This window comes from Dipodomys merriami, unplaced genomic scaffold (genome assembly GCF_024711535.1).
Source record: "Dipodomys merriami isolate MVZ:Mamm:240054 unplaced genomic scaffold, mDipMer1.0.p SCAF_439, whole genome shotgun sequence".
Taxonomy (NCBI): domain Eukaryota; kingdom Metazoa; phylum Chordata; class Mammalia; order Rodentia; family Heteromyidae; genus Dipodomys; species Dipodomys merriami.
The window spans coordinates 597,691-741,869 of record NW_027206001.1 but is presented as its reverse complement, the minus strand read 5'-3'; the positions used below and the strand labels follow the sequence as shown (position 1 = coordinate 741,869).

At 41.1% G+C, this 144,179-nt stretch overlaps 1 non-coding gene across 1 annotated transcript; it reads right to left on the bottom strand.

Annotated features, from left to right (window-relative positions):
- Nucleotides 1–79,038: 79,038 nt before the first annotated feature.
- LOC138807875 (U6 spliceosomal RNA) lies at nucleotides 79,039–79,145 on the bottom strand. The gene has a single exon (XR_011366322.1). It is a non-coding gene; the product is annotated as a U6 spliceosomal RNA (small nuclear RNA).
- Nucleotides 79,146–144,179: the final 65,034 nt, after the last annotated feature.

Genomic DNA, 144,179 nt, shown 5'->3' with positions numbered 1-144,179 from the left:
GCAAGGTGTTCCAGTTAGAGCTGGGGTTAGGATGAGAAAAAGATGTAAGATATTGTGTAAAACTGCCACATATTTTAAGAAGAATGAATGGTATCAAAGTTAGAATGAATGTAAACCAGTGTTTATGTTACTTTAAACATTCAGATAAAGTGTGAGATACTTTTTTGTTCTAATTAGGGTTAGGGAAGGATAAGCTTTAAGGTAACTTTTAGTTTTCCACTAAGAAGTAGAAGCAAAAAAAATGTGTGATTGAATAGAATCTAGACAATTTTCCTTACATTAACCATTTGGTGTTAAATCAGACTGTGATTAGGATTAGGTTTCTGGTTAACCGGGGTAGAGGATAGAGTACAGAAATGGGTTAAATTAGAGGCTTGTGCCTATTTTCCTAGCTATTCAGGAAGCTGATTTCTCAGGATCCCAGTTCAAAGCTAACCCGGGCAGGAAAGTCTGTGAGACTTTTATCTCCAATTAACCACCAGAAAACCCAAAAGTGGTGCTGTGGCTCAAGTGGTAAAGCACCCACCTTGAGCTAAAGAACTCAGGGATCGTGCCCAGGCCCAGAGTTTTCAAGTCCCACGACTGACAAAAAGAAAAAAAAAAGAAATGTGTTAAATGATAAGTAAAGCTGAACTTATTTTAGGTTCTAGGAATTCAGGAAATGCTGGGATAATGGAAGTACAATGTATTTCATAATATCAGAATTTGCGATCAATGAGTATAATGATTCCTCTTATGGAACAAGATACATTCAGAATTAAGAGTGAGAAAATCTGTAGGGTTTACAGAAAACCTGCAATTTATTTCAAGAATTACAAGTGGAATTTCAGTTAGGATTGCAGAAAATGAGCATTTTTCATAAATTTTAGAATTGGGATACTGTTAGTGTCAAGGTTATGGTTAGGATGCCAGCCATGGTTAGGGTTAGAGTGAAGGAGAAAAAAATGAGGCTCAAATTGAAGGTAAATTTAGACTAAGCCTAGTAAGAATTAGAATGAATGTGAACTAGAGTATTGCTATTAATATTAGAATCTACTTAGAGTTAGGCTTATGGTTATTGTCAATGTTCCAGTTAAGATTAATTTAGGATTAGAAAATGACTAAGATATTCAAAAATAAATAAAACTTAATTTTGGAAGTCTTATTTGAATCAAGTTAGGATGAGTGAAAACTAGTGTACTTGTGTTAGTGTTAGTATTGTCATATAATTAGGATTAAGATTAAGGTCAGTATTTTGTTCTGATTATGATTACTGTTATGAATAAGAAAGTTTTTAGTATAAACTTGAGTTTTTAGTTACAAGTAGAAGCAAAAATGTGAGATTGAATAGTAACTAGAGCATTATCATTATATTTATTTCTCAGTGATCATTCTCATAATGATTAATGAGAGTTTTCCAGATAGATTTAGGCTGAGAGTTAGCATTAAGTAATGGAGTAGATGGTAAGTAAATCTGAAACTGTTTTAGGGTACAGGGTTTCTGGAAAAGGTAGGATGAATGGAAACTACAGTATTTTTTCCTGATAAAGAGAATTTGAGGACAAGAAATATAATGGTTCATGTTAGGGAACAAGATAACTTCAGAAATAGAGTCAGAAAATTTGTGGGAATGAGGGCAAACTGAAACTAATTTCAGAGTGCAAACTGGAGTGTTCATTAGAATGATTTAAAACTAGAGTCTTTTTCTTAAACATTAGAATTGGACTATCAGGGTGAAAGGTTTCAGTTCCAGTTGGGGTTAGTGTAAGCATTAGGGAAATGGAAAGTTAAGGGTCCAACTGAAAGTAAATCTTCGAATAACAAGTCGAGTTAGAATTAGGATGAATGTGAAATAAGAAACTACTAACAATATTAAGATTAGGTTATGATTAGTGTGAGGGTTAACCTCAATATTTCAGTTAGGGTTTGGGGTACAATAATGGCAAGATAATGAGTAAAACTACAAACTATTTTGAGAAAGATGAGTTGAATCAAAGGATGAATAAAAACTAATGTATTTGTGTGGCTTTTAGAATCCAAAGCCCATTAGTTCCAGGGTTAGGGTTACTTTTCTAATTCAGGTTAGGCTTAGGATTAGGGAAGGTTAAGCTTTAAGGTAAAACTGAATTTTCTGCTAACACTTTCAAGTAAAATAAGTTTGAAACTTACCAAAAACTACAGAGTTTCTCTAAGTTTCCTATGCAAGGTTCAATGGGGTTAAATTTAGAGTTAGGTTTCTAGTAAGGTTTAGCTATATAGTAAGGGTTAGGAACTAGAGTAGATTTTAAGTAAACCTGCAAATTCTTTTTGGAGATACAGGAGTTCTGTAAAAGTTAAAATCATTGGAAACTATGGTATTTTTCATGATATGAGGATTTGAGGTTAATGATGCATAATAGAGAACAATATAGATTTCAGATTCCAAGTCAGGGAATCTGTAGGATTTGGAGCAAACTGCAAATCATTTCAAAGACAATGAGTATCTGTAAGGATGTTTCTAAACTTCAGTATTTTCCATTAATTTTAGGATTGGGTTATTATTATGATCAAGGTTACTCTTAGGGTTGTGACCAGGAATAGAGTTAGGCTTAGGGAAATTAAAGGTTGAGAAGTTGAGTTAATTACTTCCCTTGTGTATGTATTGCACTGTTCTAAGGCTTGAACTCAAGGCTTGGGTCCTGTTCCTGACCTTTTGCTGTAGGCTCCTAGCCACGAATCCAATTCCAGCTTTCTTTGGCAGTAAATTGGAGATGAGAATCTCACAGACTTTCTTATCTGAGCTGACATTGAACTGAGATCCCCAGATCCCTGCCTTCTGATTAAAGTTAGGATTAAAGGCATGAGCTACCAGTGCCCAGGAAAGTGATTGACTTTTATTGACTGTTTTTACTTATGTTCGAGATCAAGAGTTGAATTCACTCACTCTTCAAGGAAATAGAAGAGGCAATCCAAAAATTCATATGGAACAATAAAAGACCCAGAATAGCAAAAACGATCCTCAACAGAAAGAACACTGCTGGAGGAATATCAATACCAAATTTCAAACTCTACTATAAAGCCATAGTAATCAAAACAGCTTGGTAATGGCACAAGAACATACCTCAGGACCAATGCAATAGAATTGAAAACCCAGAAATGAACCTACAGACGTATAGCCATCTAATATTCGATAAGGGAGCTAAAAAAATAGAATGGAAGAAAGACAGCCTCTTCAGTAAATGGTGCTGGCAAAATTGGTTAACTACTTGTAGAAAACTAAAGCTAGATCCTTATATATCACCCTGCACCAGAATCAACTCCAAATGATTAAAGACCTCGGAATCAAAGCTGACACTCTCAAAACATTACAGGATGGAATAGGAGAAACCCTAGATCTCCTTGGCACAGGCTGAAATTGTCTTAATAGAAACCTGGAAACACAACAAATCAAAGAAAGGTTGGACAAATGGGATTGCATGAAGTTGCAGAGCTTCTGCATGGCAAAGGACATAGCTAGCAAGATCAATATAAAGCCTACGGATTGGGAGAAGATCTGCACTAACCATACAACGGACAAGGGTCTCATATCTAAAATATACTTGGAACTCACAAAATTAAATCCCCCAATAACAAATCCTCAAAGAAACAGCTGCCCAATAAACAAGTGGGCTAAAGACTTAAAGAGAAACTTCTCTGAAGAGGGAAGAAGGATGGCCAGTAGACAAATGAAGAAATGCTCAACCTCCCTAGCCATAAAAGAAATGCAAATCAAAACAACATTAAGATACCACCTCACACCAGTTAGAATGACTAAAATCAAGAACTCTAATAACAGCAGATGCTGGAGGGGATGTGGACAGAAGGGAACCTTACTGCATTGTTGGTGGGAGTGTAAACTTGTTCAACCACTTTGGAAAGTAGTATGGAGGTTCCTCAAAAGACTTTACATAGAGCTCCCGTATGACCAAACAATCCCACTTTTGGGCATTTACCCAAATGTTTACAAATAAGACCACACTAATGCTACCAGCACAACTATGTTTATTGCAGCACTATTTACTATAGTTAAGATATGGAGCCAACCCAGATGCCCGTCAGTAGATGAATGGATCAAAAATAAATGTGGTATATATACACAATGGAATTCTATGCCTCCATCAGAAAGAATGACATTTCCCATTTGTTAGGAAATGGAAAGTCTTGGAAAAAATTATATTAAGTGAAGTAAGCCAGGTCCAAAGAAACATAGGTCCCATGGGTTTCCTTATTTACAATATCTACTATATGTCTGAGTCAAGCAGAAAAGGTCAGATAAGGTGATGTTAGGGAAATGTACCCTAAGATATATATTCAAATGTTTTTTTTCTTTCCTGCGATTGTTTCTAACACATTTATAAGGTATTTCTTTGTTGCTTTGTATGTCTCTCCCCTCACAGTATAACCCCTGCTTTCACTGTATTTGATGTCGGTATAATTTGTGGAGGGGAAGGGGAAAAACAAATCGTTTAAATAGGAATACAGGTGGACCCATTGCAACCATGAGATATACAAGTCGTTATGTCGAAAACGAACTTTACAATTTTCATGGGGGGGGGAGTGGGGAGGATTAGGGGGGTAAGGGGAGGATGGGAAGGAATGGGAATGGGAAACAAAGGAGGAGGCTACAATGGATGATAAGAAATGTAATCATTATCTTGTCCTTTGTACAGTATTTTCACTATAAAAAATAAAGACTTGAATTCAATATCTGACAGCCTTGCGCATTAGGTAGCACTCTGCCACTTGAGCCATATCTCCAAAACTGATTATTTTAAATAGGTGGAAATCATTAAATTTTCTTCAGATGATATGCTTCATTAGTGTTGTTCTAAAACTCATCCTAATGAAAAAAGATTTATAGACCCTAGAGATGATCTGAACAGATTCTCATGCTTTGCTCCTAATGGCATAACATTTTAGGGACATGATTTTTAATTATTATTTTAAGTAACAAAGGAGTTATCATTTAACAAAGCAGTTTATGCATACAATATAGCTTGATCAATGACAACCCTTTCAACATTCTCATCCATCACTCCTCTATGAACCTCTTCCTTAACTCTTCTTAATTTTGTAGGATATTTACTGGATTCCTCTCTGCACTTCACCCCTTTTCTCCTTTTCATTCTTCTCATTTTCCCCCTTCACCCCTCTTTTGACTACCCATTTCCATATTATCCAGCAACTCTACTCCTAGGCATTTACCTGAATGTTTACAAACTAGGATGTAGTAAAAGTTTCAGCACAACCATGCTTACTGAATCACCCCACCTACCCCTCAAGAGAGATATGAATTAAGAAAATGTAATACACACACACACACACACACACACACACACACACACACACACACACACACACACACACACACACATTGGAAATTCTACTTACCCATCAGAAAGAATATTTTACAATTTGTATCTCATTTCTCATTTCTTCTGCCTGGTATCACATTGTTGCCGTACTGTCCCTGTACTGCAGTAACTGACACATGCAAACTGATGTAAAATATTGTCAGGGTTATTGGCTAGGAATAGATTCCTGAATGAGTTCTTCGCTCATTCTCTTCGTCTATTCATGCCTTTGAGTAGTGATTGTACAGATTCATTTGTACCATTTGCTACACACAAAAGAGATGAACCACTTGTACGTATATATACATACATGTATATACATACATGGATATATGCATTTTATGATTTCAAGAATTATGGAGCTAACAAAAATCATATGCATTTTCCTTCCTTTTTAATTCTTTCAAAGCCTAAATAACTTTGTCTCTTTTGAATACCTAATTTTAAAGAGAATGTCATCATCTCTGATCTGTCAGCGCCCTTGAAATTAGATGTTCCAATAAAACAAAATTACTTAGGCTTTTTGGTGGAAGAGAAGAGTATTCTAGGGTTTTATTCAGGGGTTCTCTGCTTGCTAGACAGGACTTTGGTTGTATAGCACCAAGCAGCTCAACTCCTGTTGCCATAGTTCTAGTCCCTTTTATTTGCTTGAGGTCTTGAAGTTTTTGCCCAGGTCTGATCTTAGATTGACTGAGACTTTGCTACCTATGCATCCCACAAAATTAGGTAGGATTACAGATGTGAACCAAGATGGCCAGATCATTTGTTGAGATGGCTGTCTTGGCATTTATTTCTCTGGCCTGCCCTCAGACATTTCTGCTTCCCAATCAGCTAGGATTACAGATGTGGGCTACTATACTTGGTGTACATGACACCTTCCTTTTTTTGAGAGGTTTTTATTGTAAAAATACTGTATAGAGGGGTTATAGTTACATGAGCAAGGTAATGAGTGCATTTTTTATCAAGCATTGTTACCTCCTCCTTTGTTTTTCCCCTACCCTCCCTTCCCTCCCACCTTCACAACTACACTCGCCCCTGCCCCCTTCCCCACCTCCCTGCCTAAATTGTAAACTTCCTTTCTCAACATAGTGTCTTGTGCATCTCATTGTTACAATGGGTCAGCCTTTATCCCTGTTTAAACATTTTGTTTTCTCCCTTCCCCTCCCCAAGCTAGAGAAGTGTGTATACAAGATGCAGGGCACCGACATCAAATACAGTGAAAACAGGGGTTATACTCTGTGGGAGGAACACATAAAGAAACAAAAAAAATCACAATTTAGATGATAAACCACTATCTTGAGGTTTATTTCGCTTCACATCATCTTATCTGATCATATATACATAGCTTTTGAACTTTTATACTTGTCCCAGACATATACTAGCTATTGCAAATAAGGGAAACCATAGGATCTATGTTTCTTTGGGTCTGGCTTACTTTACTTAATATAATTTTTTCCAAGACTCCACTTAGAGTTCTCCTATGACCCAACAATCCCACTTTTAGGCATTTACCAAATCATCACAAACAAGACCATACTAAGCTACTAGCACAACGATGTTTATTGCAGCATTATTTACCATAGCTAAGATATGGAACCAACTCAGAGGCCCCTCAGTAGATGAATGGATCAAGAAAATGTGGTATATATACACAATGGAATCCTATACCTCAACAGAAAGAATGCCATGGCTCCATTTGTTAGGAAATGGAAATAGTTGGAAAAATTATATTAAGTGAAGTAAGCCAGGCCAAAGAAACATAAGTCTCATGGTTTCCTATATTTGCAATAAGTAGTATATGTCTGAGACTGGTAGAAACGGTCAGATAAGTAGATGTTAGGCAAAATTAACCCCAAGATAAGGGTTCAAATGATTTTTCTTTCTTGTGATTATTTCTAACATATTTATAAGATGATATTTTTGTTGCTTTTCATGTCCCTCCCCCACGGTACAATCCCTGTTTTCACTGTATTTGATGTTGGTATAATTTGTGGAAGGGAAGGGAAAAAAACAAATTGTTTAAATAGGGATACAGGTGGACTCATTGCAACAATGAAATGTACAAGACGTTATGACGAAAAAGGAACTTTACAATTTTGGCTTGGGGTGCGTAGGTGCTGGGAAGGGATGGGAAGGGGAAACAAAGGAGGAGGCAACAACTCTTGATAAGAAATATAATCATTACATTGTCCATGTAATTGCAAACCCTCTGTACGGTATTTTCCCAATAAAAAGAGAAAATGTCATGTGTGTGTGTGTGTGTGTGTGTGTGTGTGTGTGTGTGTGTGTGTGTGTGTGTGTGTATCACATTGTATATATTTATATATGTATATATATATATGTATATGTATATCTATATATATGATATATATGTATATATATATATAACTATACCCATAGTTTCCCTTACTTGCAGTAATGAGTATATTAGTACATGATATCATATGATCATATAAGATGATGTTAAGTGAAATGAACCCCAAGAGAGGGACACAAATGGTTCCATGATATTCTTATCTCTATATAATCCCCCAGAGAAAATTGGAGGGGGAGCTATGGTTCAATTATTGAGCACCACCTTTTAGGGAAAAAGCTTAAGTGAGAAGGTAATGTATTGAATTTAAACCACAATATCAGCACTCAAAAAAGTTGATTTCTTTTTCTTGAGGTTTTTATTAAGTTGCTCAGAAAATAATCAACATTGAATTTATGTTTAGAATTACTATCAAAATCATGTTATATTTATTGATGTTATTCTTTATTTTCCTAAATTTTACTTACACATTAATATCCAGTAATGGAAAGAGATGATTAGTGTTTCACAAGTTTTTATGGCAGTTGAATATATGGATGAGAGATGCTTACAAGGAGTTTGGACTGAATACATATGTGCAAGCTCTTCAATAAATAAATGATAGTTGAAGAACCTGTGGCCATGTATGAAATAAAATAAAGAAATCAGCAAGGAAAGATAAGGTATGATTCTGGAAAGCACATAATTTTGGAAGATAAAAAAAACAAGGAATATATGAAACTTTTGTTAAGAACTTTGTAATCCACAGACACATTTTATTTCTTATTTCTACTATAAGGCATTTCAGTTAACTTTATTTTACAAAGTTAAACATGATTGGCATTTAATACTAACTGGCTTCTGTCTCAGGTGAGCAATTATTCTAGCCAGGTGCCAGGGGTTCATACCTATAATCCTAGATACTCCGAGGGCTAAGGTCTCTAGATCCTAGTTCAAAGCCAGGTTGGAGAGGAAAGTTGGTGAGACTTTTCTATTCAATTAAACATGAGAAAACTGGAAGTGGCATTGTGGCTCAAAGTGGCAGCACTAGCCTCAAGTAATAAATTTCAGATACAGAACCCAAGTTGTGAGTTTAAGTTCTCTGAAATTATTGTTAAAATACTTGTTCTTAGGATCTCATTAACTTGTCTAGAAGAATGTTTTAAACTTAGGGATGTTTTATTTCATATTGTCAGCATTGATTTTTAAGATGTGCAGAGAAAAATTAAAGTCAGAACTGGTTTGTATTGCGTTGTATTAGGCATTGCCTCTACACACAGAGATCAGCTGGAAAGCAGATGGCCAAATCCTGGCTGTTGGCAATGAAGATGGATATGTGTTTCTTTGAGCAAATAAACAAAATTTGTAACGGCAGCCTTTATAATACCTTAATTGTAACAAAATTAATATTATTGCTATTATTATTTTTTGTCAGCTGTGGGGCTTGAATTCTGGGTCTGGGCGTTGTCCCTCAGCATTTCAGCTCAAGGCTAGCACTCTACTACTTGAGAAACAGTGCCACTTCACATTTTGTGAAGAACCTTTAGTTGGAGATAAGGGTCTCACAGACTTTCTTGCCCAGGCTGGCTTTGAATAGAGACCCTCAGTTCTCAGCCTCATTAGTAGCTAGGATTACAAGTTTGAGCCACTGGGGCCTGGCAGTAAAACTATTTTGAAAAGAAAAAACCCACGATTCTATACTTAAACAATTACAATCTGGCAAGTGTATTTGTAACGTTAGTTGTATCAAGTAACCATAGGCAGCAATCATTTTTAGATCTCACTATGTCCTGTCCAATGCCAGATAATATTTCATTAATTTGCTTTTTCCTAACAAAGTTCATTTTGAATTCTCAACAGCACAATTTTCTAGTGAGTAAAAAGAATTATTCAGCATATTTATTTCAACAAACAGCATTTTGCACTTTAAAAATTTTTTTTTTTCCAGTGCTGGGGCTTGAAATCAGGGCCTGGGCACTCTCCCTGAGTTTATTTTGTTCAAGGTTAGTACATTACCAATTGAACCACAGCACCACTTCCAGTTTTTCTGCTTACCTCATACTGAGGAATCAAATCAAGTGCTGCATGCATGCGAGGCCAGCACTCTACCACTAACCACATTCCCAGTCATTGGGTCCTGGTATATTTCCCCTTCTAGATTAATAGAAATATTCCAGGTTCCGAACTTGAAGCTGATCCCTGCCATCCAATAACATCACATTCTTGTGAATAGCACTAGCTGGCCTCATGAGCATAGCAGCCACCTGGAACTCAGCTATCTGATGGCCTTGGCCTCCAACAATGCAATCATTTCTGTGCACAGACTGAAAACTGTCATAGGTAAGTTTAATATATTCCATCCTATTCTCAGCGACTTACCATTCTCAGCTTTGTATGCTTTAAATTCTGTTAAACATTAATTACTATTTCCCACCACTCTCATACGTAACATATATGTCTTACTTTAAAATTTATTCAAATATGCAAAAATGTTAACGTAGTTGCTGTCCACTAGTGGTTCATGTTTTAAAACCTAGCTACGTTAGAAGTCAAAAACTGAGTATCTTGGTTTAAAGCAGCCCATGCAGAAAAATCTGAGATATTTCTCCAATTCAGAAACCAAAATCCAGAAGTGGAGATGTGGCTCAAGTGGTAGAGTGTCAGCTTTGAGCAAAAAGACTAACCAAGTATAATTGGTCTACTTCAGACTCACTTACTTACTCATGGAGCACATACACACACATACACACACACACACACACACACACACACACACACACACACACACACACACACACACAATGTACATTCTCCTAGACTCCCCTTCTTGAGCAGTATTCAATGCCATTAACTTAATGCATGTTTTCCAAATTATTATGGTAGGGATTAATTTACATTTGTATTTATGATAATGCATTTTTTGTACTTTTTCTTTTTCATTTCTTTGGTACTTATGTGAGAGAACTGTTTTGTGAAGACTAAACAGAAATCAATGTGTCAGTAAATAGATAGTGACAGACTGAAAGATGCAGATAATACCACTTGAAATTTTATTTCTTCAAATTTAAACATATATGCATATGTATGTATTTAAAATTTCTGCCAAGATTTTATTTTGATTAACAATGATCTATTTGTTCCATTATATGAATTTAACATATTGTATGTTTCATAGCAGATTAATACTTATAGAATTTCTTTCCTTTGGAGACAAGGTTCCGCAGTGTAGACCAGGCTTTCTTCAATTCCTAATTCTCCTGTCAGGTTTCTGAGTAATGATTGGCATTACCATGTGGTAGCATAGTACCATGTCCAGCTATATTATTTACATTTTGTACAGTAGAATATTAATGTGAACAGCTTTAAGCCACATATCATCATGAGCATGAATGAATTTCTTGCAGAAAATGTTATAAATAGAGTTACTGAGTGAAGCCAATTATGGTAGACATGCCTGTAATCCCAGCACCGAGGAGGATTGTAAGCTTAAGAGAAGCCTGAGCTACAGAGTAAGTCCCTTTTAAAACAAAACAACAACTGTTGAGCTTGGAAGAGGGAAAGTATTGTTAAGTGGGGTGATAGGAACATACAAAATGTAGTGTGTGTGTGGGGGGGGGGTTTGCTGGACCTAGGCTTGAACTCAGGACCTGGGCACTGTTCCTGAGGTTTATGCTCAAGTCTAGCACTCTACCACTTGGACCAAACTCCACCTCAAGCTTTTTTAGAAGTCATTGGAGATGAGTCTGTTCCAGTTTCCTGTTCAGGCTTAGAACCTTGATCCTCTTTCTCAGCCTCTTTTTTAAGTAAGATTACAGGTATGAGTCTGTAGTAATTGTTGTATTACTGTTAAGTAATATAGTAAACATTATGCCAGTTTATACTCCTTCCAGCAGTGCTTGAGTGTTGCACACACACCTAAGATAAAACCCACTCCATGTTTGATGACATCCAGATCTCATAATACCGTGAGATACATATTGTTATGCTCACTTTACCTATGAAGAATTTGAGCTCCAGAGAGTTAGGTTAAGTTTGAGTCCCCATCTAGTATACAGTGGAGCCTGTATTCAAGCTCAACTAGGTCTGTTTATTTCAGAAAACACGGAGTCATCATGTGTTCTAGTCAACATGTGTTCTAGCAAGTACTGCTCATTGCAAGTACAGTTCTATGCCTGACAAATTACCTTTCTCTCTCTTTAACTGTTTGCATCCCCTTTCATAAGCTAGGGAAAGCACAAGTGATGAGAAGAGCCATTTTTGAAGGGGAAATTGATAATGGGGTTTGAACTTGGTATCACATACATATTAGTCAGGTCTTCCATTTGAGTTATGCCTCCAGCATTCTATTTCTGTTTTATTTTTTGTAGTATTATTACAAAGGTGAGTTACACAGAGGTTATAGTCATCTAAGTCAGTTCTGATTATATTTCTTTTTTAAAATGTCACCCCTTCCCTTGCTCTCTCAATTTCTCTCTCTCACTGGTTTGGTTTTATTAACCACCTCCTCCTCCTCCTCTTCCTCCTCCTCCTCCTCCTCCTCCTCCTCCTCCTCCTTCTTCTTGAGATCTAGAGGGAATAGTTACATATGCGTATCAATGACTACATTTCTTTTGTCTTTGTTTTTGTTTCAGTCAGTAATAAGACTTGGACCCAGAGCCTGAATACTGTCTCTGAGTTCTTTTGCTGAAGAATGGCATTCATATCGAGCCACAGTTCTACTTCCCTGAGTGCATTTCTTTTTGGACAATGTTAACTTTTCCCTTCATCTCTTCCAGTTTTCCCATCCTTCCCCACAAACAAATTGCATAGGTCATTTTCAGCATAGTACCAATTAAATATCACTGTTGCACATGTTCATCGTTTGTCTCTCCTTTTGAATGCCCCTTTAACTTCGCAAAGAGAGATAAATGAAGAAACATGACAAAAATGAAATAAAATAAAGAAAAATATCTTGTTTCTGTTTCCTGGTCACTGGTTATTTTTGAGATAAAATGTGTGTGTGTGTGTGTGTGTGTGTGTGTGTGTGTGTGTGTGTGTGTGTGTGTGTGTGTGTGTATGCATACTGGGGCTTGAACTCAGGGAGCTGACCTTTAGCTTTTTAACTCAAGGATAATTGTCTATGACTTGAACCAAACTTTCACTTCTTGATTTTGAATGGTTAATTGGAGATGAAAATTTCACAGATTTTTCCTACCTGTTCTAGCTATAATCCACTTCCTCAGATCTCAGCATTATAAATAGCTAGAGTTACAGATGTGAGCCACTGGTAATGCTTGGCCTACCTTTTTTTTTGTTAAGTAGTTGAAATGTAAAAGACAGTTGCAACCATAGTAAAAAAAGAAATCCATTTAACTTTCCCAGCTTCATTAACTTTTAAAACTTTGTCACATTTGATATGTACAGAAAAACATTTTTTGTAAATGCTCCTGCAATTTGGTTTTCATCTGGGTTTTTTCCTCATAATGAACTTGATTTTATAGCTTATTACCTACTAAATATTGATAAGAATATGTCCAGAGGGCATTAATGACCTTTTGCTGGCTTTCATAAGGAAAAGGTGCAAGCTAACACTTGTGATATATTTGTGTGTAGGACCTCAATGATATATCCACATTGTTAGCCAGAAGACAGTAGTGCCTGTTATAAATCATCTAGATCTGGCAAAACCTTGACACAGGCCTTGTTACCACCTCCTGTAGGTCCTCTTAGAGTGCAATCCTGCCTCTCCAGTGACCATGACAGAGCCCTGCTGGAGGTTCTCAGGACACAGCCAAGGGCACCAGTCAGGCTTGGCACCTACTGCTTCCTATGATGGAACTACACAGGAAATGTGAGGTCCTTAAACTGTCATCAGACAGTTCTTCCTTGAATATTCGATCATAAGAATTAAGGAGATATCAAACTCTCTCTTCCTTGTGCCAGTTGTGGACCTGTATTTCTTCTTCTGCTGTCATCTTCTGTGGAAAAAAATGATCTTAGCTCTATAAGCCATTTTGCTTATTCTAGGTCCTTAGGGTAAGTCTGGATTTTATACTTAGACAAAAGGAAATCTAGTGATAAAAATAGCAAACTTAACATTTTTTCTAGTCTATTTATTACCCAAATATATTTTCAAATCCTACCAATAATTCTTATTAGTAAGAGTCACTTAATTAGTAGTCACTTTTTCAAACTCCTAAGTTCCTCAGTGAGCTGTGTGAGAGAAACCACAGCAGGTTTCAGGGGTCCTCCAGACTAACTTCTTGCCCAGGGAGGAGTGCCTCCAAATTAAACAAAGAATAATTCTTTATTATTTTTTTTTTGTCGGTCATGGGGCTTGAACTCTGGGCTTGGGCGCTGTCCCTCAGCTCTTCAGCTCAAGGCAAGCGCTCTACCACTTGAGCTACAGCGCCACTTCTGGTTTTCTAGTGGTTTTATTGGAGATAGGAGTCTCACGGTCTTTCCTGCCCGGGCTGGCTTTGAACCGCGATTCTCAGATCTCAGCCTCCTGAGTAGCTAGGATTACAGGCGTGAGCCACCGGTGCCCGGCACAAAGAATAATTCTTATATCTCAGATTACATGTCCTAGCTATATATACCAAAGAAAGCTAGTAACAAGAGATTGGTCTAACTTGGGAACAATGAAGATCAGAAACACGAATTCTATGTTTACAGAAATGAAAAGAAATTTTCCTTTATTCATATAATACAATAAAAAGCTCTACTTTTCTCATTATCACTTAATTGTGGTTGTATGTACTCAGTACTAGCTTCTTGAAAGTCCTAAAAAACTCTTTGACACAAACTCAGAAGTTCCATTGGTATCAGCTTGAGATTTCATGAAAAAATTTTACTTTTTATATTTTAAAAATCTATTTTATTATAAAGATGCTGTACATAGGGGTTACATTTACATGAGTAAGTTACATTTCTCATTGAACATTGTTACCCATTCAGTGGTTTTCTCCCTCTGTCCATTCCCTCCACTCCTTCCCACCCCCATTACATTGTAAAGTTAATTTCTGCCATAATGTCCTGCGAGTATCATGGTTGCAATGGATCACCTTTTGTACTTCTTTCAGCATTTTGTTATTTCCCTTACCTTCCCCCAATCAGATAAATGCATATACAGGATGCAGGGTGCCAGAATCAAAGACTGGAATTGCCATGGATAAAACCAATAGGAAAAGAAAAATGACATAAAGTAAGAAGAAAGAACTAGCTGCAGTACATTGGCTACATCAAGCTTGACAACTAAACAAAAGAAGACCTGTTGTTTCTATGTCTTGGTGTTCATTTCAGTTAGCATCATTTTCTCTGGTCATATATATTCATAACTCCTGAGCTATTATGATCCACTTTCAGGAGTAACAGGCTAATGTTAATCATTGCAAATGAGGGAAATCATAGAGCTCTTGTTTCTTTGGGCTTGGCTTGATTAACATAGTATGATTTTTTTTCCATCTTTTCATTTTTTTACAAAAGGGACGATGTCATTCTTTCTGATAGAATCATAAAATTCCATTGAGTAAATACACCATATTTCCTTGATCCATTCATCTGTTGAGGGGCAAATGGGTTGTCTCTATATCTTAGCTATGTGTAACAATGCTGTAATGAACATAGTTTTGATGGTAGCTTATTATACCCTAGTTTGAGATCATTTGGATAAATGCGGAGGAGTGGGGTTGTTGGATCTTAGGGAAGTTCTATGTTTAGTCTTTTGAGGAACCTCCATAGTGCTTTCTCGAGTGGTTGAACCAGCTTACATTCCTACCATCAGTGTAGTAGTGTTCTTATTTAGCCACATCCACCCCAGCATCTGTTATTTGTTCTCTTGATAATAGCCATTCTAACTGGGTTGAGTGGAATCTAAATATGGTTTTGGTTTTGATTTGCATTTCTTTTATGACCAGTGATGGTGAGCATTCCCCGTCTCTTTCCGAGAGGCCACACTATTACAGGTTTCTAGTGTCCCAACAGAGACATAGAAACTTGTAATAATGTGTGCTTTTTGTTGTACATTTACTTCACTTGGAGCATTCAATGACTCCTATAATTTACAGCAAAGGTTTATACTAATTACCTTACTGAAAAAAACACTGATTTTCAAAAAGCATAGAAAAAAATCTCTTTGTCAGGGGTCCCAGTTAATACTAAGGAAGTTTCTTTAGTGGAAAATTTTATTTGGTTGCTTGTTCTTTATGTTATTTTAACACATGTTGAATTTGGGGTTTCCCCACTAGATCTTCAACAAACTAGCAACTATGTTGCCTCATTGGATTTTGCTTCAAAATTTACAAAATATTCTGTCATATTTTTGGTTTGGTATTTGGGGGGTGGCTTTTGGAGTGCTAGTGGGCTTGTACTCAGGCTTGAAATGAGGGTCTGGAACTCTAGTTTAGATTGTTTAACTCAATGCTGTCACTGTGCCACTCAAAACCACACATCCACTTCTGGCCTTTTCTGCTTAATTAAAGATAAGAATTTTGAGAATTTATTAGTTTAGGTTGGCATCAAACTGTGATCCTCAGATCCCACCCTCATGAGTAGCTAAGATTACAAGAATGAGCCAGACGCTGGATACATTGTGCTCCCTATGATACCTAAACAAGGGCACATAATACTGAAGCATGTGTGTAAGGTTATGTATTTCAAACTTATTTAGAAAAATATAGCCATTGTGTGTGTGTGTGTGTGTGTGTGTGTGTGTGTGTGTGTGTGTGTGTACATAATATAAATGTGCAGAGGGAAATGAGGATGTATCTGCTGATTTTGAGGAAAGATTTCACCTGGGGCTTTTCACAGACTGAACTATACTGTACAGAATGCTTCAGACTAAAGGTGAGGTAAATGATGTCATCATCTCATTCATCTACATCCCTTGCTAACATTTGCATATACTGTGGTGTTGTAATGATTATTTTGTGTATGAGAGCCAGTACTGGGGCTTGAATTCAGGACCTAGGTACTGTCACTTAGCTTTTGTATGTGATGCTAGAACTCTAACATTTGAAGCACAGCTCAGCTTTCTGCATTTACTGTTTAATTGGAGGTAAAAATCATTTTTGTTCAGTTGGCTTTAACTGAGTTCCTCGTATCTCAAGGTTCTGAGTAGCGGGTTTTACAGGACTGAGCTTCCAACGCCTACCTTTTCATTATTAATGTTACAAGCTACATGCTCACACGCATTCCTTGCAGTCAAAAATCTCTGTTCAGGCTGACTGACAAGAGGTGAGGAAAGATGGTTGAGTGGATAAGTTACCAAATGGGCCTCTAGCCCTATTAACAACATTCTGGCAGTAACTTACAGTTCAGTGTGTGAGTACAAATTTCCACTTTCACTTGACCTTTATTAACTGCCTTTTTGAACTGTTTTTGATACATATTTTAAACATTATCTCCCAAACAGGAGATATTATGTGAATGTATTTGATAATATTTCAGATGGGGTGGTCTTGTGTGTCTGGATGTCTGTTGTCTGAGGCCATCTAGCTGGGCTTCATACATAGCTAATGCTTCCTGGCTACTGGTTGCAGAGAGGAAGGTTTTCTTCCTGGCCAGGCTTTGATTTGGGATCCTTTCATCTTAGAATTCTAAGTAGCTAGGATAACAAGCATGAACCACCACCAACTGGCTTGTTTTAGAAGCATTAATTCCTTTTCATTCATTGTTTTTTTCCTGGAAGGTTGATCTAGACAGGCTGCTTGTACCTCATAATAAGGTGATTTGAATAATACCTTTGCCTCTGGTATTTCTGAAACTCATTTCTTCAGTTCTAGGCAAATGAATTTGTTCTAAAGCCAATAGCATTTTTCTTCTGCGGTACCTTAATTAATCTCTTATCCTTTGCTTTGGCAAAGCAATCTGGATGTTTCTGTAAAACCCTACTTCTTGAGAGTATTACACTTAGAAGTTATCATGTACACACTTTCATATAGTCTCTCCTTTTATAAAAATATGTTACAAGATTGGGTGGAAGAATGGTGACTATTGAATTAATTTGATAACAACTCTAGAATTTTAAGCCTTAATGCTTAAGTCAAAGGAGTATTAAAGACAATCAGAATAGTGGAATGTGGCTACTACTCATTTGATGTATGTGGAAAGATGATCAGAATTCTTATGATTAATAAAATATATCTTCAAATTTCCAGTGGTAGACTGCTATGCTAACTAGGAGGAGACACTGGTGATGCCAGGGCTTTGAAAGCTGCTAATGAAGCAAAATGTCGGGGAGAGCATTTAGTAAGGATATAATTCCAAGGCTCATACCAAATATATTGAACTAAAATACTAAGTGATGAATGACTGAGCGCCAAATTTTATTTGTTGGCTTCTTTGTGATGTCCTGGGATTTGGACCTAAGGCCTAGGTGCTGTCCCTTTGTTTTTTCCTCAAGGCTAGTGCTCTACTAGTTGAACCACAGCTTCATATCCATATTTTTGGTGATTAATTGGAGTTCAGCCTTACCCAATTTCCTCTTTTGGCTTCCTTAAAACTGTTCCTCAGATATCAGCCTCCTGAGTAAGTAGGTTTCAGGTTGTGAGCCACTGGAGCCCAGCTGGAATCACATTTTAGAAGTATTCTTTTGGTGAATCAGATGTGTCTGACTACTATTTTAGCACTTTGGTTCCAGTGGATCATGTCAGATTTATACTAAAATCAGACATTTTCATCTTGTAATCTGCAGCATCCAATATCTATCTAATTTTTTCCTATTTTCATTTCTGACCTCTTTTTCTTCATTGTACCTTTCCATTCTTACTTCAGTGCTGTTTTCCTTTTCTGAAGCAAGTCAGGTTCATTCCCATCAATGGGGGATGTACTTGCTGTTCTTACTGCCTGGAGTACCTGCTCCTAAATAATTGCCTAGATGATGGCTCTCATATCAACTATCTCTTGTTCAGGAATGTCTCCTCCCATCCCCACTGTGAAGTTGTTGCTACAAAATCACCAATGTCATGTCTCTGATTTATAGAAATTATCATTATGATTTCTGGTTTTCTTTTCAGCATGAAATTAGTGAGGAAAGAGCCACATTCACTTCTGTTTCTCCAACACCTGTAATAGTGCCCCGTCTGTAGTGCTCAGGAGCCTTACATGGAGATCAATCTTCTCCAGCTCAATTTATCCTAGATTCTCTTTAGGACAGCTCTTCAAGCTGAAGTGTGGTGGCTAGCAGTCATTCCCTCTCATTCTTTGTGCTTTTTGGTGGTGTTGAATCCACTTCAGGGCAAAACCAGTGCCTGACACCTATTTGTTGCTATGGCAAAGGTGGTTGTGACATCATAGAAGTAATGGCCATTGTTTTGGGTATATGTGTGAGGACACCCACCCCCACACAATTTCCCCAATATATGTTTCTCCTTTGCCCAGAAGTGCATTCACCAATTCAGCAACCAAATCGTCACCCAGTTCCTGATACGTTCAGAGTATGTTTCCATTTCCTTTAAAAAAAGAAAATTTCAAGACATGCTTTGATGATTTGTCACTGAATTACTGAAACAGAGTATATAATTTTATGTATTTGTATGCCTTTGTCCATCTCTCTTGAGCCCTTGCTATATTTCCATGTGTTTGCAGCTTGGGAAGGGAAATAAGGTTTAATTCAGTATTGTCAGAGACTATAGTTCAGAAGGCTCTTTTTAGACCCTTTTGGAGGGAATGCCAACTTTCCATCTGATGTTTTACAGATGGCCATCTTGGTACAGGACCTGAGTAGACTGTCATAAGATAAGAGGCTTGTCCTGATTTCTACTGACTTTCCTCTGGGGTCGAAGAGTGTGATCCACTGTGATCTCCTCTGAAAATCTAAGGCAATGGGGGTAAGAGAGACTAAAACTCAGAACCCAGCTTCCCACATCACTAGGATTACAGGATTGAGTCTCATGGACTCAACTTATAGCTGCGTTTTTATACATGTTGTAGTCAGTTTCATTATATTCACTTCCTAGACAGATATATACAAATATATGTATGTTTTTTCATCTATTTATAATCAGTGTTAGATCTAGAAACACACAAATATATATTCATATAATTATAATCAAATTATATCACTACTTTCCCCAATAATATTTTACACTAATGTTTGGTGAAATAAATACTCAAGACTAAAAATTTAAATGCCTTTGTAGTTTGAAAAATCATATTCAATCTTATATATTATACAACATACTATATATAACATAAAGAATATAACATATGTTTACATATAACTGATTTGTGTTATTTTTATTCCTGATTTTGTGTTGGTTCATCTATGTAAGCTTTCTTTCTTTTATTGATGATGGCTTTTATTTGCTAGTATATATATTTTCTATATATTATGTCAAATATTTTCAGCTCTAAGTAGATTTTTTTATATTACTGGAGTCAAATTTTTCTTCCATGTTTACCCAAAGCACAATGAAGATGTATACAGATTTGAACTCACTGTTGGAAGAGGGTCCCACATACCAGTATACGTATTGTGGCATTTGTCCCATTTGACAGAATAGATATTTAGGACATCTGATCTGCTGTCCTAGACCTTTTGTAGCCACCTTATCACCCCATGCAGGCATGGCCTGGCTTCTTTGCTGCTCCCTGTGCATTTAACAGTTCCCTTTATATGCAGTAAAGCCCCCTGTCACTCTGTGTTTTCCACCCAACAGAACACATATGCACAATGCTTCAGATTGTAGGCTTAAAAAGAAACATATTTAAGATTCATGAATCTAGGATATATCAAAAGCATTGACATTTTAAGAAAGTTAGAAAAATAAATAGAATGAACATTTTACAACAATCAAAACAAAAAGAAAAATATTTTCCCAGGAAGGGGGAACGGAATTTCTAAATCCAGATTGGCCTTTAAGTTGCCTTCAGGCAAAAATTCTGCCCCAGGGTCCTCAAAGTGGTTTACTTCCTCATTAAAGACAGGATTTTCTTCCTGAGTCCAGGGAGGGACAGATTCTAATTTCTCAATTGAAAATTGGATCCCCTGCAGGAGGACAGATTGGTCTGGGTATTCTGTGAGGAAAGATTCCCTTTTCTCAACTGAATCTAGATTTTGGACCTCACTTAATGGTTTTCCTGAACATAGACTGGGGTCATTTTCCATTAGCACACATCTTATCCTGCACACCAAGATGTGTCTTTTTGACTGGTTTGGAGCCCATCTAGGTGGACTGTGAATATCAATGGAAGTCATTCTGGATCATGTTCTTCCTTAGTAATATATGCAGGTGCACCTGCATCACATGTGGGGTTCAGAACCAGTAGGGTGTCCAGAGGACTCAAAACCTGCTTGAGCCTTCCTACAAATTAAAAAAAAACCCTCTATGTTCACATGATTTCTGGAGATCAGTGATGGCTTCCGATCTCTATCAGTCAACATAGATGACATCATTGATGGGTTCTTTATCTGGAGTTCTGCAGGAGCTGCTCTACGGTGATGTAAACCTGAGCATGGAAATAGGTATGGGAGTCTTAGAACTATAGAAGTTAAGGTGTGAATAATCTTTCATGAGGATCTAATGGGGGAAGCTGTAGAACTTGAGTATGGACTGAACACTGATGAGAAGTTAGTGAGTTTCTAATGAGTGGGTGCTTCTAAGTTCTTTCAAAAGGAGAACAGATATTACCTGGCAAAGAATATCCATAAAAGGATATTTTGCCAAGCTGGGGTGTACTAAGGGCTATTGGCCAATCACTCACATCCCTAGAGACTCAGGTTCCATCCCTACTCACTAGCTCTAAGGCATCTAAACAAGGACTTCTTCCTCTTTTTCTTGGTCTCATGGGTCATGCGTTCCTCCATCTGAATTTGTAAGCTCCAGAAGAATATATACGCAGAAGAGCAAGTGTGAAGAGGGCATGCTGAGCTTAACATACTGTGTAAATTCTTTCAGGGTGTCATGGTTCTTTTGGTCATAGAAATCATCAGGGTAGAGGACCATCCTCATAGGGAAGATGGAATATGCTGTGGGCATATTGGTGACAAGGAAAATGAGAGCCGCCCTCCCCATCCTTAGCCTTGTACTAAAGCATTTTTCTGGCAGGATGTGCATGTTGGGAAGTGGGAAGAGACTCCTGCAAGCAGATGTTCCTCACAACCCACTTCTAGGAATTTCTCAAATACAATCCTCTAAAATTCCCCATGTGATAGGAGGAGAAAGTTGTTTCCCCACTGAATCTGACATGTTATACACAGTCCTCCTTGTCATCCATGAGAGTCCAAAACCACAACCACATCCACAACTGTGTAATCTGCTATCTACTGAAGTGCCAAGCCTCAACCCCTTGGTGAAAATCACAACTTGTGTGCAAAGAAGAAAGTTGACTTTGATTCAGAAACCTCAAAGATACCCAGTTTTCAAGGACAGAACTTACCTTTGTGCCAACATCCACTTACTTCTTCATCTTGTTCATCTTCCTCCCAGCTACGGTAGAAGGATCTATACTAATGGGAGGAGAGGAGGAGGCTAACTCTATGCTTCTCCTTTTCTGAACTAACAGAACACACATGCGACTGGCTAAGTCCCAAATGGCAATGTAAACATGATAGACAAAAAGTCGAGCTGTGTCTATACAATTTCAAGGAAATTCTGTGAGGATGTTTATATGCATCTGTCCAAATAAGTGCACAATGGCTCATGCCTGTAATCCTACTAATCAGGAGGGTGAGATCTGAGGATCACAGTTTGAATCCAGTGTAGTTTGTAAAATTCTAAAGACACCTATCTTCAATTAACCAGCTTAAGGCCAGACCTGGACCTGGGGCTCAAATGGTAGAGTGCAATGAATGGGAAAGAACTCAGGCCCCAAATTCCAGTTCAAGTTGAATCCTTGCTTCTGTCTATATTCCCTCAAAGGTGTCCAAGATAGTGATTTCCTAGGTGAGGATGGACGTTGGGTGGCACTGACTCATTCCTTTAATCCTAGTCTCTCAGCAAGTAAACTGCTAAGGCTCCACTAGCTTCTGAGGCAAATGAATGTTCTGGCAGCCCAGTCCTAAGGAATTAGCTGGGAGTGAACTTCTTTGTCTCAAGCCAAGTTCCTGTGATAAGACCTCAGTGAAACAGTCTCAGAGAAGTATCAAGTATTCCAATAATCTGCCGGGGCTGGGGGAGGTAATCATCAGCCCTGGGTTTGAAAGAGGAACACTCATTTTTTAAACAGAATATCCAGCAACTGCTCCATTGTCCCCGACTCTCTATAGTGGTGGAGGAAATTTCCAACATAGAAGAGATCACCTTTCTGATAGGCAGGGAACAGGTCCATTGCCAGCATTTCCAACAAGCCTGAGTCCAGAATCCATATGTTATAAGGCACATTCAGAGTTTGGGCTGACTCATTGTCACACTGAGGTGGTAAAAAGAATGGATCTTTGAAACATAGAAACTGGAGTACACTTCAAAACGAGTAACAGAATGGATTGAAAAGTACACAGTAAATATTTTCTCAGTATACACGTATAAAAGCACACAAGAAGAAAGGTGTACTATGGGCTAGGATGAGATTAAATAGATTTCCTGTCATAGTTATACCTGGACTGATTTGCCTTGTGATTCCATTGGTTTCTTCTTATAAAAAGGCCTGAGACATTGGATTCATGGTTTGGCACTGATCCAATGTATGCAGCATGGAGTAAGGCACTCACACCACTCATGCCTGAGACCTGAGCCTCTTGAACTTTGAAAACAACACAGGAACATCTTTCTTGTTCCTGAGCTACAGGACACCTGAGCTGGTCTGAGCTGACTGTAGTTAATAGTTACGTGGTGCTCAGAGTGTTCCATATTCTATTCTATTGTGAGGGAGGTAGTATCATCTCTCAGAGCCCAATGATCTAAGCTGCTTGCTCACATAAGACCATGCCAAAGACAAACTGGAGGCTGAAATCTCCCCTCCCACATCATTCTATACACATGTGGACATTATCAAATCCCAACATCCTCAGCTAGGCCTATGAGCCAGCATGATGTCAGCCTCAAGGAACCCTTTCTAGGTCAGATCCAGGCCTTATTCGTCACTATTTTTCTCATCCTGCACAAATCATTTTGCTCCTCAGGCCCTCTCAGCCTGCCATATGTTTCTTGCATGTATTTTTGACATCTACTTCCTAGGACATTGTTAGGTTTTTGTTTCCTAATTTTCTGTTTGCTCTTGAAGCCCCTCTGTGCTGTCATGTGGAAAAAAGGCAAGTACTTAGAGGTGGGAAAATCAAACAAGTATTGAAAAACAAACCTTACACATATAGTCAGACATTTTTATGGGTGTTCATTCTTGTAAGATAAAAGACTATTCTTGATACTTTGCTCATATTTTATGATAGAGGGGAGGAGAAGAAGGGAAGAGGTGCTGAATTTTCTTTTCATAATTCAATGATTATTATTTTAAAATACTGTAGTTGAAGGAATGTAATATTTAAAGATTAAAGCTGTGCTCCTGTTCTTTTTATAAGCTAGTCATTTATAAAGTATTCCTCACTAAAGTCTTGTCATTTGTGTCCCATGAACTATCCTCCTCATTCAAAATAATCAGAAAAAACCTTCACAAATAAGTGGGCTGTTGTCTAATCTCCAGATACGAATTTAAGATTCAACATTGCCTGTGAATCTGTGTGTGTAGATGTGTGTGGGAGTGTGTGTGTGAATGTGTGTCTGTGCATATGTGTGTTTTAGGACTTGAACTCAGGGGCTATATGATATTCGCTTTGAGTGTAGTGCTCTACCAATTGTGCCACAATTCCACTGCAAGTTTTCTGTAGTGAACTGGAGAGGAGAGACTCATAAAATTTCCTGCTCAGGCTGTCTGAACTAAATCTCAGGTCTCAACCTCCTGATTAGCTAGAGTTCTAACTATGAGCCTCCAGAACCTGGTGATAAAACTGGAGGCAGTGGGGTTGCAAGTTTTAGTCCAGCTTCACAACATTCTATATCATAAAACAGCAATAGTAAAACCCTATATCAAAATACAATAATAAGATATAATTAGAATACAATTTAGTGATATAGTCTGCTAGCATTACTTTCAGGAAGCCTTGTTCTTAATGATTTAGCATTAGAAAACCAAACAAAATGAGATAATTTCAGTAGACTCTACAAATTTTTTAATCCATCATATAATAATTTCAAAACATTATAATAAACTGGAAAACATTCATACTTATACGGAGAATGCAAAAAAGATAAATGATGGCAGATTATGAAATGGAAAATTCTACACTGCAGGAAAATTATTGTCATGGTGAATATATGGTGGTATTGTCACAGTGAATATATGATAATGTTCTTCAGAACAGCAATAGGTAAATATATATTTACTACATATAGTCTAACTTTTCTCTGTCTCTCTCAACTTCTAATCTTCTACTGCACATTATCAGTGTATTCATGTTTATGGTATATTCCAAAATAACTAGTCGAGTCAGGTTGCCAAAATACACTAGCTTCAATGTTTTAGGAGATAAACATGCTAATTATATTGACTATTTTATATATTAAACATGTAGTGCGTTATCATTGTACTCTCTAAGTATGTACCTACACTTCTTCAAAATGAAACGGAATACAACAAGGTTTTGCCTGTAAAGCTAGCTATTAGGGACATCAGTTCCAGACCAGTGTAGTTTTACCTGCAATGCTCCCCAACTCCTAGCTATGCGTGATGGAATACATCTATCATCCCTGGTCCATGGGGAGCTGAGAGCAGGAGGACTTCAATTTCATGCCATACTAGGCAAGAACTTCCACATGGCTCCATCTCAACCAAAGAAGGTTCAACACTGGTAGCACCTATCACCCCCACGTAGGTGAAAATAAAAATAAGAGCATTGTAGTATAAGAAACAAACAATATTAGAACATGCTAATACAAACCATCATGAACAACACTCACCTAGTGTTTGCTTCTCATACCTGTAATCCTACCGATAGCTAGGATTATATATGTGAGCCAGAGGCAACAAGCAGTTCATCATTTTAAAAATGACTATTTGAAGTCAGGTGCCAGTGTCTCATGCCTGTAACCCCAGCTACTCACAATGCTGAGATGTGAGGATTGCAGTTCAAAGCCAGACCAGGAAGAAAAGTCCCCATAAGACTCTAGTCTCCAGTTAATTACTCAAAAAGAAGAAGTGGCTTTGTGGCTCTATTGGTAGAGTGCTAACTAACTTGAGCTCAGAATCTCAGAGACATTGTCTAGGCCCTGAGTTGAAGCCCCACAACTGACAAAAAAAACAATAAGCATTGTAATGTCTGAATTTCTTTTTTTTATTGTGAAAATACTGTATAAAGGGGTTACAATTACATGGGCAAGATAAAGAGTACATTTGTTATCAAGCATTGTAGCCTCCTCCTTTGTTTCCCCTTCCATCCCTTCCCATCCTCCCTCTGCTCCCTCACCCAATCCTCCCCTCCCACCAAATTTGTATAGTTCATTTTCGACATAACGACCTGTACATCTCATTGTTGCAATGGGTCCACCTGTATCCCTATTTGAACGATTTGTTTTTTTCCCTCCCCCTCCACAAATTATACCGACATCAAATACAATGAAAGCAGGGGTTATGCCATGGGGGAAGGACATATAAAGTAACAAAGAAATAATCTTGTAAATGTGTTAGAAACAATCGCATGAAAGAAAAAAAACATTTTAATACATATCTTAGGGTTCATTTCCCTAACATCAAATTATCTGACCTTTTCTGCTTGACTCAGACATATACTAGTTATTGCAAATAAGGGAAACCATGGGACCTATATTTCTTTGTGCCTGGCTTACATTACTTAATATAATTTTTTCCAAGTCTTTCCATTTCCTAACAAATGTGGCAATGTCATTATTTCTGATGAAGGAACAGAATTCTATTGTGTATACAAACCACATTTTCTTGATCCATTCATCTACTGAGGGGCATCTGGGTTGGCTCCATATCTTAGCTATGGTAAATAATGCTGCTATAAATATAGTCGTGCTGGTAGCTTTAGTGTGGTCTTGTTTGTGAACATTTGTGTGAATGCCCAAAAGTGGGATTGCTGGGTCATAGGGGAGCTCTATGTGGAGTCTTTTGAGGAACCTCCATGCCACTTCACAAAGTGGTTGAAAAAGTTTACACTCCCCAACAATGGAGTAAGGTTCCCTTCTGTCCACATCCCCTCCAGCATCTGCTGTTATTAGAGTTCTTGATCATAGCCATTCTAACTGAGGTGAGGTGGTATCTCAATGTTGTTTTGATTTTCATTTCTTTTATGGCTAGGGAGGTTGAGCATTTCTTCATGTGTCTATTGGCCACGCTTATTCCTCTTCAGAGAAGTTTCTCTTTAAGTCTTTAGCCCACTTATTTATTGGGCAGTTGTTTCTTTCAATATTTGTTTTTGGGGATTTGATTTTTTGGGTTCCAGGTATATTTGATATATGAGACCCTTGTTTGTTGTATGGCTAGTGAAGATATTCTCCCAAATAATGTGTTTTCTATTGATCTTACTAGCTATATCCTTTGCCATGCAGAAGCTCTGCAATTTCACACAATCCCATTTGTCCAACCTTTCTTTGATTTGTTGTGCTTCTGGGGCTCTATTAAGAAAATTTCGGCCTGTGCCAAGGAGACCTAGAGTTTCTCCTATTCCATCCTGTAATGTTTCAGAGTGTCTGCTTTGACTCCAAGGTCTTTGATCTATTTGGACTTGATTCTGGTGCAGGGTGATATATAAGGATCTAGCTTTAGTTTTCTACAAGTAGTTAACCAATTTTGCCAGCACCTAATGTATGAATTTCTTGTGAACTAAAATGAAAGCTGTGGTATACAATTCTACAGACTACTACAGATTTCATTATATTTGTTGTTAGAATTAGTAGCAGCACTTGAACAAAGGACATTTTTTTTCATAAACTAGGCCATACTGGTCTCTAATTAGAGGAAACTGCTGCACTCATATGTAGTATTTTTTGGTTGTTTTTTGTTTTGTTTTGTTTTGTTTTTAGAACAGGATGAGAAACCTTCTTTCTGCCTGGGGCCATTTGGATATGTATAACATCATCCACAGGCTAAGCAGAATTAATAGTAAAGACATGACACAGTCAACTGGCAATAAACTTACTTGTCTTTATGCCATGTTCCAAATGATTTGATTAGCTAATATGTCCCTATGGCATATAGTTTCCTATTCCTGCATTCCTCAAAATACAAGCATGTTCTACCAATTCAGATTTGAGCCAGGAAATATGTAGTATCAGTGCCAAGAGTGAAGGAAAACTGTAACACAACCAGGGAAGCATGCAACCAACACTTCAGTAGCTGGACACTGGGGACTCAGGCCTATAATCTGAGCTACTCAGGAGGCTGATGATCACAGTTCAAAGCCAGCTCCAGTGAGAAAATCTGTAAGACCCTTCTCTCCAGTTAACAACCAAAAATCCATAAAGGGAGCTGGGGCTCCAGAGGTAGATTGCCTTATTACAAAACTCAAGGGCAGCACCCAATCTTGAGTTCAAGCTGAAAGTCAGGCACAAAAACAAAAAAAATCAAAAACAACAACAAAAAAAAACAGAAACTGGGAGAAAGCTCAGAAAAGGATGGGATTGTCTACAAGACAAATGTACACATTACATTATTGTGAAATGGTAAAATCACTGTACACACCTGAGTAACTATTACATTTAAAAAAAGAATGAGAAATCCCAAAGCCATAGGGCCTTATGATGTGCATCTGCTTTCCAGAATTTTAAAGTCCCATCATCTGAGCTGGTAGCACATAGGTTGTAGCCCAGGGTGACTAAAAAATATGAAAGCTGAGATCTTTTCAGATTGTCCCAGCAAATCTTTGATTACTTTAAGCAAAAAAGCAAACAAAGCAAAGCAAACAAAGTGAACTTTAAGGTTAATTAGGCTGCTATTAAAGATTCAGATGTTGGTACACTTTGTGGAGAGAAAGGGAAAAAACGAATTCTTTAAATAAGGATACAGGTGGACTCATTGCAACACGTCAAAAAACAAACTTTAAAACTTTGGCGTGGGAGGTGGGAGATGGGAAGAGATGGGAAGAGGAAACAAAGGAGGAGGCAACAATGCTTCATAAGAAATGTACTCATTATTTTGTTCATGTAATGGCAACTTTTCTGTACATTAGTTTCACAATTAAAAAAATTGAAAAAAAAGATTCCAGGCAGATTTATACTGTTAAATGATGAGTTAGTACATATGTTTTTTAGATACTGAACTCACATGTGTCAGAAAAATATTCTTGAGTTCATAACTAGAAACTCTGAAGTGTAAGGTATATTAATTAGGTAGCCAATGAAGAGAACAGCACATGGTATTCAGTCAGGTAAATTAGTTTATTTTTATTTATTTATTTTTGAGTCCAGTTGTGGGGCCTGAACTCTGGGCCTAGGCACTGTCCCTCAGCTCTTCAGCCCAAGGCTAGCTCTACCACTTGAGCCACAGTGCCACTTCCGGCTTTTTTCTTTTTGCTTATGTGGTGCTGAGGAATCGAACCCAGGGCCTCATGCATGCAAGGCAAGTGCTCTACCTCTGAGCCACTTTTCCAGCCCATGCCATACATGGTGGAGAGCCATGTAATAAAAAGGGGGGGGGTTGGCAACCCAACCTAGGGCCAAGTCTTATCTAGGCCAAGGATGAGATGAGGTATGCCCAGGTTGACGAAAAGTCTGGCCAAACTGGATCTGGATGTGACCTCAGGGCCTGGGACTCTCTTCTGGTCAGATGGAAAGTGTGACCAGAGGCTGATCAGGTTGTGACTCTGCATGGGGGGAGGTGGCTGCTTCCAAGAGTCCCAGATACCTATGTAACACATAAAGGGTGGAAACTTAGCCAAGAAGTGGGGAGGTGTCTGCATAGGGTCTGCATTGCCTGGGGCAGACCTAATACCAAATACAGGTAGTACCTCTGCCATGTGATTCCTGACTCCAAACCACTCATTCTCAATCATTTCTTCCTTCCTTCCTTCCTTCCTTCTTTGCTCCTTCCTTCGTTCCTTCGTTCCTTCCTTCCTTTCTTTTCTCTCCCCATCTCTCCCTCTCTCTACCAATCTCTCCTTTCTTTCACTAAACCTCTCTCTGTCCCCTACCTCAGTATTCTCAACTCTCAAATAATGAACACTTGCTGAGTTGAACTCACAAGCTGGGAAGAGTAGCTCAATGGGCAAATATGAAATTTAGTTTAATGTTTCCTTACATCTCTAACACAGATCACTGGAATCAAATAATGTACACTCAGCAGCATGCCATCTCAAGCTATTTGGAGGAGGAAAGCAAGCACGTTTTCACTGCATTCTGTGAGCTCCACCCTGGGAAGATGGGGCAGTCTCCTCCCTCCTCTTGGCTGAATCTCAGCCCAGTTTCTGCATCAGAAGAGGTGACTGCCTCCAAGTGAGCCAGTTACCTAAGTGACACAGGTACTGGGCAGAAATTAGCCTCTTGTGATGCTGAGATTAATTGCATGATTCAACATGATCCACTAGTTTGTTGAGATTGGGACTTCCTAAATTTTTGGTTAGGCTATGTTCAAATTGTGATCTATTTATTTCTGATTGCTAACCATGATTATAGTTGTGAGCTAGCACATCAAATCATTCAAAGTCCTTTATCACACATGGAAGACATGAGGTTTTCCAAATGACATACAAGTTGACAGACAACAAAATAAGTCCTTAATTCTGGTTAAGATGTGTTCTTAATGTGAAACAAAATTAGCAAAGTATGACTACTGTGATTATACTTTTAAACTTACCCTACATTTTAATATCAAATCATTTATATTAGCCAATGATTAACTCAAATTTCCTGTAATCATTTATTTCTGTCATATCTTCTAGAGGTAGGCAGAACTGGATCACACATTATTAACTAAAGTGGTAGAATTTGAGAGGATCACAGTTCTGAATCAATCTAGGAAGGAAAGTATCACCCATATCAACCTACTAGGTAGGGATATTGGAATGCAATCATGATCCCTGCTTTTTAGGCTGGGTGCAAAAATTGCTACTCTATGAGTAAAGTAACTTAAACAAGAAAGGATTGGTGGAGTGACTCCAGTGGTTGAGTACTTGTCTGGCAAACACAACATCAAAAGACAAATCAACTTCCTAAAATTAAAATAAGAAAAAGAAAGAAAGAACAACTCATGTTGAACATGTGTTCAATGTAAAGATTTACACTAAATTATTGTAGTTATAATGCCATCATTTATTTCTAGGGGCAAACACATTTTGTGTCAAGCCTACATGAAAAAATAAGACACTATATACAAAGCTTTGGTAGAACACAGGTATGGCTTACAATGGTGAACCCTTAAGTTTGCATGTGCAGTGGTGTTGAAGGGTTGTTAAGGTTTATGGAAGTCCATCCTTTTGATGAACTTGACATGAAATTACCTAAACATACAGTTCACTGGACAGATACTGCTGATATATATATATATATATATATATATATATATATATACACACACACACACAGAGACATATATACACACATATATGTGTTTATATATTAAGTGATACATAAATAAAATAAAATTAATGATGAATAAATTCAGTGAACAGATACCTTTCCCAAATAATTATTTTACCTGAATAAATTCATGTCTTAAACTCTCCAATCACACTTATGTGGCTGCTGATTCCCTTGAGCTTTTTTATGATTTTTTTCTTTGTTTTTCAGATGAAAAAACCTGCCAATAAATATACCTGTATGACATTCCTTTCTTTAAAAAATGAAAAGCAGGTTGTGTAATCTGCCTCTTTATGTGTCATCAAAATATTTTTTTTATAATTTCAAGTACATATTGTCTTAGACTTAGATCTCACTCATTTTCTTCCAATAATGCCTATGGGAAGGGGGAAATGAAGGATTATTCTGTTACTTTGGGAGCTTCTGTTATTAATCACTACAATAAATATTATGAAAATGAAACTCTGAAATTATTTAGAGATTATTTGAAAGTTACCTTTCTACAGACTCATGCTACTCCCTCAACTAAATCACAGAACTTAAAATAAGTAACATTTTAGCTGGGAGCCAGTGGCTGATGCCTGTAATCCTAGCTACTCAGGAGCTGAGATCTGAGGATGGTAGTACAAAGCTAGCCCTGGCAGGAAATCCATGACACTGTTACCTCCAATTAACCACCAGAAAGCCAGAAGTGGCACTGTGGCTCAAGTGGTAAAGTGCTAGCCTTGATCTAAAGGATTAGGGACAGCGCCCAGGCCCAAGGTTCAAGCCCCATGACCAAGAAAAATAAAAAAGGATAAACGGGGGGGGGAAGCAACATTTTAAAGCTTATGTATACATATACACAAAAATTGTCTAGAAATAAAATTATAATAGGCCCTGGACTGGCAAAATACTAAAAGAGATTAAACTGAAATTGCCTTCAGTCATTCATTTAGACAATCTATACTGGGGACAAGCTATTGGAGCTCACATCACTAACTAAAAGGGTAGAATTTGAGAGGATCACAGTTTAGAAAAAGTGCGCAAGGAAAGTAATAGTATTCTTATATCATCTTAAAGCCTGGCATGTTGGAATGCATTTGTGATCCCAGTACTTGGCAGACAGAGGTGAGGAACTTAGCCTCTGTTAAGCCCTCAGAAAAATTGATAACCTATGAGCAAAGTAACTAAATTGAAAAAGGATTGTTCTAATGGTAGAATACTTCTTCAGCAAAAAAAAAAAAAATCTAAATTCATACTCATTTCCTAAAAGAGGAAAGAAAAGGGAAGAAAGAAAAGAAAGTAGAGAAGGAGGAGGACAGAAGGGAAGGAAGGAAGGAAGGCAGAAAGGAAGGAAGGATGGAAGGAAGGAAGGAAGGAAGGAAGAAAGGAAGAAAAGAAGGAAGGAAGGAAGGAAGAAAGGAAGGAAGACAGGCAGGGTGGAAGGAAGGAGGGAAGGAAGGATTGGAAAGAAAGAAAGAAGGAAGGAAAGAAAGAAAGAAAGAATGAATGAATGAATGAATGAATGAATGAAAAAAAGAAAGAAAGAAAAGAAAGAAAGAAAGACAAGGAGAAAGATAGGTTTAAATAAAAACCTCAGTATGTGTTAGATGTTAATAATGACACTAAATATTTTTAGCTATAAATGCAATCATTTAATTCTCTGGGCAGAGACATTTTGTATCAAGCCGTGTTGTACGGACGTGGGACCCCTGAAAAACCACCAGAGAACATGACCAATACGAACAGCAAAAGATTTGTTTATTTGCAAGCTCAAGCTTAGTCCTCCGTGCACTCGGTAACTCAGTGATGGTAAGAGTCCCCAAGCACAAAATCAGCATAGCTTTTATAGGATTGAACGAACAAGTTTAGGGAATTTCCACACAAGCAGTAATAAAATTGGTTTGGGTCCACCCTAACCGCACTGCCCTTTTTCTCAACTATTGGTATATTCTGTTCCTGGAACACTTGGGCAACTGTTCTGCTTTCTTAAGGGTGGGAAGGCTTGATGGCAACCTGTGTTCTCTCTCTCTCTCTGTCTCTCTCTCTCTCTGTCTCTCTCTCTCTCTGTCTCTTTCTCTGTCTCTCTCTGTCTCTCTCTGTCTCTCTGTCTCTCTGTCTCTCTGTCTCTGTCTGTCTCTGTCTCTGTCTCTGTCTCTGTCTCTGTCTCTGTCTCTGTCTCTGTCTCTGTCTCTGTCTCTGTCTCTGTCTCTCTCTCTCTCTCTCTCTCTCTCTCTCTCTCAGGGTTACTCTGAGGGCAGCCTAGTACAAGATGGTGGGGTTAATCTCAAATTGGAGTTACTGTGGCTCTTCATTCCCTCCTCTTCTAGAGCATCGGGGACCAATCATGGTCCCCTAATTGGCACAGTCCTCTATATTTACAGTTTGGTATTGGTATCTCAGAACTAATAGATGGACTGTGCTGATCCTCTCTTTTACAAAGGACACCAGTCTACATGGTCTGACTGTGAGTAACAAAATTAACAGTACCAAAGGCCCTTACATTTTCTTCCACCAAGCCTGACTCCGTATATCACAGCTAACAATTTTATACCAGCTGTACTTGTAAGCTCCAATTTTAAGACATATTCATACCATTTGCTACATACTTAAACTTTCTGAGGATTGTCTTCTTTACAAACATTTTAAGACAATCCTTACTTTTAAAATCATTTCTTATCCAGAGGATACCAATTTTTTCCCCAATTCCTTCCTTAGGCTTTCTTTACTACCCTCCTCTTCTTTACAATTCCTTGAGCTTCTTTTTGGCTAGAGTTTAAAACTACTCATTTTCCCTTTGACTTGTGGAAACCAAATTATCTCAGAAAGCCTCAAGGTACCAGTGGGATGGAAAGCTTGCTAGATTTTAAGGCTAAGATTAGGGCTGGGTCCCATTCCTCTTACTACCTCCGTTGATTAAAAAAAAACTCTCCTTTATCTTTAAAACTCACCCAGGAGGAAGCAGGTTATTACCATACCAGAGCCAACCTAGGCTGTGACCCTGAAGTGCCTAAGGCAAACCAGTGATATCCTTGCCCCCAATATCCACTGTGGGAGTAGAGAAGGATACTGAATATCACCAAAAGAATGTTCCAAAAGATCTTAGTTTTAGCAGCTTTCAACCTGGAAGGCGTCTCAAGTGATGGAATCAGGCAGGAGTTTAGTCTACTTTTACCACAGTGGAGGTGGACTGGATGATGATGTAGATTTCCTCCTAGTGACTGTCAGGCTGTCCTTGAACTTTACCCATTAGGGTGTACAGCAGCAGCAGCAGGGTCTCTCAGTGGCTCCAAGGGACTGTCACACCACGTGCTGGGCTGCACATTCCTACACAGACTGGTTAAGGATACATTGCATGGGGTTGGCAGGGTGTGACCCCACTGGTTTTTAAGACAATAGCCCAGGACAAGTTATCAAGAGGACAACTTTTTAAACAAATATTTCTTTTAATAAGGGTAGGATTTTCTAGGCAGATATAGAGGGCTCAGGCCTGTACTATTATTTCCCATGCCTTTCCTTCTGTCTATTTTGCTACATTAAAAAAAAGTGACTCTGGTGTCTTGTTCTTAAAGGGGAATGATGGACAAATGTTCATCTTCTGTCACTTCTTCAAGCTGACTTAGGGGTGTTGATCCTACCTAGCCACGAACCTATAACCTTAGCCTTTTTTACAAAGAGGATACAAGGGTTAGAAGTCATTAAGAACAACATTATAACTTTTGACAAATGCACAGACCTTTGTCTGGCTAGAGCAGTGTAGCTTATTTAGCCTTCTGGTTTGCAAAAGGATCTTTCTGGATGACTAAGGAATGTGATCTCTAGTAATCCTAACAATGCCTGAATTACCTATGCAGGCCTTCAGATATCAATAGAAACACACTCTCAGGTTTACAAACATTTTTCCTGAGCTGATGAATTTCATGTAGCTGGTGTCAGCTCAAAGTTACTGCCAATTAGAGCTTTTGGCACATACAGGGGTTGGGATCTAAAGTATCCTCCACATTTTACAACCTTAGCTTTTTAGTACTATCATAGATAACTAAGTTCCTGTCCCTTACAAGGTAGATAGTCAAAGATATTAAGCATGCTTACAAACTATTTTCCCATGACCTCCTGTCTCTGACCAATTGTTGAAGGGCCACGCACAAATGACTCTAGGATCTGACATTATTTCTGCCATCCAAGTAGTGGCTTATAGTCTCTGGATGCTCCTCCATTGCTTTCATCCCAGGAGTGTCTTCTCTACACTGAGAAAAAGGCCTCATTGGCATTTCTCTTAGCTGGTTGCTGGACTTGAACTTGGGGCCTGAGGGCTGTCCCTCAGCTCTACAGCTCAAGGCTAGCACTCTGCCACTTTGAATCCTAAAGCAACTCTGCTTGCTCTTTCAGCCTTCTGCTAGCTGGGTAGTGGTGACAGTCTCACATGGACCTTTTTCTGCCCAGGCTGGCTTCGAACCAATTTGCAGATCAATGAGTCTCATAAAAGGCCACTTTCCTCCAATTTAAAGCAACAAGGTGGTCAACATAGAAGTAACTTATAAGCATGTTCTTACCTGAATCTAATTAAGAGCCAAATTTGGGCTGGGAAGGTGGTTCAGTGGTAGATCGCTTGCCTTGCATGCATGAAACCCTGGGTTTGATTCCACAGCACCACATAAGCAAAAAGAAAAAACGCCGGAAGTGGCACTGTGGCACAAGTGGTAGAGTGCTAGCCTTGAGCTGAAGAGCTGAGGTACAGCACCCAGGCCCAGAGTTCATGCCTCACGACTGGACCTCCCCGCCAAAAAAAACAAAAAACAAACAAACAAAAGAACCAAAGTTACTTCTGACAAACTTACAAGAATCCTCACTCTTTTTTTGGGGGGGGCGCTGCTGGGAACTGTTAAAAAAAAAAACAACCTATGAGAGTAAACTGAAATAGGAATTAAGCAATTATTTTGGTAATCCTAATTTTTCATTTTTGCACTTTGAGGCAAATGTTTAGAACAATTTTACTTTTAAACTTTATATACAGAAATCCGTTCCTAATTTGTAAGCCTCCTATTAATCTGTTTTAATATTCTATACTTTAGTTTTTAGTTGCATTCTGAAAAATCCCTTGAACTCTTGAGGCTAGGTGTCACTCATTTCTTCTTGGATGCTTGTTTTAAAACAGATACACATTAAAACTTTTAAATTCTTAATGCAAAATTTACAATCACTATCATTGTACCAAAGAGCTAGACTTAAAACCTTTATGCCTTAAAAAAAACATATCCAATGGCAGAATATCATTGAGAACAAATCACATACAAATAAACTTTTTAACCCTCTTTTTAAGGCCTTCTCAATTTTAATTCTTTTTTAAATTGTATTTTATTTTATTTGAGAACATACTGTACAGAGGGGCTACAATTACATGGGCAGGATAATGCATATATTTCTTACCAAGCATTGCAGCCTCCTCCTTTGTTTACCCTTCACTTCTCTTCCCCGCCTCCCCCCTCCCCCCACCCAATTTTAACGCCCCTCCCCCCACCCAATTATACCAACCTCCCCGCTCCACACCGACATTGTAAAGCTGGTTTTGACATGACATTTTGTACTTCTCATTGTTGCAACAGGTCCACCTGAATCCTTAAACGACTTGTTTGTCCCCATCTCCTCCACATGTTATACTGACATCAAATATAGTGAAAGCGGGGGTTACACTGTGGGGGAGGGACATACAAAGCAACAAAGAAATAATCTTATAAATGCGTTAGAAACACATGCATGAAAGAAAGGAAAACATTAAAATACATATTTAAGGGTTCATTTTCCTAACATCACATTATCTGACCTTTACTGCTTGACTCATACCTATACTACATATTGCAAATAAGGGAAACCATGGGACCTATACTTCTTTGGGCTTGGCTTACTTCACTTAATATAATTTTTTCCAAACCTTTCCATTTCCTAACAAATGGGGAAATGTCATTCTTTCTGATGGAGGCATAGAATTCCATTGTGTATATATACCATATTTTCTTGATCCATTCATCTACTGAGGGGCATCTGGGTTGGTTCCATGTCTTAGCTATGGTAAATAATGCTGCAATAAACATAGTTGTGCTGGTAGCTTTAGTGTGGTCTTGTTTGTAAACATTTGGGTAAATGCACAAAAGTGGGTTTGCTGGATCATAGGGGAGATCTATGTGAAGTTTTTTGAGGAACCTCCATACTGCTTTCCAAAGTCGTTGAACAAGTTTACATTCCCACCAACAATGAGGTAAGGTTCCTTTCTGTCCACATCCCCTCCAGCATCTGTTGTTGTTAGAGTTCTTGATTTTTGCTGTTCTAACTGGAGTGAGGTGATATCTCAATGTTGTTTTGATTTGCATTTCTTTTATGGCTAGGGATGTTGAACATTTCTTCATGTGTCTATTGGCCATCCTTCTTTCTTCTTTAGAGAAGCTTCTCTTTAAGTCTTTCGCCCACTTATTTATTGGGCAGTTGTTTCTTTGAGGATTTGTTGTTGGGTGGTTTAATTTTTTGAGTTCCAAGTATATTTTAGATATGAGACCCTTGTCCGTTGTATGGCTAGTAAAGATCTTCTCCCAATCGGTGGGCTTTCTATTGATCTTGCCAGCTATGTCATTTGCCCTGCAGAAGCTCTGCAATCTTATTCAATCCCATTTGTCCAACCTTTCTTTGATTTGTTGTGCTTCCGGGTCTCTATTCAGAAAATTTCGACCTGAGCCAAGGAGACCTAGGGTTTCTCCTATTCCATCCTGTAATGTTTTCAGAGTGTCTGCTTTGAGTTCAAGGTCTTTGATCCATTTGGAGTTGATTCTGGTGCAGGGTGATATATAAGGATCTAGCTTTAGTTTTCTACATGTAGTTCACCAATTTTGCCAGCACCATTTACTGAAGAGGCTGTCTTTCTTCCATTCTATTGTTTTAGCTTCCTTATCGAAGATTAGATGGCTATAGGTCTGTAGGTTCATTTCTGGGTTTTCAATTCTATTCCATTGGTCCTGAGGTCTGTTCTTATGCCAATACCAAGCTGTTTTGATTACTATGGCTTTATAGTAGAGTTTGAAATTTGGTATTGATAATCCTCCAGCAGTGTTCTTTCTGTTGAGGAGCGTTTTTGCTATTCGGGGTCTTTTATTGTTCCATATGAATTTTTGGATTGCCTGCTCTATTTCCTTGAAGAACGAGGGTGGAATTTTGATAGGTATCGCGTTGAATATGTAGATAGCCTTGGGAAGTATTGCCATTTTCACGATGTTAATCTTGCCAATCCAGGAGCATGGGAGGTTTTGCCATTTTTTAAGTTCTCTGTTGATTTCCTTTTTCAAGATTTTAAAGTTTTCATCATAGAGGTCCTTCACTTCTTTGGTTAAGTTAATTCCTAGGTATTTTATTTTTTGTGGGGCTATTACAAATGGAGTTGCTTTCCTAATTTCAGCCACACTTTTTTCATTGTTGGCATATAGAAAAGCCATTGATTTTTGGGGGTTAATTTTATACCCTGCTACTTTGCCAAAGTTTTGAATCAGCTTGAGTAATTTGGGAGTGGAGTCTATGGGATTCTTTAAATACAAGATCATGTCATCTGCAAAGAGGGAGAGTTTTATTTCTTCTTTCCCTCTTTGGATCCCCTTTATGTCTGCATCTTTTCTTATTGCTGTAGCTAGGCATTCTAATACTAGATTGAAGAGAAGTGGAGAGAGTGGGCATCCTTGTCTTGTTCCTGAGTTAAGAGGAAATGGCTTTAGTTTTTCACCATTGAGTATAATGCTGGCTGTAGGTTTGTCATATACAGCCTTTATTGTATTGAGGAATGTTCCATGGATTCCTAATTTTTCCAGAACCTTCATCATAAAGGGGTGTTGGAGCTTGTCGAACGCTTTTTCTGCGTCTATTGAGATAACCATGTGGTTCTTGTTGTTGCTCCTGTTGATGTGGTGAATAATATTAATTGATTTGCGTATATTGAACCAGCTTTGCATCCCTGAAATGAATCCTGTTTGATCATGGTGTATGATTTTTTGGATGAATTGTTGAAGTCTATTGGCCAAAATTTTGTTGAGAAGTTTTGCATCAATGTTCATCAAAGAAATGGGTCTATAGTTCTCTTTCTTTGAAGAGTCCCTGCCTGGTTTTTGGATGAGGGTTATGATGGCTTCATAGAATGTGTTCGGTAGTGAGCATTCTCTTTCAATTTCATTGAAGAGTTGGAGGAGTATTGCTGTGAGCTCTGCTTTGAAGGCCTTGTAAAATTCCGCTGTAAAACCATCTGGTCCTGGACGTTTCTTAGCTGGGAGGTCTCTTATTGCTGTTTCTATTTCAATGCTTGATATGGGCCTGTTAAGCTGGTTTAACTCATCTTGGTTTAGTTTTGGCATGTCAATATTTGCTAGGAAAAGGTCCATTTCTGTCAAGTTCTCAAACTTATTAGCATAAAGTTTTGAGAAGTATTCCCTTATAATGTTCTGAATCTTGGTTGTTTCCGTGGTGATGTTTCCATTCTCATCTCTGAGTTTATTAATTTGGGTGTGTTCTCTCCTTTTTCTGATAAGGTTTGCTAAGGGTCTGTCAATTTTGTTAAGTTTTTCGAAGAACCAACTCTTTGTTTTGTTGATTCTTTCTATAGTTTTTTTGGATTCTAATTCATTTAATTCTGATTTAAATTTGATTATTTCTTTCCGTCTACTGGATTGGGGTTTATCTTGCTGCTCTTTTTCAAGGAGGTTTAGGTGTGTCATTAAATTGCTAGTTTCAGATCTCTCCAATTTGTTGATGTAGGAGCTCAGAGCTCTAAACTTGCCTCTGAGTACTGCCTTTGCTGTGTCCCAGAGGAGCTGGTAATTTGTGTGTTCATTTTTGTTGAATAGCATGAACATTTGAATTTCCTTTCTAATCTCTTCCATGACCCACTCATGATTCAGCAGTGTGTTGTTCAGCCTCCATGTGATACCGGACTTTCTTTGGTGGCTTTTGGTGTTGAGTTCTAATTTTATTCCCTTGTGGTCAGAGAGAATGCAAGGTATAACTTCAATGTTTCTGAATTTAGGCAAGTTTGCTTTGTGGCCTAAAATGTGATCTATTTTAGAAAACGTTCCATGTGCTGCTGAGAAGAACGTGTATTCTGATGCTGCTGGGTGAAATGTTCGGTAAATGTCTGTTAAGTCTAGTTGATCTATGCAGCTGTTTAGATCTGCGGTTTCGCTGTTGAGTTTTTGCCAAGTTGATCTATCTAGTGGGGAGAGTGGTGTGTTAAAATCCCCAACAATTAATGTCTTTGGATCTATATGGGATTTGAGGGAAAGTAGTGTTTCTTTGATAAATTTGGGTGCTCCATTGTTTGGCGAATAGATATTTAGAATTGTAATATCCTCCTGAAGGAGAGATCCTTTAATTAGTATGTAGCGACCTTCTTTATCTCTTCTCACGAATTTTAATTTGAAGTCTATTTTATCTGATATTAGGATTGCAACTCCCGCCTGTTTATGAGGGCCGTTTGCTTGGTAGATTTTGTTCCAGCCTTTAACCTTGAAAATATGTTTGTTTTTACGGGCAAGATGTGACTCCTGCAGGCAGCAGATAGAAGGGTCTTGTTTTTTAATCCAATTAGACAGTCTATGTCGCTTAATTGGAGAGTTCAGTCCGTTAACGTTAAGAGATAGGACTGAGAGGTATTTGGGAGTTCCTGCCATGTTATCCACCTTCTTGGGGGCTGTGAAAGCTGAGTTCTTCGTCAGGTTCTTGGATTCTCAGTTTGGGTGCAGTTTCTTGGCCTTTGTTGCGTTCTTGTTGGTTTTCTATGTGTAGGACATCTTTAAGAACCTTTTGTAGGGCTGGTTTGGTGGAGATGTATTGTTTCAATTTTTCTTTGCTATGGAAGGTTTTTATTTGGCCTTCAGTTATGAAGGAGAGTTTAGCTGGGTACAGTATTCTTAGTTGATAGTTGTTTGTTTTTAGGGCATGGCATACGTCATTCCAGGCTCTTCTTGCTTTGATTGTCTCTGCTGAGAAATCTAAGGTAATTCTAATTGGTTTCCCTTTATACGTGATTAACCTTTTCTCCTTGACAGCTTTAAGGATCTTTTCCTTGGTCTGGGTTGATCCTGTTTGGATTATAATGTGATGGTGGGATGTCCTATTCTGGTCTGGTCTATTTGGGGTTCTAAAAGCTTCTTGTATCTGAATAGGCCTATCTTTTTGTATGTTTGGGAAGTTCTCTGCTAAGATCCTGTTAAACAAATTTCCTAGACCATTAACTTCTGTTTCTAGGTGCTCCTCTACACCCATTATCCTTAGATTGGGCCTTCTGATGGTGTCTTCCAGGTGTTGGATAGACCTATCATATTTCTTGGACTTGTCTTGGATGGTTGTATGTTCTTTCTCTATAATATCTAGGCTGTCTTCAATCCCTGAGATTCGATCTTCTGCATGGTCTAACCTGCTGTCAAGACTCTCTACTTTGTTTTTTATCTCTTTTCCTTCTAATTGGTCAGCTTTGATGGCTTCAAGTTCTTTGTTGAAGCTTTGTTTTAGGTCTTGTATGAATTTCTTTACTTCCTTAATTTGGTGTTCAGTGTTTGTTCTCAAATCACTTAGTTGATTGGTTATGGTTTCTTTGGACTCCCATTCCTTCTGTTGGGTTCCATTCAGCATTCCCTTTGTGGTCTCCCTGACTTCCTTCAGCTCTTTGTTAATGGATTCCATGAATGCCTTTAGTGATCTTTGTGTATTCTCTACCTGGTCTCTTAATTCGTGAATTACTCTTTGATTAGTTTCCTCCCTTCTGTGGGATTCCTGCAGTTCTCTTTGAGTGTTCTCTGCCTGCTCACGCCATTCCTCCCTTTCTCTTTGAGTATTCTCAAGTTGTTCATGCAAATCCTGTATCAGTTTTTGAGAAGCTTCCTCATGCTTATGATATTCCTGTATAAACTTCTGGGATGCCTCCTCTCTCTCCCTATCATGCTCATACAGAGTCCTTTGTACATTGTCAAACTTCTCATTTATCATGTTTGCTATTAGTGTTTGTAGAGCTATTTGGGAACTCTCCTCTGGATTATTCTTTATCTGTTCTAATCCCTGATTATCAAGATTGGGAATTGAGATACCCGAATTTGCCATTTGTCTTGTGTTTTTCTGGCTTACTCGGCCCATTTGAGATAAAGATTGCACCAGTTTTGTGCTAGAACACTATCTTAAGGCAACCATCAACCAAAGTTTGCATTTGTACCGTCAATAGTCTACAGATACAATCTAGTTCAACAGATACATCTATTCAACATCAAACGACTATATGTTAAAGGACTTCGAACCGCAGAAAAGAATTTGGAAAACCAGAAATTATTAGGATTAGGGAGAGATGTGGGTAAAAAATGGGAATAGATTGGTGTGGGTAGGCACAGGGAGAGTTAACTATGTCCTAATCACAGTGCAGGAAATGGGTTGGGTAGGATGCAAGTAGAGAGAGAGAGGAAAAGAAGAGATGGAAAGGGGAATAAAGAGAGACCAGAAAAAGAATAGAAACGTAAAAATTAATGTTATTATAGAGGTTAAAAGACCGTCTATTTAGAGAGGAATGTGAATATGTTCAGAGAAGGGGAGGGACATAGAGGAGATGTGAAAAACTTTAAGGATGGGAAAGGGAGAAGAAAAGATCAGAAGTTCAGTAGAGCTAGATAAAAAACAAAAAGATAATTAAGAAAGAAAGAAAAAGAGAAAGAAGACAAGAAAAGAAAGGAAAACTCTCATTCACGTATTCCTAAAATAAAAATTATAAGATGAGAAAAAAAAAAGTTACTGGAAAACAATTATTTTTTCAGAAGAGGCAAAAATTAAAGATTAATAAAAGTTTTAGAAGGGAAAAAAGTTTATATATATATATATATATGGTAACAAAAAACAAAAAACAAGCAAAAAAAGAAAAGAAGAAGAAGAAGAAGAAGAAGAAGAAGAAGAAGAAGAAGAAGGAAAAAAAAAGAAAAAAAAGTCTTTTGATTTTTTTTTTTTGGGGGGGGAGGAGTGGGAAGAATCCTGTATCTCCCTTTTGTCTGCAACCAGTCTCTTGTTGGAGTCTCTGGTCAGCTTGAGGTCCTGTGGCTTGATTGGTTTCTTAAGTCGGTTGGTTGGAAGAGGCAGAAAAATGCTCTGCTTTCCCCAAGATTTTGAGATCCCCCTCCCAGGTTAGTTTTCTGGGAGGGTGGTCTGCTTTGAGAGTCACAAAAGAGGGGGATGTGGTGATGAGGCTAGGTTCTGGGTAGAGTTGAGGCCTTTCAACAAACAGTAGCTTTTCCCTGGGGCTATTTTGTGATAAAGCTCACAGCGCCCTGCCTGGAGCCATTCTCAGGGTTTCTGTTTTTCAATTGATTGTCGAGGCTGCTAGAGGGAGGGGCAGCCTCTGGCTCTGGTTACCCAGTGAGGCAAGGCACTCCGATGGCTGGCGCCTGAGCTGGGTGACTTTTCCCTGGATGGAGCTGAGTCTGGCAGGTCACTTCGCCATTAAGTTCTTGTGACCTGCTAAATGACTCATTTTATTCCAAGGCCTGAGCTGGAGCTAGCAGCTCCTCCGAGCTTTGTTGGTATCCAAGATGGAGATCACCGGTGCTGGGGGGGGAGGGGTGGCCTTCCCTCCTCTGCTCCCTGAGGAGTGAGGATGTCGGGCTTGTACTCACGCTGAGTCTTGGATCCTGGGTCATCTCTGGTCTGCAAACAGCAGGATGAAGATGTTCGCTCCTTGTCGGTTCTTGTTGGTGTTGAGTAGAATCCGCTCGTCTGCTGCGTCTGGCTCCTTCGTCCCCGACTCTCTGTGTCTCAGGTATGACTCCGCAGCGTGGGTCGCCGCCGCGACCCCGCCGACGGAGCGCAGCTGATGCGTTTCCTTGGCTTCCCCTCTCTTGTCTAACTCTCTGTCCTGTGATGGCACACTTGGTGTGATTCTCTGGCTTAGGACTGTTCACTGGAATTCTAAAACTACTTTCTATGCGAGAGCTTGTTCAGATTCCAGCTTCTCCACCGCCATCTTCCCGGAACTCCCTCTCAATTTTAATTTTAACACATCCAAGGGGCAGTTTGAGCTATGCTAATCAGATCATCACATCACTCATTTTTACCATCATGTTTCCAATGTCTATCTTCAGGGAAAAGGGACAGAATAAAGATGGGCCACTTGGTCCTTCCTGTGGAATGGTCATGCACCCATTCTGACTCTTTAGGGTTAGATGAACTGTGTTTGTGTGAGCTTGCTCTATTTCACCATGCGTAGACTCTTCCCACGTCCTGTTCCACCACGCATGACCAGTGGAACTGCACTTCTGCCTGTTCACCCTTCACTCCTAAGGATAGGTATTCTGTTGCCTTCTAAGTTTCTCCTTTTTGTTAAGCCAGATATCTTGATTACAGTGTAAACAGCCTTATGCATTCTAAAATAACAGATTTTCAACTTTTCAAGTTAAACAATCCTTAAAAAAACATTTAAAACAATATGAAAATTCTATAAAATTTTTCAGGTAATGTCCCAACCTCATAACCTTTTGAATTTTAAAATTAAACTCAATCAATTGTTACAGCATGCTGACAATTTCTATCATGAACGTTTTCACAAACACATAGAAAACACAGATTTTTTTTAAATTTTATTTTATTTTATTTGAGAGCATACTGTACAGAGGGGTTACAATTACATTGGCAGGATAATGCATACATTTCTTACCAAGCATTGCAGCCTCCTCCTTTGTTTACCCTTCACCTCCCTTCCCAGCCTCCCCCCTCCCCCCCACCCAATCATACCCCCCTCCCCCCCCACACCGACATTGTAAAGCTTGCTTTGACATGACATTTTGTAATTCTCGTTGTTGCAACAGGTCCACCTGAATCCTTAAACGACTTGTTTGTCCCCATCTCCTCCACATGTTATACTGACGTCAAATGAAGTGAAAGCGGGGGTTACACTGTGGGGGAGGGACATACAAAGCAACAAAGAAATAATCTTATAAATGCGTTAGAAACACATGCATGAAAGAAACGAAAACATTAAAATACATATTTAAGGGTTCGTTTTCCTAACATCACATTATCTGACCTTTTCCACTTGACTCATACCTATACTAGATATTGCAAATAAGGGAAACCATGGGACCTATGTTTCTTTGGGCCTGGCTTACTTCACTTAATATAATTTTTTCCAAGCCTTTCCATTTCCTAACAAATGGGAAATGTCATTCTTTCTGATGGAGGCATAGAATTCTATTGTGTATATATACCACATTTTCTTGATCCATTCATCTACTGAGGGGCTTCTGGGTTGGTTCCATATCTTTGCTATGGTAAATAATGCTGCAATAAACATAGTTGTGCTGGTAGCTTTAGTGTGGTCTTGTTTGTATACATTTGGGTAAATGCCCAAAAGAGAAAACACAGATTTTTTTGGGGGGGGGTTCCATTTGTGGGGCCTGAACTTTGGGCTTGGGCACTGTCCCTCAGCTCTTCAGCTCAAGGCTAGCCCTCTACCACTTGAGCCACAGCGCCACTTCCGGCTTTTTTCTTTTTGCTTATGTGGTGCTGAGGAATCGAACCCAGGGCCTCAGGCTTGTAAGTCAAGTGCTCTACTACTGAACCACTTTCCCAGCCCAAACCCCAATTATTTAAATGTGCAAAAATAAAAATCAGTTGTATGTACATTTTCTAAAGTTTTCAAACAAAAATTTAAAAAAATATTTCTTTTAAACTAAGTAATTTTGTTGAGCTTCATTTTCCCAGGGCTTGCTTGTTTTGGAAAGCATTTCACCAACTGGTCTTTTGAATCCAATTTGTTGATGGAAGGCTGGGGAGGGGGGTGTCACCTGAAAATAAACTGGCTTGATTTTTATCCAATTTTAGACAAGAGCACTTTACATTGTTGGGGCTAGCTGAAAAGTCAAAACCAGGCACACAGCCTTCTCTGTGACTGAGACCAGATGGAGACTGGAATTTTATATCCCCAGAGATGTTCAAATAAATTTCAAAAACACAAAACAAAAAACCCACATTTAAAAGTAGTACCAAGGGGCTGGGAAGGTGGCTCGGTGGTAGAGCATATGCCTTGCATGCATGAGGCCCTGGGTTCGATTCCTCAGCACCACATAAGCAAAAAGAAAAAAGCTGGAAGTGGAGCTGTGGCTCAAGTGGTAGAGTGCTAGCCTGAACTGAAGAGTTGAGGGACAGCACTCAAGCCCAGAGGTCAGGCCTCACAACTGGATCCCCCCACCCATCCAAAGAACAACAACAACAAAAAAAAACCTAGTACCAATTTTAAAACAGAACTAGACAACACAACAACCAAAGGCTGAGTTTATCCCTACCAGAACTCTGTGCTGTTCTCACTCAGCAAGCTGAATTGAGTCTGCTGAATGAGCCTGCCACTCTCACCCAGAACTTCCCTATCTCAGAGAGAACAGAGAACAATCAGGTCTCAGTGAATGGGGTGACATCTCACCAACATTTGTTGACCAAGGGCCTTACAATGTGGAAGAGAAGTCCCAGTCATGTTGGGGCAAGGGAAATAAGTCCTTAGCAGCCATCCCCTCAGAGTGGCAGATTCTCCCCCATACTCAGTACCCCCTGGGTCAAGGCTTAAGGGTAAGATAAACACCAAATGACAGACAGAACATTCGGCACACCGACACAACTTAAAAAGGCATGCTGTAGCATTGGAAATTGCCAACCAGAAAGTGCCAGACTACAGAAAGAGTTACCCAAAAAATGGAAAACTTCCCAATACAGATGGAAAACTCCCAAAAAATGTCTGCATGAAGTGCCAGACTACAGATGGAAAATTTCCCAAAAAATGTCTGTACTAAACAGCAATCTATCCAAAGGGGTCTGGGGACATCTCCTCATAGACTCCTTTGGCAGTCTCATAGCATGTCTGCCAAGACTCCTTGCCAACCAGAATACAGACCTGGTGGGAAACTAGAATTACAGATACAGAACTTGCAGGCAACCAAATATACAGAACAGCAATGCCTAAACTTGACAGCTGGGTTTTTTGGGGCGTCTGGAGGGTCTTATGAGGCAGATTCCAGACAAGCCCCAGAAATGTTTTATGGACTTGGGACCCCTTAAAGACCACCAGAGACCACAACCAATGCGAACAGCAAAAGAGTCATTTATTTGCAAGCTCAAGCTTGGTCCTCTGCGCACTGGGTAACCAGTGACACAAAGAGTCCTCAAGCACAAAATCAGCACAGCTTTTATAGTATTGAACATACAAGTTTAGGGAATTTCCACACAAGCAGTTACATGATTGGTTTGAGTCCACTCTAACATCACTGCCCTTTCTCTGAACTATTGGGATTTTCTGTTCCTGAAACATTTGGGCAACTGCTCTGCTTTCGTAAGTGTGGGCAAGGTTGGTGACAACCTGTGTTTTTTTTCTCTCTCTCTCTCTTGGGGTTACTCTGAGGGCAAACTAGCACAAGATGGTGGGGTTAATCTCAGATTGGCCTTACTTTGGCTCTTCAGCCTGAATAAAACATAGCATACCACATACAAAGCTTTGGTAAAACACAGGTCTGTCTTACACTGTTGGACCAATAGAAGTGTATGTCTAGTGCTGTTGCAGGGGTGTCTTAAGGTGTGTGGAGTTTTTCATCCTGATGATCTTGCAATGATGAAATTGACCATCTACACAATTACCTGAGAAGATCCCTGCTGAGACCTCTATTAAGTAACAGCTTAATAAAGAGCAATATTTACAATGAAATATATTGAACAACCAGACATCATGACCAAAATTAGTTTTACCTGATTCAGTGTACTTTTTACACTCTATATCACATGTACAAGTTCCTCATTCCTTTCTGTCTCATTATGTTTTCTTTCCTTATTTTTGTTTTTTTTTTTTCAGAACCATGGTAAATAATAGGGCATTTCTTATATTTTTGTCTTCTAGTCTTCAGAAAGTATGCAGTTAAATAGGATTAAGTTCCTTTTGTTAGAAAATTAAAAACACATTGGATGGGGTCTTCATCATAATTTTGTTATGATCTCAAACACGATTTTATTTCTGGCATTTTACCTGTGTAATCTCACTTCAGTGTTTTCTAAAGGGCACTTTAGTAGAAGGAGGAAATTCAAAGTGGATTCTGGTAGAGAATTTCTGTTACTAAAAACTCTGGTACATAGTAAGGTAGGCAACTCTAAAATTATTCATTAGAGAGATGAGTTGAAAGTCATCTTTTTACACACTAATACTCTTTCCTCAATGAAACCAGAGGATTTAAAATAACTAATATTTTTTGAAGTTAATGGCACAAATGTGCATGAATTTTCTAGAAATAAAATGATCACTCATGATCACTGATACTTCAAAGAATGCTTTCCAATAAGAGGAATCCCCTTCAGATATTTTCACACAATGTATATCTGCCTGGTAACAGAACCTCAAACTAGATTAAGGTATCTAATAGCTATTTAATGTTTGTTACCTTTTTGCCGTAGTGCTTTCTTATCATATTGATTAGTATGAATTCTATGGCCAGTATAAAATTGCATTTGTAATAAAATTTACTAGATGGGACCTTCATGGATGAGGTGGTGTGGGGATTCTGGTGGAGCCCTGTCTGATTCAAGGGAGGAGTTGGTATTGGCACAGTGTCTGTGGTGAAGCAGGGCGGGGCTTTGAGGATGAAGCCCAGTCTGTGTTGGGCTTTGAGACAGCAGGGAGGGGACAGGAAGGACTAGACTTGTTAGGGGCCTGGACTCTTGTGGAGTAGGCGGGATTGAGCGTGGAGGCTGGCAGGAGGATGGGTTTTCAGTGGAAGAAGTTGAGGTCACTGGGGGGGAGGCTGTTTGGAGCAGAGCTTTGAGAAGGAAGAACAAGGCTACAAGGGAGGAGATTACTTAGAGGAGGGGTGCTGGTAGAGCACTGTGAGCCCTTGTGGGATATGTAGGGTGAGGTTTCCCATAAGGCAGGGAAGGGAATGGAGGCAAGAGGCTGACAGAAGGTGGGGATTCTGGTGTAGGAATGTGGAGCTATGAGAGAGAAGCTTTTCAAATCTGGCTTTGAGAGGGCCCGGTGGCACCAGGAAGATGTGGGCAAGTAAGGGGCGGGGTTTCTGGTGGAGAATGGCAGGCCTTAGGGAAGTGTGTTAGGGTGGAGGTGGGGTTTCTTGCAGAGCAGGATGTAGTCACAATGTATGTATGAGTTTTTCAGGACCAGAGCTTTGTGAGAGCAGTGCACTAGACTAGTTCGGATGGGTTTTCTGGGGTAGCGAGTCACCACTTCAAAAAGAAAAATCAGGTTGGGTGGGGATTTCAGTGTTGCAAGGCAGGACATGAACTTTGGACAGGGTTTCCAGTAGGGCAAAGAAACCTTCTAAAAGGGACTATGGAGGGACAAGGATTTACAGTTCATCCTGCTGAGACTTCCAGAGGGAGGCCAACTGGTGCAGTGGTTTCCAGTGGAGCAATGTGGGTGTCGAAAGATTGGATAGTGTGGTGGGGGGTTTCTAGTAGGGTTTTTCTGGAGCAGGGCAGAGCTTGGAGCCATGGAGCTAGTTGGATGAGGAGCTTTGAGAAGGAGTGGAGTGGGCATGGTATCTGGTGGTGTAGTGTGTGGATCTGAGGAAGGAGCCAATAGGGGGTGGGAGCAAGGCAGGACATTGAGAGAGTAGATGTGGGAGGTGCAAAGGCTTGTGGTGAAGCAGGGCTGGCTTTCCAGGCAGGAGATGTGCTGTGTGAAAATCTTCTGGCCAAGCAAGGTGGGGTTTCAAGGGCAATTATAGGCAGGTGGAGGGTTTTTGGTGTAGCATGATGGGCTTTGTGGGAAGAGGTAGGTTCAGGGCTGTGTTTGGGAAGTTAGGCCACTTAGAAGTAGGCTAGTTATGGGAGGAGTTTCTGATGAAACCAGGAGGGGCTCAAGGGAGAAGGATGATTGGGAGTGGGGTTGAAAGGAAAGGGAGGAGCTTGCAGGTACTAGGATATGGGAGCAATGGGACTATGCAGGACTAGAGTAGTTAGGGGCAGGGTATCTGGTGGATGAGGTGGGTATTGGAGGGTGGAGCCCAGTGCATGTGGAGTTCTTGGATGTGGCCTGGTTTCTGATGGTGCAGAGCAGGGATTCCAGGAAGGGGTGGAGTGAAAGAGGGATTTCCCTATGGCAGAGGAGGGCTTTCAGGAAGGAGTCTGGTTGCAGTCAGGCCTTTGAAAGTTTATAGCAGGGCTACCAGGGGGTAGGTTATTTAAGGTTGGACTTTTCAAGGAAGAGGTTGAGTGGATTTGTGTTTCTAGTGGATCCAGTCAAGTTTTATGGGAAGTAGGGATAGGAAAGGGGCAAACTTTAGTGAAGAGTGGGGCTACAAAACATAAAAAGTTACTATTAATAAATACAATATAAGAACACCATTTTCTGTCAGTGTAGAATTATATTACTTTTATATTTGCGAGAGATACTGGAGAAAGTAACCAAGTAATAATTCCTTCCTAGTGATATTTTTCTTTATTCCAATTGAGTGAAAATAAAACCACAGGTCACATCAGGCTCAGAGGCACACAGGAGACTAAGACACATGAAGCATTGGACTTGATTTCCTATCACCATCATTAAGGACCACAAATAAAAAGTTTAAAATTTCTCACTTGGTCATAATGGACACTATTGTGTTAAAATTGTGAATGAATAGAATTTATACTCTGACCATTTTAGAAATCCTAAAAGTAAGTAGTAATGTTTTAACTTTATACAATATTGGAAAGGATACTAAAAATAATTAGGAAAATATAAAATTGTAGCCAGAATGTTCATTCTCCACCATCAATTCTAATCTAAAAGAATTTAAAACCAGAAAATTGCCATATAGTGAGGATACAGCATGGTTTCTTTTCAGTCATCAAAATGGTGACTTAAGCAATGTGTCTTTATCATTGGATGCATCGATGTTAAAACTTCTTAGAATGTGAAGCACTACATTACAGACCCTGAAGAAACTCACAAGGAGCTGTGAAATGATGTTGGAGTAAAATTAATGACTAATTGGAGTAGGAATTGATCTTCACTAGGCCAATAAATACTTTGCAGAAGAAAAGGCTACATTGAAAAATAAACAGTGAAAAGGAAGCAGGCAGGCAGACCTTGAAGTAAACATTATCCAATGAACAACATCTACGGAGGCATGATTGCAATCTTCTTTTACCTAATTTACAGTTATTGACCTATGTTGTTCCCTAATGCCAAATAACAAAGCCATGAAAATGCAGTAATCATTTTCAAGGCATTAGAATTTACAGAAAGAATTCAATGAATGTATTGCTAGAAAGTAAAGATAGATGTCTGAGTTAAAGAGTGAAGAAAATATCCCCAATCTCTGGCCCTCCATTGTGAGAGGGGTAGGAGCCGAAGCACAAGGAGAATGGACAGAAGTACAGTAGTGCATAATAGTAGTTCGTAAGATGCAATGATGAATGTAACAAGGGAGAAAATCAACAAAATCATCACAGGACTTAGAACAAATGGAATGAGAGAGGAAGAGGGAGAGAAAAAAGGGAATATTAAGAGTTTAAAAGTGGACATGTCTGACAGGACTATCCTAAGCATATATTAATTAATAAAAATGAGGGAAACCATGGAACCTATGTTTCTTTGAGTCTGGCTTCCTTCACATAATATGATTGTTTTCCAAGTCTTTCCATTTTCTTAAGAAAGGGGTTGTGTCATTCTTTCTGATAGAAGCATAAAATTCCATTGTGTATATATACCACATTTTCTTGATCCTGTCATCTATTGAGGGGCATCTTGATTGGTTCCATATCTTAGCTATAGTAATAATGCTGCAAAAAACATAGTTGTAGATTTAGTGTGGTTTAGCTTGAGATCATTTCCACAAGTGCCCAGGAATGGGATTGCTGGTTCCAGAGCTATGTACATTTGACCTTACAAAATGATGCTAATTGAAATGAACTCTAAGTCATAGAAACACCAAGTCTTTTTTTTTTCAGATATCAACCTTGATGTAGGTAAAGTAGTGTATCTAGATCTTATTTTTATTTCATTTGCCTTTTTCCATTGGTTTATCCCTGGAAATCTCTGTCTTGATTCTGGTACCTTCCATCTTGTATATTCATTTATCTGATTTGGAGAAAGAAAGGGAAAAAACATAGTGATGAAAGAAGTACAAAGAGTGACCCATTGCAACAATGATATTCACACGAAAATATATTGGAAATGAACTTTACAACTTTGGGGTGAGGGGGAGGTGTGGAGGGTGGGAAGGGATATGAGAACAACAATGGAGTGGGCAACACTATTCAACAAGGAATGTACATTACTCATGTAACTGTAACCACTCTGTATCATATTTTTGAAATAAAATAAAATATAAAAATATAACCTATCCTAGAAAAAAATATTCTTTTCAAAATAATTCATCTGTCACAGTACTTGTGAGGAATTCTAGACTCAAGCTGTTAGACCTGGAAAGGGATAGATTGGGAAGCCATCTCAAACAGCAGTCAAAAGGCTGAGAGTTGTACTCTGCAAAGGTCAAAAAGTCAAGGGAAGACAGGGGTATGAGTTATTACCTCAAGAGTATTTAATTTAGAGCTTTTGGACACTAAAAGATTAAGACTTTAGAGAAAAGATAGATGTCTGTTATGGTTGTAATGACCATTGCTCCCTTCTGCTCCCTAATAATAAGGGATTCAATTAACACTATGTGTACAAACAATATCTCATGTCAATAGTTGTAATCACCAGCAAGATTGATGCCTTAGTTTGTGGATATACCTGTAGCCACTGACCACCCCCCTCCTAGCCCCCATAGTAGAAGGAATATAAAGCATGTCAAGCAGGATTTAGGGATCCAGAAGCTGGCAATGAGGCTTTGGGTCCTCTGGTGTCTTCTTTCCTATTACTTTCTGTGATTTCTTGGTTAGCGACATTACTTATATTCTGAACACCTCAAAACAAACTATGGAAAAACACTTCCTCAAAGAAGATTGACAAACGTATAGGAGCACCTGGAAAGATACCAAACATCAGCAGTCATACTGTGTTCCTCTAGCAAAAAAGTACAATTCAGGAGTATCTTAACTTCTGATAATATAAGAGATGGATAATTGTCCCTTTTGTATATTTGCATAATTTTTCATAAACACATATACATTGTGAAATAATGTTATTTATTTCATAGGTCACAGACCATGTCACTGGAGTGATGACCCTAATGTCTTATCTCAGTTGCCTGATTCAGACTTGTGAATTGCCTAATTATGAACATTTCTTCATGAAACTCAACAACACAGAATGAAGTGTCAGGGTCAGGCCATTCCATACCTGTAAGGATTTTTATGTATATTAGAGTAATATACACCTACACTGCTCAGCACTTATGGCACATTGGTATGTTATAATTATCTTCAGATCAGAAAAAACGCTAGAGCTTAAAGTAGAATGATGGGCTGTACATTTTCAACTCAAGAGTGATGATCACCCCCTGCAATTATTCTCAGTGGAGAATCCTTCCTATACATTTCACTGACTTAGCTTCTACTCTGTGCTTTACCATTATCAGACAGGGTCACACTGTATCGAGCCACAATACTGCAGCAGTCTTAGCTGCCTTTGAATTTTACCTTCAATCTTGACACCAAGGTCAACTCTGCAACTCTAATCACATAGTTAGTTGACATCCAAACTTTTCAAGCCTAGTTAAAAATTCAGCCATCACTGCTCATTGCCAGTGTTAAAGATCTCACTCCTTTAGATTTGTTGTGCATCTTCTTGTATTTCCAACACTGCCTTAGATGTTGGTTTTTGAAGTAGAGCTTTTAGTTTGCATTTGATTTATGGAGGTGTTAGTGATACCAGTTGAACTGCATATATTATAATGTAAGTAATTTGATGTTTTGACATATGAATTTAATTTTGGCAATTGAAGAAGTGAATACACATCACTCACAAAAGTTTCTTTATGTTTATTGGTATTACTTTATTGTGAACTTCCTAAAAGCCAGCCATGGGAGCACATGTCCCTAATCCCATCACTTCTGTCACTGAGACAAGGCTTGAAAGGTCCAGACTACTTGGCACTTCATAGTGAGAACCTGTCTACAGAGAAGGGGAGAGAATAGCAAAAAGAGTAAATGAATCTTCTAATAGTTTTGTTACATATTCTTTACACTTAGCCATTACGACCACTATAATAGTATTTTTTTTATGACTTCTTACCTATTCTTTTCCTGTTCTGAGCTGTTTTGTTTATGGATCTCTAAGAAATCATATAAGAATCACATAAGAAATCTATATAAATCATATAAGGCATAATAAAAATAGTTTTGTTGGGATATATAATCCAAAAGGAATAATTTCAGGAAAGTATTAAGCACATAAAATGTAATGCAGAGCTGGGAAGGTGGCCCAGTGATAGAGCGCTTTGACATGGATTTGTTCTCCTAAAGCAATTACTCCAGGAATAATAAACAGTGGAAGCTGAATGATGTTCATTCAGGTATTTCTTTAGAAATTAAACCAATCTTTATTTGGTATAAAGATCACTTACAATGTCATTACCCACACCCTTTTCATTTAAAAATATTTATATTCTGTAGCAATGTCATTGCCGTTATTACCATGCATGAGACCCTGGATTCGATTCTTCAGCATCACAAAAACAGAAAAAAAAAGCCTTGAGCTGAAGAGTTGAGGGACAGTGCCCAGGCCCCGAGTTCATGCCCCACGACCGGACCCCCCCCCCAAAAAATGTAATGCATTGACTCTTTATTGAAAACTTCACCAGTTGTAGTTTATTTATTCTGATAACAAAGATTATAAACAGTTACAATGGTATTAAGTTACAATAAAAGTTAAAATAAAAGTTACAATGGTATTCCAAATGGAACACAGAACTAGAAACATGAAGGTAGCACTAAAGAATGCTACTGCTACCACTAATCGAGTAAGAATGAAATTTAGGCAAAACTCCCTCAGAGTAAAAGCCACAGGACAACCTCAACATTGCTTTCATTGTTTCATATGAAGAAAAGACTTTATTTTTAGGAAAGGCAATTTTTCACAGATATTTATATCAATTATGTATGTATTTCTTAAGGCCTTCAGGAAGAATGCTGTGACCATGTTGATGGAAGCTGATTTCTACACAACGGAAGCTGGTGTCTACACAATGTGCAGACACCATTCCAAGCACTGCACCTGCATTAGAGTAATTTTAGTGCTCATGAGTATTTTTCAAGTTAGGAAATGAATTAAGTATTTTATTAAAAACAGAAGTAGGCATAAGGCTAAACAAATTTCCTAAGTACCTAAGACTGATCAGTTGTAGACCCAAAATTCAAATCCAGGTTTCCACCAGGCATATCTGAGGATATTCTGTGCCACATTCATTACCTTTCAAGAGCTATGGAGCAGATGAACCCACATTATATTCCTAATTATAGTAATAATGGCAATGACATTGCTACAGGGTATAAATATTTTTAAATGAAAAGGGTGTGGGTAATGACATTGTAAGTGATCTTTATACCAAATAAAGATTGGTTTAATTTCTAAAGAAATACCTGAATGAACATCATTCAGCTTCCACTGTTTATTATTCCTGGAATAATTGCTTAAGGAGAACAAATCCATGTCAAAGACACTTGTGTTGATGAACACAGGCTTTTAGCATTAAGTACCTTGAACATACAGGGAATAGTTTGTTGTGGATATATAATCCAAAAGAAGTAATTTTTGTGGCTATTTACTTCCTTGTTGTACCAAAGAAAATCTGTTCCCTATTCTAAAACATATATCAATTTAATGGATATTAGTGATATCAGTTTGAATTAGGTGTGCATAATATATATAATGTATGCTATTACATAACATATGAATGTTATAGTTATAATGTATGTATCATTACTTATATTCTATAACTACTATAAATAATATATGTATAAAACTGGTTTTAGTATTATACTGTGAAGGATACAAGAAATGAAAACTTTATTTAAACAAATATATTTGTAAGTTTTAGTCACATAAGTTATTTTTGTGCCAATACTGAGACTTGAACTATGGTCTGGGTGTTGTCCCTGATCCATTTCACTCAGACTAGCTTAATATAGCTATCTTCAGATCTCAGCCCCTAAGTAGCTGGGATTGCAGATATTAGTCATGTTAAATTTTTTAATTCCATCGTTGGTAGGTCCGTACATAATTATTTTTGAATGTTCAATTATATTATGATAGTCCATTTCTAAACTAATTCAGAATAAATAACTACTTATTGGAGAAAACTATAAATTGCAATTGAAATTGTAAGGACCCTACTTTACTGTCAATTTTCAAAGATATTGCTAGTTTAATTCCTGGACAGACAAGTAGAAAAATTAAATTATGTGTGCATAATACATGTAATATACTATAGTACATAATATACAAATAATATATTTATAATATATGCATAATTAGGAGTATTCTATAATTACTATAAATAATATATGTATAAAACTGGTTTTAATATTATACTGTGAAGGATAGAAGGAATAACAACATCCCTATCTTAACTATCTCATTTTCAACAGTATGTAAACTATGCTATAAACATATACCATCAAGAAAGCACACCTGTGTAATCACATATTCACCTTCAAATATTCTCATCGCTATGAACATCCTCTAAGATTGGCTACACTTATCTACAGCAAACACTTTGTGATACTTTCTGGGTAATGTGGCTTGTCTTCATCCTTATCAGCCCTTCAGCAACTTCAGTGAAGAGCATTTTCTCCTGCTTTGCCTGTAGATTATATCAACCCAGCAAAGAAACTGTGGCTGGCACTTGAGCACTGGTACATTCAGAGGTTCTTTGGTTTTGTTTTAGTGTAAATGAAAACATACTGATTTGAAAATACTATAAATATTTGTTCTTTAAGCTTTTGTTAATTCAAATATAATAGGGGTGGTTTTAGTGGTGCATGCCTTTAAATCTAGCTACTTAAAAGTCTGGAAACAGAGGATCATAGTTTTAAGCTAGACCAGAGAAATGAACCACTTATCTTCAACTAAGAATCAAAAAGCTAAAAGTGGAGCTGTGGCTCAAATGGAAGACTGGCAGCCTGAGCACAAAAGAAAAGTAAAAGAACCTATGCCCCTAATTTAAGTCACAGTATTAGCACTCATATACTATATATACATATACATGGTTCCTAAAATATCCTGTGAGTTAATTTGTCAAAACCTGGTCATAGATTACATATGAGGTGTGAAGAAGTATGTAAGTCTGAAGTGACCCCAAGGTCTTTTGACAAGACAACTAGAAGAGTTATCACTTAATCGAATAGTAATGAGGAATAGGTTTGTAGATAAAGATCAAAGCTCACTATGGGATCTTTTGAGTTTCTTAAAATCAGCAGCTAGGAGTTGTCAGTAGACAGGATGCTATAAAGGACTTGAATTAAAGAAAGAACAGAGCTGGAGAAAAAAATACAGAAATAATTACATGTACTCAATGGTAACAATCATGAGAAAGAAGATTACAGAACTAAGCCCTGAGATACACAAATATGTAAAACATGACAAATGAAGAAAAACTAATAAGGATATAATGCAGACTTATAGAGATAGTTATTTTTAATGTTTAAGGGCTATGAAGTGATTGTGTGATGACCTAAAATTTAAGAAATTGGTAAGGTCAACTCTTCCTTGGGCCAACCATAGCTGATAGTTTAAGTAAAATGGGGCCACAATAGTGTGTCTTGATATACCAAAGTGAAAACAGATCAATATTTGGAAAGCTATTTTTGGACATGTGGTTGGAGTGACAAACACTGCAGTTTGTTCAAGTGTCAGTAGAAACAGTTTTAGCACAATGATAGAATTCTTTCAGGGATCTGGTAGATTTTCCCTGTCTTCAATTTCCCTTTTTTTCTGAGAACTAAAATATCATCACTGGAAGCCAGTCACAAATTGTGCCTTTGGCAAGTTACCAGATATTCAGTCTATCACATACCCAAATAACAGAAAATGGGAACAGGTATACATTGAGCACCACAGTAGACAGGTCTCTGGACTTTCTCATGAAGAGCCTTCTGCTGTTGTGGGATAGATAGGGCTGGATAATATACAAAATAGCCATCATACATTGAAAGTATTCTGCTAAGTTGACACCTGAGATACTGGATGTTTTAACTGCATTTTATTGATTTTGATGAATCAGTTAATCAGATTCCTTATACCATATCATGTTACTAGACTGTGAAATGCATGTTTATTGCATTTTCTTTGTATAACATATAGCATGTTTTGAAATTTGGTAAAATCATTCATCATTTTATTTTTTTCAATATGGATTACTTCTAGTTCTCAAGAGTGGGGAAATGCCCTGGAACTTTGTACCTTGAAGTCATATGTTGCCATGTGTCATATGCTATTTTCCTTGTACAGAGTTGGTAATAAATCATATGTAATTTATTTTTTATTTTAATTTATTGTTTATTGCAGAGTTTGAACTAGGGCCCTGGGCACTGTTCCTGAGGTCTTTGGCTCAAGGTTATCTATCTACAACATCGAGCCACAGTATCAATTTTAGTCTTGTGTGATTAGTTGGTGATAAGTGTCTCAAGGGAACTTTTCTGCCCAAGCTGGCTTTGAACTGTGATCCTCAGATATCAGCCTCCAGATTAGCCAAGATTACAGGCAAGAGCTACCAGCACCTGGCTATATGTAATCTAAAGTGAAGTTTTCTTCAAGTGTTTAATCCTACATTGAAGTTATTTTTCTTACAAACTTCCTAATACATATGTAATCTATTCTATTTTGAAAAGTACTGTTGTACCTCCCACTTATTTATGGCATTTCTGAAATCCAAGTTCCTCTGTGTTTCAAGGTGGATACTTTTGCCTGTAACAAGTATTGTTGTTGAACACATAACATCTGGCTACTTAGAAAACAAAAGATGTGAAACTACCGTAGCCAGATAAAGAACTTCCAGGACAATTCAAGGGCAACTCATGTACTGTCTGTGTAGGTGAATAGGGACCATAGAAAAGAAATTCTTATACTTGTAAGTGATTGAGTGTTTGTGCACATAGATGATCACTTGTTTATCTGTTGCTATAGTTTTACACATTCACTAGTAAAACTATATCATGTGTGTGTGTGTGTGTGTGTGTGTGTGTGTGTGTGTGTGTGTGTGTGTGTGTGTGTGTGTGTGTGTGTGTGTGTGTGCAGATCACAGTTTCCAAAATCCAGAGAACCACCTCCATGGGCATCACTTTCTTATGTTGCTCTTTGGGTAATAAGAATGAAACCTGGAACTGTCAAATGGTAGAGAAATTACTCAGTGATTCAAGCATTTATCTTTCAATATGTTGCTTGCTCCTAACACTAAAATTAGGAAGACTGTTAATATATAATATATGTTATAATATATTTAATATATTATACATAACATATAATATATTGCATATTATAATATATGCTATATATAATACCTGACAGTAGTATATATTTATAAGGAAAAATACAATAAACCTATCTATGTCCATACTTTCCTAGCCATGATTAAGTTCAGTAGATTATATCTCAATAGGAAAAGTCTACTGAAGTTCTGAGGACCTTGAGCTAGATAAGAATTCCTGTAAAAGAAGCCTCTCCTCAATTATGAGAAAAGATAAGTTTGGAAATTTGTTTTTTTTTTTTCGGGGGGGTGGTCATGGGGCCTGAACACTGGGCCTGGGTGCTGTCCCTCACCTCTTCACCTCAAGGCTAGTGCTCTACCACTCAAACCATAGCACCACTTCCTTTTTTTTTTAATATTTTTTATTGTGAAAATACTGTACAGAGGGGTTACAATTACATGGGCAAGATAATGAGTACATTTCTTATCAATCATTGTAGCCTTCTCCTTTGTTTACCTTTCCCATCCCTTCCCAGCCACCCCCTCTGCCTCCCCACCCAATCCTCCACCCCACCAAAGTTGTAAAATTTGTTTTTGACATGACAACTTGTACTTCTCATTGTTGCAACGGTCCACCTGTATTCTTATTTAAATGACTTGTTTTTCCCCTTCCCCTCCACAAATTAAACTGACATCAAATACAGTGAAAGCAGGGGTTATACTGTGAGGGAGGGACATACAAAGCAACAAAGAAATAACCTTACAAATGTGTTAGAAACAAATGCATGAAAGAAAAAGAACATTTAAATACATATCTTAGGGTTCATTCTCCTAACATCGCCTTATCTGACCTTTTCTGCTTGACTCATACATATACTAGATATTGCAAATAAGGGAAACCATGGGACCTATGTTTCTTTGGGGCCATAGCACCACTTCTGGCTGAGGAATCAAACCGAGGGCTTCATGCATGTAAGGCAAGCACTCTAACCTCGGAGCCACCTTCCCAGCCCAAATTTGGTAGTTTTTGAGAAGAGGAATTTGGCATTTGCTTTGCATCCTTGATTAGAAGGTATCTTTTTGCTCCAAATTTTGTCTCCTTTTATGTTCCCTAAACACTTACACAGGATCATCATTCCATAGCATATCTTTATGTCCTTCTTTTATTTATTTTATCATTATTGTTTTGTTGTTGTTGTTTTGCTGATGCTGAAGCTTGAATTCAGGGACTAGGCAGTTTCCCTGAGCTCCAGGCTAGTGATCTACCACTTGAGCCACATTACTACTTCTGGGTTTTTCTTCCTGGGCTTGCTTTGAATCATAATACTCAGATCCCACCATGCTGAGTAGCTTGGATTACAGATGTGGGCCACCAGGGCCCAGCAAGTAGCTCTGTTTTAGATATTATTCTAAAAGCCTCCTATCCAAGGTCACTCCTAAGATAGTAAATGGAACTATGCCAATAGTTCCTTCACATTTTCATCTCCTGTTATGGCTATGGTGTGTCTTTTCCATCTTATTTTTGAACTTACTTCACTGTTCTCTTCTTAATCCATTGTTCTAGGTGTGTTACTAAAAATTAACTAAATTTAGTGGGTAGAAACCCTAAATCACTCAACTATTAATTTCATTTAATTTTTTCAATATGATTGTTTTTCTGTACAAATATGAGCTTATACTCAGCTTCTTGCATCTACCTATTGGCATAAGCAGAGCCTAGGCTTATTCTACCTCAAATGCAAGAGGTTAGCCAAATAATAGCCTACAGTATTCCTGCCTAGGAGTCAGGACAAGTAGTTGAGTGCCTGAAAGAAGCAATGCATTCCTGGCATGGGAAGGGGTGGGAGAGACAAGAGCCCAGAGAGCAAACTGGCAGTCACAACATTTAACAACTTCTTCTTTGGGGAAACTGACCTCCTGCAAAGTGGTGGTGAGATAACACCTAGTGAATTTTCATATATGAAGGAAGTTGTCATGTCTCAGTACAAAACTCACTTGTAGTCAAAGAGAGGGTCATTCTTTTGTGTCCTACATAGGTCCAGTCTCACTTATTTCCATCTTAGACTTTTCCCAGACTCTATTCCTACCAGAAGATCCCTAATGAGGAGAAAAGTGTGATCTCTTGGCTTCTGACTGGCTCTGTGGGAGCTGAGGCCACTTTTAGTTTTGAACCTGTTCCTCCTGACAAGGCTGTGGTGGGTGGTGGGAAAGCTCATTCTCTGAATTGTGCCCTAGTACCAAATCTCTTCAGAGAAAGCCAAGGAATTACAGATTCTGCTTGGGGGGGGGGTGAGTTACTCCATTTCCAAAGAGTTCAATTAATATCTGATTCTGAGGCCAGGTGTAGGTCCTTCACCAGATCCTTCAAGCTGGAGTGGATGTTACCTCAGACTCCAGGCCATCCTCACATTTCTCCAGCTCTTTCTCATGAACAAAATGGTCATAGGAGTTGATTCAGAAACAAGGAGAAGTGAGAGTAGCAGAAGAATCATCAGAAGGGGGAGGAATTAGAAACTTTGGGTGAAAAAACTGCTCAGAAAATCTAGGATCACTCACATCATTTGGGAATCACATCATAAGATTAGGGAATAAAAGTAATAAATTACTACCTAATTAGTAACTCCGCTGCTCTGACTACATTACAAGTGTTCTGTTCAAAGGTACTGTCCTAGCTCTATTTTGATGAGGAAAATGTAGCACATTCACAAAGTTCTGAGTATCTTCATAGCCAGGTTGTTCTTACACTCTACTTTTCTGTTACTTTCCTTTGCTGGATTCTATCAATGACACTAGAAAGTGTTATCATCTTCAGACAAGTAATTACATTTTCTTTTAATCCATTTGTTATAAAAATAAAACAAATTATGGGGAAAACTATGTCTATGGTACATTTTCTTCCAAGGCATATTTATTTTATGTTAAGTATTATTTTAATAGTTTCATTTTTAAAACTTGAGGAAAATGTTTTGTTACTATTAGCACTAATTATTGCACCTGTTTTTGTATTTTTCCATGTCTGTATGTTTGTTATTAAGCTTATAAAATTTTCTTTTCCCCCAACTGTTGCCTTCTTAAAATTTCTTCAAATTATAAACTATATATAATAGTCCTGTATATGTTCATTGATATATTTAAATTTTGATCTAATATCCACATATTATAGGTTATCTTCAAACTGTTGTAATTGCTCTGAAAATCTATATGGAGGTCCCTCATTAAAGCAAAAACACAATGCAACAAAACCCAGTGAAAATAGGATTAGGTATCTATCCAAAAATATTTAGCAATGATACAGTAGAAACATTCACTTCTCACTGGGCGCCGGTGCCTCACACCTGTAATCCTAGCTACTCAGGAGGCTGAGATCTGAGGATCGAGGTTCAAAGCCAGCCTGGGCAGGAAAGTCTGTGAAACTCTTATCTTCAATAAACCACCAGAAAACCGGAAGTGGCAATGTAGCTCTAGTGGTAAAGCACTCGCATTGAGCTGAAGAGGTGAGGGACAGCACTCAGACCCAGAGTTCAAGCCCATGACCAACAAAAAAAAAAAAAAAAAAAAAAAAAAAAAGCTGATAATGAGCTGAGCTGTTAGAGGTAGTTTCCCTAAAGATCTAAGAGCTAAAAGTGGAGAGGCAAACCCAGAGCTCTGCACTACATCAGTCCACCATGCCAATTGCTTCTACCATAGTACTAACTACCCAGTTTGCACACTCATGACCTTTTTACCCTGATTGTGCCCCACAATCCCTCACAACTTTTACTCTTTCACTTTGTCTATGCTTTCTTGTCCCTGCTAAACTCTTCTGGATGCCTGTATTAGCTACCCCAACCCTTGCAAAGCTGTTGCTGCTACCCAATTTCCTGCCACTTCAACTCAGTTATTACAGTCACAATTACCCTTTCCCTGGTATCCTAGTCTCTGCTACTCTTTTCTGCTACCCATAATTCATAACACCATTGTTCCAGCCACTTGACCCCTGACACCCTTGTCTCTGATACCACATTCCCAAACAAAACAAGGGAAGAGTGGGCACAGACAGTCGACTTGGGTACTCCTCTTGCAGGCACATTGGGACATTCTTCCTCAGGTATTTAACACAAGGGACTTATTGGCGGTGGAAAGAAATGAGGTTACTCAGAGGTGACTAATATCCAAGGATATCAACTGACAACTTGTTGCTAGGAAAAGAAAGCCCTAAGGTGAAAGTTAATGAGAAAAAGTTTTACAAAGATATTGGGGATGATGCAATAGGTTTAGCTTAGTCCCTTCTACTAGTGATCTGAATTATTTTTTGACATAGATATGTAACTACTTTGCATTTTAAAAATTATATGAAGATGCATCTTTGTGTGGTATTTATATTAATTTATGAAATAGTTGCATATGATCACATTAATGATATTCAATATTTTATGTTCAATGTTATGCTCATGAGGCTGCCTTTGGCAATATGAATTGAGCTCTCTAACAACAAATGGAATTTCATTGTCAAATACTACAAGGAGATTACTGATGCTAGTACCAAAATGAAAGCTGGAACAAAACAACTGAAGAAAGCTGCAAGTTTGATGGGAAGGGGTCAGTGGTAAGGGCTATGATGAAAGAGAAATTTTTCACCATGGAATCTTGGAAGAATAGAATGTGTTTTGTTGAATTACTTAGCTTTTTAAACCTTTTAGAAAGCAGAACATTATTTTTATTCTTGCTTTTTGGTAGCTGTTTAATGAATGGTTTAACAAAAAATTTATCAAAATGACTGAAAATTAAATGATGTGAATTATCAGATTAACATTATACCTAAAGTTGCCCTGAGATGCAGGAAGATTGGATTCTTTTCTATTAAATTAATGGAATAAACTTCCTTTTGAATGGTTGGACAGTCCATGACACTTGTTCCAAAACAAGAAAAGATACTGGAGAGAAAAAAAAAGAGGAAGGAGACTCAACGAAGCTGAAATTAGCATGTTCTCATTTGGAGTTTAATGGTTTTTTTTCTACAAAGAATAAGAATTTCATCTTAACATAATAATTTCAAAATGGATGTGCTAGAGGATAGCTTGTAAATGTAATATTTAATGCTGTTGAATTACTTGAAGACAAATGTTTACAGAAAACTTTAAATTCCAGAAAAACTGTAATGTTCCAATAAACACCTGGAAGAAATATAATTTAAAAATTCATGGTTCAAAGCAAACCCTGGCAGGAAAGTCTGTGAGACACTTATCTCCAAACAGGAAGTGGCACTGTGTCTCAAGTGGAAGAGGGCTTCTCTTGAGCTGAAGAACTCAGGGATATGTTAAAACCCAGTCCCTGAGTTCAAGCCCCAAGACTGACAAAAAGAAATTTAAAAAAAATTAAAGCATTAGGGATGGGAAGGAGACTCAGTAGTAGAGTGCTTGTCTTGCATGAATGAGGTCCTGGTTTCAATTCCTCTGCACCACATAAGCAGAAAAAACTGGAAGTGGTGCTGTGGCTCAAGTGATATAGCCTTGAGCTGAAGAGCTCAGGGACAGTGCCCAGACCCAAAGTTCAGGCCCCCTACCAACAACAACAACAAAAAAAATTAAAGCATCAAACAATCTGAAGAGGTTGTCCAGAATAATGAGTGCCGCATTATCCGTTTACATGACTTAGTGACTTGAAACCTAGTTTACCAGGGGAGGTGGTGGGCAATTTGTGTCTTTGCCAAAACCTGCGAAATTATTTTGTACTTTCCCAAGGAGGGACAAAACAGGGAATGGGGGGAGGAGGATAGGTGTTTGGGGGCCTTGCCTTTTGGTTCAGTGATTGTTTTCTGGAGTCAAATTCAGAGAAATCCTGCTTGCAATCCTAGTTGCATGGGGAATGAAGAAGCCAAGCCCTGGAATTGGACTTTGCACTGTCCTTGGCCCGGTTCCAACCACCACTGGATAATCCAAGTCCCATTTCAGGAACAAGATGCCTTGAAGACTACTGATCCACTGGGCAAGTGGACCTAACCACAGCCAGGAAAGGCAAAAAATTCAATGCCGAGGGCATCACTGGAAATCTACAACAGGCAGAGATTTTTAAATATATTTTATTGTAAAAATACTGTACAGAGGGGGTTCAGTTACATGAGTAGGGTAATGAGTACATTTCCTATCGAGCATTGTTACCTCCTCCTTGGTTTTTCCCCTACCATCCCTTCCCTCCCCACCTCTCCAACTCCTTCCTCCTCAATCCCTGCCTGACATTGTAAATTCATTTTCTACATAGTGTCCTGTACATCTCTTCATCACAATGGGTCAACCTGCAGTCCCATTTAAGCATTTTGTTATATCCTTCCACTCCCCAAATCACAAAAGTAAATATAGAAGATGCAGAACATTGGAATCAAATACAGTGAAAACAGGGATTATACCGTGGGGAGATGAACCTACAAAAGAATCACATACTGCATTATAAGTATATTAAAAACAAAACCAAGACTGATTTGGGGTATCTTTCACTTAACATCATTTTATGTGGTCATAATAACATAACTTTTTATCTTTTCTGCTTGTCCTAGACATGTACTAGTCCTTGCAAATAAGGGAAAGTATGGGACCTATGTTTCTCTGGGCCTGGCTTACTTCACTTAATATAATTTTTAACAAGCCTTTCCATTTCCTAACAAATGGGGCATTGTCATTCCTTCTAATGGAGGCATAGAATTCCATTGTGTGTGTGTGTGTGTGTGTGTGTGTGTGTGTGTGTGTGTGTGTGTGTGTGTCACATTTTCTAGATCCATTCATCTACTGAGGGGAATCGGGTTTGGTTCCATATCATAACTATAGTGAGTAATGCTGCAACAAACATGGTTGTGCTGGTAAAATGACCTTGTTTGTGATCATTTGGGTAAATGCCCAAAGGTGGGATTGCTGGGTCATAGGGAGCTCTAAGTGGAGTCTTTTGAAGAATTTCCATACTGCTTTCCAAAGTCGTTGAACAAGTTTACACTCCCACTAACAATGCAGTAGGGTTCCCGCCAGCATCTGTAATAATTACATTTCTTTTTTAAAATTTAATTTAATTTTATTTGTGAACATACTGTACAGAGGGGTTACAATTACATGGGCAGGATAATGCGTACATTTCTTACCAAGCATTGCAGCCTCCTCCTTTGTTTACCCTTCACATCCCTTCCCAGCTTCCCCCCTCCCCCCAATACCAATCCTTCTCCTCCCCCCCCCCCCCCGCGTTGTAAAGCTCGTTTTGGACATGACAACTTGTACTTCTCATTGTTGCAACAGGTCCACCTGTATCTTTAAACAACTGGTAATTACATTTCTTGATTATAGACATTCTAACTGGAATGATGTGCGATCTCAATGCTGTCTGATTTGCATTTCTTTTATGGCTAGAAAAGTTGAGCATTTCTTCATGTGTCTAATGGGCATTTTCATTTCCTCTTCAGAGAAATCTCTCTTTAAGTCTTTAGCCCATTGAGTTATCCGGCAGTTGTTTCTTTGATGATTTGTTGTTGGGGAATTTAATTTTTTGAGTCCTAAGTATATTTTAGATATAAGACCTTGTCCATTTTATGACTCATGAAGATCTTCTCCCAGTACGTGGGCTGTCTACAGTTCTTGTTAGCATTGACCTTTGCCTTGCAGAAGCTCTGCGGTTTCAAGCAATCCCATTTGCCCAACCTTTCTTTGATTTGTTTTTTTTCTTGTTTTCTATTAAGAAAATTTTGGTGTGTGCTAAAGAGCCCTAGAGTTTCTCCAATTCCTTCATGTAATGTTTTCACGGTGTCTGCTTTTATTTTGAGGTCTTCTGTCCATTTGGAGTTGATTCTGGTGCAGGGCAATATATACGGATCTAGTTTAGTTTTTTTTTTTTTAATATAATTTTATTTTATTTCAGAACATACTGTACAGAGGGGTTACAATTACATTGGCAGGATAATGCATACATTTCTTACCAAGCATTGCAGCCTCCTCCTTTGTTTACCCTTCACCTCCCTTCACACCCTCCCCCCTCCCCCCCACCCAATCATACCCCCCTCCCCCCCCCCCACACCGACATTGTAAAGCTTGCTTTGACATGACATTTTGTAGTTCTCCTTGTTGCAACAGGTCCACCTGAATCCTTAAACGACTTGTTTGTCCCCATCTCCTCCACATGTTATACTGACATCAAATAAAGTGAAAGCGGGGGTTACACTGTGGGGGAGGGACATACAAAGCAACAAAGAAATAATCTTATAAATGCGTTAGAAACACATATATGAAAGAAACGAAAACATTAAAATACATATTTAAGGGTTCGTTTTCCTAACATCACATTATCTGACCTTTTCCGCTTGACTCATACCTATACTAGATATTGCAAATAAGGGAAACCATGGGACCTATGCTTCTTTGGGCCTGGCTTACTTCACTTAATATAATTTTTTCCAAGCCTTTCCATTTCCTAACAAATGGGGAAATGTCATTCTTTCTCATGGAGGCATAGAATTCCATTGTGTATATATACCACATTTTCTTGATCCATTCATCTACTGAGGGGCTTCTGGGTTGGTTCCATGTCTTAGCTATGGTAAATAATGCTGCAATAAACATAGTTGTGCTGGTAGCTTTAGTGTGGTCTTGTTTGTATACATTTGGGTAAATGCCCAAAAGTGCGATTGCTGGATCATAGGGGAGATCTATGTGAAGACTTTTCAGGAACCTCCATACTGCTTTCCAAAGTGGTTGAACAAGTTTACATTCCCACCAACAATGAAGTAAGGTTCCTTTCTGTCCACATCCACTCCAGCATCTGTTGTTGTTAGAGTTCTTGATTTTTGCTGTTCTAACTGGAGTGAGGTGATATCTCAATGTTGTTTTGATTTGCATTTCTTTTATGGCTAGGGATGTTGAACATTTCTTCATGTGTCTTTTGGCCATCCTTTCTTCTTCAGAGAAGCTTCTCTTTAATTCTTTCGCCCACTTATTTATTGGGCAGTTGTTTCTTTGAGGATTTGTTGTTGGGTGGTTTAATTTTTTGAGTTCCAAGTGTATTTTAGATATGAGACCCTTGTCCATTGTATGGCTAGTAAAGATCTTCTCCCAATCGGTGGGCTTTCTATTGATCTTACTAGCTATGTCATTTGCCCTGCAGAAGCTCTGCAACCTTATGCAATCCCATTTGTCCAACCTTTCTTTGATTTGTTGTGTTTCCGGGTCTCTATTCAGAAAATTTCGGCCTGAGCCAAGGAGACCTAGGGTTTCTCCTATTCCATCCTGTAATGTTTTCAGAGTGTCTGCTTTGAGTTCAAGGTCTTTGATCCATTTGGAGTTGATTCTGGTGCAGGGTGATATATAAGGATCTAGCTTTAGTTTTCTACAAGTAGTTAACCAATTTTGCCAGCACCATTTACTGAAGAGGCTGTCTTTCTTCCATTCTATTGTTTTAGCTTCCTTATCGAAGATTAGATGGCTATAGGTCTGTAGGTTCATTTCTGGGTTTTCAATTCTATTTCATTGGTCCTGAGGTCTGTTCTTATGCCAATACCAAGCTGTTTTGATTACTATGGCTTTATAGTAGAGTTTGAAATTTGGTATTGATATTCCTCCAGCAGTGTTCTTTCCGTTGAGAAGTGTTTTTGCTATTCGGGGTCTTTTATTGTTCCATATGAATTTTTGGATTGCCTCTTCTATTTCCTTGAAGAATGAGGGTGGAATTTTGATAGTTATTGCATTGAATTTGTAGATAGCCTTGGGAAGTATTGCCATTTTCACGATGTTAATCTTGCCAATCCAGGAGCATGGGAGGTTTTGCCATTTTTTAAGTTCTCTGTTGATTTCCTTTTTCAAGATTTTAAAGTTTTCATCATAGAGGTCCTTCACTTCTTTACTTAAGTTAATTCCTAGGTATTTTATTTTTTGTGGGGCTATTACAAATGGAGTTGCTTTCCTAATTTCAGCCACACTTTTCTCATTGTTGGCATACAGAAAAGCCATTGATTTTTGGGGGTTATTTTATACCCTGCTACTTTGCCAAAGTTTTGAATCAGCTTGAGTAATTTGGGAGTGGAGTCTATGGGATTCTTTAAATACAAGATCATGTCATCTGCAAAGAGGGAGAGTTTTATTTCTTCTTTCCCTCTTTGGATCCCCTTTATGTCTGCATCTTTTCTTATTGCTGTAGCTAGGCATTCTAATACTAGATTGAAGAGAAGTGGAGAGAGTGGGCATCCTTGTCTTGTTCCTGAGTTAAGAGGAAATGGCTTTAGTTTTTCACCATTGAGTATAATGCTGACTGTAGGTTTGTCATATACAGCCTTTATTGTATTGAGGAATGTTCCATGGATTCTTAATTTTTCCAAAACCTTCATCATAAAAGGGTGTTGGATCTTGTCGAATGCTTTTTCTGCGTCTATTGAGATAACCATGTGGTTCTTGTTCTTGCTCCTGTTGATGTGATGAATAATATTAATTGATTTGCGTATATTGAACCAGCTTTGCATCCCTGAAATGAATCCTGTTTGATCATGGTGTATGATTTTTTGGATGAATTGTTGAAGTCGATTGGCCAAAATTTTGTTGAGAAGTTTTGCATCAATGTTCATCAAAGAAATGGGTCTATAGTTCTCTTTCTTTGATGAGTCCCTGCCTGGTTTTTGGATGAGGGTTATGATGGCTTCATAGAATGTGTTCGGTAGTGAGCTTTCTCTTTCAATTTCATTGAAGAGTTGGAGGAGAATTGGTGTGAGCTCTGCTTTGAAGGCCTTGTAAAACCATCTGGTCCTGGACTTTTCTTAGCTGGGAGGTCTCTTATTGCTGTTTCTATTTCAATGCTTGATATGGGCCTGTTAAGATAGTTTAACTCATCTTGGTTTAGTTTTGGCATGTCAATATTTGCTAGGAAGAGGTCCATTTCTGTCAAGTTGTCGAACTTATTAGCATAAAGTTTTGAGAAGTATTCCCTTATAATGTTCTGAATCTTGGTTGTTTCCGTGGTGATGTTTCCATTCTCATCTCTGACTTTATTAATTTCGGTGTGTTCTCTTCTTTTTTTGATAAGATTTGCTAAGGGTCTGTCAATTTTGTTAAGTTTTTCAAAGAACCAACTCTTTGTTTTGTTGATTCTTTCTATAGTTTTTTTGGATTCTAATTCATTTAATTCTGATTTAATTTTGATTATTTCTTTCCGTCTACTGGATTGGGGTTTATCTTGCTGCTCTTTTTCAAGGAGGTTTAAATGTGTCATTAAATTGCTAGTTTCAGATCTCTCCAATTTGTTGATGTAGGAGCTCAGAGCTCTAAACTTGCCTCTGAGTACTGCCTTTGCTGTGTCCCAGAGGAGCTGGTAATTTGTGTGTTCATTTTTGTTGAATAGCATGAACATTTGAATTTCCTTTCTAATCTCTTCCATGACCCACTCATGATTCAGTAGTGTGTTGTTCAGCCTCCATGTGATACCGGACTTTCTTTGGTGGCTTTTGGTGTTGAGTTCTAATTTTATTCCCTTGTGGTCAGAGAGAATGCAGGGTATAACTTCAATGTTTCTGAATTTAGACAAGTTTGCTTTGTGGCCCAAAATGTGGTCTATTTTAGAAAAGGTTCCATGTGCTGCTGAGAAGAACTTGTATTCTGATGCTGCTGGGTGAAATGTTCGGTAAATGTCTGTTAAGTCTAGTTGATCTATGCAGCTGTTTAGATCTGCGGTTTCTCTGTTGAGTTTTTGCCGAGTTGATCTATCTAGTGGGGAGAGTGGTGTGTTAAAATCCCCAACAATTAATGTCTTTGGATCTATATGGGATTTGAGGGAAAGTAGTGTTTCTTTGATAAATTTGGGTGCTCCATTGTTTGGCGAATAGATGTTTAGAATTGTAATATCCTCCTGAAGGAGAGATCCTTTAATTAGTATGTAGTGACCTTCTTTATCTCTTCTCACGATTTTTAATTTGAAGTCTATTTTATCTGATATTAGGATTGCAACTCCCGCCTGTTTATGAGGGCCGTTTGCTTGGTAGATTTTGTTCCAGCCTTTAACATTGAAAATGTGTTAGTTTAACAGTTGTTTAACCAATTTTGCCAACACCATTTACAGAAAAGGCTATCTTTTTTCCACTCTATTTTTTTAGCTCCCTTTTCAAAGATTAGGTGGCTATTGGTCAGTGGATTCATTTCTGAGTCTTCAGTCCTTTTCCATTGGTCCTCAGGTTTGTTGTTGTGCCATTATCAAGCTGTTCTTATGACTGTGGCTTTTTAGTCGAGTTTGACATCTGGAACTGATATTGCTTCAGCACTGTTCTTTCTGCTAAGGATTGAAAACCTACAGTCAGCATTATAGTTAATGGCAAAAAGTTAAAATCATTTCTTATAAATTCAGGAATGAGGGGCTGGGAATGTGGCTCAGTGGTAGAGCGCTTGCCTTGCATGCATGAGGCTCTGGGTTCCATGTCTCAGCACCACATAAGCAATAAGAATAAAAGCCGGAAGTGGTGCTGTGGCTCAAGTGGTAGAGCGCTAGCCTTGAGCTGAAGAGCGGCGGGACAGTGTCCAGGCCCAGAATTCATGCCCCACGACTGGGGCATGAAATAAATAATTAAAATAAATTCAGGAATGAGATAAGGATGTCTGCGCTGTCCACTCCTCTCAAATTAGTATTAGAATGCTAGCTGGGGCAATAAGACAAGATACAAACTTAAAGGGGATCCAAATAGGGAAAGATGAAGTAAAACTATTCCTCTTTGCAGATGACATGATCTTGTATTTAAAGAACCTCATGGACTCCACTCCCAAGTTACTTGAGCTGATCAGAAACTTTGGCAAACTAGCAGAATATAAAATTAACCCTCGGAAATCAATGGCTTTCCTGTATTCCAATAACGATAAGAGTGAGGCTGAAAATAGGAAAGCAATACCTTTTTAATATTCGCAAAAAAATACAATAGCAAGGAGTTAACTTAAGAGGTGAAGGACCTCTATGATGGAAACTTTAAAAACCTGAAAAAGAAAATGAAAGCAGAACTAAGGAAGTGGGAAACCTCCCACGCTCCTAGATTGGGAAGATTAACATCATGAAAATGGCAATACTGAAAAAGGCTATTTCCAAATTCAATGTGATACATATCAATATCCCAATCTCACTTTCAATGAAATAGAAGAAGCAATCCAAAAATTCATATGGAAGAATAAAAGACCCTGAATAGCAGAGAGGATTTTTGTGATTCTCATTTTGTATTACCACTTTCATTCTACAAAGTAATCTATGGATTTTAACTTTCTTCCCTTCCTTTGGATAAACCTCACAAAAACCCTGCCTCTAGCTCCCAAGACACCTAACTCTTAGGTCTGGACAATTGTTCCTAGATGGTGAATTACTTAGTTGTATTTTGAACGCATAAAACATGCATATAAAACTAGCACATTTTGATCTCATGAGAAAACTGCCTTTTTCCCTCTCTCAAATTCATTTCCTGATAGGCATTTTTAGAAAGAATCTATTTTCTTTTTTAGATGAAAGGCTTGTAGGAAACTATGTTTATAATCTGGCTCTTCCTCCTGTACCTCAACACCTAAAACACAAATTTCACAAAGCATTTATAAGAAACAATACAAAAACCAAAACACTGGGAAATGCTCAGATGCAGAAAGTTTTACAAAACCCAGAATATAACTCTGCTGTCTGAGGCTGGGGCTCTCTGTGTAAATTAACAAACCCCAAAAGAGCAGCCAAGAGTACCAGACATGAGTGTCTCTGGCTGATACTCCATGGACAAGGAGCATGGAGGGGCATCCTGAGCCTGCAAGAGAGTGTCGGGAGGAAAGTTTCCCTGCCAGCCTGAGTACAAAAGTTGGCATCACCCCACCTGGGCCTGTATTTCTTGTCTTCTCCCCACAGCTGAGAACAATCGTCCCCTACTCCATGGAGGATACTGTACAAGCTGATCCCCAGAGCGGCTTCTGTTTTGTCTGCAGTCCTTCCTAGGTGGGTCCCCCCTCCCACCGTGTGTGTGTGCTCTCAGGGGCTGATCCTTAGGGCCCAGGCCCATGGGGCTTGTGGGTATTATATGTGGGTCAGTGGCACTGTGTCATTCACACAGCAGCTTCCCTAGTCCAACAGCAGGTACACCCTGATATTCTCCCACAGTCTCAGGTGAGGTGCCCAGAAGCACCCGTGTTGGGTAGGCTGCCACAAGGCTCCTACTTCATCAGAGGGGCCAGATGAAGTGGCTGCTGACTGTATTACTAATTATTTTATGGAGCAGTTATAAACAAATTGATACATATTACTGTATGATATATAATGCTATATCCTTGAGTCTCTAGTCTACAAAATCATTGAACTTGATACTAGCAAGAATGTATTTTATTTGATGTGTTTATAAGCCCATAATGGCAAACTGAAATGAAAGTACAACAAAACTCTTCTCCAAAAAACACACTCTAAAATCACAGAATTTGAAAAAAAATTGTATGTAAGTGCAAATGAAATTATACTAGGATAGTAAAATACACACAAAAATATTACATTCGTTACATTCAAAAGTAAAATAAGTAAGTACAGAAAGAATTCCTACTGGATAAAAAATATTACAATGTTTAACAGGTAGAAGTGATATAGGTTATATGTTTCCTTTTTATAAAACTTATTTATATCTTCCTGTTCTGTTTATCTTAGTGAAGGAAAATGTTAGAAAGCAGAAATTATATGTGGCATCTCTTACTTCCAGTACTACAAAGGAGAGTGGCACTTCCTAATGGGAGTCCTGGGATGACACCCACACCCAGCTCATGTAGACCCATCAGAGGTCCCTGTGGTGACCCTGAGGGGGTCTGGAAAACCGCCCTGCTGTTGCAGCAGGTGCAGTATTTGTTGTGGTGGGCTGCATCCAACAAAGCTCCATCAGTGACCAGACCAAGCAACCCAGCCTCAGGTGCCAAAGCCAGGAGGTAAGGCAGGGCAGACCCCAAGTCCTGCCTTCCATGTGTGTGGCCTGCATTGCCAAGGCCAGACCCATTCCTGCTTTGGATACCAATGAGGGTAGAGGATGAGCCCATTGCTGCCAAAGGGAGCATCCCCGGAATGGCACCCAGAGCTGGGCCCATGTGGACCAGAAGGACAATGGAGGAGGCTATACAGCAAAGCCAAAGGGGCTTTGATCCCCCAGTGCTGCAGCTGGTGCACTGCAAGTCCATGCTCCTCTGGCACTGATGGGCATATGCAGGGATGGCACCTTACCCGAGATCACAGGGACCAGAAAATGGAGGTCCGTGGGGATGCTGAAGGGGCTCCAGGGTGCTCAGCTGCCACAGCTGTCACAAGCACGCTGGCAGAAGGGCCAGCACACGACTCTAATCCCCATTCTGCCCTAAAGTCTGAACCAAGGTTGGGCTGCCTGGCCCCAAGGGGGTGAATTGTCCACCAAGCCTTCCTTCTCTTGTGGACTGTGCAGTGTACAAGCATGGTGTTCTCCACCCCACACCCATGGGGGCAGGCAGTGACCCCACAACAGAGTCTCACTGGGATGGCACTTGCACCCAGGACCACCGAAGACCAGTACCAGCACACCTGGCAGAGGAGAGGGCAGCAGTGGACTCAACTCCAGCCCCATGGCTGCCAGATCCTGGGTGAAATGGAACAAGTGAGAATGGGAAGGGAGGTGGGCAGGGTGGGCAGGGCTCATCTGGCAATGGTAGGGACCATGCACACCCACATCCCTTCACTGCACATCCACCACAAGGGAGGGGCCCCACTTCTCAACGGGTGACCTGAAGAGGCCCCACACCCACAAGGACTACATAAATGGAAGTTCACGTGGTGATATTGAAAGGGCTCCAGGGTACAGCCTTGCTCCTGCACTGATCAACTGGCACAAAAAAAAAAAAAAAAGGAAAAATGACCACTACACCTTTTCATCAATGATAACCTATTATACTTTCAAAACAGTTTTACTTTCCTCTTGTCCTATATTTTTGCATGGGGCCCTCTGAATTAACCAGAAATCTCCAGGATTTTTCATGCACAGTAATACAAATAAATATAGCTTCTATTCTTTTTTGAATTAAGGGAGGTTGCATTTAGTTCTTTCCCATGTTTGATTCATGAAAAAGAAATCCTGCAGTGTATCTGTAAAACACAAAACTCAAGCCCCTGAGAGAAATAATCACATGATTAGTGGTTCAAATGATATTTCATCTTTGCAATTTTTTAGAAAACTGCATTCTTGGGGCTGGGAAGGTGGCTCAGTGGTAGAGCGCTTGCCTTGCATGCATGAGGCTCTGGGTTTGATTCCTCAGCACCACATAAGCAAAAAGAAAAAAGCCAGAAGTGGTGCTGTGGCTCAAGTGGTAGTGTGCTAGCCTTGAGCTGAAGAACTGAGGGACAGCGCCCAGGCCCAGAGTTCAGGCTCCACAACCGGACCACCCCCCAAAAAGAAAGAAAGAAAGAAAGAAAGAAAGAAAGAAAGAAAGAAAGAAAGAAAGAAAGAAAGAAAGAAAGAAAGAAAGAAAGAAAGAAAGAAAGAAAGAAAACTGCATACTACTTTCTACAATGAGAATATTAACCTGTATTTTGACCAAGAGAGTACAAAATTTCCTTTCCTCCACACTCTCACAACATTATTACCTTCTGAGTATTTCCAAGGGCAGGTTTTTCCTATGTGCAGTACCCCAGACTGGCCTTAGAATCAAATCCTCTTACTCCAACCCCCTAAATGCTTGGAATTACAAGCCTTTACCACCACACCTGACTCCTTTGATTTTGTTGAGAAGAGTTATAATAGTTATGAAGTAGTATCATAGTAATTTTGAGTTGCATTTCTCTAATGACTTCTGTTCACAAAGCATTAAGCCAGCATAGAAGTGGTATTAAACACAAATTTGTAAACCCACTGGTGATTTTCAGGGCTTTTTGGAAAGCAGGGCTATTCAGAACTTTCATCCATATTAAATCAAGTTTCTTGTTAATCTCATCTTTAATATCTCTATACAAAATGAATACTTAATTCAATATAGTAGAAAGAAAAAATTAAGCAACTCCTAACATTTTTCACTTTTCAATAAAATGATATTGCTTAAATCAATTTCTGTTTATGCTTGAGACTATACTACTTAATTTGGTTAGACCTTTTACAAAGCTTTATATACTTTATTTATTTTATGTTGATTGCTCTTTCCAAATCCTGCATGTCTAATTTTGGTTTCTTTCAGTCTCATGTAGTTCAGATTTCAAACCGTAGAATAAATGGAAGGAAACAAACAAACAAAAAAAAAAGAGTTCCTCTCATCTGATGATGCCTCTACAAGAATGAGGAAAGAGTTCATCCTGCTAAGGATCTATGATAGAATTTCAAAAAGAGAATTCATTTTTCTATGCTTTCCCTATCTTTGTGATGTACCTTAAATTATATAAAACAAAATACACTGCTCAGATACTCTTACGTTTTATCAGTTTTGTACATTTTCATATGGACTTCACATCTGTCTACAACATTCCTTCTTTATAAATGTCCCTGATATTTTTACACTATCAAGACATAAGATAACCAGTTTGATTTACAGCATGAGAGTTATCCTCCTGGCTTCCTTGGAAGCAGAGCATGGTCAATAGATAACATTACTTCTGGTTGCTCACTTCATGTAATGGTTTCTGTAATACATTTTATTTAGTATTTTAAAAACTGTTGGCTAAACTCAAAAGCTCATTCATAGAAGTTTATGTTAAGTTTTTCACAAGTTTTAATTCTCTTAATTCTTAAGATAACATTTGCTATAATACTAATATTATTACCATTTAAGTGTTGGGAAAAATTGTAATTAAAGGCACTAAATGCATGGCCCAAATACACACAGTGAGGAAAAAAATGAGTCAAAGTTTCCAAAAGTCTTTCAGCAATTCAGAAAAGGTAGGTAAAATCTCACCATTCTCTTACACTCTAAATTCAATATTAATATTGCTCAAGAAGTAATAGCATAGCAATTATTGCCGATGATGATTGTTTTCTGTCACAATTTGTCTTCAACACAGACTGTGTTGGTAACATTGCGTTATCATGCACAGAATTGAGCTTATACATTGAGTTTCAAAGACAGCCAAATTTCTTCTGTACTACAGTTCCATTTTTCTTTTTAAAAAGTACCAAAACTTTTAAATATCATCACTTTCTGTCTTTTAAGAATCCAAAAGAGAAATAAATTCACATTTAATTTAATAAATTCACCTTTTCTTTTAAAGCAAAGTGCTTTAAAAGTAGGAGATGATAAAAACAGGCCCCCATGAAGTAAATTTTCTTCTACTTTTAAAATTATTCTGAAAACCTTGTGCTGGTTGGTCACACCCATAATCTTGTTTACTTGAGATATCTACTCAGGAGGCTGAGATCTGTGGATAACAGTTGGAAGCCAATCAGGGCAAAATTATTTTTGAGATTATTTTTCAAAAAAATTTAATGAACTAGCAAAGAGCCAGGAGTGCAGATGTTGCTCACCAATCTAGAGAGGAAAGGCCTAGCAAGACCTTAAAGCCCTGAGTTCAAATTCTGAGCACTCCAACACACTTGTGTACCCGTGTGCACACACACACACACACACATTTATTCAAAATACCCTCGTGTCGGTGTTTTGCATTAATTTATTTGTTAACAAGATTATATGGATAAAATAAGGGAAATAAACTCTTCAATCTCAGAACATTTTTATACATTTTTTATTTTAAAAATACTGCACAGAGGGGTTACATTTACATGAGCAAGGTAATGAGTACATTTCCTAACAAGCATTGTTACCTCCTCCTTGATTTTTCCCCCACCATCCCTTCTCTCCCACCTCCACAAGTACACTCCACTCCTCCTCTCTCCTTCCCCTACCTAAATTGTAAAATTCATTTTTCATCATACGTCTTGTGCATCTCATTGTTACAATGGGTCAACCCATATCCCTATTTAAGCATTTTGTTGTTTTCTTCTTCTCCCCAAATTAGAGAAAGGTATATACAAGATGTAGGCGCACCAACTTCAAATCCAGTGAAAAAAGGGGTTATAGCGTGGTTGAGGAACATATAAAGGAACAAAAAAAATCACATTGTACAGTATAAGTATGTTAGAAATAATAGCAAGATAGAATCACTTGTGTACCTATCTTGGTGTTCGTTTAGCTTAACATCATCTTATCTGGTCAAATGCACATAGCTTAAGACATTTTCTGATAATCCCGGACATATATTAGCTATTGAAAATAAGAGAAACCATGGGACCTATATTTCTTTGGAGTTGGCTTACTTCACTTAAAAATTTTTTTCCAAATCTTTCCATTTCCTAACAAATTGGGCAATGTCATTCTTTCTGATGGAGGCAGAGCATGCAATTGTATATATTTACCAGGTTTTCTTGATCCATTCATCTACTGAGGGGCATCTGGGTTGGTTCCATATCTTAGCTATGGTAAATAATGCTGCAATAACCATAGTTGTGCTGGTAGTTTTAGTATGGTCTTGTTTGTGATCCTTTGGGTAAATGAACAAAAGTGGGATTGCTGGGTCATAGGGGAGCTTTATGTGGAGTCGTTTGAGGAAACTCCATACTGCTTTCCAAAGTGGTTGAAGACTTTTACACTCCCACCAAGAATGCAGTAGGGTTCCCTGGTGGCCCCATCCCCTCCAGCATTTGTTGTTGTAAAAACATGGATTGCTTCACTAATTTTCAACTCGTCCTTGAGCAGGGGCCATGCTAATCTTCTCTGTATCATTCTGATGTTAGTGTATAGGCTGCCAGATTAAGCACAGAACATTTTTTATATAGAAGGTGTAATTTATTTTCTTAGTCAATTCCACAAAAAAGTAAGTTCAAAAGAATTGTCATGAAATTTTAGAATCATGCATTTCTTACATAAGCACACATTTTTGATGTTGGCATAATTTGTGGAGGGGAAGGGGAAAATGTTTAAATAGGGATACAGGTAGACCCATTGCAACAATGAAAGGAACTTTACAACTTTGGTATCTCTAATACTGCCATACCTGCAGATTGTAACTTCATTGCTTCTTTTGAGGTAAGTATCACTATTCCTGGGTCTGCTTGGACTGTGGTCCTCCTAACACAAGCAAAACACATAGCACGCATCAAATGGTTAGAGTTTCTGAAACTTCCTTTTTTTTTTTTTTTTTTTGGTCTGGGCTTGCCTGGAACTGCAATTCTCTAATCTCTGTTTTCTAAGTAGATAATATTAAAGGTTTGAGCCACTTTATCCAGTAAAAGTATACAATTTCAAGATATCTTGATATTGCCTATATTTGTGCTTAACATATATAGCTAACCTTAATTTTCTCCCTCTTTTGTTTAGTACTCTGTGTTGAAAACATTGACTTTCTTGATATACATGGCTTTGTTTTGGGTGGAATCCCATCACAATCCAAAAAATCTTCCAAAAAGTTTATGTCAAGAATCATGGAAAAGAAGGCTTCAGGTTGGAAAGAAAACCCTGATCCTTAACTTATAATTGCAGTATATTTATAGTGTTAGTCAATACTTTCTGAAGTATGAGAAGAGAAGGAAGACAGAAATGTGAAAGATGTCAGGTCTCTGTGGAATTTCTGTAGTTGTCACTTCATGTTATATTCTTCCTTAAAACTTGCTTTATTAAAAGCCTCTGGGTGGATATTTGTTGGACTGATTGGTAACCTTACCCAAGAAATGAAGCTGATTTTAGAAGGTTGATGATTTGGTAAATAAAGGAATGATGAAAATGAGAACAGATATTGTCACAGAATGAGCCGACAAGGTTCATTGCTGAATAGCAAAACAAAGCAGTTTCAAGTCTGATGATGCACATTGGAACATATATAGATAGATACATATATGTATACATATACAAACATACGTGAAAAAGTATATATGCAGTAGAATACAGAGAAAGTTTGTGTGACAAGTATTAAACTATATCAAACTGGTTGCAGGAAAGGTCCAGTAAAATATCAATAGTTTAGCATAGATTTTGCATAGATTTCTAAAGGATGAAAATTCTTCCCTCATTTTATACTTTACAAATATCCTTAGTATATTTTAAGTTTTTTATATTGTAGTTGGAACATGTATATAATGCTGAGAATTGGAATTACATAAAGTATGCAACATGAATAGGTCAGCCAGAATAGGAAAGTTCATTAGATTCTTATTTCCAATTAACCACCAGGAGAAAAGAGTTCCAGTTCAGATTTTAGGTAGAGCACTGGCCTTGAACACAAAACGACCAGTCAGGCCATGAGTTTAAGCCTTAAGATCTACAGAAACAAAAACACAAAATATAACTTGGAGTTAGATATTTTATAATGAAGCATTTTTATATACTCTACATTGTTAGAAAGACTAGATTTCTGTGTTAGCTTTATAACCTACCATAATAAATGATATTGTCCATTTATTAAACAGAAAGGCTTACTCAGATTTATAAGTTTGAAGGTTTCAGTGTATGTTCAGTCGGTTTTATTGTTTTGGTGGCCTGTGACAAGACAATGTCAAGGTGAGGAGTATGACAAAAAGAAATGTTTTTGACCTAGAATGATTAAAAGAGAAAAGAAAGAAGATGAGAGTGCATGTTCTCATAGGTTTTATTCTGAAGAACTTAATCTCCAGAAGAACTATTCAGGTATTCTCCACAGTCTGGGAGGAAATGGAAAGTCATTTTTCTTTAACACATAGGTCTTTCTGGGGCATTGTAAATTCAAATGGCAACATCTTCACCAATGATAATGACTTGTCCAGGGGTGGAAGCAACTAGATATTGCTATAAATTCCAATCCGATCCTTTTTCTTCTCATACCATGAAAGCCTGCCACAATTCCCAATCAAATCCCATCAAAGATTCAAACATTAATGCTGTCCCAAAAGTTCTGTATGCAAACCCAGGTACATTCACTTCATTTAAGATGGCAATAGTATATGAAAATTTTAAGTCTTCCATAGAAAAAAATTCATATTAAGTGAAGTAAGCCGGTACCAAAGAAACTTAGGTCCCATGGTTTCCCTTATTTGCAATAACTACTATATGTCTGAGTCAAGCAGAAAAGGTCAGATAAGTTGATTTTAGGGAAGTGAACCCTAATATATGTATTCAAATTTTTTTTTCTTTCAGGTGATTGTTTCTACACATTTATAAGATTATTTCTTTGTTGCTTTGTATGTCCCTCCCCCATGGCATAACCCTGCTTTCACTGTATTTGAGGTTGGTATAATTTGTGGAAGGGAAGGAAAAAAACAAATCGTTTAAATAGGGGTACAGTTGGATCCTTTGGAACAATGAGATGTACAAGTCGTTATATGGAAAAACGAACTTTACAACTTTGGTGGGGGCGGGGAGGAGGATTGCGTGGAGAGGGAGGGGGTGGAAGGATGGGAAGGGAAGGGATGGGAAGGGGAAACCAAGGAGGAGACTACAATGCTTGATAAGAAATGCACTCATGGGCTAGGAAGGTGGCTCAGTGGTAGAGCGCTTGCCTTGCATGCTCAAGGCCCTGGGTTCGATTCGTCAGCACCACATAAGCAAAAAGAAAAAAGCCAGAAGTGGTGCTGTGGCTCAAGTGGTAGAGCACTAGCCTTGAGCTGAAGAGCTGAGGGACAGCGCCCAGGCCCCAAGACCAGACCCCCCCCCCAAAAAAAAAAGAAAGAAAAAGAAAAAAAAGAAATGTACTCATTATCTTGCCCATGTAATTGTAACCCCTCACAGCGTTTTCACTATAAAAAAAAAGAAAATTTTAAGTCTTCCAATTACGTTGTCACCAAGGAAACAATTACAATGTTTCCTTAAAAAATATCTAGATTGTAGAACACTTTAATCAGAAAATTGAAGGAGTATCCATTATAGGATTTAATTTAAATATTTAGTCACTGAAATGGATATTCTATATCCACAACTTAGAGCCCTTTCAAAATACATAATTACAAACCTCATCCATTACCATCTTCCGTGAAGACAGTCCTTGCTGAAAACAAACCAAATGTGGTAAACCAATTAAAATGTACGCCATTGTCAAATGCTGTTGTTTTAAAGCATGGAAGTGACAGCACAATTAATGCCAGTGAACATCTGGTTCTAAGGAGTTTGGAAAGTGATTACTTTGTACTCTAGGTGGAAAAATCCACAGATGTTTCCGATTGTGCTTCGTTTTGGCATTTGTAAGATATATTTTGGAAAGCACAATGAATGAAAGCATGTTGTTTTATAAAGATTTGCTGGCTGACAAACTAGGGAAAGAAAACTTATTGAAATGTTTCAAATGAGAAGACAGACAATAAAGTGTGTAAAATGTGGTATGCAGCTTTAAATACAGACTGAAGCAAACCAAAGAATGGGAAAAAAATTTTCCTTAAATGCTTTCTGGGTATATTGTGCTATATAATGATGAAATGATGAAATGATCATTTCTTTGGAAAAGTCATGAAAAAACACTGTCACCTGTTGAATTTCTTTATAAAGTGAATCTTAAATGACAAGAATGAAGAAATTTAAATATGTTAATAAAACATTATCAAGTATTACTTTAATTTTTGATTAAAAGTTAAATCAAACTGACAGACTATTAGTCCATTAAGATTAATGTTTCCTGTCATATGTTATTTTCTTTTTGTTCCTCTTTTATGGGTGGTGATTTTTTTTTCAGAAAGTCAACCTAGTCTTAACCATTATCCACAAAATTTATGCTGTCATAGAATCAGAAAGTTTTTTTTATTAAATTAAGACAATAGTAGGCTCATTTTATGCCAAACCAAAATATAAACACCAAAAACATTTTTCACTAAAAAAACACTCAAAAAATCATGAGGTTTTGGGGGAAGATGGAGGAGGAGAAGCTGGAGGGTAAACAAGCTCTTACATAGAAAGCAGTTTAAATGTTCCAGTCACACCAAGTGTGCCATCACAGTACAGAGAGTTTGGCCAAAGATGGAAAATCCAGGCAAGATGACAGATCTGAGCACTTGCCAGTAGCCACAGCTGAGGTGGCAGTAGGTACAGCGCCAGTGGCTATAGCCACCATACCTACAGAGAGGGTCCATGACAAAGGCCCCAGACGTGGCTGGTGAGCAGATTCTACTCAACACCAGCAAGAACTGACAAGGAGCAGATATCTTCATCCTGCAGATCACAGACCAGAGATGACCCAGGAACCAACACTCTTACATGAGTAGAATCCTGACATCCTTACTCCTTCTCAGGGATCAGAGGAGGGAAGGCCGCCCCTCCCCCACTACCAGAGATCTCCATCTATGTTACTGACCTCCCCAGGGCTGAGCAGCTAGCTCCAATTCAGGCCTTGGAAGAAAACAAAAGAGTCATTTAGTAGGTCACAGGAAGTAGACATGACCTGTCAGGCTCAGCTCCACACAGGGGAATGTCACCCCACCAAGCCAGTGGAGCCTCTGTGGAGTGATGTCCTTCACATGGTAAATAGAGCCAGAGGCTGCCCCTCCCTACAACAGCCTAGACAAACAATTGAAACTAAGTAAAAAAAAAAAACCCTGAGAATGGGTTCCATGAGTGTTTCAGGAGTTGCCCCTCAGGGAAAAGCTACCATTTTCTGAAAGGCCCCAACCCTACCTCATCATGGCATTTACACAGTGGAGGAAACTGCCATCTTCCTCTTTGGTGATATTCAAAGCATATCTCCCACTGAATAGCCTGGGAAGAGGATCACAAAATCCTGGGTAAAGCAGAGCATTTTTCTGCCTGCACAAAAAAAACTGACTTAAGAAACCAGTCAAGCAAAATGAAAACTAAACACCACAAGCACACCAGAGACTCCACCAAGAGACAGGTTATAGACACAGGAGAGATACAGGGTCTTATCATCCCCCCAAAAAAAATCCCCAAATAAAAGAACTCTTCTTTTTAACCTTTTTTTCAATTTTTAAAAGTGTTTGATGTTAATTTTTTCTCATAATTTTTATTTTTGATGTGTGTGTGTGGGTTTAATCTCTTTTGACCTTTTGGTCCTTTTTTATTGTTTTCATTTCTTTCTCTCTCTCTTTCTTTTTGTTTGACATAATTGCTGTTCTGCTCATCCCCAGATACATACCAGTGGTCAATTATTAGACCTTATCCCCCATTGTGTACATACTTAATCCTGAAATTTATTACTCGATTCAAAAAATCTTAGGCTTAATTTCTTTAATGGCAGTATTATCTCTTTATACCAGTATAATTTTCAATTAACTAATTTTAATTTTCTTTTATTTTTTAGTTTTTCATGTTTCCTTTCTATCCCTCCTCTCCTCTCAACCTATCCTTTTCTTCTCTCCATATCATTTCTTTAAAGTTACATAATTTTTAAGTGTTTCACTTCTTAGATTTAAATTTTTGTTTATCCATTTTTTCTTTATTTTTAAAAAAATCTCTCTCCAATCATTCTGTACAATGCATTTCCCTCTCAGAGATTAGGACTTGGTTAAATTCACTCTTTTTTTTCCACCAGATTTCTTTTTATTTTTTAATTTTTTTTGGGGGGGATCCAGTCGTGGGACCTGAACTCTGGGCCTGGGAGCTGTCCCTCAGCTCTTCAGCTCAAGGCTAGCACTCTACCACTTGAGCCACAGCGCTACTTCCAGCTTTTTTCTTTTTCCTTATGTGGTGCTGAGGAATCAAACCCAGGGCCTCAGGCATGCAAGGCAAGCACTCTACCACTGAGCCACCTTCCCAGCCCAAATTCACTCTTCTTTTACCTCTCCACATCCCTCTAATCCTATTTTTCTCCACAATTCTCCCTAAACCTAATAATTTCTGGTGTGTCAAATCCTTTTTGCTTTTATTACCCTATTAGTCCATGGTTGTTTGATGATGAATAGATTGTATCTGATGTACTAGATTGTATCTGCAGCCATTTTGACTGTGCAACTACAGGACTCCGGTTGATGCTTGCCTTAAAATAGTGGTCTAGCACAAAATTGGTTTACTTTCATACCAAATGGGCAGAACAAGCCAGAAAACACAAAAAAATGGCAAGTCTGGGTATATGAATTCCCACTCATGATAATCAGGTGACAGAATATTAATGAATAATCCAGAAGAGAGTACCCAAAAAGCTCTACAAGCTTTACTGGTATACATGGTGAATGAATAGATTGAAAGGTTGCAAAAGACTCAGTGTGAGCGAGATAGAGAGCGAGAGGGGGCAAACCAAAGATTAATACAGGAATCTTGTGAGCATGAGGAAGCTACTCAAAGATTAATACAGGAATTGCGTGAGCAGGTTAAAAACAGTCAAAGAGAAATACAGAAATTGCATGAGAAGGCTGAGATCAGTCAAAGAGAAAGACAGGAATTGCATGATTGTGAGGAAGCTGTTCAAAGAGTAATACAGGATTTGCGAGAGAAGGATGAGAATAGAGCAAGATCAATAAAGGCATTCATGGAATCCATGAGCAGACAGCTGAATGAATTAAGGGAGACCACAAAGGGAATGCTCAATGGAGCCCAAGAAAAGTAATGGGAGTCCAAGGAAACCATAATGAATCAACTAAGTGATTTGAGAAGAAACACTGACCACCAAATTAAGGAAGTAAAGTTCATACAAGACCTAAAACAAAGCTGCAACAAAGAATTTGAAGCCAGCAAACCCAAACAATTAGAAGGAAAAGAAATAAAAAACAAAGTAGAAAGTCTTGACAGTTGGTTAGACCATGTAGAAGATCGGATCTCGGGAACTGAAGACAGCTTAGATATTATAGAGAAAGAATGTATAACTATCCAAGAAAAATCCAAGAAATATGATATATCTATTTAACATTTGGAAAGCACCATCAGAAGGCCTAATCTGAGGGTAATGGGTGTAGAGGAGCACCTAGAGACAGAAGTTAACGGTTTAGGAAATTTATTTCACAGAATCATAGCAGAGAATTTCCCAAACATGCAAAAAGAAAGGCCTATTCAGATACAAGCTTTTAGAACCACCAAACCAGACTGACAAAAGATACTTAAACATGTCCTACACATAGAAAAACAACAAGAGCACAATAAAGGCCAAGAAACAGGATCCAAGGGAATTAAATTAGAACTCAACACTGAAAGCCACCAAAGAAAGTCCTGTAACACTTGGAGGCTGAACAATACACAGTTGAATCACCAGTGGGTCATGGAAGAGATTAGAAAGGAAATGCAAATGCTCATGATAGTCCACAAAAATGAACACATAAATTACCAGCACCTCTGGGACACAGGAAATGCAGTACTCAGAGGCAATTTTATACCTCTGAGTTCCTACATCAACAAATTAGAGAGATCTGAAACCAACAATTAATGAGATATCTGAACCTCATTGAAAAAGAGCAACAAAATAAACCCCAATCCAGTAGATTGAAAGAAATAATTAAAATTAAATCAGAATTAAACGAATTAGAATCCAAAAAAAAAAAATAGAAAGAATCATCAAAACAAAGAGTTGGTTCTTCAAAAAAATTAACAAAAATTGTTCAGACGTTTAGCAAATCTTATCAGAAAAAGAAGAGCACACACAGAAATAAACAAACTCAGAGATGAGAATGGAAACATCACCACAGAAACAACCAAAAATCCAGAACATTATAAGGGAATACTTCTCAAATCTTTATGCTAATAAGTTTGAGAACCTGGTAGAAATGGACCTTTTCCTAGCAAATATTGACATGCCAAAACTAAACCAAGATGAGTTAAATCGAATTAACAGGCCCATATCATGCATTGAGATAGAAGCAGCAATAAGAGAACTCCGATCTAAGGACCAATGGATTACAGTGGAATTCTACAAGGCCTTCAAAGCAGAGCTCACACCAATACCCTCCAACTCTTTAATGAAATTGAAAGAGAAAGTGCACATGGAACTCATTCTATGAAGACATCCTAACCCTCATCCTAAAACCAGGCAGGGACTCATCAAAGAAAGAGAATTAGAGACTCATTTCTTTGATGAACATTGATGCAAAACTTCTCAACAAAATTTTGGCCAATCGACTTCAAGAATTCATCCAAAAAATCATACACCACGATCAAACAGGATTCATTTCAGGGATGCAAAGCTGATTCAATATATGCAAATCAATTAATATAATAATTAATACAATAATTAATATAATATATTAATATATATTATATAAGGCCCAAATAAATATAGGTCCCATGGTTTCCCTTATCTACAATAACTAGTATATTTTTTAATCAAGCAGGAATGGTCAGATAAGTTGATATTAGGCGAAAGATAAGAACTCAAATGGGTTTTTTTTCTCTTGATATTGTTTCTAGCATATTTCTAAGATGATTTCTTTGTATGTCCCTCCCCCATGGTATAACCCTTGTTTTCACTGTGTTTGATGTTGGTATAATTTGTGGAAGAGAAGGGAAAAACAAATTCTTTAAATAGGGATACAGGTGGACCCATTGCAACAATCAGATGTTCAACACGTTATGTTGGAAAACAAAATTTACAACTTTGGCACATGGGTTGGTTTGGGGGTGGGGAGTTGGGAAGAGATGGTAAGGGGAAACAAAGGAGGGGCAACAATGCTTGATAAAAAATGTAATCATTTCCTTGCTCATGTAATTGTAACCCCTCTGTACGTATTTTCACAATAAAAAAAATCATGAAATTTAAAGTAAAAATCCATGTCAATTTTTTGTTGTTGTTGTTGGTCGTGCAGCTTGAATTCTGGGCCTGGGCAATGTCTCTCAGCTCTTCAGCTCATTGATACCACTGTACCACTTGAGCCACAGTGCACTTTCTACTTTTCAAGTGGGTTATTGGAGATAAGAGTCTCACAGACTTTTCTGCCCAGGCTGGCTTTGAACCACTATCCTCAATCTGAGACTCCTGAGTAGCTAGGATTACAGGCATGAGCCACCAAAGCCCAGATCCAAGTCAATTTGTAAAAAGCAAGCTTATTGAAACTTCTGGCTTTTTCCAATAAACAATCTTACTTTTTAGTATTAGTTTATAACTATGAGTTATTTTTAGATGTAACCGTGAACTTTTTAATAGAATCAAACATAATTTTTACTATTACTCAGTATCTCACAAAATCCACTGTAATTAGCTTTCCCCAAAGTAAATTATTACAGGAAGTGGAGCTGTAGCTCAAGTGGTAGAGCGCTCGCTTTGAGCTGAAGGGCTGAGGGACAGCGCCCAGGCCCAGAGTTCAAGCCCCACGACCGACAAAAAAAAAAAAAAAAAGTAAATTATTACATACTCCATTACTCACTATTATTACACTCTATATTACATATAGTGTGAAGTGAAAATAGTTTGGATCATTTCATATAAATTATTAGATGGTATTTTAGCATTATAAATTCACATCTGTGATTTTAAAAGAAGGAAAGAAGATTTTAGAGTTAAAATCAAATGTAAATGTGTTGTGTGTCCTAATTAAAGCAAAATTTATGAGTCCATACAGACAAATTTATTTTCTTTCCACTAAAGGCTTTGAAGTAATACTATTGGAAATAGTGAGGCAAGAGGAGGAAGAATTCAAATCATGTCAAAGAATGTGTCTGTTATTCTGCTACCCCCTCCATTAAGAAGACCTACCCGGTCCAGATATCACAAAACTTCAAGTATCTCTCTTAGAAATCTATTTGGAAAAGTTCTAAATCACTGATTATTTATGTATTTTCTGTTAAATGAAACAAAATATAGACACAAAACAACTGAAATAAAATGCACACATATGTTGAAGTCACCACAGGTGGAAAAACAACCAACAAATAGAACTCCCCCAGGAACAAAAACTTGTTGTGCCTGTTTGTTTTTAAGCACAAAAACCTGAAATACATGTTACCCTTGAGTAGATCCATAAAGATAACTGTGTCTCAGAAATATGGTTGTGTTAATTTGTAATTAAATTCATCTAGATGAATGTAATATAGCAAATCACGTGAATGGATCAAATTGTTTAAAACAAATGTGACTGTATGTGGAGTGAGAGCTGCACATATTAAAAGAATAAAATAACAAAAATCATGACATACTTAAAAAATTCAGAAATGCAACAAATAAGACCAATGGTATCCATATTGAGACCTAAATCCTACTGATTTAACAAGAACAAAATATGCAAATAATAGAATCTGAGCAGGGTACCTGAGTGTACATAATTGTAAACTACTCCAAATTGTAGAAGACTGAATGTAGGTTATCTAAAGGAAAACATCAACCCATGATATAAATGACATTGAAAATTTCATGAAAAGATAGAAGTAGTTTCTAGAAAATACTATTTTAATAAGTGGTGATCAAAATCTTTCTAGTACTGACAAAATTGCATACCTATTTAGTTAGATCCAAAAAAGACTCAAGTTACGCAAGCTGATTTGAAACTTTGGCAAAGTAGCAGGATACAACTATATTGTTATTATGGATGTTGACTCCGGCATGGAATTAATTTCCTCTTTGATCTGACAAATGAATATATGAAAGAACAAAACTTCAGCTAAATATCAAGACCTAACTAAACCAGAAAAGTGATCATGCAAGCCGTATTGCAACTGGGATAAAAGGAATATCAGTCATACTGATTCTGTATTTATTGTAAATGCTGATTTTTTCATAAATTATTTCCTTTAGCTTGCATTTTTAAAACATTGGTAACTAATTTTGGATTCCTCCTTCAATTTAGTTCTGAGTATAATGTATCACTTCAGTTCCTAACCCATATCCCCAGCACTCACACACACACACAAACACACATACACACAGGAGCTTCACGATGCACCTGCTTGGTGTGTGGAGGGGATGGAGGAGAGTCTCCTCCAGTGGTGGGGCTGAGGGGAGATTCAATCTCCTGGGCCGGTACTGGGGGTGAGGGGTAGTGCTGAGCTGAGGTAAGGCTGCAATTGCCATGATCTGGAAGCCTTAGGACCTAGTCAGGGCTGCGATTGTGGCCAGGGGTGGGGGGCAGGGTCCAGGGGAGCAGGGGTCGGGGTCCAGGGGCACACTTTGGTGGCAACAATGGCCAGGGGTCAAGAGGGCAGGGGCGTATTGCCTCAGGGCGGGGTTGCCCAGGAGAGGAGTGTGGGGCCAAGAGAGAGCTGAGAGAAGAGAGAGCATGAGCACAGGCACCAGTGGAAATGGCTTCAGTGGCTGGCGGCTGCTCTGATCATAGCGTGGGTCCTGGTCGGAAGTGCAGAGCATGTGGCGGCGAGGCATCAATGGCTGCTGAGGCTGTGGCATCTGAGGAGAAGGAGCAGAGGCTGCATGCAGCCACGCCAAGTGCCAGCAGAGCACCGCCTCCTCCCAGTAAGGCTGCTTTTCAAACATGGTGCTGCCGGCTCTGATCCGCAGAGCTTCTTGCAGTCACTTGGCAGAGATGGTGCACCCCTGGCTTGCTTGTGGCCCTTATTTGGTCCCGGCCCCAGATCCTCAGACTCTGGGCGCGCACCTGATCGCAGCCTACAGCTTCTTCCAGCAGCACACGTAAGTGGATGCCCTGCAGTGCAGCACCCCGAGATCCACCCCCTGCTACCTCCCCACACCACCTCTGACACACATACAACTGGCCTGTACCCCCAAGCCCAGCTGTCAACAGTTCTGACTGGGTGATCACATTTCCCATGTCTGTCAGCTTCTGCTAGTGCTCCCAGTCCATCTGGTCTCCTTGTACTCCCCAAGAATCTGCCACGTCGCCCAGAAGTATGTAGGCTGGAAGCAGGGAGTCCATCCATGTATATAGCATTTAGGACCCCATCAAAGTCCCCAACAACCCCCCTCCACCCCAGGTCAGACACCTCTCTGGAGGCACCATGACCCCCTGCTTTGTTTTCTGTCCAGGCTCTGAGGAGACACATGTCTGGGGACTCCAGCGTCCTGGCCTAGGGTTTTGGTGAATGGGGAGTCAAGGCTAGTTGTTCCCAAGGGGAAGGGTCTGTCCCTGGAGAAAGGGGGAGGCAGGGTGGTTCTGCATTATTAGAGCATTGTTCCCCTTGGGTGGTTGCCCCTGGTTCTGACAAGAGAAACCCCGTGCTTGAGCTGGTACATTGCCCAGATGAGAAACCAACAAATTCAGGAGAGGCACTGCTCTGAGACTGTGTGTTTAGGTGTGTATGAGAGAGAGAGAGAGAGAGAGAGAGAGAGAGAGAGAGAGAGAGAGAGACAGAGACAGAGACAGAGACAGAGACAGACAGAGACAGAGACAGAGACAGAGACAGAGACAGAGACAGAGACAGAGACAGAGACAGAGACAGAGACAGAGAGAGAGAGATCATCTTTCTCATTGTACAGTCACCATGTCTAAAAAGAACAAAAGCATTTTGGGGTGGGGTTGGGTTGTGGTGTCTGAACTCTGGCCTGTGCGCTGTCCCTTAGCTCTTCAGCTCACTCAGCTCTTCAGCTCAAGGCTAGCACTCTACCACTTGAGCCACAGCACCATTTCTGGCTTTTTTCTTTTATCTTATGTGGTGCTGAGAAATCGAACCCAGGGCCTCATGCATGCAAGGCAAACGCTCTACCACTGAGCTACCTTCCCACCCCGAGCAAAAGTATTTTATTTGTGTGTATGTGTGTATTTGTTGTCTTTTTTTCATTAATGCCCAGTATGAGCCCAGCCACAATTCTTGTTTTCTCTTTCGTTTCATGGCTCCTTTAGAGAAGGTTTCAGTAGATGTACCTTTCCACCACTTTCTTCCCCTTTCCTCCAGCCCACAGTAACTGGTGGGCCTATATGGGTCTCTCCTAGGAGGCCTGTGTGAACTGCAGACCAGAGTGGACACCTGCCCTTCTGTCTTCAGCCAGAAGGCTGATGAGGCTAATGTGACCACAGCCGCACTCTTCCAGACAGTCTGCTCTCATGTGTATAGTTGGAGCTAATTCAAAGTTGGGAATGTGTCTGCCAAACATAATTAGGGAATGAGACAGGGGGAGTAGGGCAGGGGCTGTGAATCTAGGTCGGTCTGGGAAGTGATGAACGGTGTGACATGGCAGATGGTTCACCATGAACGAGGATGAGAGAGGAATCTTACCCAGGGCATTGACAGTGTCCATCGACATCTGAACAGGAGGCTCCAGACCCCCAATGGTGGCATGGATTCCCTCCCAGGGCAGTGTACTGGTTGGCAGTCCTCCCTCGAGTCCTGCATACTCCAATCTGTGTTCCTCCTGGGCTGTTTATACCTGGGCAATGGTAGGAAAGTGTGTTCCCCCTGCTAGAGCCTGCTTGGGATCAGGACATGGCAGTTAGCTAGGGCTTTCTGAATGCCATTTTCTGTAACCTACTGTAGGCTGTCTGGAAGGAAAAGGGGACTACTGATTTTGGAACCCATTAAGTTTGATTGGGACAAGTGAAATGCCAGATTTCCCAGGGTTTTTTTTTTCCTTGATGCTGGCTATTTCTACTAATGCCTGGAATTCTGGGTCAAATTAGATGGACCATTTTAGACATTAAATTAGACATTCAAAGTGGCACAGGCAGAGTTCCCAAGCCAGATGGTCTCTTGCTATGAACGTTGTGCCTTGACTGCCTTTCTCCAGAAGCTGCTGATTCTCCTCCAGCTCTCTCTAGGGTGACCACCACAGTCAAGGATGTCTTGGGGATCAGAGATTGTGACCTTGCCATCCACAGCCTGCCAGCTGTGAGCAGAGACAAATCCCAGGACCTGTACTGGACTCTGGGAGATTCAGAGACCCGGGATGCCTCAGGGATTCTTTCTCTGCAACATAAAACTTGGGAGCCGGATATGGTGGACCATCCTGTCTGGCCCCAGGGAGTGGATAGGAGGCCCCTTGATCCTGGTGCTCACCTAACAGCAACCTTGTTCACACCTGAGTGGGGAATTGAATGCCACATAGCTGGTCAGTGGCTGGACAGAGATCTTTGAGAAGATAGACATCCCCGAGGCCCTGGAATTCAGTGAGGACATCATGGCTCATGTCTTTGGAACCAAAACAGTTAAGTGCAGTGGCACCAGGAGGGTGGGAAGAGGGATGAGGGAGAACTGTTGGAGAGCTACATCAGGCTTTGCCCTCACCTAGGATGCTTACCTGAATTGGGTGGGACTTTTCTGTAATATTGTCATAGACAGATGCTCATTTATTTATCCAACAAACCATTACAGTGGGTGTCAGGTCCGGGGGTGAGGGTGGGGGTTATACACAATTAAAGGTACCAGTGCTGGTTTCACAGCACATGAAGACATCTTGGTTTGAGCTGGAGATCATTGCTACACTACTGTCATCCTAGCTACTTAGAAGGCCGAGAGGGGAGGATTGAGGCCCATGCAGGAAAGCCTGTAAGACTCATCTCCAACTAACTACCAAAAAGAAAACGCCAGAAGTGGATGAGTGGCTCAAGCCATAGACTGTTGGCCTTGAGTAAAAAGGCTCAGAGACAGCACCCAGGATCTGAGTTCAAGGCCCAGGAGTGACACATAGAGAGGAAAGAGAAAGAGAGGAGGAAAGAATGGAGGGAGAAAAGGAGGAAAGGAAGGAAGAAGGGATCATGCAGGCCTTGGTTTGGAGTCCCTGGATCAAGAGAGCCAACCATGCACAATCTCTGTGGGACAGTTTCAGAGCCTAAAGCCAGTATGTAGGACCAAGCCACTGTCCCCTCAGCAACTTCATGACATCCAGGATCTGGGTGGTTGCCGACTGCAGAGGGAAATAGCCTCGGGTAGACACTAGTGCTCAGGGTGGGTCACAGAGTTTCAATCTCCCCTGGCTCACCAAGTTTATTTTCTGGTCAGATAAGAAGAAAATATCCAAGGGCTAGGGAGGTATAGGGTAAGGGAGTGTCCAGAGTGGGGTAGCAAGGGATAAGCAGGAAGATGAAGAGGGAGGACGATCCCAGATCAAGTGTGTCAGGCCATTGAAACCATGACCTCACCTGAAAACCTAGACCATCAGTGATAGAGCCTTCAACCCCGCCACATGGCTATTAAAAGTCCTGGCATTCTGGGTTCACTGTTGATGACCTCACTGTTGTCCACTGCAGGATACCTATGCAGTACATCCTTGGGGACTGGGACTTTTGCTGGCTCAATCTGAAGATGACACCCTCAGTGTTCATTCCTCAACCAGAGACAGAGGTAAGCAGGGCACTGGCACAGGAAAGCGAGGGAATGAGGGCAGGAGTCAGACCAGTGTTGCTCTGAGACTTCCTCTATGGGACTCTAGGGTCCCGTGACTACAATTCTCAGAGGTAGAGGTGGGTCTCTTTGCTTTCTAAGGCTTTAGTCTAGATGGCAGATGTGCGATTTAGAGTGGGCGGACTGAAGGTCGAGGCTGGTGGAAAAACCAGAGGCACTGGCCCTGAGCAGGGTTGTTTCTTTGAGGATACTCACAACCCAGGAATATTCCTGAGATAGATCAGCACTTTTCTCCTTCCCGAAAGAGAGTGACCTAGAGCCCTCCAGTCTGCATCCCTTGGCTGAGGAATTCATTCATTCCCATATCCTTTGGTTGCATAACTAGATCTCACCTGACTGCTCGGTGTCAAGGCAGGACAGTGAGAGATCTTCAGTCCTTGATGAGGTCATGGGATCCTCAGTATGAGATTGTACTTGAATGTCCTGACTTGGTGCATGGTCAGTCCCATCTAAGACTGCCATGATCTAGGACATAGAATCCAGAGAATCAGAGCAGAATGGGTCTATTCTGTAAGTTTTGAGTATTATGTGTGAGCTTTGAGCTCGGATGTGCTCACCTGCTTCCCTTTCTTGGGTGGGTTTATGCTAGAAAAAGCTTAAAACTAGGGCCTGGGCCCATCTGTTGTTTTATGCTCAAAGCTAGCACTCTACCATTTGAGCCACAGCTCCACTTGCAAGGTTTTTGGGTGTTTAATTGGAGATAAGAGTTCTCAACGATTTTGCTGCCAAGGGTGGCATCCAACTGCAGTCTTTAGATCTGTCTCCTGAGGGGATAGGGTGACAGGCATAGAAAAGCATCTTTGGGGGGCTGGGAAGATGGCTCAGTGGTAAAGCGCTTGACTTCCATGCATGAGGCCCTGGGTTCGATTCCCCAGCACCACATAAGAAAAAAAGCCAGAAGTGGCGCTATACCTCAAGTAGTAGAGCACTAGCCTTGAGCTGAAGAGCTGAGGGACAGTGTTGAGGCCCAAAGTTAAGGCACCACTACCAGACCCCCCCCCAAAAAAAGAAAAGCATCTTTGGCCGGGTGCCAGTGGCTCATGGCTGTCACCTCATCCTAAGTACTCAGGAGCTGAGATCTTAGGATCAAGTTTCAAAGCCAGCTTGGGCAGGAAAGACCCTCAGACTCTTCTCTCCAATAAAGCACCAGAAAACTGGACATGGTGCTGAGGCTCAAGTAGTAGAGTGTTGGACTTGAGCTGAAGAGCTCATGGATAGCACCCAGGCCCTGAGTTCAAGCCCCACAACCAACAAAATGAAAGAAAGTAAAACATCATTGCCTGCAAAGGACGGTGGTGGTGTATTTGTGTGTATGTGTGTGTGAGCGGGAGTTGGTACACATTTAGTGCCCCACTCAGTCATCATTTTAGATGGATTGTTCCACACTCTTAGTTCATGGCAGCTGATTCTTGACCACAGGTGAAGCTCTGGGTTGGATGTGGACCACCGGACCTCAGTCTCCTCATGGGACAGTTGTGAGGAAATAAGGGACTAATACAGAGGGATCTCTGGAGCAGGGCCAGGCACAGAGGGAGCAGGTGTCAGATACAGTTCTCAACAATTCTGTGAGCATATAACAGGAAGTTACCAGAAAGGGCTCGATGGTGTCTGTTATTAATCATGAAACAGGCGTGGGATTATGAAACTAAGCTTGGCTTTCTTTCATCATTGCCCTGTCCCATGAGGAAGGGATCCTTCACTCTATTCATTTTTCCAGCTGGGGAAAATGAGTGATGGAGAAGCCAGGTGACCTACTCATGACCCCCATCTGTCAGGAAGCTCGGCCTGATTTCTATGCCATGCTACCTAGAACAGTGGGTGTTATTCAGTCCACTTCTTGGGGATGGAAGTAGACTTCTTCTCATTTGTGGGGCTTGAATTCTGGTCCTGGATGCTGTCCCTGAGCACCTCAAATCAAGGTTAGGGCTCTACCACATGAGCAACAGCATCTCCTCCCGTTTTCTGTTGGTTCTTTGAGTATAAGTCTCACAGACATTCCTCCTGAGCCAGCTATGAACCACGATCTTCACATCTCAGCCTCCTGTGTAGTTAGGATTATAGGTCTGAGCCACCCGCACCTGGTTTAAGTGTAATTCTGGTCCTCTCTCTCTTTCTCTCTCTCTCTCTCCCTCTCTCCCGCTCTCTTTCTCACTCTCAGGAATTGGTTGAATGAGTGCTGGAGGATGTGGCCCAGCATCCCCATGTGGCTGGAACCCAAGGTGGCCCTCTCATTCTGGAGGTGGGCTGTGGGTCAGGAGCTGTTTTGCTCAGCCTGTTGAACCAGCTTTCTGAAGTAAGCCCCTCTGTGCCCTGGCTAGACCGTGACAGTTATTCATTGTCCATCCCATGAGTCTTGCCCCACATCTCTCTGCTACACTCTTGAATGAAAGCGGATGAGAAGCTGTCCCCTTGTCCCCCTGCCCATCACAATCCCGGGCTTCTGACCTATACGCCCACCTATCTGACAAGACCCTGGATATAAGACAATAAAAACACTCCTGTATACTACCCTTTGCTGGGGAGTGTTATTTTGGTTAGGGGGGAGGGGTTCAGCGGAAAGACCCCAGACCTGAAACATCCCAGGGGACATTTGTTCTTATGACAGAGCCAAGTCATTGCTGTGGACTAGGAGGAAGCCTCCACCAGACTGACCCAGAACAATGCTCAAAGATAGGTAGGTTGTTGAAGTATCAAACCCACTCATGTCTGCTTCCTACTCCCAACAAGGAGATGTAGTGTGAGTGGCCTGGCCCTGGGCCTAAGGGATTATAAATGGATGGTGGCAGTCAGGAGCTCATGGCTCCCACCCATCATCCTGGCTCTTTGGGAGGCTGAGGTCTGATGGTCGTGAATCAGAGCAGCCCGGGAAGGAAAGTCCATGAGATTCTTATCTCCCATAAACCACCTCCCTCCTCAAAACCACAGACAAAAAAGCCAGATGTGGTGCTGTGGCTCAACTGGTAGAGCTCAGCTTTGAACAAAAAAGCTCAGGGATAACACCCAGGCCCTGAATCCAAGCCCTAGGACCAACACAATCATGAAATAAATGAATAGTGTACATCTTTTATCTGACTACCAAGAAAGATGTATTCAGTTTTCTCACTGGTACATGTAGACAAAGGTAAGGAGCTCCCTTTGATGGTCCCCCAACCCTCTCCTTCTCTCCTTTATCTGTCCAGGCTTAGGTTGCAGGACAGAATTCAGATCATCCCCCTGGATGTGACCTTAGGTACCCTCCCTCATCCACCTCCCTTGGGGTCAGGATCCTGGATGCACTCCCTGCTGGGAGGATGAGGTACCACAGAGATGAGGGTAGGTATGCCCAACACTCACACACATACACACACACAAACACACAAACACCCCTAAGCCAACTCAGACTAGCCTTTTCCAAAGACACTTTATCTCCTTGGATTAACTGACCTAGGAGAGGAATTTGATCCCCTGTAACTGATTATTTTAACTGGGGCTTGTTAGTTGACAGGAGATAAACAGGAGCAAACAAAAACCAAAAAGCCTTTGGTGTCTGTCACCTGGGATTCAGGCTCATGCCTGTCATCCTGGGTACTCCAGAGGCTGAAAACTGAGTATCACAGTTTGAAGCCAGCCATAACCTGGAAAGCCTGTGAGACTCTACACTCCATGGAACCACCAAAAAGCTAGAAGTGGAGCTGTGGCTCAAGTGGTAGAGCACCAGCCTTGAGCAATAAAACTCAGAGAGACAGCTCCCAGATCCTCAGTTCAAGCCCACACAAACAAATGGCCGTGTCTTGTTGGCCACAGATTGTTCAGGCCTTGAGGCCCCTCTCACAGAGTGTGATACAACACCTGTCCCTGGGTGGTGTATCAGGGCCTTCAGAAATCTGGTGATGGAATCCAGGGCTTCCCCTTCGTGCATTCTCAACCCACATTGGCTGGAAGGCAGATCCTGACAAGGCTGGCAGCCTGAACAGCTGAGAGGCTCCAGCTTTTCCAAGGTGATCAGAAAGGGCTTCTTGGAGACAACACTTGAAAAGGGGGTCTTGCTTAATTAGGAGGATCTGAAGGAAGCACAGAGAACAAAGGTGCTGCAGATGATGGGCAACATAGAGCGTGTTCATTTCCAGCCAGGGCTGCTGGTGAGAGACTTGGTATAGATGTGCAAGACTGTCCCAAGACAGGCCTGAGGGGTCACAGAAGAACAGCTATCCAGGGCTGGGATTTAGTTTTAGAGGTTGAGGGCTTGCCTAGCACACAGGAAAGCTTGGGTTCCATTCCTAGGTCCTGCATACACAGAAAAAGCTGGAAGTGGCACCGTGGCTCAGGTGAAAGAGCACTCCCCTGCAGACACAGAAAGTCAGGGACAGTCCCGGGCCATGAGGTCCGGCCCCACGTCTGTCACCATAAAACAGTTCTCCCAGAGACCTTTGTGACAAGTGGATGGCTATGCCCTGAAGCTCTTAGTAGATCCATCCGTGCTTTGTGTCTCCTCTGACAGAGGGGAGCTGGACAGTCCTTCTGCCCTGGGCACCCCTGGGCCCGGTTATCAGCAACCTCCCAACGTCTTCCACTGGGACATGGAGCAGCTGACCCAGAAGTCCTCAGGTATCGGTTGGGTGGGGCAGGGGGACATAGGGCAGGCCCCAGAACTCCTTGTGGGTCTGATCTGTCCTGGAAGACCAGACAATCTGGAGGAGGCAGATGGGAACTTAGAGGGGGTTAGTGAGGTTGAGGGAGCCCTTTAAATGCCATTGCCCCACCCAGATTCTAGCCTCCCTTTGCTGTCCCTGAAGGAGGTAGAGGGGTGTCTAGGTGCTAGTGTCTAGAGGAGGACTAGGTGGAAATTCTGAAGGACTAGACACCATAAGCCATGAGCCGGTGACTCACGCCTGTCATGCCACAGCTCTCATCCTGACCACTTGGGAGGCTGAGATCCAGAGGATTTCATTTCCGAGCCCAGGCAGGAAAGTCCCTCCAGATCCTCATCTCCAATCTCCAACTGGAAGTGGCACTGTGGCTCAAGTGGTAGAGCACTGGCCTTGAGGAAAATTAGACATCAGGGACAGTACCCGAGCTCTGAGTTCAAGACCCTCAACCAAACAAAAACAAAAACAAAAAACAAGAAAGAAAGAAAGACACGCTTTCCTTGCTTGCAAGAGATGGTGAAATAGTACAGTTGTTGTGGTTGTGAGACCAGATGCTGGCCTCACAGTACAGACATTTCTAATAACTCACCAGGTTTACCCCAGTGTGAAGCCATAGCAGGGTGGGTGGTGCCTTACCAAATACTCCAGAGGTCGTTGCTTGTGGCAGGCAGGGAGTGGGTGAATGGGAGCAGGGGTGGGATGGTAGTGTCAATTATATGCTCTCCATCCATTGAAGAATGGTTTTGGATGCTGGTGACCAAGTCTGAAGTGTAGGGTTACATTTTGTTTGTGTCTTGATGAGTTGGGTTTTCCCTTGGTATAAGAAGGTGGCTGCAGAGGAGGCTACAATGCTTGATAAGAAATGTACTCCTTATTTTGCCCATGTAATTGTAACCCCTCTGTACAGTATTTTCACAATAAAAAAAGAAAGAAAGAAAAGCGCGGAAGAAAAAAAAAAGAAGTTGGTTGTACCCGGGCACTGCCAGTGGCTCACAACTCTCATCCTAGCTACTCAGGAGGCTAAGATCTGAGGATCATGGTTCAAAGTCAGCTTGGGCAGGAAAGTCTGTGAGACTTCATCACCAATGAAACACCAGAAAATTGGATGTGGTGCTGTGGCTCCAGTAGTAGAGCTCACACGTTCATCTGAAGAGCCGAGGCCCTGCTGGCAGGCCCAAAATTCAAACCCCATAACCTACAACCAAACAAAAGGTAGCTGAATTTTCTGCATAACAGTGTGTACAGTAGAAATGCCATGATGTGTTGTGAACCATTCTAGACATGTGAGAGGCTCTGAGTTTTGTCTACAGTTGGTCTGATGATGGTAGTGCCATCATCTCTGGGGTGGAATATTCAGGGTGCTCAGGGACTGCTAAGGCTTTGGGCTACCAGTGTGTGTGTCTTTGTGTTTGTGTGTCTTTTGTCTGTGTGTGTCTGTGTCTGTGTGTTTGGATGTAGAAGACCTGGGCCTTGAACTCAGGGTCTAGGTGAAGTTCCTATGCTTCTGTGCTCAAGCTACTGCTCTAACATTTGAGCTGCAGCTCCATTTCTGGCTATTTGGTGGTTCATTGGAGATAAGAGCCTCACAGACATTTCTGTGCTGACTGGCTCCTGAGTAACTAGGATGACAGGTGTGAGACACCAGTACCAGTGTGTATATGTGTGTGTGTGTGTGTGTGTGTGTGTGTGTGTGTGTGTGTGTGTGTGTGTGTGTGTGTGTATTTCCCTCATCTTTCTCTGTCCCCTACCTGGGTGCCTGTCTTTCTGGCCTTGGATGGTGCCCCTCCTGCACCCAGACTTTGCCTTTAGCCTCCTATCAGGGTCTACAATGAGTAGACCTAAATTGACAGAGACCTGAGTTCAAGCTTTTCTTTGGGGCCCAAGTCCAGCTGTCCAAATCTTTGGCCGTCTCCAGGGGATTCTGTGTCAGCCGGGCCAGCTGCAATAAAGTCTTGCCTGTCTCTAGGTGGGGAACTCAGACATAGGATGTCCTGCCCTTTTCCTCAGCTAGACCTCTGGCTGCATGTCCCTCTCAGCAGGCTGGCAGTGGAGTGGGGTAAGAGGGTTGCCAGTGGCTCTGGCCAACTCCAGCTTGATAGTGGACTGAAGGCCACCCAAGCAAGGAGGATTCCGGGCTACATTGGAGGTGAGGCCAAGGTGGCTTGGAAGTATCTCTTAGTGTCTAGGAAATGTTCACGTACTTTATCGCAGGCAAGTCTATCTTCCAGCCCCAGCTGGGCCTCTCCAATCCTTTTAGAGAATTATGGATGCCCAGAATACAGAGGCACAGATTTTAGATTCCAGGGCCAGGGAATTGGGGGAGGAGAGACTGGTATGGCCAATACTTCAATGTTCTGGGGCATTAGCCTTGATCTGGGTATGCCCTCATTTTGCACATCACTTCTTAACCCAGAGCTGGCCAGAAACAGGCCACTTGTGGTGCCACTGTGGAAGTGGCAGGAGTGGAAGTGAGATCTAGTATGATCAAAATCTGGATTTACAGCCTGGGGGGGGGGGGTTAAAAGATGTCTTGTAAAAAACAACTCTTAGAGCTGGAACTCAGGGCCTAGGCACCGAGCTTCCTTTGCTCAAATCTAACACTCTACCACTTGAACCACAGCTCACATTTCATCTTTTTTAGTAGTTTAATGGAGGTAAGAGTCTCACGAACTTTCCTGCCTGGGCTGGCTTCAAGCTGCCATCTTAAGAGCTCAGCCTCTTGAGTAGCTAGGATTGCTGGCATAAGCCACTGGCACCTGCTAAGGATGTTAGTGTGTGTGTGTGTGTGTGTGTGTGTGTGTGTGTCTGTGTGTCTGTGTGTCTGTCTGTGTGTCTGTGTGTGTGTGTGTGTGTGTGTGTGTGTGTGTGTTTACCAGGGCTTGAACTCAGAGCCTAGGTGGTATCCTTTAGCTTGTTTGCACAGGTTGGTGCTCTACCACTTTTACTCCAGTAGCTCTGCTTCCCAGCTTTTTGGTGATTCATTGGAGATAAGAGTATGCACAGGCTAGCTTTGAATTTGATTGATCCTCATGTGTCAGCCTTGAGTAGCTAGGATTATAGGCATGAGCCACTGGCATCCAGCTGCAAGGATGTCTCTTCATACTGTCCTCTGTTCTAACAGCTGTCTACTTGCCCTGGCCTAGATCTCTGATCTCCACATCAGCTCCCAGCAGCCCTTGACTGTGTGGAGAACATAAAGCTCAAACCTGTCAAGCATCCTATTTCTATGGCCTCAGGGGAGGGTAAGTTTCCTTTGAAGCCTGGAGAAGTAGGGGTAGAGGGAGGAAGGTTAGCTGTGGGTGGGAGCTAGGCTGGGAGAGAGGTACACTGTCTTAGCCAAGAAGGAAAGTGTGGCCAGATGTTAATAGCTTATGCTCTCCTATTCTGAGCTCCTGAGGAGGCTGAGATCTAAGGATTGGCATTCAGAGGCAGCCCAGCTCATTTTTCTTTCTTTCTTTCTTTTCTTTTCTTTTTTTTTTTAGTATCTGTAGGATCTATTTTTGTGTGTGTGTGAAAATACTGTACAGAGGAGTTACAATTACATAGGCAAGATAATGAGTACATTCTTATCACCAGCTCATTTTTTTAAAGTGTGTGAGACTCTCCTTTCCCAATAACCTCCTGAAAGCTAGAAGAAAAGGTGTGGATCAAGTGGTAGATTTGCTAGCCTTGAATGAAAAAAGTAAGGGACAGAACCCGGATCCTGAGTTCAAGCCCTAGTAACAAGATGTGCCCATGCACACACACATGCACACACACACACACACACACACACACACACACACACACACTCACACAGGAAGGTGGTAATGATGAGTTGAGCTAAAACTGAGGGCAGCCCAGAGGCACAGTCATAGTAAACTCTTGACATGTCACTTATTTTTCCCCAACTCTTTCTTGGGCTGAGGTGTCTGGGCCATAGCAGTAAGTTCCATGGAACTTGCACATCCATCCATACCTAGGGTACAGGACCAAGGGAAGAACACAATGGATGCTCATTTATACTCAGTGCATGATTGCAGACCTTCATCTGCCGCTGAACATTGGTGAGGAAAGCAATGCTTTGAGCCCTGGGACTCCTGGGATAGCCACTGCTACAAGCAGCAGCCATCCAGCTGTGGATTCCTGAGCCTACAAGTCTTTCATGAGCCCAACTCAACACCCACCCAAGGTGTGACTGACAAATTTGCCCCCGTGCCATCTTGCAGCTCTTGCCCTTCCTGGCCCAGAAACCTGGCCTGAAATATTGATTCACTGCTCAGATCCACACTGCACCCATGACAGATGCCATTCTGATGACCTGGCCAATGACATCCGTGCCCTAAGGCTAGATCCTTCTCTGCTACTTTGGCTCGGTCTGTAGGCAAAAGGCTAACAAAGAGGATGCTTTCTAGACTTGTAGGACACCTAGATATTGGGAGACACTTAGGGGCCCACTGGAAATTACTCTGCCTAAAGCCACAGAGTGAGGTTCAAGCAGGCCAGGTGTTGGTCATGTGCGGCGAATGCCTTCTCGACCAGCGAGGAAGAACGACTACCACACCAGGAGTCTTCTCAGATCACGCTTTATTGGAGAGACTTGTTATTGTAGGAGAGCTTGAGCGTGAGAGAGCGTGCACCCAAAACATGGCCGCTTATATAGGGAATAGGAACACGGGTCATTCTATCATTGGTCGTCTGCCTTTAACCGTCACCAGGTGCCACGGGATTGGCTGGGGACTCTACGTGGCTCACGCATGCGCAAAGCCCAGGACCCACCGTCCCGCCAAGCACTGCCTAATATGGACCTCAAAGCTGCAAGGGAGTGGGCGGAGTCTAATTGCGTTCGCCCCGGCTCCCTGCAGTCATGGAGCTTGAACTCTGGGCCTGGGCACTGTCCCTTCAGCTCTTCAGCTTACCAATTGAGCCACAGTAACACTTCCAGTTTTCCTGTGGTTCATTGGAGATCAGAGTCGCCCGGATTTTCCTGCAGGGGCTGGCTTTGAACCATGATCCTCAGATCTCAGCCTCCTGAGGAGCTAGGAGGATAGGCATGAACCACCAGTACCCACTTATTTGGACTTTCACCCCAGTGGACTAAGAACTCCTGAAAACTTTTCTTTTTTTGTTTTTATTTGCAAGTACTGGGGCTTGAACTTAGATTCTGGGCTCCAGTCTCTTTAATTTTTGCCTCAAGGCTGGCACTCTACCACTTGAGCCACAGCTCCATTTCTGGCTTTTGGTAGTTCATCAGCAAGAAGAGTCTCACTAACTTTCCTCCCCTGAGCTGGCTTTGACCCACGACTTCTGATCTCAGTTTTTGAGTAGCTAGGATTTGCAGGGGTTGAGCCACCAGTGGCATTGGGCTAGAAGCTTTTCTTAAGCAAGTGTTCTTCCCTGCATTTGCCCTGACTCCTCCATGCAAAGGAGGCCTGTAGGTCAGGAGCTGTGAAAAATAGACTTCCAACCACAGGAAATGGCTGGGGTCCATGGTGAAAAGCCAAGCTAATCTTCCCTCTAGGCCCCAATCTGGGACCTCCACCATCTGCCCTCCCTGTGACTCAAGTACAAACCTTGGGCCTGCCTTGAATGTCCTGCTGGACTTGTCTGAAGCCACAGAACCTTCTTTCCACCCACACCACCTATTCTACACTACACCTCTGGAAACTTTGTGCATGTTGTACCTTCTGCCCGAGGCTCTCTATCTTGTTCCACATCTTAGAACTCCTGTGGAATTTTGGCACTGGTTATATCACTTCCAGGAGCAAGTCTTTCCTTCCCTTCTCCCTCTTTTTTTTTTTTTAAATATTGAGTTGCTAGAGATGGAACTTATGCAGGCTGACTGGCAAATGCTCTAGCTTGGTGTGTGTGTGTGTGTGTGTGTCTGTGTGTGTGTGTGTGTTTGCCAGTCCTGAGGTTCGAATTCATGGCCTGGATGCTATCCCTGAGGTTTTGTGGTCAAGGCTAGCACTCTATTCCTTGAACCACAGCTCTACTTCTGACTTTTTGGGTGTTTGATTGGAGAAAAGTGTCTCAGATAGACTTTCCTGCTTGAAATTGTGATCCTCAGATCTCAGCCTCCTGAATAGCTAAGGTTACAGGGGTGAGCCACCAGCAACTGTCCTCTACCCTACATCTTACCTCTAACCTTGGCCCTCCTATGAGTACCAGAAGAATATGTCTCACCAGGCTCAGTTTTTTCAAGTCTTGGGGTTTGAATTCAGAGTCTGGGCATGTTCCTGAGTTTCTTTTGGTCAAGGCTAGCACTCTTTATCACTTAAGCCACAGTGCCACTTTTGGCTTTTTCTATTTCTGTGATACTGAGGAATCGAACCCAGGGCTTCGTGTGTGCTAGGTAAGCACTCTACCACTAAGCCACATTCGCAGCCCACGACTCACTTCTGACAGGAACTATGAGGGTGGGATTTATTGGCTTACCCCTTTTGGAGCAGAAATCGCTGGCTATTTCATATTGTTGCCAGGATTTGGGACCAGCCTGTTACTCAGCAATGAGGAATGGTAAATGAGGGATAGCCATCAGGCCTAGAGGAGTAGGTTCACATATCCTACAGAGGGATAGAGAATATGGAGCCAGAACCTTTGACAACTCCTACAGCCTAGGAACTGTGGTCTCCCTGGAGACAGTGGCTGGCTGCTAGGTGTACCAATGGGACATCTCAGTCAGAACATAAGGCACCTGTTGCACAGCCCAGGCAAAGCCCACGGGGCTTCAGTTATTAAATGGCAGAGAAGGATGCTTTGTTCAAGCTGCTGGCTCAGATTGAAGACTCTCTGAGGACTTGCCCAAGTTGGGGGGATGGACATGGGAAACCTACTGAATGCCCATCATCCATACATCATCCATCCATTCACAGAGACATGGAGTTATCGCCCTTTTTTTTGCGGGGGGTGAGGCAGGTCCAGGGTTGTACTATGAGCCTAGGCCCTGTCCCTGAGCTCCTTTTGTTCAAGGATAGCACCCTGCCCTTGAGCCACAGCCCCACTCATGGTTTTTTTTCCTCTGTGATCTCTTACAAAGAAGAATGTTGTGGACTTTTCTGCCCATGATGAATTCAAATTGGCATTCTCTACATCTCAGCCTCAAGAGGAGTTAGGATTATAGGCAGGAACCACTGACACCTGGCTTTCTTTTCTTCTTGTTGTTCTTTTCTTCCATCGTGACAATCTGAAATCTTCACGGTGTCATTCCAATGGTTTGCATTCAAAGTAATCTACCCAGGCAAGGAATTCGAAAGCTATGACTATCACCCACAAATGGAGGGAGATCTTGATGAACTCATTCCTGTTCATGTGAATACCAACGGAATGTTATAAAAGTAATAATTAAATTTGCAGTTAATTCATGATTCTATTTTAGAATGCCACACAAAAATTATTGGATTTATATCTTCCATTCTAGCACAATGGTATGATTAAGGATATTGACTAATTTTTAATTAATGCTTTTATAAGTATTCAAACATGATACTTCATTAAATGCAGTTATAATTTAGTAACTAATAATTGGTAATAACATATATAATTTAATAATATCCCCACATTCCCTCTTTGTATGTGTGGGTATATATATACATATATAGAGAGGTATATATGTGTATATATATATAATATCAATCTACACATGTATCTATTAGGCACTACTGTGGCTTGATCACAGGTCTTCAGAATTTCCTGGATGCTCAGTTTGCCGGAGGATGGTGTGCTAAGACTGTACCCCATTTATGGATAGGGTATTTTAGGCTGAGTTGAAATCCCAGCATGGCCAAAAATTTATTTGTGGAGTAAGAAGCCAATTTGACACATTTTTTATCCTTCTCTGTGAAAGTTCTTGGTCTCAATATGATGTATAATTCCATATGCAAATATGTCGTATGTGATATGATGTAATAAAGGAAATGTTATATGTGTAATAATACTAAATAAATAAGGGTAATAAATTTCATATGCAATAGAACCCATATATGTAAATAGATCTCATATATATGAATATTATTTTTTCCAGTGATGGGGCTTCAATTCAGGCCCTGGGAACTGGTCTGAATTTCTTTTTTCTTTTTTCTTTCTTATTTTTATTTTGCCAGTCAAGGTGCCTGAACTCTAGGAGTGGACACTGTCCCTCAGCTCTTCAGTTCAAGGAAAGCACTCTACCACTTGACCTACAGTGCGACTTCCAGCTTTTTCTGCTTATGTGGTGCTGAGGAATTGAACCCAGGGCCTCATGAATGCAAGGCAAGCACTCTACCACTGAGCCACCTTCCCAGCCCCATGAAATTCTTGTGTTTAAGGGTGGTTAGCTTTCCCCTTCACACACAGTGTCACAGAGTTACCCAGACCCTCACTTCAAATCCCAGGCCAGGCCTGCTAGAAAAATGGTGCAATTTCCTAGCCAGGGTCGTATTGTTATTATTACTTTTTTTTGGCCTAGCACAGGGCTTGAATTCAGGTCTTCCCATCTCTGCCACAGCTGATCATTGGATCCTACTACCCTACTTCAAATTTCGGGGCTGGCAAAAAAATAAAAAAATAAAAAGGAGAAGGATAAAATTGAGAAGTTCAAGAAGGTGGTTTTACTTTTTTTTCCTTTTGTATTGTGACCACCTGGTTCTAAATGACAAGCCCCAGAATGTGTACATGACATTGCATTGCTAATGTTAGGCGGGCTATTAGGGAAGCCATAGCTGAAACAAGCAACTTAGGCCTGGAGGTCGAATCTTGGAACTGCCACTAATGAATGATGGGAGGCTCTAAGAAATGCATTCTGCTATACATCCGTACAAATGGAATGTTATAAAAGTAACATTTAAATTAGTAGTTAGTGTATGATTATATTATAAAAGTATACATAACAATTATTCTACATTGATTAATTTTCAATTAATACTTTATTATGTATACAATCATGATACTTAAAAAAGGAAGGAATAATTTAATTGCCAATAATTGGTAGTAATATCATATATGCAGTTTCAATATATAGAGACATCTCTTTTGTTTTATACATACACATCTATCTATCTATCTATCTATCTATCTATCTATCTATCTATCTATCTATCTATCTATCTATCTATCTATCTATCTATCTATCTATCTCTATATACCAATCTACACATTTATCTGTTTATACACTTGTCACTCCTGGGGCACAGTGTTAGAGTGATCACTGAGTATGTGCAAAGTCCTGGGTTCCATTCCTCACTACCACTTGAACAGAAAGATCCAGAAATCATGCTGTTGCTCAAGCAGTCGAGTACTAGCTTTGAGCAGAAAATTTAGGGACCGTGTCTAGACACTTACTCAAGATGCAGAACTGGCACCAAAACAAAATGATAGAATATACTGACTGCAAAGATATAAGGATAGGACTGCAAATACATCATCGTAGAGCAAGCTAGGAGTCTGGTGCTGAGAGCTGCCATCTAACATGACTTAGCAAGAGGTAAACTGCTGCAACCCAGCTACACAGAACCAGATACTTGTGGCTCTCTCAGCCCTGTCATCCAAGATACTGGGGGGCTGAGATCAGACACTGGTGGTTTTAAAATCCAGCCCTGAAAGGAAGTCTGAAAAACTCTGAGCTGTGGCTCAAAGTGGTAGAGCTCTAGCCTTGAGCAAAATATCTTAGGATAGTACCCCCAAACTTTCAGTGGAATCCCCGTGGCTGACTGCCCACCTCCCCCCAAAAAACCCAACCCTCTAAATCATTAGATGTGAACTTTGTGTAGTTTGGTGACACTGATGAAAGCACCCTAATTCTAATGATAACATGTGGGATACAGCTATGTCATGAGTCTTATATGAGGAATGGTGTACTGAGTGCATTCTTGTATCTGGTCCTTGTAAAAGCTCCACAGATTATTGTGCAGATGAGAACTTTGAGTTTCAGATATGTCCCCATGTCAGTTCCAAAATGATGTATGTACTGAACTCTAGTGAGTTTTCTCCTGCAGACAATTGTTTTGGTTTATTTTTCTCAGTCATAAACCTTGAACTCAGGGCCTAGCCACTGTCCCTTCCCTGTTGGGCTCATGGCTAGCACCCTACCAAGGGGAACCAAGGACACCCATACAAATGTGTTACAGTCTAGGCATCTGTGGCTGATATCTGTCATCTTGCCTACTTTGACATATTTTTTTCCTTCTCTGTAAAAATCCTGGGTCTCAGTATGAAGTATAATCCATATGCAAATATATCCATGTGATAAGATGCAATAAATTAAATAAATGTTATATATGTAATAATACTAAATAGAAAATAAATAATGAATAAATAAGGGTAATAAATGTCATATGGAGTAAGCCCATGTATGTAAAAAATCACATATATGAATATTAATTTTTCTAGTGCTGGTGCTTAAATTCAGGCCTGGAAACTGGTCTGAAATTCTTGTCTTCAACAACAGTGAGCTTCCCTTCCTCCACAGTGTCTCAGAGTTTCCCAGACTCTGAGTTCAAATGCCAGGCCTGCCAGAAAAATGGAGCAAATTACAAGTCACGGCCTTAATTTATTTTGTCCAGGCCCTAGGCTTGAACTCAGCTTGTGGCAATTCTGCCTCAGGTTTGATCACCCTAGGCTGAGGTGCAGCCAATGGACCCACAGACCATTCTGAGATCCTAGGACCCGAGTTCAAATCTCGGGACTGATAAAAAAAAGGAGAAGGGTAGGGAAGGTGGCTCAGTAGTAGAGTGCTTGCCTTACATGCATAAGGCCCTGGGCTCGATTCCTCAGCACCACATAAGCAGAAAAAAAGCTGGAAGTGGTGCTATGACTCAAGTGGTAGAATCCTAGTCTTGAGCTGAATAGTTAAGGAAGTGTCCAGACCCAGATTTCTGGCCCCAAAACCAACAAAAAAGAAAAAAAAAGGGAGAGGTGGGGGAAAAAAGAATAAGGCTAAAACTGGGAAGTTCCAGAAGGCAGTTTTACTTTGTTTTTTCCTTTGCATTATGACCATCCTGGGTCTAAATGAAAGGGCCCGGAAAGAGTATGTGACCTTACACTGCTGAAGTTTGGTGGCTTTCAGGCAAGCCATAGCCAAAACCAGCAACTTAGGCCCAGGGTTCAAATCCCGTGACCGCCACCTACAAATGGTGGGAGATCCTAAGAAACGCATTCTGACATACATCCATAAGAATGGAATGTTGTAAAAGTAACAATTATATTAGTAGTTAGCATATGATTATATTTTAAAATTAGAAACAATAATCATAGTACCTTGACTAATTTTCAATTAATACTTTATTATATTTTCATCAATGAGAAATGAAGGAATAATTTAGTTATGGATAATTGTTAGTAATATAGTATATGTAATTTAGTAATATAAAGATATCTTTCTTATTTTATACATACATATATATATATGTGTGTATATATATAAGCTATCTATATATCTATTTCTACACTTGTCACTCCTGGGGCTCAGTGGTAGAGTGCTTGCCTAGTATGTATGAAGCTCTGGGTTCTTTTCCACACTATCACATGCACAGAAAAGCCGGAAGTGGTGCTGTCACTCCAGCACCAAAGAAAAGTTAGAATGTTCTAACTGTAACTATACAAGGCCAGGACTTTAAATACTTCATGACAGAGCAAGCTGGGAATCTGAACATGACCGCTGCCATCTATCCTGACAGCCAGATGTTAACAGCTGCAAACCAACACCATTGAACTAGATGCTGCTGGCTCACCCGTAGCTGCTCAGGGGATGAGATCTGACACTGGTGGGTTGAAAACTCAGCCCTGGCAGGAAGTCTGTGAGACTCTGAGCTGTGCCTGAAGGTGGTAGAGTTCTAGCCTTGAGGAAAAGATCTTAGGACAGTACCCACAACCGATGAGTGCAACCCCTGAGTCTGATGACCCTTCCTCCCCCCACCCCCCGACTAACCATCCATCCAAACAATTAGATGTGAACTTATGTGGTTCGTGACATGTTTCTGAAGGAATGGTGATACTGATGAAAGCATCCTAATTCTAATGACAGCTTGTGGGATACAGCTATATGAAGAGTTCTTCCTGGGGTGCTGGGTGCTGAGTCCTTCCTGGGGTGCTAGGTCCTTCACGGGGTGCTGTGTGCTGAGTCCTTCACGGGGTGTATTCTTTCATCTGATCCTTATCAGAGCTCCACAAGTAAGATGATTGTGCAGATGAGAAACTTGAGGCACAGATATTTCACAAGACAGGGTCAAATTTATCTATGTACTGAACTCTATTGAGTTGTCTCCTGCAGACAATTGTTTTGGATTAGTTTTCTCCATCATGAACCTTGAACTCGGAGCCTAGACTCTGATTTTCCTCTTATGCTCAAGGCTAGCACTCTACCACGCGGAGCCAAGGACCCCCTCACAGCAAAGTGTCACGGGTTAGGTGTCTTTAGCTGAGGTCTATCATCCTGCCTGCTCAGGAAGCTGAGGATCTGTGTTCAAAAATATCCCACACACAAAAGGTCCAATGACACTATCATCTCCTATTTACCACTTAGAAACTTGAAATGGAAGCTGGGTGCCGGTGACTCATGCCTGTTATCCTAGCTACTTACTCAGTAGGCTGAGAGCTCAGGATCACAGTCAAAAGCCAGCCTGAGAAGGAGAATACTTGAGATGGTTATCTCCAATGAACCACCAGAAAACCTGAATGGGCTCTGTAGCTCAAGTGGTACAGCTCTAAACTTGAGCTGAAGAGCTGACTGACAGCACCCAGGCCCAGACTTCAACTCCTCCAACTTACAAGAAAAGAAAGAAAGAAACCTGAAATACAGTGCTGAGAATGGGTTTTAGGGGTAGAGTGCTTTGCATGTATGAAACCCTCCTTGGAATCCTCAGTGGCACATCACTAGAAAAAAGCCTGTAGTGGCTCTGTGGCTCAAGTGGTAGAGTGCTATCTTTGTACAGGAGAAACTCAGGTACAGTGCTCAGGTCCTGAGTTCAAGCTCCAGGACTGGTATATGCACACAAATTACCATCTCCCTCCCCCACACACACACAGATACCGGAAGTGAAACTGTGACATCAAAGGGTTAAGCACTGGGAAGTAGGTCCTGAGAGGAGACTTGATCTGGTACAGCTTCTTTCAAGGCTTTGCCTTTGTTATAGGGATTTTAGAAAAACAACTTTAAACAAGGTTAACTAGAACTTGGCTCCAACCAGCCCTGTTCCTGGAATGGAAAGAATGCCTCTAGGTCCCCCTCCCCTTAACAACCTAACCCACCTTGATTGTTGAGTTAAAGACTGACCTATAAAACAGATAGGTTGTAATCTGGCTCCTACTGCCCGACAACACCTGCTTGCAGTGGTAAACCCTGACTTTCACACAGTAAACTCTGCCTATTGGCCGCCTGAGTGTGGTCTGGTATGACCATGCAATCCTTTTGTGTGGTATGATCCCATTGGTCACCTGTGCATGACCAGGCTCAACCTTATCGATTTTGACTTTAAAAATCAAAGAATGGGGGCTGCTCAGGGTAGCAGTATCAGCTCCTTAGCCTGTGCTGTGGCCCTGGCCGGTCAGTGTAGGAAACTTCTCAATAAAGTTGCTTCTTTGTAAACAACTTTGCTGAGGTGGGCTCTGTCACTCCAGACGACTAGGTGGGTTTGCCTGCCTGAGTAGGGGTCTTCCTACTACACACTGAGCTTCTGAGCTCATGGTCAGTACTCAGGCCCTGTGTTCAACCTGGAAACCTAGCCACCCAAGGCCCAACTAGGAGAGGTCAAAGGTTTCCAAACCTGATGAGCTCCACCAGCCCTACATAACAGGGAATATTGTGATTTTGCAAATGTGCTTAGATGTAGCAAGCTTCCGAAAACCTAGGGAGGCACCGTTGCCAATAATGAATCATTGAATTAGGTTCAGCTCCCTAGTTGTTGTCTGCCAGAAGGAATCTTGAATTAATTGTAGCAGTTTGTTTCAACACTGGAACACAGTCTAACAAAGATAGGATAAGTGCAGGGAACATGGCCTGCCACGGGAGGTGGCACAAATGAAGGCTTCCTGTCAAAACAGAGCACTGAGGAGAGAGATATCTTGGGGTACAAAGAGGCCTTTTTCTCCTGGTCTTCAGGGTCTGCCCACACTCATCATCACTAATTGGCACAGAAAGAGTTGTTTGTTACAGAGCAGGAGTGAGGCCTTTTGTCTGCCTATTCCAACAAAGAGGCAGAATTCCTCCAGCAGCCTGGGGTTTGGAGAAACCCTCAGGCTACACTGGGAACAAGGAGGGGAGCCCTGAAATATGCACTGGCTTGAAAGCACCCTCTGTGCTATGAAATCATTCTATTCAAAGCAAATTTCCTAGCTGGGTGCCTTTCTTCATAGCGACTCTGGATGTTCACCAATAGAAATACATTCACACATACACAGACACATGGAGTTACTGGCTCTATTTTTTTTTTTTTTTGGTGCAGGTCCTGAGGCTTGAACTGTGAGCTTAGACATTGTCCCTGAGCTCCTTTTTCACAAGGAAACACTTTATTGTGCCTTAAACCATGATACATCATTAAATGAAGACATAATTTCATAACTAATAATTATTAGTAATATATTACATGTAATTTAATGATATATAGACATCTCATATTCTATAAATATTTTTATATATTTAAACATACACTGGGATATACATATACATCTCTCTCTTTTTCTCTCACTCTCTATGCATATATGTATTTGCAGCAATTTACGCATCTATCTACTTATATATTGGCCACTCCTGGAGGTTAAACTTAGGTCCTGGGAACTCACTTGCAATGTAATTGTTTTAGACTGCTGCACTTACATTGATCCCTTGATGAATTGGGCATTCCAGGCTCTGAGTTCAAATCCCAGCAGTGCCAAAGACAATAGGTGGATTAAGCAGCCAATGTTGACCTGCTCTGCTGTCTGTAAAAATATTGCTTACTAGGTACAATATGTAATAACTTTTTTTTTTTTTTGTCGGTCGTGGGGCTTGAACTCTGGGTCTGGGCTCTGTCCTTCAGCTCTTCAGCTCAAGGCGAGCACTCTACCACTTGAGCTACAGCGCCACTTCCAGTTTTCTGGTGGTTTATTGGAGATAGGAGTCTCTCGGTGTCTCCTGCCCTGGCTGGCTTTGAACCGCAATCCTCCGATCTCAGCTTCCTGAGTAGCTAGGATTACAGGCGTGAGCCACCAGCACCTGGCTAATATGTAATACCTATGCAAATACATATATATGATGTACATTATAAATCTATATAAATATTATTTTGCCAGTCCTGGGGCTATAATTCATGCCCTGGGAAATGGTCTTGACTTTCTTTTATTCAAGGAGGGTGAGCTTCCACTTCACACACAGCAAAATAGAGTTATCCAGGCCCTGATTTCAAATCCCAGGTATGGCAGATAAAATGTCCCAAATTCCAAGCCAGAACCTTAATTTTTTGGGGGGAGGGCAGGCACAGGGCTTGAACTCAGGTCATCACAAGTCTGCCTCAACCTTGATTGCCCTAGGCTGGGGTGCAGCTTTTACACCCACAGATCATCCAGGGATCCTAGGACCCAATTTCAACTCCCAGCACTGGCCAACAAACAAACCAAAATGGAAGAGGAAAAACCAGAAAGTTTTACACAATAGTTTTACGTTTGTTTCTTTTGCACAGTGACCATCCTGGTTCTCACTGACTTGGCTTGAAAATTGTACATGACTTTGCATGGCTGAGGCTGGTGGGCGGTCAGTGAAGCCTGAGGTTAACCCAGACACCTGGGCCCTGAGTTCGATCCTAGGACTGCCATATACACATGGTTGAAGATCCTAGGAAACTGGTTCTTATCTCTAGGAACACTAATAGAATGTTTGAAATGTACTAATTGAATTACTAATTAACTAGTCTTTCTAATGTAAGATTGTATGCATTAAATATAGGTCTTTGATTAATTTAATTAATACCTTATTAAGTCTTCTACCATGATTAATTAATGGAGGAATAATTTTAGACTGAATAATTAGTAGTAATAGAATATACAAAAGTAAGATATAGACATCACTTTTTATATAGAGTTATACACTAGAATCTACACAAATGTCTATTTGTCTCCCTCTGTATATGTTTATAGATGCATATACATATGTAAATACACACACACTGAATTTTACACATCTATGTGTTTATGTGTTGACCACTTCTAGGGCCAAATTTGCCCGACAACTTCGTTTGCATCAGACTGGTGTGCTAACATTTATCTACTCCCCATTCATGAAATGGGCTTTCTAGGCCCTGCGTTCAAATCACAGAACTGCCAAAAACTTAAGTAATCCTGGTGGAAGAAGCCAAATGTCTCATTTGTTTTCTGTATCGGTGAAAGTCCTGGGTGACAGGAATGAGGTATAGTACATTGGCAAATCTATGTCCTATGTAATAAGATGTAAAAAAGGTTATGTGTGTAATCATACTCACTAAAATACATAAGAAATAAATAAAACACAAAATAAAATGAATAACCACACTAACTGCAATATGCAGTAAAAATGTGTATGTAAATATGAATCCTGTATTTAAAATGCATGAGAATATTATTTTTGCAAGAGCTAGGATTTGAATTCAGGCCCTGGGAACAGGCCTGACTTTCTTGTCTACGAGCAGGGTGAGCTTCTCCTTCTCGCACAGTGCTGTAGATGTACCTAGGACCTGAGTTCAAATCCCAGGACTGACAGAAAAATATGGCATGAATAACAAACCTGAAGTAGAGGGCTGGGAATGTGCCTTAGGGATAGAGTGCTTTGCAAATCTATGAAACCCTGGACTTGACTTCTCAGCAACACATCACTAGCAAAAAGCCTGAAGTGGCTCTGTGGCTCAAGTGGGAGAGGGCTATTCTTGTACAAGAGTAACTAGGTACAGTGCTCAGGTCCTGAGTTCAAACCCCAGTACTGGTGTATGTGCGCGCGCGCACACACACACACACACACACACACACACACACACACACACACAGACCAGAAGTAAAGCTGTGACACAAAATGGTAAATCATTGGGCTCCTGCGCTGAGCTCATGGTCAGCACCCAGGCCCTGTGTTCAACCCCAAAACCTTGCCACACAGGGCTCAACTAGGAGAGTGCAAAGGTTTCAAAACCTAATGTGTTTCAGCAGTCCTAGATGACAGGAAGCATGGTGAGATCAGACATGTGCTTGGATTTCCAAAGGTTTCAGAAACCTAGCAGAGGCATCATAGGCCCATCATCACCCTCAATGAAACATTTCTTGAACTTAAGTGCCCTAGTTGTCTGCCAGAAGGACTCCTGAATTATATTGAGCACTGTATCTGAACACCAGAATATAGTCTCACAAAGGCAGGATAAGTGCTGGGAACTTGGCCTGCCACATGAGGTGGCACAAATGAAGGCTTCCTGTCAACAGGAGTACTGGGGAGAGAGATAGCTTGGGGTACAAAGAGGCCTTTTTGTCCTGACCTTCAGAGCCCATCCACACTCATCCTCACTAATTGGCCCAGATGGAGTTGTTTGTTACAGAGCTGTACAGGACTGAGGTCTTTTGTCTGCATGTTCAAACAATGAGAGAGCCTTCTTCCAGCAGGCCTGGGAGGCAGAGAAACCCTCAGGCTGCACTGGGAACTGTGAGGGGAGCCCAGGAACATGCACTGTCATGAAAGCAGTCTCTGTTATGAAATCATTGTATTGAAAACCAATTTTCTAGCTTGGTGCCTTTCATCATAGCTACTCTGGAGCTTCACCTATAGGAATATATTCACACATACACAAAGACATGGAAGCAGGTCCTGGGCTTGAACTAAGAGCATAGGCCTTGTCCCTGAGTTACTTGTGCTCAAGGGTATTGCATTAACCTTGAGCCACAGCCCCACTTCTGGGTTTTCTGTGATGTCTTAGAAATAACAGTGTCATGGACTTTCCTATGCTGGCTAGATTCAAACTCAGATTCTCTACATCTCAGCCTCCTGAGGAGCTGGGATTACAGTCAGCAGCCACTGGCACCTGCCTTTCTTTTCTTCTTCATTTTTTAATCTGGACAATCTGACTACTTAACAGCATCATTCCAATGCTTTGAATTTATAAGTCCACTACTCAATGTTCTTTATAGGTGCTTTCTCTGAGAAGGATTTTCTCTCCTCCTCTTCTCCTCTGGTCATAGGTTTGAAGCAAAGAGTGAGAAATGAGTGTGACATGATTTTGGCAGCAAATGTCCACAGGACACGCCAGTTCAGTCACTTAGCATTGAGCTGCAGTGAATTTACTGTCTCAGGACGAGAGGTCCAAAAGCTGGAGTGATCCTCATACTGTCTGAATTGCTCCTTAAGCCTATAAAATTATCTTATACTTATGAATGTTTTGTGTCTCCCACCTGAAGTATCTAGAACATACTAGAAGCATCTTCATGTTTCCTTTTTTCTCTAGTACCTCTTTAGATTTAGACTAAGGGTTTGTGTGGAGCAGATTCTCAGCGAATCCCTGAGGAAAGCCACTAACAGTCTCCTTAGTAGATCTCTGTTCACAGCCAGCCTGAGCAGGAAAGTCTGCGAGACTCTTATTTCCAATAAATCACCAGAAAACCAGAAATGAATCAGTGGCCCAGAGGACAGAGCTCCAGCTTTGAGAAAGAAAGCCGAGCAGTAGATACAAGCCAGACCAGGCAGGAAAGCCTGGCAGGCGCTTATGTCCAATTAAGGACCAGATGTCTGGAAGTTGAGCTGTGGCAGTGGTAGAGTCTCCACCTTGAGGAAAACAGCTGAGGGACACATTCGGCCCTGAGTTTAAGCCCTGGGATGGCCACCAAAAAAATTCAAAAAGAGAAGGCCAAGTTTATGTATCAGTGCCCTACCTACTTATGTGTGTATATTACCTCTCTGAGTGTAATCAGATTGTATGCAATGCTTCTCCTTTTATGTACAGATTTATTTTTCAGATAGGCTTGTTGCACATACTGCATCATTCTCTTCTTTTCTGGCCCATGGCTTTTCTCTTCCAGAGTTCCAGGCCTGTGTCCTCATATGATACACACTTAAGTTCACAGCAGCCTTTATTTCATATTATTATGAGGCCAAGGCAGGAACAGTCACAAATCAGGCAGAGGAAGAGAAGATCAGGGTTTTTGAAATAACCTGTATTCAGAAAATTAAACTTGGGGAATGTAAAGTGGTAGCATACTTATGTAGAAACTACCATTAAGAAAAAATGAGAGGGCTGGGAATGTGGATTAGTCCTTAGCATGCAAGAAGCCCTCTGTGCCAAGCCTAATCCGGTGGAGTCTGCTTAGCATGGGAAACCTGCTTTCAGATCTGAGAATGGGGCTTCAGAGAGGCCTACCTCCTGGAAAAGGCTGGCAAGCCCCTGGGAAAGATGTGTTGCTGGTTTTTTTTTTCTTCACTGTATAGGAGTGCCTATTAATCTTTTACTGTTCCTGCTGCTTATTGTACTTACTCATGCTCAACGTTCCCTTAGTCAAGGCTCTTTCTTAAAAGTGATGATGACTCCAACATCTGATGAGTGTCCTGAGAATATGACTAACTCACCAGAGTTAAGTGCTACCCTAAAAGCCCCTCTTGTGGAGGCTAGTAGATGAGTCATAAGTAAATATAAAAGTATTGGGGGTTTCATGACGTCACTTCGGCAGAAGGAATTGTTTGTAAGAGATTTACAAGAAGTTGTAGGCATGGCTAGAGCAGAAAGAGTGTATGGCTACTGGAGACTTCCCTATAATCCTAAAACATATACAATAGACTCATATAGATATCCTGTAGGTAAGAAAGATGTAGAGAGATATTTAGACCAAAAGCTAAATAAGATTCCTAAAAGGTTGGTAGATAAAAGGTGGCAATGGCTTATCAGAGGAAAATAGTGGGATCCTCCATTACCTAGAGGACCCCAAAGACTTCCCCCAGATCCATAGGCTTTTACAGGTGTGTATGATAAGGATGGCAACTGTTGGGAAAACTAATTAGGAGAAAGAACTTCCTGTTACTCTCTTTCATTTACTGAGACACTTGCTAGATCTAGGCCATCTTGGTGCTTACTATTAAAGAAGGAACAAAAAAGGTCTTATGAGACAGTTAAGGCCTCTATAGAAAAGAGTAAACGATTATGTGAAAGGGTTACAGAAAAGACACTATGAGCTTAAATTTGATATATGGCCAGATTTAAATAAGTATACTGAATATCATGATTTTTGGCCACAAATTGGGAACCCTCTAAGCACAATTGCTTAGAAAAGATTTAAAATGTATAAAGTACACAACTAAACAAAAGTAACTATGAAGTACTAGAGTTCATGCCTTTCTGTTCAGCACCTTGCCCATAAGCTCTGGTTAATGGTTAATTGGTGATAAACATCGAAACCCGTTGTATTTCTTAAAAATAGAGGTAAAGCCAAAAACAAGTGCCTATCCTCATAGCTCGTCATCTAAAAAACAAGATTAGGCGACCAGCTGCTGAAAACCCAAGAACGAAGCCTTGCAGCAAGGTTGTGTAACCTTTTGCCCTTTCTCATGGAGACTTTTGCTATAAAAGTTTGTTTTCCTCTGCATTAAATCGCACTCAGCATCCACAAATCTTGTGTGTGAGTTGTCTGTTTGCCATCTCCTCACCTATTCCAGTTCCTCCACTAGGTGTCCTCCGGTGTCCACAAAGAGCCAGTCCACAGCACCTCTGTAGCACATGCACAGAAAAAGCCAGAATTGGTGCTGTGGCTCCAGTAGTAGAGGGCTAGAGACAGTGCCCAGGCTTTGAGTTCAAGGCAAGTCGAAGTAACTTCTCATCACCAAGGGAAACCCAGGAAGCTCTTAAACATCTGCCCTTTCAGAAGTGGAAGTCAGAGTGTCATAGACTTTCCTGCCCTGGCTGGCTTCACCCTGTGATCATCAGACTTCGGCCTCCTGAGGTAGGGTGATGGGCCTTGGCTACTGGGGCTTGCTAGGTCAGAACTGAAATAACATTGACAATACAAGTCAACTACTTATCACAAAGGACTTGGGGAGCATATTAAGCCTTTCAACAATGGACCTTTCAGAACTCTGTAGGACACAAGGTTATAATGCTAGAGTCTGAGAGGCTGGGCATATGGATCTGCTAAACTGGACCTTGAGCTCTGACTCCAATTCTGGTGTACATCAGCGTTCATTTTCCAGAGAATGTTCTCCTAATTAGCTAATAGGAAAAATACTTTGATTAACCATCACTTTTTTCCCATTATGTGTCTCAAACTCAAGCCTGGGTACGGTCCCTGAGCCCTTCATCTCAAGATGAACACTCTACCACTTGAGCCACAGTGCCACATGGGGCCTTTTGGTGGTTCATTGGTGATAAGAGTCTAACAGGCTTTACTTGCCAGGCTGTCTTTGCACTGTGGTCTACGGATCACAGCCTCCTGAGAAGATAGGGTTCCAGGTGTGAGCCACTGGCATCTGGCCTATTGTTTTTGCCAGTGCTGGGGCTTGAACTTAGGGCCTGGGTACTGTGTCCATGCTTCTTTGTCTCAAGGCTAGTGCTCTACCACTTGGGCACTCCACAGCTTCTGGCTTTTTTTGAGTATGTGGCACTGAGGATTCAAACACTGGCATTCATGAATGCTGAGCAAGCTGTCTACCACTAAGCCACATTCCCAGTCCCACCCTTACAATTATCCCTCAACTTGCTTATCCTCAAGGAAAAGCTTCTGTGTATAAATCATCTAAAGAAATTCCTGTAGGAAGGTGTTAAAGATAAACAAGTCAAATCTCATATTTGGGAAAGACTCTAAATATGTGAAGACTGTGACAAATGCCTCCATTTAACTATGTATCATGTTTCAACAGTTAATAAAGTATTAATGAAAAATGAGTCAATATCCTAAATTATTGTGTATAATTGTATAATAGATGTGCAAAATGTAATAAATATTATGTGAATAATAATATTAATACAATAAACAATAATTAAATAAATAAAATATAGAAATACAAAATCAATAATTAAAAAATCATAGTTTGTATTAAACATACACATGTAATATGTAACATATATTACACATGTACACAAATATTATTTTCCATTATAAGGACTTAATTCAGGCTCTGGGAACTCTACCCTGAATTTCTTTTCCTCAAGGACAGTGAGCGTCCCCTTCACCCACGATGCAAAAGAGTTACCCGGATGGTGAGATCAAATCCCAGCAGTGGCAGAAATACAAGCCCCAGTTCCAAGACAGTGACTTAATTATTTTTAATGGAAGCGTTATTTTTATTCAGTTCCATACTGAACATTTTAAAAACAGCAGTGTATAATTTTGTATATCTATTCAGACACCCTTCCCTTACCTGCAAAGTGGTTCTCCGAGCTCTAAATTGTTTCCTTTTTTGTTGTAAAAATGTTGTATAGAGGGGTTACAGTTATATGAGCAAAGTAATGAGTACATTTACTATTGAGCATTGTTGCCTCCTCCTTTGTTTTCCCCTTGCCATCCCTTCCCTCCCACCTCCACAGCTATCCCCCAAACCCCCAGCTGAGGTCAGTGACTTAAGTTTTGTTTTTGGCTTGGCAAAGGATTTGAACTCAAATAGTAGAAACTCTGCACCTTCCCTCACATTGCTACAGGTTTACCAAGATCCTGAATTCAAATCCCAGGCTAGGAAAGAAAAATGGCAGAAATTCCAAACCAGGGGGATTTTTTCAACTTAGTTAAATTATTTATTTATTTATTTATTTATTTATTTATTTATTTATTTATTTATTTATTTATTTATTTATTTATTTATTTATTTATGCCAACCATGGAGCTTGAACTCAGGTCGTGGCAACTATACCTCACCTTCGATTGCCTTAGACTGAGCTGCAGCCTCTCACCCATAGTCAATCCTGGGATCCTAGGCACAGAGGACTTGCATGAAGAAAATAATAATGGGACAGCACAGAAAGTGGTGAGCTGCAGAGGACTAGGGGTTTTACGTTATTCTTTTCTTTGCAGGGTGACCATCCTGAGTCTGAATGACATGACTGCAAAGTGGAGCTGAACATCTATTCCTGAAGGCTGGTGGGCCATCAGGGAAGCCATAGACCAACCTGTCAACATAGGCCCTGGGTTAAAAATCTAAGTCCTGACACCTACTAATGGCAGGACATCACAAGAGATTCGTTCCTATGCATAGGAATACTGATTGAAAGAGTAGTTCATGCATCAGTCGAGTCTAAAAGTGGATATAATAATCCTAGGATGCTGATTGATTTTAATTGATAGTTTATTAAGCATGAAAAGAATAATATTACTTCAAAGGCAGAATAATAAATAAGAGTTGGTAGGAATGTAGTAGGCGTCATTCAGTCAGATAGATGGCTCTGGCACTCTTTACCAATATGTATTAATTGTATACCACCATCTGCCAATCCATTTATCATTGTTTTGGCCAAACCTGGGGCTCCATCTCAGTGCCTGGGAACCACCTCACAGCTTAATTGGCTAGAGGTTGCCGTGTTCACCCTTACCCATTCATGAATTGGGCCTGCTAGGCCCCGAGTTCGGTTTCCCAGCACTTCCAAAAATTTAATCTTGGAGTAAGAAGCCGAGTGTGACACATGTTTTCCTTTTCTGAGAGAGTCCTGGGTGTTAGGCATGATAGCGAACACATATACAAATCTAGATGCTATGTGATAGGAAGTAAAAAATGTAATAAAAGGTATAGGTGTCAAAAGAGTCAATAAAATAAATGGTAAATAAATGAATAAAACAAATGAAATGAGTAACCATACCAAACATGATATTGTCTGACTATATGGAAGTATAAATCCTGTCTTTAAAATGTAAATAAGATGCATATAAGCAGTATGTTTTGCAGGACTGAGGCTTGAACTCAGGCCTAGGAAAGAGGCCTGATTTTCTTGGCTTCGAGTATGGTGTGATTCCCCTAGCCCGACAGTGTTGCCTATTTATCTAGAATTTGAGTTGAAATCCCAGGCCTGGCAGAAAAAATGGCACGAATTGCAAAACAGGGAGATAAATAATTGTTTTTATAATTTTTTAAATAGTTTTAATTTTTTAATTGTTTTACTTTTTTAATTCAATTTTTTTGTTCATTTTTGGCCATGCACATGGCTTGAACTCAGATCGTGACTGCTCTGTCTCAGCTTCCATCACACTAGCCTGGGATGCAGTCCAGAACCAAAGCCGATCCTGGAATCCTAAGACCCGATGTCTGATAGGAAAACAAAATGAAAATGACACTAAAACAAGCCGCAAGCCGTATATGGTTGGTGGTCTCTTGGCTTTGGTTCCTTGCACGGTGACCATCCTAGGTCTAAATGACATGGATGCCACACACAGGTGACCTTTCATTGCTCAAGGCTGGGGGACTGTCAGGAAAGCCGTAGGCCAACCCCACAACACAGTCCCTGAGTTCAAATCCTGGTCCTGACACCAACCAATGGCAGGAGATCCCAAGAGACTCCTGCCTGCGCATGGAAATTCCAATGGAATGATATCCAACACATGATTGAATAGTTCGTGCAGCTGTCTGGACTCAAACTAGATGCAATAATCCTAGGACAATGATTGAACTTAATTAATGGTTAATTAGGCATGAAAAGAATAATATTCCTTCAATGGAGGCCTAATAACTACCTAAGACTTGGTAGGAATGTAGCAGATGTCATTGAATACTAGATACATGGCTCTGGCACTCTGTACTAATACGTATTTATTGGTGTACTACCACCTGCCTATCCATGTATGGCTATTTTGGCCACCCCTGGGGCTCGATCTCAGAGGTTGCCAAAAATTTCCTCCTGGAGTAAGAAGCCAAGTGTGACACCTGTTTTTTTTTTTCTGTGAGAGTGCGGGGTGTCAGGTATGATGGAGAACAAGTCTACAAATCTAAATACTATGTGATTGGGTATAAACAATGTAATACTTGGTTAGGTGTCATCACAGTCAAGAAAATAAATGGTAAATAAATGAATAAAACAAAAAGTACAATGAATAACAACACCAAACATGATATAGACTGAACACCTATCTGGAAGTTCAATCCTATCTTGGCCTGATATTCTGATCTTCAAGCATAGAGACCTTCCCCTTCACCCAGACTGCAACAGAGTTACCCAGAGCCTGAGTTCAAATTCCAGGCCTTGCAGACAAAAAAATAGCACACATTCCAAGCCAGGGAGCTTCATTAGCATTTTTCATATATTTTAAAGTTCAGTTGGTCTTAATTTGATACATTTTGATTTTATAATATGAGAGTTTTTCAAAAAGGGGTTTAAACGTTTACATTTCAGCACAGCACATTGGTGTTTCCATTTTGACCATCTGCCATGAAGAGTGAGAATGAAAATGAGTACATCATTCCTCCCTAGAGGGACAGTTGATGTTATTTCTATTTAGAGTGATTTCTATAACTATAAGCTCTCTAAAATTGTATCATGTGAGTTTTCCTCAGTGACTACCACAAAATAATCTAGGGGATTCCTCATACCACAAAAGGTTGGGTTTCTGAATAAAAACTCACTTCTGTGAGGACAGTAGGTATTTGTAAGCATTTTGGGAATAAAGTGAATTGTAAAATGAAAAACAAAAACATTGGGACTGGGATGTAGCTCAGTAGTGGAATACTTGCCTAAAGAGCATAAGACCCTGGAAGAAAAGGAAGACAAGTTTCCTAAAGCTCAGAAGGCTAGAATTTTATGATCTGTATGAACAAACTTCTTTCTTTCTTTCTTTCTTTCTTTTTTGTCGGTGGTGGGGCTTGAACTTTGGGCTTGGCTGCCTGCCTTCACCTCTTCAACTCATGGCAAGTGCTCTACTGCTTGAGACACAGTGCCATTTTCGGTTTATTGGAGATAAGCCACAGTGTGATTTCCGGTTTATTGGAGATAAGAGCCTCACGGACTTTCCTGCCCAGGCTGGCTTTGAACCGCCACACTCAGATCTCAGTCTCCTGAGTAGCTAGGATTATGGGCATGAGCACTGATGCCTGGAGTATGAACAAACTTAAAGATTGATTCTGAGGAAAGAAACTTGAAATACACTTTTAATAGAAATAATTTACAATGCCATGGTTAAGTCACTAATTCAGAAGTATTTATTCATTGGCTGGTTTCTTAGTTTATTTAAATATATATATATATATGTATATATACATTTTTAATATATGTACATATATGTTTTCAAAACATAGCTTTGAAGTGTACCTAAAAGCATATGTGCTCATGTAAAATTATACAAAAGCAGAAGCTTCATTTTTTATTTTCAGTTTGTTGGTGCCATAAATTAGGTGGGATGTGTGTACTGTTGTTTTGTTCTCTGTTTTTGGAGGGTTTCTCTCTGCTTTCTTCCTCTACCCCCCTCTCTCTGCACTTGAATTCAGCTTGCTCTTTCTTGGCTTGATTGTTCATAGCTGATTTTCTACCACTTCAGCCATACCTGAAGCCTGGATTTTTGCCAGTTAATTGAAGATGTCATCTCTCAGGCTTTTCTGCCTGGATTGGCTTTGAAACTTCATCTTCCAGTTCTCATCTCTTGAGTAGCTGGGATTACAGATTTGAGCCACTGAGGTGCCTAGGGATCAATTTGACCTTGGTTGCTGTATTCTTTTTGTTTTTCTAAGCATGGGATCATCTAGAATTTCTGTGAATGTCCTGGGTCTGAAATAAGATATATAATACATATGCTAATCTGTATAGTTCTCATAAGATGTAATCAATTTAATACATGTTATAAGTATAATAATAGTCAATATAAATAATGAATGAATGAATAGTGCAAAAAATAAAATAAATACACAGTAAAATAATATGCGGTAAACATAAGTATGTAGATATTATTCATTATTTCAAATGTGGATGAATATTACTTTAACAGGACTGGGGATTGAATTCAGGCCTAGGGAAAAGGCCTGCATTACTTGTCTTCAATATGGTGAGTTTCCCTATCCCCCACAGCCCATTAGAGTTACCCAAACTTTGAGTTCAAATCCCATACCTGCCAGGAAAATAAAAAGCCACAAAAGCTGGGGAGTTTCATTAGTATTTTTACAATTATTTTTTTTTCGTGGGGCTTGAGCTCTGGCCTTGGTTGCTGTCTCTGTGCTCTTCAGCTCAAGGCGAGCACACTATCGCTTGAGCCACAGCACCTCTTCTGGTTTTCTAGTGCTTTATTGGAGATAAGAGTTTCATGGGCTTTACAGCCTGGGTTGGATTTGAACCACAATCCTCAGCCTGTTGAGAAGCTAGGATTATAGGTGTGAGCCACCGGCAACCGGCTATTTCTAATATTTTAAAATTTTATTTATTTATTGATTGATTGTCAATCACAGAGCTTGAACCTCAGCTTCCATCACCCTAGTCTGGGATGGTGCAGCCTCTGGACCCACAGCCGATCATGGGATGGTACGTCTCGGGGCTGACAGGAAAACAAAATGAAAACAGCACCGAAAAATCCGCAATCTGTGGATGGTTGGCTGTTTCTTGGTTTTCCTTTCTTGCATGGTGACCATCCTGGTTCCAAATGACTCGGCTGCAACCTGTACGTTACCTGGCACTGCTGAAGGCTGGCAGGCTGGCAGCGAAGACATAGGCCAATCTGGACACATAGGTCCTGAGTTTGAATCCCGGTCATGCCACTTACAAAGGGCTGGGGAGCCTGAGAAACTATTACCTATCCATAGTAGCACCAGAGGAATGTGAACAATGTCATGGTTGGATGAGTAGTTCATCAATCAGTCTAGCAGAAAATTAGACCCAATAATCACAGGACATGGACTGATTTTAATTCATAGTTTATTATGCACTAAAAGAATACTATTGTTTAAATAGAGTCCTCACTAAAGACCTGAGAATCCGTAGGAGCGTATTATGTTTCATTGAATACTAAATAGACATTACTGGCAGTATGTAAATATCTAAATTTATATTTATTTGTATATCATCATCTGCATAGAACATTTTTTGCTATTTTGGCCAAACCTGGAACTTGTTCCCAGGTTTTGGGATCCACTTGGCACCTTCATGGGCTAGATGCTGCCGTGCTGACACTCGCCCCTTCATGAATTGGGCCTCCTAGTCCCTCAGTCAAGGACCCATCATTGCCAAAAGTTTCTTCCTGGTGTAAGATTTCATGTGTGCACCTATTTTCCTTTTCTGTGCAAGTGCTAGGTGTCACATATGATGTACATATTATGTCAGCAAAGCTACATGCTATGGAATAGATTGGGACAAATGTAATACATGTTATAGGTGTACTCACAGTCCATAAAATAAATGAAAACTTAATCAATCAATAATAATAAAATATAATGAGTCACTCCAACAAACACGATTTAAAATGAATATAGAGATATAACTCAAATATTTAAAATGTCTATAAATGTTATGTTTTTCCGTAGTGGCGCATGAATTCAGGCCTAGGGAAGAGTTGAGAAGTGCATGCATGATTCACATAGGAAATGATAGGCAAGATCTTAATTAAGACTGCATGAAGTGTGACAGTAATTATATTCAGGAAATTGAAGCATTGGGAAAGATCCAAAAAGCAGTAGTCAAATGGAAGATAGGATTCCAACTCAGCTCACCACATCTCCTATTCTATACAAACAGGCATTTATTAGCATATTAATTTCAACATATGAACGGATGAATATGGTGCTCCACCCCAACCACGGGGCTAGATCTCAGGTCTTGGGTATGGTCTAGCTCCTTAGTGGCTCACAAGCTGGTGTGCTTATGTAGACCAATTTGACAGTTGGTTCTGTTAGGCCCTGAGTTCAAGTTCCACCACTGCCAAAAGATTCATCCTGATGTGAGATGCCAAACCTTGCAGATGTTTTCCTATCCTGTGCAAGTCCTGGGTCACAACTAGGATCTAGAAAGCATAGACAACTCTATACCCATGGGAATAGGTTGTCATCCATGTGAGCACAGTTATATATGTCATCCTATACTCAATAAAATACACAATACATAGATGAAAAAGACACAAAATAAAAAGTTTAACTACACTGAAAACAAGGTGCATACCACACCTGTATGTAAATAGAGATCCTATGTTTAAAAGAGGTGGGCTTGTCCAGTGCTGGGGCTTCAAATCAGGCCCAGTACCAGACCTGACCTTTTAGTCTTCAAAGATGGTGAGCTTCCCTTCCCCCACAGTGCAACAGAGTTACCCAAACCTGAGTTCAAATCACAGCTCTGGCAGTAAAGTGGCACAAATTCTGAGCTAGGGTTCTTCATTCATAGTTTTTTAATTTTTTTTTTTTTACTAGACCCGGGGCGTGAACTCAAGTCGTGGAAACTCTGCCTCAGCTCTGATCATCCTAGGCTGCAGCCTCTGGACCCACAGCCAGTTCTCGAACCCTCGGACTCTTGGGCTTGCTGAAAAAAAAAAACCCTCGAGTGGAAAAAAGGCTTCGGTAAATTCCACCTTGCTCTTTTATGCTTATTTTCCTTTGCATGGTGACCATTCTTGGTCAGAACATGGCTGCCTGCAGAGTGAAGGTGACCTGGCATGGGTGAAGGCCTGCTGGTTTTCGGGGGAGCCACAGGCTAACCAGACAGTGAAGGCCCTGAGGACAAATCCCAGTCAGCCCTTTTATGATGAGGGAATGGCGGGAGATCCTGGGACACTCGTTTCCACACTTAGGAAGAGTCGTGGAATGCAATCAATCTCATCCTTGAATGAGTAGTTCCTGCTTGATGTGAGTAGGAAATGATAGGCAAGACTCATGGGGTATCGATTATTTTTAATGAAGAGTTGATGAAACATGACCATAATCATCACAGTCATGAAATGGAGGCATTGGGGAAGATCCAAGAATTTTAGTCTCAAGGTAGATTGGATTCCACCACTGGTCGCCATCCTACTCTATACTAATATGTACTTACTACTTTCAGATTATGAATAGATGACTATTGTGCTCCCCCTTCTATTACCCCCCACCCGTGGGGTTCAATCTCAGGTCCTGGGAATGGCCTAGCTCCTTAGTGGCTCACAGGCTGGTTTGCTTAACATTTGCCTATTTGGCCTGCTAGTTCCTAAGGTCAGATCCCAGCACTGCCAAAAGATGAATCCTGATGTGAGAAGCCAATCGTTGCACCTGTTTTTCTGTCCTGTGAAAGTCCTGGGTCTCAGCTAGGATGCAGTGTGCTATATATGCAACTCTATATTCATGGGAATCAGTTGCCATCCATGTCATCACAGTTATAGCTGTCATCATATGCAATAAAATACAAAATGCATCCATGACTAAGACACACAATAAAAAGAATAACTACACTGAATGCATGATGCATTCCATATCTCTATGTAAAGAGAAATCCTATGTGTAAAGTAGGTGACCATATGATTTTTGCCAGTGCTGGGGCTTCAGTTCAGGCCCTGGGACTAAGCCTGACCTTGTAGTATTCAAAGATGGTGAGCTTCACCTTCCCTCACAGTGCAACAAAGTTACCTAGACCTGAGTTGGAATCTCAGAGGTGGCAGAATAATGGTGAGAATTCTGAGGCAGGGTGTGTTGTTGTTGTTGTTATTATTATTATTATCATTATCATTATCATTATTATTGCCAAGCAAGGGATTTGAACTCAGTTCCTGACAACTCTACCTCAGCTTCGATCACTTTAGGCTGGCGGGCTCCCATGGGCCCGTAGCCAATCCTGAGATCCTAAGCTCTTACGTTTGCACAAACAAATGACAGAAAAATGACAGAAAAAATGTCGCAGGATGGATTTTTTATATTTTCTTCGTTTGCATGGTGACCATCCTGGGTCTGAATTACACGGCTGCAAAGGGTACTTCACCTTGCATTGGTGAAGGCTAACGGGCGATCAGGGAAGACATAGGCCCATGTGGCAATATAGGCCCTGAGCTTGAATCCTGGTCCTGACACCTACCAGTGGGGGGAGATCCCAAGATGCTTGTTCCTATGCATGGGAATAACAATGAAATGTTAGCAAACTCATGATTGAATGAGAAGTCTCTGCATGCATTGGTCTAGTCCAAAATTAGATGCAATGATGCTAGGAGGATGATTCATCTTAATGAATGGTTTATTAAACATGAAAAGAATAGTATTCCTTCAATGGTGGCATAATAAAGACCTAAGAGGTAGTAGGAATGTAGTTGATGTCATTGAATCCTAGGTAGATGTCTCTGGCACTCTGTACAAATATATATTTATTGGTGTTCTACCACCTGTCTACCTATGTATGGTGATTTTGTCCACCCCTGTGGCTCAATCTCAGGGTCTGGAAATTCCCTGGCAGCTTCATTGGCCAGAGGTTGCCATGTTGACACTCCCATTCAAGGTCTGAATAGGGTCTGTCAGGCTGTGAGTTCAGATCCCAGCACTGCCAACAAATGGATCATGGAGTAAGAAGCTGAGTGTGATACCTGTTTTCCTTTTCCCTGAGAGTCCTGGGTGTCACACATGATGGAGAACATATCGACAAATCTAGATACTATGTGATGGGTTGTCATCAATATCATAAATGCAATATGTGTCATCACAGTCAATAAAAAATCTCATATCTGAAATATACTTGGAACTCAAAAAAATTAAATCCCCCAAGAACAAATCCTGAAATAAGTGGGCTAAAGACTTAAAGAGAAATTTCTCTGAAGAGGAAAGAAGCATGGACAATAGACACATGAAGAAACGCTCAACCTCCCTAGCCATAAGAAATGAAAATTAAAAAAACATTGAGATATCACCTCACTCCAATTAGAATGGCTAAAATCAAGAACTCTAATAACAACAGATGCTGGAGGGGATGTGGACAGAAGGGAACCTTACTGCATTGTTGGTGGGAGTGAAAACTTTGTTCAACCACTTTGGAAAGTAGTATGGAGGTTCCTCAAAAGACTACACATAGAACTACCCTATAACCCAGCAATCCACTTTTGGGCATTTACCCAAATGTTTACAAACAAGGCCACACTAAAGCTACCAGCACGACTATGTTTATTGCAGCACTATTTACTATAGCTAAGATATGGAACCAACCCAGATGCCCCTCAGTAGATGAATGGATCAAGAAAATGTGGTATATATACACAATAGAATTCTATGCCTCCATCAGAAAGAATTACATTGCCCCATGTGTTAGGAAATAGAAAGACTTGGAAAAAATTATATTAAGTGAAGTAAGTCAGGTCCAAAGAAACATAGGTCCCATTGTTTCCCTTATTTGCAATATCTAGTATATGTCTGAGTCAAGCAGAAAAGGTCAGATAAGGTGATGTTTGGGAAATGAACCGTAAGATATGTACTCAAATGTTTTTTTTTCTTTCTTGTGATTGTTTCTAATACATTTATAAGATTATTTCTTTGTTGTTTTGTATGTTCCTCCCCCACAGTATAACCCCTGCTTTCACAGTATTTGATGTAGGTGTAATTGGTGGAGGGGAAGGGGAAAAACAAATAGTTTAAATAGGGATACAGGTGGACCCATTGCAACAACGAACTTTACAACTTTGGGGGGGGAGGAGGAGGCGGGGGAGGAGGCGGATCGGGGAGGACTGTGAGTGGGGGCTGGTAGGAGGATGGGAAGGGATGGGATGGGGAAAAAAATGGAGGAGGCTAAAATGTTAATAAGAAATGTACTTATTATCTTGACCATGTAATTGTAACCCCTCTGTACAGTATTTTCTTTTTCTTTTCTTTTTCTTTTTTTTTTTTGGCCGGTAATGGGGCCTGAACTCTGTGTCTGGGTGCTGTCACTCAGCTCCTCAGCTCAAGGCTAGCGCTCTACCACTGGAGCCATAGCGCCACTTCTGGCTTTTTCTGTTTATGTGGTGCTGAGGAATGGAACCCAGGGCCTCATGCTTGCAAGGCATGCACTCTACCGCTGAACTACCTTCCCAGCCCATGTACGGTATTTTCAAAATAAAAAAAATGGAAAATAAATGAATAAAACAAAAATGCAATAAATAACCACAACAAACAGGATATGGACTGACCATCTATAGGTAAGTACAAATCCTACCTTTACAATGTATATAAATAGAATGTTTCCTGGGTGGGTACTTTAATTCATGCCTAAGGACCAGGCCTTACTTTCTTGTCTTCAAGCATGGTGAGCTTCCCCTTTGTCCACAGTGCTTCAGAGTTACCCAGGCCTTAATTTCAAATTCAAAGGTAGGAGAAACAGCGTGAATTGCCAGCCAGGGAGCTATTTTTTTTTTTTTTTGCTTTTATTGCAAAACATGGTCTTGAACTCAGGTCATGGCAACAGTGCCTCAGCATTCATCACCATAGGCTGGGGTGCAGCCGCTGGAAACACAGTCTATCTTGAGATCTTAGAACTTCAGGCCTTGTGCCGGGGGATGGGGGGAGGGAGGAAGGGGGATGCACAGAAAAAAAGTGTCGGGATGGCATTTTTACATTTTCTTCTTTTGCATGGCCATCTGGGTCTGAGTGATCCGGCTCCAAAGGATACTTCAACTTGCATTGCTGAAGGCTTGCAGGCTTCTGGGGAAGCCATAATCCCCAACAATGATTAGCCAGGCACCATTGGCTTTCACCAGTCCTCCTTGATACTTAGAAGGCTGTAATAGGAGGATTATGGTCAAAGTCACGCTAGGCAGGGAAGTCCTTGAGACCCCTGTCAATGCCAACAAAGCCAGAAGTAGAGCTGTGTGGCTCCAGTGGTAGAGGGCTAATCTTGAGCAAGAACAACTTCTGGACTGGGCCCAGACCCTGAGTTCAAGTTCCAGGACTGACAACAAACAGACATACACAACAATCTGTGCAGCCATCTGGCTAAAGCAGGTCTCCCTCTTGTCCCCAACTGGATTGGACATAGTTTTCTGGTAAAGGGGTTGCTGTCATCTTGACTCCATCCATTCTGTATGCATCACAGGATTCCAGGCACACCCCCATTCTTTATGGTTCTTTAGGATCAATGAGATACAAGAATAGTGGCCAAGCCCACATTCCATGCTTCCCAGTAGCACCTGGATTCCCTCTGTTGGTTGACACCACTACCAGCAGTTGAGGAAGGTAGAGGTGGCTGAGTGGTGAGCAAGAGACTCCAGGTGACTTTGAGGTAGAGTGGGAAATGATGTCCTAGTCGGTGAGTGGGAGAAGAGAGGATTTCCTAGAGCCTGGGGACTTGGCCAGCCCAACTTTCCTGTCCCAGCTCTCAGATGTCTGAAACAATAAGACTCAATGAGAGAACTGTGGGCAAGAAACTGCCACAAGAACACCAGCAGTATCCTCCCAACAGACCTGAAACATTCAAGAAAACAAAGAACACAAAAAACGGAGGGATCCCCAAGACAAACACAACTGGGGAGCCGGACTATCAGGAGAGTCTGGCCAAAGGTGATGCTGACCATGGGCCTGCCCTGCCTTTGGATATAGTCAGAGCCACCAGGGTACAGAGAGTCAAGGGTCCCAATACCACCAAGGATCCACAGAGGTGCTACCCCCATGTGGTGCCCACCCTGGACCACAGAAAAGAAGAAACCAGGCACTCTTTGCCAAGATCCAACTACTGAAGCAGGGAAAGACAGACCCACAGGATCAATGGAAGTAAGAGAGGGAGAAGATAGCCCAGATACATGCAGCACCAAAAATGGAGGTAGAGATCCACAAGGCACCCATACAGCGGTTGGTTTCAGCAGAAAGCGATTTACAATGTGCACTGGCCCAAGTGCAGCAGGCCACTGATGACAGAGAAAGGGAGCACGAAGCTGTCACAAGCTGCCTGCAAGCTACAGAGTGGCATGTGGCAGAGCTGGAGATAGCAGCTTCTGAGGTCACTGTTGCAAAGAAGGAGACCAAAATGTTCTTCGAACAGCTGAATGATGTGAACCTTCAGCTCGAGGAAAAGACCAGAAGCTTCGATGACCTGGAGCAAGTGAACACAGAGTTGCAGGAGAAGCTGGAAGTGCTGTGGATACAGAGGAGCAACATGAAGGAGAGAATATGCAAGTTCCAACAAGTGCTGGAGGGGCGTGAGATACTGAAGAGACTACTGGACAAGCTGAGCTGGATGGTGACCACAGCTTATCTGGAGAGAGACACCTTCATTGAGGACCTGAGCATTGATACGTCCGCACGGAAGGAGGAGGCATGATGGCTGACCCAATGTCTGAACCAACTGACAGAGGAGAAGGAATGAGGGGCAAGGCATGTGTTGGACCTAGGGAATGAGATGTGGAAACTGAGAAGGAAGCTCATAAAGCCCAGCCCCCGCGGGACCATCTCAGGCCTAGTGGCATCTGCAAGCCCAGGCCTACAGCAAGGAGATGGAGTTGAAAAACCTGGAGGAACAACTTCAAATCCAGGTCCAGGAAAACCAGTCTCTGTCTTCAGAACGTGGAGCAGCAGGAGCAACTGCAGAGACTGGAGGAGAAAGACTAGGATCAGCAGGAAATCCCTGAGACCCCACGATGTGCATGTGTGTGGGATGGACAACCTGAGGAAAAGCTGGCCCTGCTGTGGGACGCTCTCCACAGGGTGAGCAGTGAGAAGGAGGAGCTTGCCAGCATCCTGGACTCAGAGCAGCAGATGAAGAAACATCTGCGGGAACAGTAGGACTGCTCAGAGGAAAAGATAGAGAAATGGATAGTGGTGGCTGAGAGAGAGAGCCAAGAGGCTCAGGAGCAGCAGGAGCAGTCCCTGGGCCAGTGCAGGAGTTCAGAACCTCCTGTGAATGGCACATCGCCTCCAATGAGTGGCTGTGCTCTGAGAAGGAGGCCCTGCAGCAGCACTTAGAGAGGCAGACCCAGCTGCTGGAGCAGCTGAAGCAAGTGAAGGGCTCAACAAACTGGAGGGACCAGGTGATGTCCCCGAAGAGGCAGGACACTCTCAAGTGCCTGGAAGCCACTAGATCACAGGAGGAGTGCCTGCAGTCCCAGATGAGCTTCCTGACTTTCCCTGGGGAAGGGGAAGGCATGAGCCCTGGAGAAGCAAAAGGTAAGGAGGCAATTCCCTCCACCCCCCCCCATGTAACCATCACAGAGGATGGAGATGTTCCCCAGACCAAGAGTGACATGGCTCTGAGAGTGCTCTTGGAGGATGAGATCCACAGGGGGAAACTCCTGCAACAAGAATGGTGGGCCAGCTGCAGGCACCCCTTGGCCGACCCAGCAGCTCAGTGCCAGACTGAGCTGGAGCCACAGGCCCTCAACCCCATGAGCTGCCACCACAGCATGCGTGGGGATGGGAAATGGGACACAAGGGCATCTGAGAAGAAAATGTGCTTCGTCCATGACCTGCCTGATGAGGTGGACTTCCAGAGTCCAGCAGGTGAGCTCCACCATTGATGCAGCCAGTTGTCGGCACACATCCAAACCATGGAGGAGTCCCTCATGGTGTGTAAAGAGCAGATGTTGGTCCTGAATGAGCTGTGTTGGGAGAAAGCTCAGTGCATGCACTGGCTGTCGCAGGAAAAGACGGAGAAGAGGAGAGTGCTGCGGGATCTGCTGTCACTCCTAGCAAGGGAAGGCACAGACAACAGTCTCCAGATGCCAACACAGGCTGAACCCCCCCCCCACCAACACTGAATCAGATGCCTCAGGACGTGTGGTGGGTTGAAATGAGGGAGGATCAGAAAGGTTTTGAAGAATTGCCACATGAAGATAGCATGGAAACTGCCAGAGGAGAGGTCAGGGTTCCCGACCCCATAGTGGACTCCCACAAGGAGCACCTCCTGCCCTAGATGCCCCACATCCAGATACGTCCACAGCTCCCAGTCTCAGGGGAGGAGTGCTCCACTTTCTCCTGTAGACTGATGTGGATGATGATGCTCTATGTGATATACTGACTCTCAAAAGCCTTGGCAGCCCCTAGATGTAGGTTGCCAAGTGGCTTTCTCTGAGGCCTCCATACGCCAGGTGTCAGGAAGGTTAAACTGGGGGTCAGGTAGGGCAGAGGCTGCAGGGAGTTGTCCCAAACTTAAGGGATATATAATGGCCCATTGGTGGCCAGGAAAGAGACCATGTTATACTTATCACATAGAATAAATTGTTTTCAAAGCAAAAAAAAAAAAAAAGCCTAAAAACAAAGATTTGTTCTTCTAACCCTGAGCCTTGAACTCAGGGCCTGGCCACTCTCCCTGAGCTCTTTTTGATGAAGGCTGGCCCCACCTCCCCTTCCAACTTTTTTCTGTGTGGAATAGAACCCAGGGCTTCAGGCATGCAAGGCGAACACTCTACCACTAAGCCACATTCTCAGGATGATTCTTCCCCCTCCCAAACCCATATGGCCATTCCTCAGATCAATAGAAAGTAGGGGCTAGGATGAATATGAAGCACAAGTCTGGTTCACATCAAAATATTCCCCCGCCCCCTTTTCCCACACCCTTAGTTGAAGTTTCTCTTCTACCATTGAGGGATGAGAGAGGGAGAGGGGAGTCCCAAGAGAGTACCAACAACAGTGGCCCCCTGAGTCCCACATCCTCCCCCACTCAAGTGATCCTCCAGATTCTGATCTTATCTGACTCAATGTGAAGTCTACACTGTCTCCCCACCACTGCAAGGCTCAAGATGAAATAAAGGTCAGCCATGGCCTCAGCCCACACCCAAGGTGGAAGCTCCTAGTCCCAGACCTACTTCCATGTCTGACTGCCCCTAGTTAGGCCAGACCCACCACTCACCACTATGTTGGTGGTGATGACCTCATGGATGGATTCCAGGAAGAAGGTCTATGGCAAAGAGCAGAAGCAGCAGGGTGAGCAGGACAGAAGGAGGTGGGGTGATTGCTCTGGGATCTTCCTTGGAGCCCTCCCATCCAGCCAGATCCATGGTGACCCAAAGCACAGACAAGGCCAGGGGGTGAGACAAGATGGAGGAGCACAGGACTAAAGGAGGTACTGCTTTGTCTTGGAGGACTTGATTAATTCCAATTATAATTAATTCCAATTATATATGGCCCATGCCAATCCCAAAGACATCATGTAATGCCTCTCTTTGTTGTTGGCCGAGAGCACTGTCCCTGAGCTCTTTTTCTAAAGGCTGGCACTCTATCACTTGAGCCACAAATGCCAATTTTTTTTCTGATGGTTCATCGATAAGAGTCTCATACACTGTCCTGCCCAGACTGGCTTGGCACTGTGATCCTCTAGATCTCAGCTTCTGGCGTAGCTAGGATGACAGGCATGCTCCACCAGTGCCCAGTATGTGATACCTTTTGAAGGCATCTTGGCGAGTCTGTAAAGGAGCCCCAAAGGGCCTGGATAGACCATGACCCAATCAAGGAGCTGGGATGGGGGAAGGTTGACCTTCTAGCCATTCTGTTCCCGCAAAAGTGAAGATGCCAGGTGATTTTGTATGCACCAAACACCTAGGCCAGCAGCCACCAGGCTTAGTGGGGGAAAAGCAGAGAATACCCAAAGACTGCAGTGTAGAAATCTCTGATTTTGCATGCATGTGGTGTGTGTGTGTGTGTGCGTGTGTGTGTGTGTGTGTGTGTGTGTGTGTGTGTGTGTGTGTGTGTGTGTGTGTGTGTGTACACTAAGGGACTAGGCTCTATTCTTGAGTTTTCTTGCTCAAGGCTAGTGCTGTGCCACTTGAGCCACAGCCCCACTTGCTTTTCGATTGTTAATTGTAGGTAAGAGTCTCAAGGACTTTCCTGTCCAGGGTGGCTTTGAAGCATGATGGAGGCCCTAGGAAAGCAAGAGTAAACAAAACTTGCAGGTACAATCCCTATGGTGGGCTACTCTTGCCGCCTGGTGGCCACACACAGAACATGTAGCCAGGTGCCATCATCCTCTAGAGTTCAATTTGGGTAAGTGACCAGAGTCAAGCTGACCTTTGCTCACCCTGATTGCTGATGCCAGAGCAGGTCTGTTCCACCCTAGGCCAAGAGAGCTCCAGGAGGTCTGACTTTCTAGGGACACAAGGAAGGGAGAGGTCAGCTCTAGGCTGAGCTAAGTGCCTTTGCCCACAGATATCCCAACTTGGCCTTACTTATCACCATAAGACCTGTCAAAGAACAACCCAAAAAAACAAAATTGGAGCTGTGACTCCAAGTTGTAGAGCTCTAGCATTGAACCAAAGAGCTCAGGGACAGGACCCACAAGCTTTGAGTTCTAGACCTCCAGCTGACCTTCCCCCATAAAACACAGGTTGTCTAAATGTGAACTAGTACGATGTGTGAAGTGTTTCTGAAGAATTGTGATACTGAAGAAATCACCCTAAAATGACAGCTGAACTTCTGACATACAGCTATGTGCTGAGTCCTTCACAGGGTGCTATTTACTGGGTCCTTCCCTCATGGGAGTTATGTGCTGAGTCCTCAAAAAGTGCTGTTTGCTGAGTCATCCCAAGGGTGCTATGTGCTGAGTCCCTGAGAAGAGTGGGCCATCTTGGGTTGTTCAAAGGGTGCTGTGTTCTCAGTCCATTACACAACATACTGTATGCTGAGTCCTTCAAAAGGTGTGGTGTGCTAATGTATCACAAAGGGTCCTGCTATGTACTGAGCTCTTGCAAAGGGAGGGATGAGGTGAGTTTTTTGAGTGCTGTGTGCCGAGTCCTTTACACAGGGTGCTCTGTACTGTCCTTCAAATGGTGCTGTGTGCTGAGTCCTTCCACAGTGTGGTACGTGCTGAGTCCTTCAAAATTGTTCTGTGTGCTGAGTTTTTCGAAGGATGCTGTGCACTGGGCGTTTTACACAGTGTGCTTCAACACAGGGTGTGATGAGTCCCTGGGAAAGCGTGCTATGTGCTGAGTTTTTCAAAGTGTGCCATGCACTGAGTCCTTTACACTGTGGGTTATGGACTCCCTCCTTCAAAGAGTACTGTGTGCTGAGTGCTCTACCCAGCATACTACATGCTGAGTCCTTCAAAGGGAGCTGTGTGCTGAGTGATTTACACAGGGTGCTTTGTGCTGATTTTGGAAGTGTGCTGTGTGCTGAATCATCCCAAAGGGTGCTATGTTCTGAGTCCTTGAGAGGTGGTTATCCCCAACACACACACAACACACACACACACACACACACACACACACACACACACACACACACACACACACACACACACACACACACACACACCAACAACAAACATACACACCAGTGTCACCATGCAACTGCTTGGTGTGTGGATTGGAGGGGGATGGAGGAGAGTCTTCTCCAGCGGTGGGGCTGAGGGGAGATTGGATGCCCTGGGCCTGTACTGGGGGTGGGGTGTAGTGCTGAGCTGAGGTAAGGCTGCAATTGCCATGGTCTAGAAGCCTCAGGGCCCAGTCAGGGCTGCAATTGTGGCCAGGGGTGGGGGGTGGTACCCAGGGGAGGATGGGGGGGGCGCAGGAGCTCTCTTTGTTGGCAGCAATGGCCAGGGTCCCAAGGGGGCAGGGGTGTGTGCGCAGAAGGGGCGGGGTGGCCCAGGAGAGGAGTGTGGGGCCGAGATAGAGCTGGGAGAAGAGCGAGCACAAGCAGAAGCACCAGTGGAAAGGGCTTCAGTGGCTGGCGGCTGCTCCCATCATAGCATGGGTCCTGGCCAGGAGTACACAGCACGGGGAGCTGCAAGGCAGGCACATAGCCACAAGCAGCCCCTGGGAGGCGCCCAGCCATGGTGGCCCTGAGTCTGAGGTCCCTCTGTGAGGAACACAACAGAGGCAGTGGCAGCTGAGGCGGCGGCTGCCACAGGTTAGGAGGCCGCTGAGGCTGCGGTGGTGGCTGAGGAGGAGCAGAGGCTGCGCGCAGCAACATGGTGCTGCTGGCTCAAACCTCCGGAGTCTCTAGCAGTCACCTGGTTGAGCTGGTGCACCCTTGGCCTGCTTGTGGCCCTGACTTGGTTCCAGCCCTGGTCCTCAGACTCCCGGTGCGCACCCAGAGTCGCAGCCTACAGCTTTTCCCAGCAGCACACTTCAGTGGCTGACCTGTGCTCCTGCACCCCACAACTCCCCCTCCCCCATAAACTCCACCCTGCACTCTACCCTTATTCCTCACACTCAGGGACCTGGACCTTGCCTCTCACCTCCCCCTCCAGTCCTGCCTGCACCTCCCCTGTGCCCCACAGTCTGTTCTGGCTCTGCCACAAGTGCACCCCAGGGGTGGGGTTTGGAGGTGGGTGTCCACCCGGGGACCATTCTCATCCCTAGTGGCCAGTGTCCCAGGAAAAGGGGACCTGCAGGGATGGGGAAGAGGGGGCACCACAGAGCCCTTGACCTGGAGCAGTGGGAGCCACACAGCTGTGCTTCTGCATCCTTCCTCTCCCTGGTGGGAACCTGGTGGCTTTAGTCAGAGGTTGGGAGATGCACCACACACCTGCCTTCTCAGTTCTTTTCCCTTTTGCTGGGTGTTGGATGCAGAAGATAGAACCCCTTGCTGTGTGAGCCCTTGTCTTCTGTGCTCAGTCACCCTTTCACCTGAGGACATTCCCAGAATAGCCCACTAGAGAGGTGAGAGCACTGGGGTCAGATAGAAGGTGGATATTTGGGAGAAAAACATACCTGCCCTGACATACATATGCCCGGCCTGTACCCCAAACCCCAGTTGTCAACAGTTCTGACTGGGTGATCACATTTCCCAGCTCTGCCAGCTTCTGCTAGTGCTCCCAGTCCATCTGGTCTCCTTGTCCTCCCCAAGAATCTGCCAAGTCGCCCAGAAGTATGTAGGCTGGAAGTAGGGAGTCCAACCATGTATATAGCCTTTAGGACCCCATTAAAGTCCCCAACAACGCCCCCACCCCAGGTCAGACACTTCTCTGGAGGCACCATGACCCCCTGCTTTGTTTTCTGTCCAGGCTCTGAGGAGCCACGTGTCTCCATACTCCTTCGCCCAGAGTCCTAGCCTAGGGTTTTGGTGAATGGGGAGTCAAGTTGGTTGTTCCCAAGGGGAAGGGTCTGGCCCTGGAGAAAGATCGAATCAGGGTGGTTCTGTGTTATTAGAGCATTGTTCCCCTTGGGTGAGATCCCCTGGTTCTGACAAGGGAACACCTGTGCTCCAGCTAGTACATTGCCCAGATGAGAAACCCACAAACTCAGGAGAGACACTGCTCTGAATCTGTGTGTGTGTGTGTGTGTGTGTGTGTGTGTGTGTGTGTGTGTGTGTGTGTGTGTGTGTGCGAGAGAGAGAGAGAGAGGAGAGAGAGAGTGATCATCTTTCTCATTGTACACTCACCATGTCTGAAAAGAGCAAAAGCATTTTATTTGTGTGTATGTGTGTATTTGTTATTCTTTTTTCATTAATGCCCAGTATGACTCCAGCCATAATTTTTGTTTTCTCTTTCACTGTTTCATGGCTCCTTTAGGGAAGGTTTCATTAGATGTTCCTTTCCACCTCTTTCTTCCCCTTTCCTGAAGCCCATAGTAGCTGCTGGGCCTGCGTGGGTCTCCCCTAGGAGGCCTGTGTGAACCACAGACCAGAGTGGATACCTGCCCTTCTGTCTTCAGCCAGAAGGCTCATGAGGCTACTGTGACCACAGCTGCATTCTTCCAGCCAGCCAGTCTGCTCTGGTGTGTATAGTTGGAGCTAATTCAAGTTTAGGAATGTGTCTGCCAAACATAAATAGGAAACGAAATGGGGGGAGTAGGGCAGGGGCTGGGAATTGATGAACCGTGTGACATGGCAGATAGTTCACCACGTCCGAGGATAAGAGGGGAATCATACCCAAGGCATTGAAGGTGTCCATGGACATTTGGGCAGGGGTCTCCGGGTCCCCAATGGTGGTATGGATTCCCTTCAGGGGCAGTGCACTGGTGGGTAGTCCTCCCTGGAATCCTGGAGACTCCAATGTGTGTCCCTCCTGGGCTGTTTCTAGCTGGGCAATAGTAGGCAAGTGTGTTCCATGGCTGGAGCCTGCTTGGGATCAGGACATGGCAGGTAGCTAAGGCTCTCTGTATGTCATTTTCTGTAACCTGCTATAGGCTGTCTGGAAGGAAAAGGGGACTACTGACTTTGGAACCCTTTAAGTTTGATTGGGACATGTGAAATGCCAGCTTTTCCAGGGTTTCTTCCTTGAAGTTGGCAATTTCTACTAATGCTTGGGATTCTGGGTCAAATTAGATGGACCATTTCAGCCACCAAACAATGACGTTCAAACAGCACAAGCAGAGTTCCCAAGCCACATGGTCTCCTGCTGTGAACGTTGTGCCTTGACTGCCTTTCTCTGGCAGCTGCCGATTCTCCTCTGGCTCTCTCTAGGGTGATCACTACAGTAGAGGATGTCGTAGGGAGCAGAGATTGTGACCTCACCATCTGCAGCCTACTAGCTGTGAGTAGAGACAATTCCCAGGAACTGTACTGGACTCTGGGAGATTCAGAGACCTGGGATGCCTCAGGGGTCCTATCTCTGGAACATGAAACTTGGGGGCCAGATATGGTGGACCATCCTGTCTGGCCCCAGGGAGTGGAGAGGAGGCCCCTTGAGCCAGGCTTTTGCCTCACGGCAATCTTGTTCACAGCTGAGTGGGGAATTGAGTACCACACAGCTGGTCAGTGGCTGGACAGAGATCTTTCAGAAGATAGGCATCCCAGAGGCCCCAGAATACAGTGAGGACATCATGGCTCACGTCCTTGGAACCAAGTCCACCAGAAGGGTGGGAAGAGGGTGGAGGGAGAACTGTTGGAGAGCTACATCCGGATTTACCCCCACCCAGAATGCTTACCTGAATTAGATGGGACTTTTCTGTAGTATTGTCATAGACAGATGCTCATTTATCCAACAAACCATTACAGTGTGTGCCAGGTCCTGGGGGGGGGGGGGAAGGGGTGGGAGTCATACATGATGAAAGGTTCCAGTGCTGTTTCCACACACATGAAGAAATCTTGGTTTGAGCTGTATGTTGGTGCCTCACACCTGTCATCCTAGCTACTTAGGAGGCTGAGATAGGAGGATTGAGGCTTAAGGTCCAGGCAGAAAATCCTGTAATACTCTTATCTCCAACTAACTACCAAAAAGAAAATGCCAGAAGTAGGCTCAAGCTGTAGACTGTTGGCCTTGAGTACAAAGGCTCAGAGAAAGCAATCAAGCTCTGAGTTCAAGCCCAGGAGTGACACAAAGAAAGGAAGGACAAAGAGAGGAGGGAAGGATGGAGGGAGAAAAGGAGGAAAGGAAGGAAGAAAGGAGCGTGTAAGCCTTGGTTTGGAGTCCCTGGATCAAGGGAGCCAACCATTCACAATCTCTGTGGGGACAGTTTCAGAGCCTAAAGCTTGTATGTACGACCAAGCCACTGACCCGTTCATGACATCAGCAACTCCATGACATCCAAGATCTGAGTGGTCACTGACTGCAGAGGGAAACAGACTCGGGTAGACCCTAGAGCTCAGGGTGGGTCACAGAATTTCAGTCTACCCTGGCTCAAGGAGTTTATTTTCTGGTCAGATAAGAAGAAACTGTCCAAGGGCTAGGGAAGTATAGGGTGGGGAGTGTCAAGAGGGTTGTGGTAAGGGATAAGCAGGAAGATGAAGAGAGAGGACAATCTCAGATCAAGTGTGTCAGGCCATGGGAGCCATGACCTCATCTGACAACCTAGACCATCAGTGATAGAGCCTTCAACCCAGCCACATGCCTATTAATACTCCTGGTACTCTGGGTTCACCGTTGACGACCTGGATGTCATCTGCTGCAGGATGCCTGTGCAGTACATCCTTGGGGACTGGGACTTTTGCTGGCTCAATCTGAAGATGACACCCCCAGTGATCATTCCTCGACTAGAGACAGAGGTAAGCGTGCTACTAGAACAGGACACCCAGGGAATGAGGGTGAGAGTCAGACCCGTGCTGCCCCCAGACTTCCTCTAGGGGACTCTAGGGCCCCATTACTGCCATCCTCAGAAGTAGAGGTGGGTCTCTTTGCTGGCTCAGCCTTTAGTCTAGATGGCAGATTGGGATTCAGAGAGGGCGGACTGAAGGTCGAGGCTAGTGGGAAAACCAGAGCCAGTGGGCTCGGAGCAGGGTTGTTTCTTTGAGGATACTCACAACCCAAGAACATTCCTGGGATGGATGGGCCCTTTTCTCCTCCCTGAGAGAGAGGGACCTAGAGCCTCCAGTCTGCATCCCTTGGATGAGAAATCACTTCATTCCCATATCCTGTGGTTGGATAACTAGACCTCACCTGACTGGCCAGTGTCAAGGCAGGAGAGTGAGAGATCTTGAGTCCTTGATGAGGTCATGGGATCCTCAGTATGAGAATGTACTTGAACATCCTGAATTGGTGCATGGTCAGTCCCATCTAAGACTGCCATGACCTAGGACATAGAATCGAGAGACTCAGAGCA